Consider the following 127,407-nt stretch of genomic DNA (forward strand, 5'->3'; position numbering starts at 1 on the left):
AATAACAATCACTCTATATAACATTTCAAAAATAACCAATCAAATATTTTGGGCTCAAATTTAGAAAGGTAGCAGTTTGTAAAGGCATTCTAGCATAATTGCCAATTTAATATGTATAGAAAAACTCTTATAAAAATTCAAGAATACGGAATTATCACAATTTATGGAATATCAATTCACAAATAAACATTTTACAACAATACTATAATCAATTGCAAAAATGTCAATTTTTAAATAATACGATAGTCATTTGCACATGAATTTTACAATGTCTAAATATTCAAAACAGTAGAAAGAAATATCACAATTTTACTAAAAGCAGAATTATCACATTTATTTCTAACAATAGACAAGAAAAATAAATAAATTTATTTTTCTAATTTACAGCATTCAAAATTTCTAACATAGATAAAATATCACAATTTTTATTAAAAAGATTATTTTTCAAGATAATGAGGTCACGTGCGCATAAAATTTATCGCGCCTAAAATTCATGATAATAAGCAGAAATAATTATTTCATTTTATTTTTAAAAAGAATGGATTATTTTTCGAGACAATAAGGTCACTTACACATAAAATTGATAAAATAAAGATCCTAGACGGAAATATCACTATTTATTAAAAATAGACTATTTTTCAGAAAGACGATGTCTCTTACCCACAATTATTTGAGAGGGAGCTTCCGATAAAAAATTCGGTTCGAGAGAGAAGTTCACTGTGTTTCGACCAGAGAGAGAGAGATCTCAAAATTTTGTTTTAGGGTGGGGGTGCTCACATCCCCTATTTAAATTCTTATAACGTATTATTATTATTATATTGTTTTCTTACGCTCTTCCTCATACCTGAGGTGTCGCGTTAAAAGCAGACTTTTATCGTACGAAAACCACGTCCGCTAAAGGACGCTGCCAGCTGCAAGTAGCAGGAGGCAAAAGCGGGCAAAGGAAAAAAGTAAAGGCAAAGCAAAAGTTAATTCAAAGCAAAAGTTTTTGAAAACAGTGATGGTCCCCAAGGACCATCATACTCAAACAGAACATCACCTATTTATAAGCATATTTTCTCCTTCTTTTTTTTTTTTAAAATTTTAGGATTGTGACATTCTTCCCTCCTTAAAGAAATTTAGTCCTCTAAATTTATGTACCTGATTACTGAAAAAGATACGGGTATTTTTCTCTGATTTCGTTTTCTCGTTCCCAAGTCGACTCTTCTCTTGAATGGTACTGCCATAATACACGGACTAAAGGAATCTCCTTGTTACGCAACACTTGCACCCTTCTATCCAGTATCAAAATTGGCTGCTCAATGAAGGATAGATCCTTTCTGATCGGTAAAGGTTCATATTTTAAGATATGGGACGGGTCGGGCTGATATTTTCGTAGTGAAGATACATGAAAGACATTATGGATATTTGCCAATTCGGGTGGTAAGGCAAGTCTATAAGCGACACCTCCTATTCTTTTCAGGATTTCAAATGGTCCCATGTAACGTGGGCTCAACTTTCCTTTCTTGCCGAATCTCATAATGCCCTTTATTGGTGAGATTTTTAGGAAAACTCGATCACCTTCCTCAAATTCAAGATCTCTCCTTCGGTTATCGGCATAACTCTTTTGCCGACACTGAGCTGTCCTGAGCCTTTCACGAATTAATGTTATTTTATCTGTGGTTATCTGGATAATTTCTAGCCCAAAAAGCTTTCTTTTACCAACCTCGTCCCAACATATGGGTGACCTGCATTTTCTTCCATACAGGGCTTCATATGGTGCCATTTGAATACTGGCTTGGAAGCTATTATTATAAGCAAACTCAATCAGGGGTAAATGGTCATCCCAGCTTCCTGTAAGGTCAATAACACAGGCCCTCAGCATATCTTCCAAGGTTTGGATGGTCCTCTCCGATTGTCCATCAGTTTGAGAGTGAAAGGCAGTACTAAAGGTGAGTCTCGTCCCCATGGCTGACTGTAGTTTAGCCCAGAATTTAGAAGTAAACCGAGTATCCCTGTCCGATACAATACTGACAGGAACTCCATGCAACCGCACTATTTCCTTAATGTATAACTGAGCCAGTCGATCCAAAGTGTACGTCGTGCGAATCGGTAGAAAGTGGGCAGCTTTGGTTAACCGGTCCACAATGACCCAAATGCTATCATGTCCTGAATTTGTTCTAGGCAAGCCAGAGACAAAATCCATAGAGATGTGCTCCCACTTCCATTCTGGCACCGGTAAAGGCTGCAACAACCCAGCGGGCCTTTGATGTTCAGCTTTTACTTGCTGGCATGTTAGGCATTTAGACACATATAATGCTACCTCTTTTTTTATATTATTCCACCAAAAGGTTTTCTTCAGGTTCTGATACATTTTAATACTTCTGGGATGTGTAGTATAACGAGAATGATGTGCTTCTTCTAAGATAGCTTTCTTTACACTCTCATCATTCGGGACACAAACCCGACCTTTGAATCTTAGTAAATCCTCACTACATATAGAGAATTCATCTCTCTTTCCTTGCTTCACCTCTTCTATAATTATTATAAGCTGAGGGTCTTTCTTTTGTGCCAATCGAATCTGTTGGATTAATTGGGGTTCTGCCTTAATGTTGGCAATCATACTTACCACACCATTAATGGACGGAGTTGGATGCCAAACCACTATTTCCTCTAACAATCGCATTTCTTGGATCATTAGATGAGCTAAGACTCCCGTAGATTTTCTACTTAGAGCGTCGGCCACAACGTTAGCTTTTCCTGAATGATAATGGATTGTACAATCATAATCTTTTAAGAAATCCATCCATCTTATCTGCCACATATTTAAATCCTTCTGAGAGAAAAGGTATTTCAAACTCTTATGATCCGTGTATATTACGAATTGTTCACCATATAGATAATGCCTCCATATTTTCAAAGTGAATACTATTGCAGCTAGCTCCAAATCATGAATTGGATATTTTTTCTCATATTCTTTCAACTGTCTGGATGCATATGCCACTACTTTCCCATATTGCATTAATACACAGCCCAAACCTTTATGTGAAGCATCACTATAAATCATAAATCCCCCACTCCCCTCAAGAATAGTTAAAATAGGTGCTGAAGTTAATCGAACTTTTAGTTCTTGAAAACTCTCCTCACATTCACTTGTCCACTCAAATTTGACTTTTTCCTGTGTCAATCGAGTCAATGGGATTGCGATTCGAGAAAATCCTTCTACAAATTTTCTGTAATATCCTGCCAATCCCAAAAAGCTTCGAACTTCAGTCACATTACTTGGTTGTTTTCAATTAACAACGGCTTCAACCTTTGAAGGATCAACTGATAGACCTTCCTTTGATATGACATGTCCTAAAAATGTCACTTGTTCAAGCCAAAATTCACATTTACTAAGTTTGGCATACAATTTCTTCTCTCTTAATATTTGCAATACCATTCTTACATGCTGCTCATGTTCCTTCTGATTCTTGGAATAAATTAAAATATCATCGATGAATACCACAATAAATTTATCCAAAAAGGGCTTAAAGATCTGATTCATCAAATCCATAAATGCAGCTGGTGCATTGGTTAATCCAAAAGGCATGACTAAAAACTCATAATGGCCATACCTTGTTCTGAAAGTTGTCTTGAGTACATCTTCACTTTTAATCTTAAGCTGATGGTATTCAGATCTAAGATCAATTTTTGAAAACACTTGTGATCCTTGTAATTGATCAAATAAATCATCAATCCTAGGTAATGGATACTTATTTTTCACTGTCACTTGGTTCAACTGTCTATAATCAATACACAATCTCATAGTCCCATCTCTCTTTTTGACAAACAGTACTGGAGCACCCCAAGGTGACACACTGGGCCTGATAAAACCTTTATCTAATAATTCTTCCAATTATTGTTTCAGTTCTTTAAGTTCTGCAGGAGCCATTCTGTAAGGTGCCTTAGAAATTGGTGCTACCCCAGGCAATAATTCAATGAAGAATTCAATTTCCCTGTCAGGCGGTAATCCTGACAATTCTTCAGGAAAACGTCGGGAAATTCTCGGATAACCGGAGTGGTATCCAAATTTATTTCTTCCTTCCTATCTTCTTTGATATAGGCAAGAAAGCCTTGACACCCTTTTCGAAGGAGGCGATTAGCTCGAATACAAGAGATTAAATATGATGGGGAGTCTTCTTTGACACCATTGAAGTAAAATACTGGTTGATTCGGAATTTACAGTACTGTTATTCCTGAGATGTGACAGACAAAACATATATACATCTATTGATAGGACAAATTTACAGTGGCGAGGTCTTACAAAGTAAATAAAGAAAGCTAGTACAACAACAGTATCTTCCAAGGTTGATCTTGACTATCACTCAAAATGAATCCGCAGTTATCCTGAAAAAATGTTTACCATAGTTTGATGAGTTTGGCTACTCAGTAAGTGATCATCATAATCCTAAAAATAATCATAATTGAAAGATATCAATATTTTCCAAAATGAGATCTATTAACAGAAATGCATCAACAGTTTTACTTTCAATAAATGCATAATTAAGTATAATCCGAGTAATTGAAATGCTTATAACACTTTTAACGGCAGTACATAATTCAAAGGATTTCACAAAATACCCTACTGGCTTCCCAAGTAGGTCACCTATATACCCCATCAGCGTCCTGATGAGTCCACTTAATCCCTATCGGCGTCCCAGATAGGTCCACTTAATCCCTGCAGGTCCACTTATACCTCACCGGCGTACCAGATGAGTCCACTTAAACCCTACCGGCATCCCAGATAGGCCCACTTATACCTCACCGGCGAACCGGATGAGTCCACTTGCATACTTAAATTATTTCTAAATCTTTTTAAACATTCGAAAGCGGCAATATCATGTACTCAACATATCACTGAAACCATTAATATGAATTTCACTTAAACCATTAATAACAATCACTCTCTATAACATTTCAAAAATAACCAATCAAATATTTTGGGCTCAAATTTAGAAAGGTAGCAGTTTGTAAAGGCATTCTAGCATAATTGCCAATTTAATATGTATAGAAAAACTCTTATAAAAATTCAAGAATACGGAATTATCACAATTTATGGAATATCAATTCACAAATAAACATTTTACAACAATACTATAATCAATTGCAAAAATGTCAATTTTTAAATAATACGATAGTCATTTGCACATGAATTTTACAATGTCTAAATATTCAAAACAGTAGAAAGAAATATCACAATTTTACTAAAAGCAGAATTATCACATTTATTTCTAACAATAGACAAGAAAAATAAATAAATTTATTTTTCTAATTTACAGCATTCAAAATTTCTAACATAGATAAAATATCACAATTTTTATTAAAAAGATTATTTTTCAAGATAATGAGGTCACGTGCGCATAAATTTATCGCGCCTAAAATTCATGATAATAAGCAGAAATAATTATTTCATTTTATTTTTAAAAAGAATGGATTATTTTTCGAGACAATAAGGTCACTTACACATAAAACTGATAAAATAAAGATCCTAGACGGAAATATCACTATTTATTAAAAATAGACTTTTTTTCAGGAAGACGATGTCTCTTTCCCACAATTATTTGAGAGGGAGCTTTCGATAAAAAATTCGGTTCGAGAGAGAAGTTCACTGTGTTTCGACCAAAGAGAGAAAGATCTCAAAATTTTGTTTTAAGGTGGGGGTGCTCACATCCCCTATTTAAATTCTTATAACGTATTATTATATTGTTTTCTTACGCTCTTCCTCATACCTGAGGTGTCGCGTTAAAAGCAGACTTTTATCGTACGAAAACCACGTCCGCTAAAGGACGCTGCCAGCTGCAAGCAGCAGGAGGCAAATGCGGGCAAAGGAAAAAAGTAAAGGCAAAGCAAAAGTTAATTCAAAGCAAAAGTTTTTGAAAACAGTGATGGTCCCCAAGGACTATCATACTCAAACAGAACATCACCTATTTATAAGCATATTTTCTCCTTTTTTTTTTTTTTTGAAATTTTAGGATTGTTACAGTGAGTGTGCGTGAGGCACGCTCGCACGTGCGCTCGGACAAACGTGTGAGTGTGCGTGGGGCACGCTTGCATGCTCGAACTCACGTGTGCACGTGTGAGTGTGTGGGGGGCACGCTCGCATGTGCGTGGGGCATGCTCGCACGTGTGTCGGACACACGTGTGCGCGTGTGAGTGTGCGTGGGGCATGCTCGCACGTGTGCTTGGACACACGTGGGCATGTGTGAGTATGCGTGAGGCACGCTCGCATGCTCGCACGTGCGTTCGGACACACGTGTGCACGTGTGAGTGTGCGTGGGGCATGCTCGTGTGCTTGGACACACGTGTGTGCGTGTGAGTGTGCGTGAGGTATGCTCGCACGTGCGCTCGGACTCACGTGTGCGCGTGTGAGTGTGCGTGAGGCATGCTTGCACGTGAGCTCGGACACACGTGTGCACGCTCGCGTGCTCGGACACACACGTGTGCACGTGTGAGTGTGTGTGGGGCACGCTCGCATGTGCGCTCGGACGCGCGTGTGCTCGAGTGAGTGTGCGTGGGGCATGCTCGCGTGCTCGGACACACGTGTGTGCGTGTGAGTGTGCGTGAGGCACGCTCGCACGTGCGCTCGGACACACGTGTGAGTGTGTGAGTGTGCGTAGGGCACGCTTGCATGCTCGGACACACGTGTGCACATGTGAGTGTGTGTGGGGCATGCTCGCATGTGCCCTCAGACACACGTGTGCGCGTGTAAGTGTGCCTCAGTGTGCGTGGGGCATGCTCGCGTGCTCAGCCACACGTGTGCGCGTGTGAGTGTGCGTGAGGCACGCTCGCACGTGCGCTTGGACACACATGTGAGCGTATGAGTGTGGGTGGGGCACGATCGCACGTACGTGTCATGTGTTACGTGCGTGAACCGGATGGGAACCGGTGGTTCCACTCTAGAACCGGGCTGAACCGGCGGTTCCACTCTAGAACCGGGCTGAACCGGATGGGAACCGACGGTTCCACTCTAGAACCGGGTTGAACCGGATGGGAACCGGCGGTTCCACTCTAGAACCGGGCAGTTCCCGGTTTTCGGTTGGAACCGACACGGTCACGCGTGTTCCCTAGTCGAACCGAGCGAGTCCGGATCGACTTGCCGTTTTTTAAAACACTGGTTTGAAATATCAGACAACTCTCTAGAGTTGTTGGAATCCGCCTTGCGGTCCTGGAGAATGTGCCCCACCTACTGAAACTCATCCACCAAATTGCTGTTTTTGAGAGCCTAACCCACCTCTTCCACGCCACGGAGCGCGCTCTCTGTTCAACTCTTCTCTCCTCTCCATTTGAGGGCACCACCGTATTAATTCTTTAGATTTTCAATGATTCTCCACAACCCATGTGACAAAAACCAGTTTTGCAAGCCTTGTTTCAAGCAGCTGGTTTTCGATGCCCCTGTTGAAGATACAGAGGCCAAAACCTTTGCTTCCTCACAAAATCCAGATGGAGTGATCGCTGGTTTCGTGTTGTTTGTACAAAACAAAACAATGCTAGAGATGAACTATTTAACATCTCACCCTTTTTAAAATGAGTTTAGAAAGTCTCTCCCAAAGACATGCTATCATGAATTAGAGAAGTTGAAATTTTAGTTGTATTTAGGTGAAACGATAAATAGTTGGTATTCGTAAGTGTGATTCAATAAATTTCTTCTAATTCAATGCCAAGAGTTCCACAATACATATGCGAAGATAGAGAGAAAAATTTGTCCAAATTTTTTTTTTGGTGAAATAGGGGCAAAAAGTAAGAATGATTTAGTCGAACTTCCTTACTATTTTCAGGCACTCAGCATTTTATCAAAACGATAATTGCTCCCCCTTTCGATACACCAAAACTTTGTTCTTAGGAAACATGAAACCGTAAGGTCTCTTATTGCGCTTCTAGGTTTTATACACCCGAACCCGAAGCCTACTAGATTGCACTTCTAGGTTCCATACACCCGAACCAGAAGCCTACTATGTAGGGCACCCAAGTCATATGGTTTTAGAGCGAGAAATAAAAAAATGAGTAGAGAGAGGGATGAGCAGAGTCTTATGGTTTTAGAAAGAGATAAAAAAATGAGTAGAGACAGAAAAATAGAAAAATGAGTAGAGAGAGGGTTGAGTAGAGTCTTGTGGTTTTAGAGATAGATAGAAAAAAGAGTAAAGAGAGACAGATGAGTGCTCTATTATGCAAAATCGAATGAAGAGAGTGGCATACAGCAAAATGTGTGTTTTGAATGGAAAAATTACTAATTATACAAGCTTTAAGAGAATACTATTGTGCCTTCAAGCGCCCTTGCCTTTGTACAACACATGCACCATCACTATCACTTTTGTTCTAAAAAAATAAAATGTGAGAATGCCAACTCTTAAATACCACTCAATCCACACTCTTTTCAATATGGGATTAAAACCCATATATTTCTCGCTCTATAAAATAAACCTTTGAAAAACCACATAAAATATAGTGTTATTTTGAAATAATGCAAGTAGTTTTACAAAACCAAAAATACTAACAAAATCAACGTATTAATACCCATTTTGTTTTTGGTTATTCTTCTCTCCTCTTAATGAGCTTCGAGTGCTTAAAGTCTTCTTCTGTCTTAAGTCTAGTTTTTCTTGCAGGGTGGGCATTGCGACCTCATGTTTGACGCATAAAAGGTGCACAAGCACCTTTTAATGGTTCAGATGGAACCAGCCTCATCCAAAGGCAAAAATTGAATTTTATTTTTTATTTTAAAATGATATTAATATAGAATTTGGGTTAGAGCTTCATTTTTAGAAGTACAATTGAATAAAAATAATAAAAAATATTTTTAATACAAATATTAATAAAAAATTAGGGTTATTTTGGTTATTTTTTTTATATAAAATACTTTTAATCATTTATATTAGTTATATCTATAAAAATACACCTAAACCCTAAAATTTAGATAAGTATCTTATTTAAATAAAAAAGAAAATATGAGTAATCTTTGGCCATTGGACATAGCTTTGTAAAATCTCTACCATCGAAAGTGTGTTCCGCACTCAAGGTAGGGTAGGGATTATGATATTAGTGAAGTAGTGGGGCATTTTGCCCAACTGCCCACCATTCAAATCCCTAGTCATGGGACTCATACATGTTATATTATGGGCCATAGGACATGTTGAAATATTATTTCAATTTTGTATTATGAGCATCAAATTATCAAATTAGCCCCAGGTGATCTTTTGACACACTTATGATAGTGTATCTTATTTAACGGGCATTTTTGTCAGATTCAGGTGGGTAAGTGTTGCGTGCCATGTAAATGTATTTATGATATCTAGATATATATGAGCATGATTTAATAAAAGGACTATCTATTATGAAATCATTTACCTTTGGTATAAGAGGTCAAAATTACTTATAACTATTCAATTTATGATTTGACGGCTTGGGTGTGTCATGAAGCTAAAAAAAATTTCTTTTGAATTTTGAATCTAGTCACTGGCGTAAATACAACTGGCCAACTTTGTATCCAATGGTCAAGTTAATCGCAACCTCTATGTATCAAACATAAATAATCTCATAGTATCAGAATTTGATATATAGCGTCATATACAGCCTTACTCCACATTTGACCAAGAAACCCTTGCTTTGGACTCAACATCATTAGCATTTTATTGATGTTTGATTCGCGGACCTTGGAGCACATATGCTTTGGGAGACTCAGATCGATGGACTCTCGCCGGTGAACTTTTACCATAGTTACGGCCCTTTGGCTTTTAACTTGCTCCAAATTTGAATAGGTTTCTTTTTGCTCAAAACTTCTTTTGATCATGTTGATCACGGAAAAGTATATCAAGAAATCATTTACTATTAATACAAGGAAGTCACAATCAATTTTATCCTTCAGATTTCAAATCGGGTAGTTGTGAATGTATTATTTACTACACTCAGAGTTCAAATTTTGTTTTCAAACTTTGTGACATGCCTCAAACTATCCAATAGCTAGTAACAATAGTAACATTTTTGTAATAAAGATGAATAGTCTCGTAGTATACAATCCCATTGACCACATGTAATTGATTTCAAACTTACTACTTTGAACTTGACCTATTTTAGTCTCATATGTATATCAATACCAATAAGAGATAAGATGAGATAATAGAAGATTTAGATGGGCCGGCTAAATGTGCTGCAGACTCAACACAATATTTTTAGGAGATGCAAATTAGGCTAAAAAAGTGTAAGGGATAGGCCCAAAAGGATATGGTTGGAAGTAGTAAGAAAAGATATGAGGACTTATGGTCTCACGGGGTATGACTTTTAATTGAGCAGAATGTTAAACCATGATTCGTATAGCCAACCTTAATTAATTAGGAAAAATCTTTGACGATAATGATGATGATGATGCGTATCGGTATAAGTGATTGGGCTACAAACGGCTTTTTTACAAAAACTTGTGCTAATCTTGGGGCTTAGGATTTAAAATCAAGCCATTGAACTCGCATGCCAATTTTTGCCAAATGGAATAATATTTAGATAGTGCCATCCTACATTTGAGAAACTTTCTAAATTTGAGAAAACTTGAAGCATCTTCTTTGGTTTTCTTATTCTTCATGTTTCTCATGGATTTAAAAGATTAGGGCTTTTAGCTCTTTGCCGATAGATTGCAATAAAGGCTTCATCAAGCTCGATACGCTAATGTAGGCGTGGTAAGTGAGCTGGACAAATGGATTGAAGATGGGAAAAGTGTCCAATGATGGGGGCTTCAAAAATTTATCGGAGACCTCGGCAAGCTCAGGCAATCAATCTTGGAAAACGACGGTCTAGAGTCCCGACTTTGATAAACTTAATGTGAAGGTAAAGATTATCATTATCATCTTTCGAGCCTTATTCCAGCTATTTGGGGTCGGTTAGATGAATTGTGGTCCATCATTTCACTCTATCAAGATTTATACCCTCAAGTTAGATCATAAATCACCATATTTTTTCTTCCTGCTATCTATATCTATGTCATTTTGAGCATTCCCTTGTCATTCTAGAACCTTCCATTTAACTATAGAAAAAGTTTATATAGAGAGGAGGCTCTAGACAATCAAATTAGAGCCTACTTCGAAAGTTTTATTAGAAAAGGTTATTTGGATGCCTAAATATCTTCATCTTGATCATCTCGATATCAAGATGCATGGACATGAGAAAAAAATAGATTTCAAGTTTTAGAAATAGTGCATCTAGCCACGTATTTTTGGACGGTCAATTTTCAACATTTTCAAGTTCTCATAGATCTATCGATCTACATTATTTTTGAAGTTTTAAACTTTATAAATAAAAATGAAAGTATATTTTAAGGCTCTTACAAAGATTTACAGTATTGAAACCATATTTCTTGGCACTATTTGAAGGTAGGCTCTAATTTGATTGTTTAGAGCCTAGGCTCTATACAAACATCACCCTTTAACCAAATCACCCATCCTAAGCATACGGTTTACTCCCATAAGAGTATGTTATACTTCCCCTACTTGTGGTACATAGGATATGAAACGAAGAGGGCACCAATAGGAAAAGGGCCCGTACTTAGGAGGTTAGCGCCGGACGATTTACAAGGTTATATCCTAAGCTCAATTCTTACCAAGGGTAGGGGTGCTCTCCCTAGTGACTCACCCAAAAAAACAAAAAAAGAGAGCACCAATCATATTAACTTTTTCTATATTTGCCTCTATTGTTTCAATGTATGTATGTTAGAACAACATATCTATTTCCATCTTGCTGAATTGTGTTTTGCATAATTAGTTTAGTTGATGACAATGCGAAATTGGAGAGGAAACAATAGTAGATACAGTAGATACAAGGCATAGAAAATAAAGAAAAACAAAATTTAATGTGACTATGTTCATGGGTAAAGATGATTAAAAATTTCAGTATAGCAGCTTCAAAAGGTATTAAACTACTCTATCTTGAGAAATACCACTCTTTAATCCAAAAACACATAAAGACCACAATATCTGAAACCCAAACTCAGCTCCAAAGAAACATAGGATAGACAACTGGTTACACTTAGAATTCAAACATAGCTGCACACAACAATTTGTTGATGCATGATTTACTTTCCAAAAATTTAAAATCATGTTTTTTTCGAGCTTAGGCATTTCAAAATATGAATTCATCCACTCTTCTATTCAAATTAGGTACCACCCACTGATTCAGCAAATAAAGTTTCCTATACTCTCTCATTCTCTGTTTCGTGTTTCAAGACAGTTGTGGTCAATTTCAAATTTGTTTGGTATTATATTTCAAAATTATTATGTTGATCAAAATTTGTTTGGAGTACCATATCATCATTCGAACCTTATTCTAACTATTTAGGGTCAACAACTTCAGATGTCTCACGTGAAAATAAATATATCATTTTCAAAATCATTGCTTGGTGGAGGTATTTTATGAACCACAAATTTTAGCAAGAACAAGGTTACAGTACATTCGCATTTGTTGAAGCTTGAAGAGTGGTCATTTTCCTCGTTAATCTCTCACTCTCGTTCTCGTGTCGAACAACCATTAAAGCATCTTGGAGCCGGACGTGTCAATGCTAAATCTCATTTGTATATTGAGAAATCAAGTTGAGGGCGTTAAATACCTTGAAGACAACAAGGAGATCTTGTGCCTCTAAGTCCAAAGCACACTTGTGAGTGTTTATGTTTGTTCCATATTATAGATTGTTTATGTTCAAGACTATAGGTTATCTTCTTAATGGCACTATTACTCGTGCATCTATTTTTCCATTAAGAGTATGTATTTAGGGCATGCTTTCTATGCTTCTCTTACAACATAAAACTTATATACTTCCCCTTATCCAACCATCCATTCTGAATGGAGGGCTAAGATTGCCCCAATCACAATGTCACGTCTCTACACTATTTTATTTTTAATTATGTTTTTATAAACTATTTTGACAATAATTTTTGGATGTCCAATCCTCTATTAAATTCGCACTAACGAAAAGTATAAAAACAATATTTCCAATAAAATAAAATGATCAAAATAGCCCTGAATATTTCAAAGGGTATTTTGGTTATTATATTTTATCAAAAAATTATTTTTAATATTTTTTATAGGTGCGCCCCAATGAGAAGATGTCACGTACCAAATTTCATATTCATACAACTTGCATAAAAAACACTAAAAATAAAATACTTCGAGACGTCGAATCTAAGATAAAACGGTGAGTGGCTGTCTTGATCAAAATTGGACCGTTGGATAGTAGGAGAAACATAGATCTTCTATATTGTATAGAAACCTTACCCTTATCTTTATGCCCTTTGAACTTTAAACTCGAGAGTAAAAGGCTCTTTTTTGAGTGGCAATGTCACATAATATTTGTTCTACCGCTAGGGGCAATAATGCAATTAAAAGGCAGCAATGCACTTGGGGGCTAGCAATGTGGTCAAGGCACAAATGCTCTCGAGTTCTTAACACTTAATTATTTGATTGCTTTAGCTAACCATTTACTTTTAACTTTGAAGCTAAATAGACCCAAATAATCAATTATCTAGAACCCAAGAACCAGTGGGTATCACAATTCCTATCCCGTCATAGTGGCTTAATATATATAGAATAAAGAGCAAACACATATTATTTTGCAAAGGATGGGGGGTTTCTATCGACACATATGTACATATGCAGTCCCCCACTAAAATTTATTTTAGATAATATATATATATATATATATATATATATATATATATATATATATATATATATATATATAATCTAAACTTTACAACCTTTCAAATTACAAAAGTTCAAGATAGAGAGAACTGTAAATGGTGGATTTATTAATTTTATAGTCTATTTTTTAAAAAAAGTTACTTTTGTGGGGCAAGTTTTTGTAAATATTACTACAAGACAATGAGTACTTTTGTTATCTCCATAAAAGGTAAAATTAAAATTTTAATTAAAAGACAAAAACACTCTACAAATAATATTCCAGGACACTGACTTCCAAAATGCTATTGTATTTTTGTGAAAATTTCAAATTTATTATTGTTTAATGGTAAAATTACCTATTTAAATAATTTTTTAATAAAAAATTAATCATTGTTTTGAGGGGTTGTTACCTCTAGACAAACCCATATAATATATATATGGGAAAAGATGAGATTAGCCCACTAGCTCATATGAACATATGAGCCCAACATCTCATATTGATTTTGGGTCGATCTAACGATCACGGATGTCTGGTTGTATTTGAATTTTAGTTTTTTTTTTCTATAAATCCAAATCATTTGAAATTTTCAGATGTGTGTTCATAAAAAATAGGTGAATCTTCGAAAAATATCAAAAAAATATTTTACATGAAGTAAATTGACCAAAATACCTCCGAAATATTTTTGGAATATTTTGGTCTTTTTTTTCTCGAATAATTTGTTTTATATTTTTATTAGGTGCATCTTGATGAGAAAAACACACATTTAAAACTTCAAATGATTTAGATTTGTAGAAAAAAAAAAAATTCAAGCATTATCAGACCTATGTGATCATCAGATCTAGGCCATTGGACTTATGTCCATATGAACTAGTAGGTTAATCTCATCTTTTCCACACACATACACACATACACACACACACACACACACACACACACATATATATATATATATATATATATATATATATATATATATATATATATATATATATATTGTAGATTCATCATCTGGGCCAAGATGATCATAAATATGAAAGATAAAATTTTAAAATTAAACATATAATTTTTTAGTATTTTTTTTATGTGCCTTTTATATCTTATTTAGATAAGACACTTTAGATAACATTCATCTTTAGGATGGACATTTTTATGTTAGTGAGCTCTTATACCGGCTGACTCATGAAACAATTTTCCTTTTGCAAATGTCAGATAAACAAGATTTCCCCACCACATTTGGTAGGGCTCGACCAATTTTCTTCAGTGGTTCGCCTGATAACTGAATCATTTTCTTGCATCGATGAGAATGACAATGAAATCAGTATTTTGAGAGGTTTCATTTTCTGTCCCAAAATGCGATAGGATGTCTAAATATTAAAAAATGTGTCCCGCTTCATTTGATAGGGATTTGAAAGAATTCATGGATGAAACATGGATACTCAGTGATCAAGAAGAATAAATAAAAGATAAGAAACAAAAAATGTAAAGGCATCTAGGCTTGTTAGTCATGTTGTTGGTTGGTAAGAGGGCCACATGATGCCGAGAGTTCATACCACGATCCCAAGTTAATATTTTTTTAAAAAAGAGTGAGAGAATATTCGAACTTTTTGACTTACAACGGAAAGATCTGAAAAGTAAGTTTTTACCAATTAAAAAAAAAAGAAAACGTATTATAAAAAGAAAATGTAAGTTTCTCATATAAAAGGAAAAGTAAGTCAAACAGAAAAGGAAGGATGTGATGTAAATTTTTTACGAAAACAAAAAAAAACAAACAAACAAACAAACAAACAGAGAGAAAAAATACATATTATGGTTATTCATCATTGATACATGGAGGTCACAATCAATATTGGTCATTGAATGTGAAACTGGGTGATTAGGATTTGCCCTATCAATCGAGTTCAGAGTGCAAAATAAATTTTTGAACTTTTTTGACATGTGTCAAGTCATTTGATTTCACATCTAATGACTATGGGTGATTGTGACTTCCTTACATTAACAGGTAAATAATCATGTGATACACGATCCTAAATTAAAAGACTATTTGCAACCAAATTTTTTAATAGCTGCGGTTTATTAAGGTTGCAACCATAAACCATCTGATTAAGGTGCACCTCCAAATTTTATCCGTTTGTAATTTTGGTATAAAAACTCCTTAGGATTAGCTCAAAATCAATTTTCATATCTAATAACAAAATTTTAAACTCAAAAAATGATTAAAATCAAGTGGATCTATAAACATACGAATATCTTGAAAATAGATGGTCTATCTTACAAGATGCACTATTTTTTGGATACAAAATCTTTTTTTTTTTTTTTTTCATATTCATACATCTCGATGTCGAGATGATCAATTATATGATTTTTTTATGGATTTTTTAGATGCATCGTTAATGCTACATTTTTTGATTTACCAAAAAAAGAATTACAACCTAATATAAATTTTTTCCTTTTCTAATACATGCAAATGCCACCATAATTTTACATTTTTCAACCGTTCCACCTAAGTTTTTCAACAACTGCATTTACCCCATTTTGAATTTTTCGTCATTTCACGTAAAAATACCCCTAGCGAGGCAGTCTTCTTTCCCCTCTCCGCAATCTCCCTCTTCTTGGAGCCTCCCTTCCCTCCGTTCTCTCTCTCACCCTCTGCGAGCAAGAGCATCACCCTCTCGATCAGTGAGTTATATCCAGATTTTCCATTGTTTTTCTTACTAATTTAGGTTTTCGGATCCTCTTAGGTTTTTTTACGGAACCCTGTAAAAAAATTTAGGGCTTTCTTTATTTTTCTCTGTTGTAAATCTCCTGGATTTTATTCTGTTTTCTGGTTTCTTGCTCCATTTCTTTTCATTCACGCGAACAAGATAATCTGATTTCTTTCATTGATTGGTAACATTTGGTGCCCCAAAGTGCATGTCAAAAATCAACAACCTTGATTCATATATTATGTATTGGTGATTCTAGTTTACTGATTCTAGAGAGCTACATTAGTTTTTTTTTTTGTGGCTTGAAATGGGGGCATAGAAACCTTTCCCTGGGAGCCACGATATTTTAGTTTGCAGTATGGAACTTTCATCTCTTGCTATTGTCCCTCCGTAAAGATTTTTATTTTTTTTCCTATTGTGGGTTGGATTTCCTCTAATTATTTGGTGGTGTTTTGGTGATGCTCTGTACATAACAAAGCCAAAAATGTTCCTGTATAATCTGATTTATTTCCTTGATTCATAATGGAATGGATGAAAATTTTCTTCAAAATGGAATGGATGGTCCTCATTTCTTCAAAATGGAATAGATGAAAATTTTATTTTCCTTTCACTCTCCTCTGTACTTTTTCTTCCATTATCTTTCTGTCTCTACCCTCACCTACTCCAACATCTTTCCTATCTCCAGTTCCCTCCCAAATCTTTTCTTCATTTGCAGCTAGAGATAAAGAGATAAAAGGCTAAGCAAGGGCAAAGTCTGCTCGAAGAGCAATTATAGAGAGAAAAGGCCTGTTGTTTGAACTTTTTATAGAGAGAAAGATTTGGGATCAATTTTGATTTTATGGGTTTTTTTGATTGATTGAAGAGTTGGTTACAATGAGAAAGACTTTGCTTATTAATAGATCCTGGTGTGGCAGTAAGATGTTTTTTTACTCTCTAGGACTTAGTTGATTGTAGATTGATGTGTGATTTTGTCGCAGTAGAGAGAGATATTCAAGGACTTGTTTACTTTGACCATTGGAAAGAACTGTTGTTGTAGGGGAGGATTAGACAGAAATTCAGGACCTTTTAAATAGAAGATTGAAGAGAAGAGTGTTGTTTTTTAAATTGCTTGAAGAGTTGGTTACAATGAGAAAGACCTTGCTTATCAATAGATCCTGGTGTGGCAGCAATATGTTTTTTACTCTCTAGGACTTAATTGATTGTAGATCGATGTGTGATATTGTCGCAGTAGAGAGAGAAATTCAAGGACTTGTTTACTTTGACCATTGAAGATAATTGTTGTTGTAGGGGAGGGTTAGACAGAGAATCAGAACCTTTTAAATAGATGACTGAAGAGAAGAGTGTTGACATTTAGAAAGACTATGGTTGATTTGCTAATTTGAAGTTGAGAGCTTAGAGATTGTTTTCTCTTTGCAAGGTTGTCAAAAAAGAAGAAGAGAGAAAATGTTAAGAGGTAAAGAAGGCATTCTGACAGCCTCTCTTCTTGCTTACTAGTGGAGCATCTCTCTCTCACTTTGAACAACCTCTCTCTCCAAAAAAGTTTAGAGAATGTTCCTGTATTGCATGTTTGTATGTTCATCACTACTTGGATGCATCCATATTGTCCTTTGATATCTTTTATGATATCTGGATCATTATCTTGTTTGAAGTTGGGTTTGAATGGCTGAAATTGCTAGAAAGCTTGCTTCAAATCAACTTGAAAGCCCATTGTTTGCCTGGAGTTCAGCCAGCATATGGTTGTTGCTTGACTTATGTTCATTTGATCCATGAGAGCTTAGAAGCTTCGAGTGTATCTGATAGTATGGCTAGAGATATTCAAATTATGTCATTTGCCCATGTTATAAATCAGTGGTATGTTACAACAAACATGCTTCTGTTGCACGCAGTTTATGAATAATAAGTTTGTTAGTATTCTTTTTTTGTTCGTGGGTAAGGGAGCGAACATAGTATTTAGGAATGAAAATGGTGTGGGCTCCAAATGCTATATTCATATCATTTCATTTTTATTTCATAATCTCATGTCCTCTTTTAATATCCTATAAATTTGTGTTGAAGAAGCCATTTTCACAAGTATATGTACTTATATCTTTTGATTGTTAATTACTGGCATATGTTTGCTCTTGAAGACTGCCTGTGCATTGAGTGAAATTTTGATATTAAGAAAATTAATTTTGTTTTTCATTTATGTAAATATTGGTAGCATCAGAGGGGGTTCACACTTTTATGAAATCTCCAAGCACAAAAGTATTCCTTGAATTTATTTACATGTTTGGTATTATATTGGATGAATGGAAGGAACCTTATTTAATTACAAATGTTATAAAAAAACTGCATTTCACACACTATATCAAAGAAATACATAATTAACAGTATTTCAGGTAGTTTCCAGCTTTTCCATTACCAAACAGGTGAAATTCCTAGCACTATAGTTTATCAAACAGGGTTTTCAGCTTTCACCCTTCCAATTTTCATGTGCACGGTGCATGCCAGAATTAATAAAAGTCGGCAGCAGGGGTGATTCCCAGGGAGACATATGTGAAAGTTATCAAATGCCACCTTAACCTTGCTTCATTCACCTCGTCCTCTCTCTCTCTTGCCTCCTAGTCTCTGGTAACTCTCAGTAAACTTCCAAGTTGAGAGCTCCCATGGCTTCTTACACTCCCCACTTTCTCTCTCTAGTCATCTTCCTCCTTGTTACCACATCATCATCATCAGAAGAACGAACATCCATTATCTATAGGTTTCAACAATATCTTCAGATGTAAAGAGCACACACAAATCCCCATTACTCTCTCTCTCAACGACTTTTATTCTCTCGAGCCCAGTCCATCTGTCCTCTATCTCATCATCAGAAGTTTCAACACAGGCAAATCCCCAGTACTCTCCCTCTCTCACTACAACTTGTATTCTCTCTAGCCCAATCCGTCTGCCCTTTATCCTTGTAAGCACTAATGTTGATGTTGTTCCACTAGATAATCACAAATGGGTTCACCCTCAATTATCAACTCACATCGATTTTAATGGATATATCTGTGCAAGGAGATCGCTAGACTTGAAATGTGTGGGATTACAGTTTTTGGAAGCCATTAAAGGCCTAAAGAGAAATGGGTTCAAACCAGTTCAAATTCTGTATCTATTTGTTGTACCAGATGAAGATGCCGGGGAAGAAGATGGAGCTGGAGTTCTCGCAAATTTGAAGAATCTTCAAGAAAATGAATGTTGGAGTTATTTTGGGTGGTGGTTTGGCTTCACCCAACGAGAATTACATGAGAGAAGCCCTTGTGGCTGTTTTAAGGCAGTAGCGAGACCTGCTCATGGTTCAAAACTTTACACGAGAACAATGCAATGGAGAATTTGCAGAAGACTATGGAGAGTGTTCCGAGGTTTAGATGGCGGCATGAATTTTCGAAGGCCTGAAAATAGCCAATGAAGCAGGCAGGGATAGGTCCATATGTGAAAATGTCCTTAGCATCTCTTAACACCTCTATCCCCCTGTACAAAATCTTAGATATTCTCATTAAGGGTTTACTAAAATGGTTATGACAAAAATCAATTTCTAAATTTATTGGATAGCCATGGTTGTTGGGTGCTTATGCTCCATAACTTGGCCATGGATGGACAGATCAATGAAGTACCCAATGTAAATTTAGCTTCATATAAACTCAATTTATGACGTCCGAACAGCCAGAAATATCAATTCCAAAATATGGTTTGATGGTCAAACATACCCTTAAAAATACTCTTCAGGATAATAAGATAATCTTAAAAACATAGAAAGCCAATTGTGCCTCTATTCAAATTTAAAAAAATCCAAAAAAAAATTCTGTTTTGTCAAACATAGCCTACATTATTAGTGTTGAAAACTTGGATAGGTGAATTGGGGCCTGTAAATTTTTGGGGATGAAGATTTCTGAAAGTATAAAGAAGGATATGGACGTTCTTGTTTTCAGCCATGCTAAAAATGCTCTCACAAGACTCCCCTTATTGATAAAATTCAATGTGCAAGAAGGTAGACCAGCAAAATAGTCCTTGGGATATATGAAAACGGAAGGTCACAAAGGAAATCTCGCCTATTATTCCTCGGAATACGAGAGCCTACAGAACACATTTTGTTTTATGCTTTTGCCCCTTCTCTTCCCCATCAAATATTTTCTTCTCTCTTCCCTCTTTCTCTTGACAGATTTGACCCTCATTGCCTATTTTGTTCTCTCTGCTTTTCCCTCTGTTCTTCCACTTCCCCATCATCTTCTCTCGCTTCCCTTTTTCTCTCTCCACTGATTTGATCCACATTCTCCCATTTTTTTCTTTGTTGTTCGCTCTATCCTCTTCCTCTTCCTCTTCCCTATTGAAGTATTTCCCAATCTCTTCCTCCTTTCCTTCTTTCTCATTTACTTTTCTCTTCCATCGTTCTCTCTAGGTTCAGCAGTGGAGTCTCTTCCCTCTTTCTCTCTCTAGGTTCGACAGTGGAGGGAAGGGGGACTAGAATGTCCACTGGGAAGGAACCTCGTCCGTCTTTCTCCCTTGTTTCCCGCTCTCTCTTCCCTCTTTTTGGGGACCAAATCTCTTCCCTCTTTCTATCTAGGTTCAACGGTAGAGGCAAGCGAGGCTACAATGTCCACTGGGAAGGAACCTCTTCCCTCTCTCAGAAGGTTTAGCAGTGGAGGTTCTCCCTTCCTTCTTTCTCTCTGGGTTCAGCAATAGAGGCAAGTGCGGCTAGAATGGCCGGCCACTGGGGAAGAAAAAGACGGGATGAAGAAGAAGCGGCTTCAATAGGAAGAATTGATTATTAATAGAAGGGAGTAGAATCCATTGTTAAGGTTTTGAAGAAGAGATGCCATGTCCAAAGGATTTGATCCCCCTTCAAGCATGGGTGCCTCAAGACTTCTTAACCTATCTTATCTCCCTCTCTTAAGAATCAAAGTTATCTACATGTCTCTCTAATCCATCTTGACCTTGTTGAAGTGCAACATCTCCAAACCTGTATCCCTCCCTCTCTCTCTATCATCTTCCTATGTTGAAGATTAACTCAAAACCCAACTCTCTTTCTCTACGGGTATGTTTGGTTTGCGCGTAAATATTCCCTGGTAAATATTTACATATGTAAATAGTGTTTCATACGTTTGATTCATTCAAATGCAAATAAAATACCATGGTAAAAGTTTTTACATGGTCTAATACATGGTAAAATAAAACCACACTTATTGAGGTGGGGAAACATTTCCCGTGCACTGGTTTTCAACACCGGAGCCACCCAAATCATACAATCGAGTTGAATAAACCCATGGGCCCGTGTGACCTTCGTCTCTCTCTCTAAACCCTTTGAGGAGAAACCATCCCCTTGACCCTCGTCTCTCTCCCTCTCTCTTAGCCCTCTGCGTGTGGAACGTGGGGAGGCACCAACGGCCCTCCTCTCTTTTTTCTCTCTCTCTCTCCCACACAGAAGCCATCCCCATGACCCTCGTCTCTCTCTCTTTCTAAGCCCTCTGTGTTCTTCAGTTGAACCACAGATTCAGAAATCAGGTGGATTCAGAAAACCATATCAGCCAAGTTAGTAGTTTTCCAGTGAAATTGCAGAAATCAGGTGGATTCATTGCTGAGAAACTGAGATTCAACAAGATTCTGGCGATTGGCTTAGGGTTCGATAAGAAGAGCTGCAATCTTAAAATCTCTTTTCAAAAAATTGGGAGGCGTAGGAGAAGGAAGAAGAAATTTGGTTTTTCCAGTGAATGAGGATGCAACCCACCAATTCATTCTGGTACAAATATACTTATCAATTTTGGTGGTTTTACCTGGTTTGAATCGCCGACACCCTTCTCTTTTCTTAAATTTGGGTTCAATTTGCTGAAAATTTAGGGTTTGAGGCCTCTATCTGTAGAAATGGAGTTTGATAATCACAAATTCGGTGTAAATCTTCTCTGAGAAAAAGCCTTAAGAGGATAGTTTTTATGATTTAGTCCAAATACTGTTTAATTTTAGTTTATTAAACCTGATTTTTACTGTCTTTGCCATTGATGTGTATAAAAACAGAGACGACCATGTTCATTGGGAGATTGCTATCAGCCACAGCAAAAACAGTCATGCACACTTCTGCAATCAATAGTTAAAGTGATAACATTGTAAAGTAATAAAATATTGTGATTGACAAAATACAAAACTGCATTCTGCTGAAAAAGTTATTCGATGTAATTTTATACTCTGTTGACTGTGAAATAAGGAGGCAGACCCATTTCATGGCAATAGCTCATAGCTGATGTTTAACAACCAGTTAAGGGGTGGCAATGCTAAATAGGTAAGTCATTAGTTCTGTGTTTTTTTTTTTTAAATTGAACCTGGAACACTTGTTAATCAGAGGAAAAAATGATAAAGCTGTTAACTTAATCTTCCATATAATCCGTCATGCTTTCCCACATTTCGCATACATGATACACAATGAAATTGCTTTCTTTTATGACAGGTAACATTCATTAGGAGTGAGAGAAAGTATACATGAGTTGCATTCAAGTTATAACAATGGACAATGGGAAACTATAATACTTTTAAACTAACCCATTTCTATGCAATATGAAAATGGGAAGCATATGATAATCCAATGGACAATGGGAAACTATAATCCATTGAGCTATCACTGAAGATTGCGATCGATTAGAACATTATGGAGCCCAAAATGGATTATTGTTTGATAGAATGTTTGCCCCAAAATGGATTTGATAGAAGGTTGGATCAAATACAGGCAATCTGTATTTGGCTAAATTCATAAGAGAGAGAGAGAGAGAAATGATGAAATAATGAGGTAAATATTTCCACCAACCAAGAGCTACGAAACGTACGAAACTGATTACGCAGCGCTTTTTATAAGTGCTTCCAAACATATGGTAAAAAGAATGTATATCCAAATATTTTGATGTTTACATATGTAAATACTTTATATGTAAATATTTACGTGCGAACCAAATGTATCTTAAAAGTACTTATAATGAATAGGGAAAATAGGTTTGATCCCTATGTTTTTTCTGTATGGTACTATAGTGAATATGATAGCTGCTCTTGTCTTAACCTGGAGATAAAGGGTTTTTGTTGTTGGGTGAGAGAAAGAGATGCAATTCATGGGTTTTTGCTATTAGAGATAGATATGAAATTCATGGACTGGGTTTTTGGTGCTCTAAACAAGAACCATGAAATCATAAAAGAAAAAAAATGTATTGAAATTTATGGGTTTTTGTTGTGGGACAGAGAAATAGAGATGCAATTCATGGGTTTTCTCTATTTCTGGAGAAGTGAAGCTCGTGGATTGGGTTTTTGTTGCTGTTGGGGAGACACAAAAGAATTCATGGGTTGTTGTGAGAGAGAGATCTGAGCTCGTAGAGAGAGAGGGGTTTGCTCCAATGGAAGAGACAGATTTTATAGAAACATGGTTAAACAAGACTAAAATGACATTTGATAAAAGAAAGGTAAAAATACTCCCACACATCATAAGACGGATTATTCCTTTATTTTGAAATGGTACCTAGTATTTTTTAAAACAAAAAATACTAATAATTTGAAAATCTAAAAGTAGGGCCAATTGAAAAAGTTTTCAAATGTTTGAGGTTTTGAATATTTAAAATCCACGGTGGCAAAAGTGAGGCCTTTTCCGTCCCTAAGAAAAAAGAGAAAATAAATGTAATTGAAACATCCAAACCACAAAAAATTACTGAGACGGTCAAATCAACGAATTAGTAATATTAATATCGAAGTTACTCGTGTCATTTTATTTAAGTACCTTCCCAATTGTTTCCTTTCCTTAAAAAGTACTTAAGGCGTATATTATTTTCCTAAGCCAAGTGACATTAAATCCTTGTCGCATGTGGAATCCAGAACAAGAAGAATAATATATAATATTATCAAAGTAACTTACTTAAAGTTAATTATTGATTAATTTGACTACCTTAATGAAATTTGAGGCTATTTTACTATTTCAAGGACATTTACCTTACTATTTCAAGGACATTTACTTAAAGAAAAATAGACGTACCATAAGTTGTAAATGATTTTGTGCTTCTATAAAGAAATATAAATCCGAGGGGTCTGTAGATGGTTATAGGGCAATACAATTGCAAATGGGTTCGCATTGATAATATAGTTAGTTATCTAACTTTTTCGCATGTTAAAGCAATCAATTATTCGATAACTTAAAGTTGAAGTCTAAAAAATTCAATACCAAATATAACATCAAGGTTTACTTGGAAAATCTTTAAAAGAAGGGAAAATTCATAGGCACATGATATTTATTAAGCAATAAAAAATTAAAATGATTCTTCTCAACTCAATTAACCGTAATTAAGGATTTTGCAGCAGGAAAAAAAAAAGAAAAAGGAAAAATACGAGATTGACTATGTGATATCAATTAATTCTCTGTGCTATTAATTTCCGTATCTTCCTTCCCCTTCTTAAAAGGGTAGTGGCCATCTTCTTCTAAACCTTGTTAGAGAATAGCGGCTTCAACCATACAAACATTCCGGAAGAGAAGTCCTATGCAATCTTTTGAGTACCTCAAAAAAACCCTAAAAGGATAAACAAAGCACTTAAACCTCTCGTGGTCATAGCCATTTATGAAGAGGTTTCCTTTCTACAGTGCACAGAAATATCACCCAAATTTGGGGCGAAAATATTAAACGATGAGGTTTCTATAAGGTCTAGCCTTTACGAGAACAAAATAAAGCTTCACATCAAATCCACATCTAGGAAATACTTTTGGCAATGGAAATTTCATGATGATATAAAATAAATTTCCAACACAGACAATAAAATTGGAAACTTCAAAAAGGGTACAGATTTTGTAAATATATGAACATTCATTTTTAGGGTGAAATCCAATATACACTACTTTTAATGCTTGAAATCCTAATTTTTTTTCACAATCATAGTGTTCAAGCTGAGATAATCAATATAAAGGTCTGCTTGAATTGTAATTTTCAATTAGTTATGAGGTGAGGTTTTATTTATTTTGATAGAATTACAGCCCTGTCAAACTATTTTTCAATATTAGATTTAAACTATGTTTCAATATTAAATTGGGAAGGTACTCTTTTGGGTGGACTTAGCAAAACTCAGTTACCAAATAATAAAGAAGCCCCCAGAAAAAATCTCTTCTTTTTAACAAAGATCCACTGGCATCTCGGGTCAGTCTGTTTGGGTCCAAGCTCCATACGCCTCGACTCTCCCGCCGTCCCGGCTGCCGGCCTTCAACTGTCGGAAAACGTTCCACGCTGGCCGTTTTCTTCTCTCCACGTTCTCTGAAGCGGCTTAGTTTTTCAAGATTTTGAAATTCCGGCCATTAGGTACCGGAATCTGAACCCCAGCGCGCCTTTCTCGCCCCTTCTTCTTTGATGCTCTCAGATCAGCTCAGGTGAGGCATAAACTGGGTATTGTTTCTTTTTTTTAATCTACAGTTCAAGAATTTGAAATTTTGAGCTTTTTGCTTTCTTTTTCTTTTTAATTTATTATTCTTGATAAGGGAAATTGCAAAGAGGATTGTTGGAAATGTCAGGGGAAGGAAATATTATGGCTAGAAATTTTTAGGTCAAATTTTGTGTAGAAATATGGGTAAATTCTGCTTTCTCTCTCTTCCCCCCCTTCTCCTTTCTCTTTCGAGTTTCAGTTGGTATTTGTTGATTAAGTCATTTATCAGCTCTACCTGGAAAATTATGAGAAAGATTGGCGTTTATTTGGAGTAATTGATTTGGTTTCGAACTTCTTTAATGAATTTGTGCTTATCTGGAGTAATTGATTTGGTTCCAAACTTGTTTAATGACAGATTGATTGATAAATGTCCAGGGAAATAGTATGATGCCATAGTTTTTCCCAAACTGATGAAAAATGACATATATTCTTTTGACATCTTAAATTTTCATTGGTATCTTTTAGCATTTGTTGGAACTTGGAATGAACATTATAAAATCTTCATTTTGCTTATTGGAGATTGGCTCTGCCATTATGCATATAGTGTTCTGTGCGATTTTTTAGTATATTGTAAATTGTATGAAGCACTATACGATAATAGTGCTTACATTTATTATATAAGTGTTATTAGAAAATGAATTACAAGTGCTTGTTGTATTTAATGCTATTATTCTTGAGAGTTCTTGGCAATGCTCTCGTTTCAAGGTGATGGTCTGAGCATTGGAAATTGGGCATATCTCAATTAGGAATTGTTGAAACATGGGGCTGGTTATTTTTTAAATTTGTTTTGTTCCTCGATTTGGGGACATTCATATAAATGATGATGCATTAGGGTACCATATTTTTTACAAAATATATTTTCTTTGACTCTTATTTGTGTAAATTTTGGAGTTTTGGGCTTTATACAAATTTTGATCTTTCTCGTAACTCTAGATTATGTTATTCAGATTTATGAATTGAAATGTCTTTCACTTGGCAGAAAAATAAAAATAAAGAATCTGAACGGTTTTTAAATGTCTTCATTCTAAAATGGTGTTTTATTTTGGTGCTTCTTAAATTAACTGTATTTCCAGTTTGAGTTCCCTAACCATATGTTAAAATTTAATAGATGAAAGAGAATAGACGAAATTAAGTCTCGCAAAGCAGGGTGGAACATGTCCTCATTGAAGGCGTCATCCCTTCCTCTTCTTCTTGATATAGAAGATTTTAAGGTAAGGACTGAATGTCAAAGCAAATAGGACCATTGGTAGGTACTAAAACAAAAATCTTATTCTAATACATTTTTCATCAATACAATTATAGCAGCTTGAACTTAATTCTCGAGCTTTGAGCTGCATCAGCCTCTGACAATGCCTCTTTCCTTGTTTTATAGGGAGAATTTTCATTTGATGCATTATTTGGGAATTTAGTGAATGAAATTTTACCGTCTTCTCACGATGAGGAGAAAGACTCATCAGATGGACAGGATTTGATGCCCAATGGGCATCTCCGAGTTTCTTCCGAAACAACAAAACCAACACAAGGACCCCCTGCTCCTTTGTTTCCGGAAGCTGATGCTCTCCTGGATTTGTTTAAAGACTCATGTAGAGAGTTGGCTGACCTTCGCCATCAGGTTTGTTCTTAAGATTGTTGATAATTAAGAAGTACTACGAAGTTACTAATACTGTCATTTTTGCTTATGGGTTTCAAGATTGATGCAAGGCTGAGCGATTTGAAGAGGGAAGTTTCTCTTCAAGATGCCAAGCACCGCAAGACACTGTCTGAGGTTAGTCTGGTGGATGATAATACCTTTTGAATTTCATCTTTCCAATGAATGAAAATTTGGCCGCCTTGCCGCCTAGGCGGTGGGGTCTGGTCGAGCATGCTTGGGGGGGGCTCAAGGCGGGCACCCACCTAGTGCCATACCTTAAAAAAAAAAAATTCAAATCCACCCAAACATGGTATTGCCCTTGTCTCTCCCTCTTTGGTCCATGTGCTCTCTCTACATATGGGAAGAAGAAGATAGAATCCCAGTGTTCGATGCAGAACCTCTCTCTCTCTCTAACACACACACAAACACACAGACACACACGCACACACAATATACACATGGACCCATATGCTCCCTCTTTACGTGTAAGAAGAATAAAAAGAAGAAGATGACCTCCAAGTGTTCGATGTGAGGTCCTTCTCTCTCATAGACTCTATCTCTCTCTCCTTACATATCCTCCAAGTGTTTGAGACCTCTCTCTCACAAATAAATATCTGAAAAAAAAAAAAAAAAATAAAATAAAAAAGAGGATGATCTTTAAGAATTTCATGCGAGACCTCACTCATACACATACTTGCGGATGCACATACACACACTAAATGCATACACACACACATACACAAAACACACACACACACACGTGGCCCCCACCTCAACCCCCTTCCCTTAGGATCTGGACTGCCTAAGCAGCGGCATCTGCCTTCTTGAACATTGCTTGTTCCTTATACTACATGTTGTTTATCTGGTTCTTCATTGCTACTGTATGAATTATGAAAGGTGTGGCTGTATAGATTTCCAAAGTTTAAATTAAAAAAAAATTCTTTTTTTTTTATTGATAACTGGAATTTCAACTTACAATTGCTACAATACATTGCAGAAATAAACATACTATAGTCTAGGATCTTTAATTCTTTCTGCCAAATAAAATTTTATTAAAAATTGAATTCAAACTTAAAATGCAAGTTCTAATACAATTAGGAATTTTAATCTAAGGAGGAGCCTTAAACCAATTAGGAATCCTAATCCAAATAGGACTTCTTAATACAATTAGGAATTCTAAAAGAAATATGACTAAAAAAACTAAAATAATTTGGTAAAACTTATTTAACCTTTGCCTAGGTTTACCCCCTTATGACTTAGCACACTCCACATCCCACACCCCACACTCGATTACCAAACCGATGGTGCATTCTATCCTTTGGTCCTGCTGAATCCACTAAAGTGGAAAGCACCTCTAGAGTACCCTTTTAATTGTGCTGGGGCTGATAGTATGGGCTGCTAGAATGACTGAATGAGGGTTTCTTTAGACCCCTTTTCAAACCTTTGGGCCATGCCACTATGTGGCACCTTCCTTTAATCTAGATGGGCTGGGTGTGCGTCCTCGTTCTCCCCTAGGTGGTGCGTGCCACCCCTAGGTCTATATTCCGGGGGTGCCACTTGAGAGAGAGAGAGAGAGAGAGAGAGAGAGAGAGAGAGAGAGAGAGAGAGAGAGAGAGGTGGCATGGAGGGGAGAGAGGAGAGAGGGGTCTGAGAAAACAATTGAAGAGAATGAGGGGAGGACCCCTCCTTATATAAGCCTTAATGGCCCTAGGGTATTCCAAACTCAATTAGGATTCAGTTTGCCCAAAAGCTTTTTTAGTAATCTATGAGGTGAGAGAAAACAAATAAGAGCCATCCATCATTGAAATCAGCTATAATGATTCAGGAAGGAATCTAGGAACCTTATCCCCTGAATCTTTGTCCCATATCTACTTCTACTCAGTCTAGGATAAGGCCAATCAAATCTCATCTTCTATTTTGAATAGAATTTTCTTTTCTCTTTCAAAGACATTGTAGAAATTCAAAGAATCTTGGTCAAATTTCGTTGTCATAAGAAATTAAGAACATTTTAAAATTAGTCAGACTAAGATATAATATATGGAATGCAAGTTTAGTAATAATAGGAGTAGAAACAAGGAAGTAGTTAAGATTAGTGGCCAAGAAATACCTAAAAGGGGTTATTTTCGATCTTTTGAGTCATTAATCCAGGAGAATGAAGAGATTGGGGAAGATGTCGCACATAGAAATTTGAGCTAGGTGGGCGAAGTAGAGATGTGCATCCGGTGTTTTATGTTATTGCTGCATACCAATTGTTGGGAGGTCAAGAATTTACATATCTATAGGATGAGTGTAGTTGAGATGGATGAGTGTCAAGACAGGAAGGGATAGAATTAAGAATGAATAGGCGTTATGATGAGGGAAAACATACCTATGTAGCTGGTTATGTACAGTGTAGACCTAATACTACACCAATTAGGTGGTGTGATTTGGTTCAAGTGGGAGGCTCTAAAAGGGTCACGAGAAGGCCCAAAAGGACATAGATGGAAGTAGTGAGAAAATATATGGTGACATATGAACTTATTGAGTGTATGACCCTTAATGGAGCAGAATGGCGGGACAAGATTCTTGTAGCCGATCCCAATAATTGGAATAAGGCTTGGATGATGATGATGAAATTAAGAACATTTTCCAAAACAAAACAAAAAAATTTGTCCTCCCACAAAATAATTGTCAAAATATTTTCCAAATATTTCCAAATCTTACTGGATTCCCCTTCAGACCTCACAACTTACTGCGAAATATGTGTGGTATACCACAATGTAGTGTGGCCCATGTTGTCCCCTATATTGCCCACCTCCCCAAACACACACACACACACACACACACACACACAAAAAAGGGAAGCCCACATGGGACCCACCATGCTCCTACCTAAATCCTAAATTTTGGTACAACCCCTTTTTAGAAGGGACCCATGACCCACAACTATCTGTAAGGGTACTCCGCTGGTGCTACGAATCATGATCCACAACTGTCCTCTCAAACCAACCTAAAGGGACCCATGACCCACAACCATGCCCAGGGACTCATGATTAGCTTGTCAAAGTTGGCTAATAAATAGTGGAACCATGTGTCCTAGTATATGGATTACAGGTTCCCCCTCCTAAGAGCAAGTCACTTGCATATATCAATATAGTGTAAGGGGGACTCTATCTATGCATATGTATACATATCCCTCTATAGGGTTGCTTCCTAGAATTCGTTTCATATATACATATTGTGTTGAAGTTTGTTGAGGATTTGACCCTCGCTCTTACAAGCTTGCTTCCTGACATTGGATATCACGAAGCTCTCTTGGCCTACAAATATCCCTAGGTATTTCTCCAACCTCAACAAAGGATGACCCTCCATAAAACCCTCAATAGTAGTGCCGGTGCCAAGGGTGAAAAGGTTTTGGACATGACTTGGCTATAGACCGCCCTACCCCTAGGTTAGTTATGTTAATTTTCCCTTTTATATTTTCAAGGCAAGCTTTAAAGTTGGTGAAAACTAGCTATCGTGGTAAAAAATTGGTAAATGCAGTAAAACATAGGCGATCGCAGTCAAAACTGGAAACCACGGTCAAAATTGGCCACCATGGTCATGACTGGTTACCACAGTCAAAACAAGAATCATGGTCAAACAGGAGCCATGTTCAAACATAAACCTCATTCAAAATAGGAACTGGATTCAAAACAGGAACCACTGTCAAAACATGAACCATGTTCAAAATAGGAACCGCGTTTGGATCAAGAACTGTGGTCAAAACAGGAACCATGGTGAAAAACTGGTCCACTGCGTTCAAAATGCTTTCTACAGTGAAAAGGTTTACCAAAATCTCGATTACAATTAGATGACACCCTTAAGTTAGATAAAGAGGTCAAAGGACCGCACTTAAATTATAAGGAAACCAAAATTTCAAGATGTTAAGCCATGAGAGAGTCTCGCGTTCTTTGAAGTGATAGGCGCCCTCGACTTGGAAAAATTCCGGGATGTAATTTGTATGCGTGAGCTCACTCCCAAGATACAACCAAATCAGATTAACAAATCTTGAGCTTATGATATGCATACTTAGAAAACTCGTACAAAACCACATCTGAACAAACTGATACATTCCAATTTGTAATATACCTAAAAAGATGCATGAGGCCTTGAGAAGATGCATGAGGCCATTATGCCTTTGTTAACAAAACTAACACAGTTGCTCTTGGTGATTTTTATGGAAGGGAGAATAAGAGGAGTTTCGGTTGAGGGAAAAATTCAAAATATGAGATAGAATCAATAAAAAATGTTTTAAATAATGTGAGGGATGAAGGTGGCACCTCATCATAGTTCATAACATCATTAAATAGTATGCTCCATGATGCTACATCAATATAAGTGAAAGTTTAAGTGGTCCACAAAGATCCTAGTGGTGTTGCAGAAAAGTATGTTTTGCAAAAACAAATAATTAAATTAACAAGTCAACCAATACACACTCCCACTGAAGCATACAATTTACTATATTTGTTATACTTACATGCTCTCACAAGCTTTAAAGGCCATACAGCCGTACACACTGAGGGATGTTTGATATTCCATCATTGTACGTGTGTTTGAGCAAACGTACACAGTTTTTAATTGCTGAAAGTTTCACTGTTGATTGATTGTAGTTGCTGATGTTGAAATTTTGAGGGGTAATATGAAATGAATGAATATGTGTGTGCAAGAGAGATAGCAATGTAATCTAGGTTTGTTATGGCACTATCTCTAAGTAGGATAGTATTCACACTGTCGAACTTCAATCCTCCTCTTGCGCTCCCACTCTGACCCCAAGCTTTATTCCCTATCCTCTTCCTGTTCTAATCCTTACAAATTGTTATTTCTCAGTTGCCCCAATATTTCAGCAAGCGGTATTTCAATGACAAATTTCTCAGAGCTTTTGGTAATCTGTTGTTTTTAGTTAAAATTTGATCTATAGATGCACTGTGTATTTTGGTGTGACAAGCACCATATTCAGTAATACACTGGAATTAAACAAAAGTGAAAAGGTAAATATGCTATGGTTTTGCTGAGCTTCGTCCAGTCCTAATCTCACCAACTTTTGATTGTATGATTGAAAGATTAAGCTAAATTTATTATTTATCTTGCTTTTCGTATTCTTTCAGCTGGAAAGAGGTGTGGATGGTCTATTTGACAGCTTTGCTAGGTTGGATTCCCGTATTTCTAGTGTGGGACAAACGGCTGCTAAAATTGGAGATCATCTGCAGGTAGTGATTACAAATATTGAATTTTCAGCTCTTCTTTTTTATTTTTATATGCACATTACATTTAATTGCTCTCGCTTGAGACGTGATTTCATATTTGCTAAATGAATGGGTGGAGTTGTATGGCATGTATTTTGGGATTTGTACAACAAGAATGCTTTAATAAACTTACAACCTACTTTTGCAGAGTGCAGATTCTCAGAGGGAAACTGCCAACCAAACGATAGAGCTCATTAAGGTATCTACACCATCTATTTGTGAGCCATCTGTGAATGTTATGTTTCTCAACGTTACAGGAAGCGTTGTGTGTCATGTTACTTACCCATTTTTGCAGTACCTAATGGAGTTCAACAGCAGTCCGGGTGATCTAATGGAACTTTCACCGCTGTTTTCTGATGATAGTCGTGTTGCTGAGGCTGCTTCAATTGCACAAAAACTGCGTAAGTGTGCCAACCCTTGAGCTAGACGTGGGAGGATAAATTTACTGTTTTAGATTTCTTTGCAGTTAATTTCTTTTAATTCTAAAAAGATTAATTAAACCTGCTAGAAAAACTAATGGTGTCATGCGACTGTACTTTTCCCTTTTTTAATTTTTGAAAAAATTATTGGGCAAATGTACTCCCGCCAAGCAAATGCCTTCACCAAGCATAATTCCTGAGCATTCACATGTCTTTACCGAATACATGTTGTAACTAAACATGCATCATTACCTGGCATGCGCCCTTCTTGTGCACATAGCATCATATCCTCATTGGGTAGACTCTTACTGAAGGCATTGGCCCATTATTATCTACCTGGTGCCCGTTTTTCATGCCTTGCGTTATACGCGATGTTTACTATTGAATTTGTGACTTAGCTAATTCAACATCACATGGGCAACTTTCTAATATACAGTGGTGCATACTTTTTACCATCATCGCCATCACAAGTTGTTGACATGGCTTTTTTAGGGTCATTTGCTGAGGAGGATATTGGGAGACATGGTATTGCGGGGGGATCAGTTATGGGTACTTCTAATGCAAGTAGAGGGCTAGAAGTTGCAGTTTCAAATCTCCAGGACTACTGTAATGGTGAGTATACATCTATTATGTTCCTTGACCAGTTTGAATTCATGATTTAAATTCTTTGAAATTAGAAAAACGTACAAGTTTTTTCATACTGAATTGGAAACCTTGCCATTTCTATGTTGTTGCTTTCATAAACTGTTTGGTTATCCAGTAGAATATTAACAAGAAATTCTTTTCATGTAATATGTTTGTCTGATGACTTCAATATTTATATGGTCTCTTCCAATAACAGGGACACACTCTTGGATTGGAGTGAACATGCGTGTGTGTGTGTGAGAGCCAGATAGAGAGAGAGAGAGAGAGAGGGTATAGTGGGGTTTTTGGATTGAATGAACCTGCTACAGAGAGAGACTGGTTTCTAATGGGTGAAACTGTTAGAGAAAGAGCAGAAACCTTCACCAAAACAGATGAACTTTAGAAACTTGTGAATTGGAGCTTCCACATAGACTACTGGCAACTTTTTCAGGTTTTTGAAGAGCTTTCACGTGAAAACCCTCATTCTTTTTCTTACTATAAATAACGGGAAGAAAGTGGGAAACCCCCTTTTTGTACATCTAGATTCTATAGCTTCCCCCATTGATGATCACCCAAACCACAGCACCGTCCCAATAGATCTGAAGCACCCCTATTTTGCTTTCACAGCCCAAAAGCAAAGCTCAAAGCCAAGGCATAGTGCTTTTCCTCGTCTCTCTAAAATGGGCCAGATTGAGCCCCTCTTAAACGAGAAACCCACATGCCAAAGGTCCAAGCTCAAATCAACTAAGAGGCGGATTGAAATCCTCTTTGTATATCTGGGTTCAACGGCTAACTCCATTGATGATCACCCAAACCACAGCACCATCCCAATGGATCTATGGCCCCCCTAATTTGATTTCACAACCCTAGATTGAAGCTCAAAGACAACACACAAAGCTCTTCCTATCTCTCTTAAATGGGGGGACTGATTCCCCAACCCGCCCCTCCCCCCCCCCAAAAAAAAATTCCCTCTTTCAAAGCAAACTTATTGCTAAAAAGTCTTTCTTCTCTCTTTGAAAATAGAGCAAGCTGAGCTGCAGTTTATTAAAAAAAAAAAAAAAAAAATTTACTTCTTCTCTGAAAAACAGAGCAAGGTCAGCTCTGCCTTTCTATCTCTGAGTAGGTAAGGGCACCAAAAATATTCTTGTCTCAAGAAACAATCGAACCCTTCCTCTCTCTTTCCATACGAAGTTGGGTTCTCTCTCTCTATGATAGGGAAGAAGAAGAAGCCAAGGAAGGATGGAGATGGTGGCGGAGGATCTTCTTTGGAGCTTGTTGTGGAGCTGGGCGATGGCACAGAGAGAGAGAGAGAGAGAGAGAGAGAGAGAGAGAGAGAGAGAGAGAGGCAAAAACATGGATTGGTAAAAGTGAAATAGCTTCTCATCTGGAAAGAATTCAAGTCTGACTTGAATTCTTTCAAATGCTGAAAGTTGAAGTTTTTATAATGTTTATCCAAACATTTTTGTTTTCCACCATTTAACAAAGTTTTTCCACTGGTCATCTGAAAAGATGTGGATTTTGGGTACACCCAAACTGTCCCTTAATTTTCCTCTTCACTTGTAAAAAGTTACAATGCCTGAATTTTCTTTAATGATGTAATATTTATTATTTGTTTATCCTGAGAGGGTTCTTTGTTGCGTTGTTTGATATTGCCATGTTTTAGAACTGGAAAATAGGCTGCTGTCTCGGTTTGATGCTGCATCACAGAGGCGAGAACTATCAACAATGGCAGAATGTGCTAACATTTTGTCTCAGGTTGGTTTTATTATGATTTTCACTTGTTTGTTTTTTTAATGTGTTTTATTATATTTTTTTATCTATTTACTTTTAAAAATATGAGTTCTTTCTTTACTACAAATGATATTTCAAAGTCTTTTCACCCAACTGGATAAATGGGAATATCTCGAAAGCGTGTAAACTATTTTCCTGTTTATTGTTGATGAATATAATTAGTGGTTGCCAATTTTAGTTTACTAAAGATGTAACATGCATGCTACCTGCCTTGAAATTCTAGTTCTCTTTTATTATGTTTTTTATCTGTTTGATTTGTTCGTATTGGTTTGCTTTTTAAGGTGTGGCAATTTTTTTTTACATTTCCTAATAGGAAGAAATTAATATATGGATGATTTAATGTCTGAGTTCTGAAAATCACAATATGTAGATGTGTTCTATATTGAAATTGTTGTGTATCTTATTTCCGTTCTATAGAATTGGAATGTAGGTCCAGATAGAATAATAACTGGTTGGTTTGATCTTTGTCTTTTCTGGGGAAAGTTAGATTTGTTGTGGAAGTTGTGTACTTTGGGGATCTTCTAGGGCATTTGGAGCATGGCTCACAAAACATGTGGCTTGACCTGGGACTCACTTGAGTCAAACCAAGCATATCCATTACTGGGTCAGCTTAGGGTAAAGCCCGAAGTGGGTTTTGTTCATGTCATTTTTGAAAAATATATTAAAAAAAAATACTCTTTTACATAATATGTTAGAAACCTGGTCAACCAACCAAATCTCTGGGTCGACCCAGACCTAGTGACTAATGGTTTTCTGATCTGGGTTGCAGGCTATGATGTAGAAGGAAAGAAGTAATTGAGTGTTTCATGTGAAAACACATCCTATTTTGAGATGGTTATATCTTGGGCCCTGATCCCCATGAATTGACGGGGTATACTGCATTGGATTTGTTGAGTGGGTTGAGCTATTTGGCTGACTGCTGCCTGCACATAGAAAAGTGGTCTTGTGGCAGATTCCAGCTGAGCTTCAATGGACATTTGGAATTGAGCTTCAATGGAAGAGCTTGGGGAAGCCTATGGTTGGCAGGGTTGCCCAAGAGGATGGTGATGCCTTATAAGGTCTAATTAGGGGTTATCGATGAAACCGTAGCAATGGCATAATCAGTTTTGGCTGGGACCTGAGTTGGAACCAACGTTCTTGGTTTCCCTTGGATGGGTTACAGTGGAACCGTTGGGCTTGCGGAGGCTTGCTTTATTGATGAAGGAGATGTGGGGTTATGTGAGAACATGGTCATTTATTTTGCCCATATCTTTCTGGAGGGTAACGAAGCTGCAGATGGCCTTGCAAAATCATAATCTAGAGCATTGTTTCTGGGATCCCCCAACCTATGTTGCGAGTCCCTTCCAGAATCTCGATCTTGTGTTTCGGCAAAGGGATCTTGAATTTAAATTTCAAGATCTCAATCTCCCTTCTTAGGGGTCTTGATCCCGACTATTAGGGAATAGGGATCTCGATCCTCACCTTTAGGATCAAGATAGCAACCAAAATGATGATCTTTAAACCCGCTAGCAATGCAACTGTGCTTTCAATATAGTTGCATTGCTTGCTAGCTATAAACAGAAAGATCCCTACTTTAAAGAACATTAATAGGTCTAAGACTATATATACTCTTTAAGATTAGGAGCAAGATCCTCAAGAAATGAGGATCAAGATCCCAAAAGGTTGGGATCAAGATCCCTAACCTTTAGGGAACTTGATCCCTAACATATACATTGTAAGGACGACTCAACCATAGGGATCTTCTAGCCTTTCACAATCTCCACCTCCCGCTTTTGATTTGCTCCCGACCCCAACAACCTAGAGGCTCCATCCATATCTTTCCATCATGATGTTTGTGTTTTATGACGAGTCCCGTAGAAAAACATGACTTTGATATGACCTGTACTTGGCATCTAGATCCTCCTACCCACCCCAACATTCGGGACAGTGACACTATAGAACCTTATTGACTTACCACTGTACTTTTTAGTGATCTCATCTTACTTTTTTTTTTTTTTCTCTTTAATGTTTCCGTTTTTTCATGCAAGACTGCTGGCGGCGTTTTCAGAGTTGATTGCTTCTCTTATATGTGCTTGCCCTATATAATGGTCTATGAGGTTATTGCACTATAGCCACATATAATCATGAACTTACCTCATTAGTATACTTTGCCCTGAGTTCACTGCTTTTGCTCCTCTTAAATCTTTAAAGTTTCATACATCACATGATAGATGCACTTCTTGTCACAAGATCATGACGTTACTGAAATTTAGGTTTATACCATTACTGGTGGGTGTAGGATATAGCTTACATAGAAAAGTGTCCACACCAATTTTATCTTGGTGTCAAGAAAAAGTCTCAAAGTAATGCTCCTACATAGCACCGTCTTGAACTAAAAGCTTATATGCGGAGTCCTTTGATGATGATTCCATGCCTCTCTTTGAATTTTTCAGTTTGATTTGCTTCCAGGTTGGTTTCCTTTTGAAAATGTCCAGCTCTTGTATCTACCACAAAGTTTGTTCTATATGATTGTTATTTTGACAATTCCATGGATTCATTTCTACTCAAGTTATAAGCAATTTGTTTCTCTTTAGCTGTGGGCATGGTTAAAAATCTTTAGGATGGATTATTCTATTTGTTATACAACTCATTTAACATAAAGTTTCTGGAAGTTAAAGCTTTTGAGCCTTCAAATATCACCTTGTATTAGGAATTTGCATTTACTATGGCCAAACAATTTGGCCTTCTCACTACATCTGTTATATGTAGTTTAATAGAGGAACAAGTGCCATGCAGCGCTATGTGGCTTCTCGATCAATGTTCATTGATGTAGAGGTAATGAATGCGGATGCAAGGATGGTTCTTGGGGATCAAGGTTTGCAAGCAGGTCCTACAAATGTTGCCCGTGGTCTCTCAGCAGTATACAAAGAAATTACGGGTTATTCTCTTTCTTACTCTTCTAAGGTTAGATTGATGAGACGTACACCCTCCTTAGGATGTGACCAGTTTCCATTTTTTGACTTTTCAGAAACTGTGCGTAAAGAAGCCGCCATAATAATGGCTGTCTTTCCGTCTCCTGATGAAGTCATGGCAATTCTGGTGCAGGTATCCTGGATAATTTAACTTAGAAATCTTACTATCCTTGTTACTGCTGAAAGACGAACCTTTCTTGGACAACTATTGATTGTTAAGGTCTCTACCTATATCCTAATATTGTCTAGTTGCGCAGCGAGTTTTAGAGCAAAGGGTGACAGCCATTTTAGACAAGTTATTGCTGAAGCCATCTCTGGTAAACTTACCTCCTGTTGAAGACGGTGGACTATTGCTGGTGAGCCAAGTAGCATGGCCTATAACTTGCCCCCGTCTTGGATACTTACATTATTCTTTGGAATGGTTTCACCTGTCATTTTTACATTGATTTACTGAATGGTTTCATCTATCTTTTTACTTGTCTAAAACTTTGTGCAGTATCTTAGAATCCTAGCTGTTGCCTATGAGAAGACTCGGGAGCTCGCTAAAGAGTTACAATCTGTTGGATGTGGTGATTTGGATGTTGAAGGTAAAACAGAAGCACTGTGAATTTATCCCCCCTTGTTATCAATCCTGCATGTTAGTGGACTCTTAGGAATCCTGCATGTTAATGGGCTCTGATAATTATGCAATTAGACATGGCAAACAGCAAGGTACACCAAATCTGTGTAACATTGGCATCAATTATAAGATGGAAAGCTTTCTATGTTCCCCCTACAACATAGAAGTTCTATGTTCCCCCTTATCCAACCGTCAATTTTTGAATGGAGGGCTAAGATTGCCCCAATCACAATGTCCCGTCTCTACACTGTTTTATTTTTAATTTTTTCTATAAACTGTTTTGACACCAAATTTTGGACATACATTCCTATATTAAACTCGCACTAACGAAAAATATAAAAAAATATTTTCAAAAAAATAAAATGACCAAAATACCCCTGAAAGTTTCAAGGGGTATTTTGGTCATTATTTTTTATAGAAAATTATTGTTAATATTTTTTATAGGTGCGCCCCAATGAGAAGATGACACGTACCAAATTTCATATTAAAAAATATTGTATTAAAAAAACTAAAAATAAAATACTTTTGAGACGTCGGATCTAAGATCAAACGGTAAGTGGCTCTCTTTATAAAAAAATGGATGGCTGGATGGTAGGGGGAACATAGAACTTCTATGTTGTAGGGGAAACATAGAAACTTTCCCTTATAAGATGACCTTAGAATTGGTTTGACCTATTAATGTTATCCCTTTTTATCATTTAATGCTTGAAGACACTTTTTAATGAATGGAGCATTTTGATTGCATGTTACTCTGAAAAATGTGTGACATTCCTCATCTAACTACTGACATTCTTATGGATAAATTCTTCAGATTTGCATTTGGAAATTTTAGTTTGCAAATTATTTAACAGAAGAAAGAAGGGATATGTTGTGAACTGTGTTTCCGATGGTACACTAAATGCACTAGTTTCTTTTGATGCAGGTCTCACAGAATCTCTATTTCTTACTCACAAAGACGAGTATCCTGAATATGAGCAAGCTTCTCTGCACCAACTATTTCAGGCCAAGGTATCATGTAATTGCTTAAATATGAGAAATCAGTAAGTTGGTTGCCACTGCGGTTTTACTCATTGGGTTACTTATGTGGTTTGTGGTTTTGACAGATGGAAGAATTGCGTTCAGGGACACCCCAACAATCTGACTCCAATAGTACTGTCTCCCGTTCAAAAGTAGCTATATCTCCACCTGCACATCAGCAGATATCTGTTGCTGTAGTTACTGAGTTTGTGCGTTGGAATGAGGAAGCAATCGGTAGATGCACTTCACTATCTTTTCAGGTGAAAGTGGCTATGCTTTCTTTAGAATTGTGGTTCTGATTCTGTTGTTGCCATTACAGTAGTTGAATTTTTTTCTGGTAATACTATGCAAATATGCAATTTTTCACTTTGCTGTTGAATTCTTTGTTTCTTTCATCTCTTTCGTTTTGGAAGTGCAAATCATTTAATATTAACTTGTAAAACATTCCTATTATTTCCTCAAGATATTTTTGTTGTTTTGGCTGTTCAGAAACCAGGTGGTAGAACCATAGTTGGAACCTTGTAGGAAAGGTCACGGACTTGCTCGGGAACCTGGATCCCGCGATGCCAGCTAGGGATCTTGGATGGAATGTGAATCCCTATATTGTGATCCTCGTTCCCAGCAGGTTTGAATCGTGGTTCTCAAGTGTATGACAGTGCATATGATGTTTTCTATATTCGGCACTGATTCATATGCATTGAATCAGGTTTGTGCCCAATGGTACTGTGAACCCACACATCATTCCTGATCACTTAAAACAATTGCTATTCCTTCCTCATGGAATCACACTTCCCTGTGACAAGGATCGCACTCCCTTGATATAGGATCATATGGACGACAATCCCAACCACAAGGAGCTTCCAATAATCCACGGTTCTGTGGAGCTGAACCAGCTCCTGCTCCCGGGAACGCACCCGCACCCGACAACTATGGGTAGAACCGATGGGAACCCACCTATCTCTTATGATCAATTATTTGAATTTTTTTACTATCATCACTTGTGTCTAGATATATCCTAAATTCAATGGTGAATTATATGTCATTGCATGCCTGAGTGGTGAAACAGTTGAATATAGTTCACTGACTCATTAGGTGGAAACGAATATATTATAGGCATAGGAAGAGGTATTTGACTCATTATGTGGAAAATAATATATCATAGGGATAGGAAGACGTGTTTCACTTATGCAACCATCATTCTTAAGTTACTTCTGAGGATTATCCATTTGGGCATTGTATATGCAAAATTCTTATGAACACAAGCACTACTGTGGAATGAGTGGACTGTTGTGTTACTGTTAGTTCTTATTATTGTACTCATTATGGAATGCATTGCAGATTTTTTAACTACTCAAGGTCGAGTTTGTATGATATCTTCAGAAGATCCCTTGAAAAGGAATTGATTATGAAGGAATTTTGAGATATACCGATCTACAGTTTTCTCTATTCTGTCTATTGAATTTTGTTGGATGACTGGACAGTGGAAGGGTTAATGGACCATTTATCCTGTTAGTAATCACCATTCACCATCTGTGAGCTCTTGATGGTTAAGGAGTCTTGATGGGTGTTGTCTTCTATTCCCTGGTTGTTTTAAGATATGCTGGACATGTTTTACTGATTGGCCTCAAGGGTGAGGGGACTTTAAGCTTCCATATCAAAAAGTACTAGTCTGGAGTGAACCTGCACTTTTTATCTAAGTTTCAGAGATTTCAGATATATATTCTGTGCTAGCAACTGCCAGGCCAGAGTCCCCACCATAGGTGGGGTTCCCATTCTCAAGTATGGAGATTCCTTTGGGATTCTGTTTGACCTCAAAGCACCAAATACTCGTAGAACCTCCTCTGTCTATCTTTCAAGTCTGAGAATGTGCTTACTGAAAATTGGTTTCATTTGCATATTTACCTCCAGCTAGGGAATATCTTGTTCCAGAATTCATAGGTTAGTTGTGTTGTATTTGCCTTTCCCTCTCTTGCTGTTGGGCTTTAGTGATATGACCAAACATGAATCTACCTTTCATTAATGCATTCTATGTATATCCATTAAGTCCTACTTTGATTTTTCATTGAGTCCTACTTTGATTTGTCATGTAGTACTTGTGCTCCAGTGTACCCCCTCGGGGACCTTTCACTTATGAGGTTTGAACGCCTGATTTTGGATGATTGGCTTATAACCTGTTTAGTTTGAATGATTGGCTTATAACCTGCAGTTCACTACTTTTGTGAAATGTATTATAGCCAGTTATTGTGATAAAAAAGTCATGTAGATCAAGATTTAGTTGCTAAAAAATTTTAATTTAATTTTATTAATTTTATTTTTAGAGATGTGAGTAAAGACTTTTTATTTTTTTTATTAGGGTTAATTTATAGAAATAGGATTAGTATGTGTTTTTTGGTTTAATTGAAAAAGTTTTTTTTTTTTAGTATGAGTTGGGGTAATTCTGTTTTTTTTATGAGGTCCATACTTTTTTAGTAGATCTGCACTTTTCTTTGCATAAGAAATAAGGAATTGGGTTGCTTCCTTCGTTGGTCTTTTTTTTAGGATGTTGTTTTCTATAGATAGTTACCATCATCTTTTAAACTTGAAGAGATGCTTATCTTGTGGGTAGGCACGTGGAATTGAATTTTTCCACGTAATCACCGAATTGATTGATTGAAACAAAAATTTAAAAAAGAATCTGACTGTACTGGCAGCTAGCACATACTGATTTCTTTAGAAGTCACTTCACTTTCTGTACCAAGTGGCATTGGAGTTTCCTTGTCATATTCATGACAACTTAATCTCCACCAGTTGTGAACTTGTGGTCCTTTCAGAAATTAAAACTCTTGAATGATTATGCTTTATCTCTAATCTAAAAGAAAAAGGAAGAGCTGAAAACTCATGACTAGTATAGTTGCTACCTCTGAACAAATATGTTGGACAATGGTCTTACTTTTGGCAATGGATATTTGTATAAAATTGATATTTGGAAGGAGATACTACTCTTATAGTTTTCTCTTTTATTTCATTATGCAGCCTGCTACTCTTGCCAGCAACGTACGGTCAATCTTCACTTGCTTGCTTGATCAAGTAAGTTCGGCGATATGCAATATTCATCATCACCTGAACTTTATCCCAATTATTTGGGGTCGGCTATGCAAACCCTGTTCTGGCATGCTGCACTATATGTTTGGCAATATGCAATATTACATAATCTAGTTCCTCAGTTTAAGAATGTCTCAATTGATAATGATCTATTAGGGGTTTCTCTTTTATATTACAGGTAAGTCAGTATACTACAGAGGGACTGGAGAGGACAAGAGAAGCTCTAAATGAAGCTGCTGCCTTGAGGGAAAGATTTGTGATTGGTGCCAGTGTCAGCAAAAGGGTGGCTGCTGCAGCTGCTTCAGCAGTATGATATTTCTTTTGCATATGTTCTATTGTTTTGCTGCCTATGTTTTTGACCATCGCATCTCTCTCTACCACGCGCCCTACAATCCATCTCTCTCTCTCTCTCGTGTGAAATGGGCACGTCTAAATATAGAACAACGAATGTTACAATCGGATTCATACTCTCTCTCTCTCTTCTCTTTCTCTTTCTCTAGTGTGAAATGAGCAAGATTACGAGTCTAAATACAGAATCAGATGCTTATCAGATTTTTTTTTTTTTTGATTTTTGAGTCTTGAAATTGTGCTGGTTTAGGATAGTACTTGAATTTTTTTTTATAATTTTATTTTATTTTTGCAATCAGTAAAGATGATCTATTCTTTGCTTTGAATAACTAGGCAGAGGCTGCTGCTGCTGCTGGTGAAAGCAGTTTCAGATCCTTTATGGTAGCTGTGCAGCGTGCAACTAGTAATGTGACAGTAGTCCAACAAGTATGACCCCTTCAGAATTTATCTTGAAACTGTTCTTTTGATTATGAAGTTCATGTACTGACTGTGTTTCTTGCCTCTGCAGTATTTTGCAAACTCCATTTCTAGGTTACTACTACCTGTGGATGGGGCTCATGCTGCCTCTTGTGAAGAAATGGCAACAGCAATGTCCAGTGCTGAAGGTGCTGCACTGAAGGGGTTGCAACAATGTATTGATACCGTGATGGCTGAGGTTTGTGAATTCCATCCACTGTATACTAAAGTGAAATTGATAAAACAACGACCCCTTTTATGCGTGAAATAGTGCTGAGCTTCCAACTCATGTCATATTAATTTTTAGACATCATACAGTACAGTGAGAGGATGGTCCTTTTGCTTTTCTTATTTTATCTGTTTTATGTCTCTGACATGTTAGATGTGCTCAATAGATGTTCTCGTATTTATATGGATTTTCTATATTATGGTTAATCATCCTAGATATCAACAGTTATTGTAGCAAGAAACTGTTTATCTTTTTTTATGTTCACTGCATGCAGTTAGAATTGCTCTGTCAAATGCTCTACTTATGAGCAATGTTTCTTTTCTTTTTTTGACATACATGCAGCCAAGGACTGGCTTTATCAAATGTGTGAGCAGCTTAACTTTTGTACTTGGTTGCTGTGTGCCTGAAGGAAGTTGACAATATTGGTTTATAGCATTGATCTCAGGAATCTGCTTTTGTATTGCACTTGTTTTACCCTTCTTTTCATGGTCTTTTGATGATTGCCTGTATACTCTTTGCTCCATGCTGCCAACTATAGAGAAAGGAAGGAACAATTACATGGGGGGAGTAGGTTTCATTGTGTAGTTATCCCTTTTGTACATGATCATAACATGTGAATTCTTGCTTGACCCCTAGTTGCTGTAAAATCTTTGTATTTAGGAGATCATAGATACCTATAACTACTTTGTCATTTCTTCAGTACCCATTTTTTATCTTGTGGAACTGGAGCCGAGTGCTTAGGTATTAGTTTGGCACTCTTGCTTTGGAACTTCAGTCCTGCTTGTGCTACAGAACTACTTTCCTCTAGCCAGTTCTGTATGCTTCCTTGGATTATAGACTTCTTTATTTGATTAATTGATGTTGTTTATGGATGATATGTTTTTTGGAACCTCATTTTGCTAGTTATTAACCTAGAGGGACGTTAGGGCGATGCTGAAGATGGAGGCAAAGGGTTCTGCAAGCGGCATGGTGTTAAAGAAAACCTAAGAGCTAGGAATTTAATGTACTCCGATTGAATGCATGTCTAATTGTATGTGGTTGTTTTTTTATGCTTCTAATATTGACCAATGCAGCATTTTCATATCACTGATGATATGCTTATGCAGGTAGAACGGCTTCTAGGGGCGGAGCAGAAGGCCAGTGACTATCGTTCTCCTGATGATGGAAATGCTCCTGACCATAGGCCAACAAATGCTTGCATACGGTGACTCCAATTTATCCTGAAAATGTTTACTTAATAATACTGTTCAATTGTTCACTATAAATAGCTCAGCTTACAAGGCTTTGCAAAAATGATGGTCAGAGTCGTAGCATACCTCTCCCGTGTACTGGATGCAGCATACACTGCCTTAGAAGGTCTCAACAAACAGGCTTTCCTCACAGAACTGGTACTCTCATATACTGCCTCCCATCATATTGTCTGGGTAACATTCAAAAGTGAAACAAGTGCCAGAACTTTTATGAAAAAGTACTTATGTAATCTAATTAATGGAAACGTAGTTTATACGTCGGGGGGGGGGGGGGGGGGGGGTTTGTATCCCCCGAGGACTCATAGAAACCATATTCCTAATTAATTCCTTTTCCTATATTGTGGAGAACCTAATGGAAAGTTAAGAGGTTATTTGTGCATAACCTGATTGTTAGTGTAATTTCAGGTTTGAAATGGCTTGCATCGATTTACTTCAAAACAAACATATTCCTATCTTGCATTACTAAATATTTTGGCCTTTGGCGTAAGTCTTATTGAAGATTTGTTTTGGCTTTTATGGTTTTGAATCAGAAAATGGGGTTTCATGATTCAGAATTTGGAGATACATTTTTTATTGAAAGATATGCTTGTGCAGAGATACTTTCTTTGTGTAAATTATTGGCATGTATAGTCAGTCAAAATGCAGTTACTTTTTACTTTCCAGTTGATCTTCAATTGTATGTTATGTCTCAACTCTCAAGAGGACAAATACCTGTATCATGTGCTAATTCATTAAGCATGTGTTAGAATCGCCCTGATTCTTATTTTGCGTCATTGTGTCCTTCACAAGTTGCCTCTTGTATGCCCTTCTCTAACATTCACATGAGTGCCTTACTGATGATAAAAATAATTTCTCTCCTTCCCTCCCACATCTATTTATAGTTTATGGAGGAAACCTAAATTTTCCTCTCCCTTTCCCTCTCGCTCCTCTATATCCAAGGTTGCAACATAGGATTTTGTGTCTGAGGTCCCTCCCAAGTCGAAACTGGTCTTTTTATCAAAGATCTCATGTAATAAGATCCCCATATGTGCTCGATCTTCCTATGTTCCTTCTTTTCATTTTTTATGCATGTGGAATATCTTTCATTGAAATGTAGATTTTGGATTCTGGTACTTTTGTGGACGTTGAGAGGAAGATCTCATGGTTCCTGTCCTTTTACATCAATTGTGGATATGCATGCGATGCTACCATGATTCAGCAAATCCCACTGGTTCAGTCGCCGTTGAGGATTGAGTATTTATATTTTTTGTGTTCTCTCTTGTTTGTGATTTACACATGGCATGTGGTTAAGGTAACTATCATTTGCCAATTCTCAATCATATCTCGGAACTTGGTTATCTTTTTCGTTTATTTTTCTTACTTTGAGCCATTTAATTTTCTCGTTCTACATATCTAATTTTCCGTGAGCGATTCTTCATTGAGTTATAAAGTTTTCCACCCATTCTATTTTGAGCTTCTCATAGCCTTTCATATTCTACCCATTCTGCTTTGAGGTATTGAGTCTTTTATTCTGATGTTCTAATCTGCATCTGATAATGTTCCCAGTGTTGCCAAGGGAGGATCCACTGATTGGCCTTATGGCCATATCATCCCCCATAAAACGAGTCACCTCCCATATGTTCACAACTATTGAATAAATTTTTTTTTGTGTTGCTAAGTTGATTTGGTCATAATCCAGCATCCAGACTCACTTTTATTGAGTGGGATAATTTTATTTATTTATTTTGAGCTTGATTTGTTTTCTGACTTATTGGAGGGTAGAGGCTTCATTGACTGGACTACAATAAAGTCCTCTTCCCTCTGATCCCTGGCTCACATCTGCGATGGTGGATTGACGAGGTTTAGCCAACTAAGGGGTTGGTTCTAACCTGGATCCTCTATGGATCATCATAAAGATAAAGTGAAAAGCCCGGATCCTCTTTATGATTGAACTATCTAATGCAGCTAGCCCTATTCTCAATGCCATAAGAAAGATTTTTGGAGCATATTTTTGGGAAGATCTTCATGCCTTGCAGTTCCAGAGGAGCAATGCCAGAGCATTTAAATTAAAATATGGGGGTCAGATAAGATCTTGGTGGTTTGGTACCTGGGTGGTTGGATATTTTGCTAGGGAAAATGAAGCAGCTCCAACTTCTTGAGAAGCTTAGATTTGAGTGCCTTGAAACTAGACTCTTAGCGAATAGTAATGACAATCTTCATCGTAAGGCAGTTTGTTGCTAATAAACAGAGAAGACAGATAATGCATGAAAGCTTCAGCCTCTGGTTGCACCTATGTTGCATTGATAAGGGTATGCGTGTCGGTGTAGGACATGGATACATGGCGTCGGATTCTTCGAGCCCCGAAAAGTAGAATTCAGCGACATGGCTAAATTCTGGTGTACCTGTAAGAATACGCCGACTGGTGTACCTGTAAGAATACGCCCAACAGCCCAGATTGAATCTGGGCCGATCTGACGGTCACGAGACGACCACAACCTTTATTTCGTGTTTGAATTTTAATTTTTTTTCTACAAATCCAAATTACTTGAAATTTTAGGTGCGTGTTCTTTTCATCAAGGCCCACCTAATAAAAATATAGCAAAAATAATTCACAAAAAATAAATTGACCAAAATATCCCCGAAACTTTTCGGGGATATTTTGGTTTTATTTCATGTAAAATATTTTTTTGATATTTTTATTAGATTTGCCTATTTATGAAGAACACACGCCTAAATTTTCAAGTGATTTGGATTTGTAGAAAAAACTTAAAATTCAAACACGAAATGAGGTCGTGACCGTCAGATCGGCCCAGATTCAATTTATGCCTTTCGGTGTCTACTGTAGCAGTACGCACATGGGCGTACAAGTTCTTTTCCTATATATATATATATATATATATATATATATATATATATATATGTATATATTATTGAATGGAGAGTATGAAAAAGAAATAGCGAGTTCTCGTTTTATTGAATGGAGAGTATGAAAAAGAAATAGCGAGTTCTCGTTTTCTTGGTTCACATTTAGAATAAAACAGTTTGGTGCTTGTTAATGTATGCATGGGAATTACATAAAGGGTGTGTTTTCTATAAAGTTGCAACCTTAAACAATCCAATTACGGCGCACCTCCAAATTTTATCATAACATGTAATTTTGGTATAAAAAATTCTTAGGATTATCTGAAAATCTATTTTCATATCTAATGATAAAATTTTAAATTCCAAAATTGTTAAAATCAAGTAGATCTATAAACATATGAACATCTTAAAAATGGACGGTCTAGATAATGTGTTGCAGGATACACTATTTTTGGGACTCAAAATTTTTATTTCTTTTTAACATGTGTACATCTCGATGTCGAGGTGATCAATTAGAAGGTTTTTCAACATCAATGCAACCTTTTTTGATGGAATTTTGTTGTGAATCTTTAATTCTACATTTTAAGGTTTCATCCTTATATAAACTTTTTCCTTACATAAATTCTAATTCTATTTATGTCGTTGATAGCAAAAACAACATGTTCTTATTTTTTAATTTACAATGAACAAGGAAACAAGGTGGTGGTTGTTAATACTATTTTTCAGAAAACGTAGAGTTGGAAGAGAGAGATTGGAAACATTGGGGGTTTATGCTACTTTCCCAAAACATAAGGGACGTAGAGAGAGAGAGAGAGAGAGAGAGAGAGAGAGGTGAAAACTTCTCAAAAAGGTAGAGAGAGAGGTAAAAACTTCTCAAAAATGTAGAGAGAAGCTGGAATAATATATTTTATTGTACTATTCACTGGAGAAAAGAATCCAACACCCCATAATAAGAATCCATGTGTCAGATTCAGTTTGTCTACGTTTATGAAGAATCCAGTTTCTGGGACTCTTGAACTCGGAGAATCCTTATTCGTGTCCATGTCCATATGTCTCCCCCACTGGTATGGGACCCTTGTCATAGAATCCATGTCACATAAGTTCACACTGACCATGTTCTACCTGCCACATCAATTGAGTTTACATGCTTTATCTTTAAGGACAATGTGGTTTCAGAGAAGATGTAGCTGTTGCTTCACTTTATTGATGTAAGAGAACTGATCATAACTATCTACAGAATTTATGCTAGTGAATGTCATCATTTACAGTAGAAGTCATGATTTAATCATACTTAATGCTATTTTTTAACCTTCAGTTGGCTTTTGCAAATTTCCTTTTCTATTTGCCAAGAAATGATGCAGTTACCTTCTAAGTTTTCAGGGAAATCGCTTCCATAAAGGGCTGCTCAATCATTGGCAGAAGTTCATGTTTAATCCCAGGTACTGCATGTTATTACTATTAATGATTGCATCTATCTACTATTGGAATGGTTTAGCTGCATTGAATTTTAAATTTTCTAAAGTTTGATACTATTTAATGCAGTCTTCTAGGTAGATCTGGTACTTCAAATTTATAATCAGAAAAAGTTAGTCTTATAGTTTCCTTGAAAGGGTATTAAATGTCACACTTAAACCTTTCAAGTTGCATAAAATACTTGGAAGGAAGTGGAATGAAATCTGGGTAATAAGTGCCACTCCTTTAGATGGTATATTAATTTACAAAGAACGTTATTACTCCTATTGGGCATGCGTGAATTATGTAAATGCCACCTACTTTAGATGCGTATATTAATTTACTAAGAACGTTATTACTCCTATTGGGCATGCGCGAATTATTACAGAATTGCTGGGTGAGGCCCAAACATTTGGAATATGCTCTTCACAGCACTAGTCAAGGAAATTGCTTGGATTGTGGAATACTTGGTAATGGGCCCTGTCATATATATATATATATATATATATATATATATATATATATATATATATATATATGTATATATCCTAAACAAAATATGAGGATTGATTTTTGATGCGGCAAAAACTATGGAGGTACAACTTACTAAGAGAAACACACAGAGATAAAATGGGTGGGAACCAAGCTCTACCAAAAGCTACAAGTAAACTGCTGTATGTTTAAAAGATAATCTGAGTTCAAAATGGCACACCTTATACTTGTTTTCACATTTTCTATGCTCTTTAAAAGCTACCCAATTTTCTACCAAAAAACTCACAAGTATATTCCCATGCCCAGTTTTGGAAATTAACTTTCATTGGGACTGTTTTCCCCCATTCGCTCCGAGTTTGTATTCGAAATACCATAATACTTGGTGAGATATTGCATATTGAAGGTGGGGTGAGTTTGGATATGCTGTGGAAGTTCAATCTTCTAGGAGTTATTGTTGATCCGCTCAATGTGACATGGTTCAACCTTCTTTTCTTTGAGCTTGTGGTAGGCTCTTGCTGGAAATCATCTTACTTTCTTTAGGTATGCCCACCCAAAATCTCCTTTATTGAAGACCTTTTTGCAGCGATGAGTATCAACAATTTCTTTGTACTTTGCATTACTTGCTTCAAGCCTTTGGTGAACATCTTTATGGACTTTTGTTATATATTCAGCAAGGTCCTCGAATGCTATGTTTGGTTGGGCTGAATCTGGCAAAGGAACAAGATCGAGGTTGTGACAAGGAATGTGTCCATAAACCACCTCAAAGGCACTCTTTCCAGTCGATCAATTCACCATTGAGTTGTAAGCAAACTCAGCTTGAGGATGTACTAAATCCTATTGTTTTGGTCTCTATCCAATGTCTAATTCACAACTTCAGTTTGACCATCTGTTTGTGGATGATATGTAATGTTGTAGTGTAAATCAGTTCCATGTCTTTTCCATAAGGCTCTCCAAAAATGGCTGAGAAATTTGGTGTCACGGTCCGATTTAATCGATTTGGGAATGCCATGATGCTTAACTACTTCTTGGAAGTAGAGATTAGCAATATATGAGGCATCCATGGTTTTCTTGCATGGGATAAAATAGGCCATTTTAGCGAACCGCTCAAGAACCACAAAAATTGAATCCATGCCTCTTTGGGTCCTTGGTAAACCAAGCACAAAATCTATGCCTACATCCTCCCATGTATATTTTGGAATTCGTAAGGGAATGTAGAGTCCTGTATTTTGAGTGCGACCTATTGAAACTTGGCAAATTTGGCATCACCTCACATAGTGATTCACATCTCAATGAATTCTTGGCCAATAATACTTCTCCACCAAGGCAATGGTTTTGTGACGACCAAAGTGCCCACCCAACTGCTGGCATTCAGCTCCTTGATGATGCCCTCTTGTAGAGAGCATTTGGGTATACACAATCGCCTCGAAAGAGGAATCCATCATGGAGTTGGATGCTCCTTTGCTTGCCTTCTATACATGACCTCCAAACTTCTCCAAATCTGGGTCTTCATATAGCCCTTTTATTTCCTCAAAGCCAAGGACACATGCACTCATAGAGTTTAGCAGCATCGCACATTTACTAAGTGCATCCGCCACTTGATTAAGTCACCCTTTTTTGTGCTTTAACACAAAACGGAATTCTTACAAGAAAGCCACCCACTTAAAATGCCTTTGACTAATGCTACTTTGATTATTGATGTACTTGAGTGCCTCATGGTATGAGTTCAAGATGAACTCTTTTTGAATGAGATAGTGTCGCCAATGCTGTAGGGCCTGCACCATGTCATAGAATTCCAAATCATATGTTGAGTAATTCCGCCTATCCTCTTTGAGTTTATCACTAAAAAATGCTATTGGATGCCCTTCTTGGCTGAGTACTCCACCAACACCAACTTTTGATGCACCATAGTCTAACTCAAACGCCAATCAAAGTCAAAAGCTCTTCTAGGCAGATGATTAAAATCCTCCCTTCTTCATGCTTCCTTTAGTCAAGAGCGTTGAGATGGTGCTGAAATTCTTGATAAATCTCTGATAAAATGAAGCCAATCCATGAAAATTTCGCACATCATGGATGCTTTGAGGTGTAGGCCATTCTTGGATAGCCTTACATTACTTTTATCCACCCTCTACACTGTAGAGGACAAAATAAAGCTTAAGAAAACCAGGCAATCTGTCAAGAAAGAGCACTTTTTAAGATGAATGTAAAGCTTTTCACTCCTTAGGGAGATTAACACAGCCCTTAAGTGCTCAATATGCTCTTTTGGGTCAGGACTATACACAAGCATATCTCATCAAAATAAACAACAACGAATTTTCCAATGCATGGAAGAAGAACCTGATCTTCATATGCATGAAAGTGCCAGGAGCATTAGTAAGACTGAATGGCATGACAAGCCACTCATATAGACCATCACAAGTCTTGAATGCGATTTTCCAATCATCATCCAGCTTAATTCGAATTTGGTAGTAGCCACTTCTTAGATCAATTTTTGAAAACACTTGGGCACCCCCCAGCATATCCAACATATCATCTAACCAATGAATGGATGAAGAACCTGATCTTCATATGCATGAAAGTGCTAGGAGCATTGATAAGACCGAATGGCATGACATACCACACATATAGACCCTTACGAGTCTTGAATGCGGTTTTCCATTCATCATTTGGATTAATTCAAATTTGGTGGTACCCACTTCTTAGATCAATTTAGCAGTGTATCAAAAAACGCTAGACGGGTCCTAGGCGGCCTGGGGGGTCCAAGCCACCTAGCGCCTAGGAGGGGGCCCAAAACTTGGGCGGCTGCCTAGTTGAAAAAAAATAAAAATCCCATTGTCCCAATATACCATATTCCAACAATCCAACTTGAAAAAAAAATAAAATAAAATAAAAAAATAGAAGTCGAGAAGAGAATTTTGATAATCCATATTGTTAAAACAGTAAACTGTAAAACTATATATAAGTGATATAAAAGTCAACACCCAACACAACAGAAATATACAGAAATTTAGAAAATATACGGTCTAACAAAAGTCAACAGTCAACAAACTCAACACTCAACACTCGGCTCCAAGAGGCAAGAGTCTTCAATCACCATCATCATCATCAAAAGGAATATCAATAGCGCAAGCCTCATCATATGAATCATAGGGGAGGCCATCATCATCAGAGTCATCTCTCTCTTCAATACAACGTTCATCCTCTATTTTTTCTGAATCTGCCTCTTCCTCCTCTTCTTCTACCTTCCTCTTACTAGTATGTGTAGTCTGTGCAGATGAGGCCTTAGGAGTCTTGACTGCTGTACCTTTCTTTTTGTGCTTCTCTGAATTCAAATATTGTATAATTTCCTCCTTGGTAGCCTCAGGAACATTTTTACATGGGGCAATATCCCCCGTAATACGGGCAAGGTATTTTTTAAACCGATAAATGCCCCCATTAGTATCTTTTCCACAATAATTACATTTAATACGATTTTATCAATTGGATTCGGGATATAACCATATTTCCAACCCGGATCACCACTCCGACGACTAGAAGCTGGAGAAGATACTTCCATAGAACAAGGTTTATTTTCATCTTTTTTTGGTTCTTCAAAATTCAAAAGATGTCTAATCTCATCTCGAACTTCTTCAGGAACCTTTGTACAAGAAGCAACATTACCTCTAACATCAGTAAGGTGTTTTGTGAATCGGCTAATACACCCATTGGTATCTTTTTTACAAAAATTACGCCTTATACAATTTTTATCATTTGGTTTTAGGTTATATCTATATTTCCAACCCGGATCACTTTTTCTAGGAGTAGCAGAAATAGATCTATGACAAGGATTTTGTTCTTGTTTTTGTTTTACATAACTTAAAAATTGCTTAATCTCCTCTCTGACAGCTTCAGGAACATTTTTACAAGGGGCGACATCCCCTTTTAATACCGGCAAGATGTTTCTTAAACCGGTTTATGCCTCTTTTTGTATCTTTTTCTTAAAAATTGCATCTAACGTGATTTTTGTCATTTGGATTCGGGTTGTATCCATATTTCCAACCCGGATCTCCACTCCGACTAACTCCTGAAGAAGATATCTCAAAATAAAGCAAGCAATCTAAAAAATGCACTTACTTTGGTTACTTGAACTCCAAAACTTTGAGAAAAACTTCAATGATTCGATGATCGATCCAATGAAATGTAGTTTTTCGAAGGTTTTTGTTTATTCTAAAGGGGCTTCTTGTGGGTTTAGGGTTCATTTGAACCTAAAAGCAATCATTCTTAACCTTTAAATCTTTCAAAATAACAAAATGAAAAAAAAAAAATTTCATTTTTTCTGCCTCTGAGCGGGGCGCGGGCCCTAGGCGGCCGCCCAGGGACGGACCACCCAGTTTTATCGCCTAGGCGGTCGCCAAGGCGCTGGGCGGTCCATTTTTTAAATCAGTGAATTTTGGAGAACACTTGGGCACCCCCCAACATATCCAACATATCATCTAACCTTGGAATTTGGAGCCGATATTTGATAATGATCCGGTTGATAGCCAATGTACATTTTCCATATGCCATCCTTCTTTGGGGTTAACAATGCCGGCACCGCACATGGACTCATACTTTCTCGAATAAACCCCTTGTTGAGTAGGTCTACAACTTGCTGGTGAAGTTTTGACGCAGTATAAAATTTACTGGAAAACAACACCGGCAAAATAACCACGTTTAAGAGAGAAATAAAAATCGTGAAGGAAATCACAAGAAGAACGAACAAAATGTGTGGATCCGAGTATTCCAGCACGGGCCTATACATATAAGAGGGAAGAAAATACCCTCAAAGGGCCTCTCTCTCTCTCTACACGATCTGACAAGACCAAGTTTTTTCATTAACAAAATTCATCTGTTTTCACTGTACGATCCACCTTTTACAAACTCAAACCTTTACTAAGATAACTCCTAGCCACGTACCACATAAAGATAAGTCCCCTTTTTTCTAAAAGTTCTAAAAAGAACTTCTAATAGAATGCAACTCTATCTAATATATACTTACTAATAAGACCATCATGTGACTTCAACGCTATCTAATATTTACAAGACTATATCACGTGAACTTCAACCCTTACCAAAACCCACGCTCAATAGAAGAGCATACCCTTCCTCCTAAAAGAAATCTATCAACCTCAATCTTAGGAAGCAAACCGCTAAAAGGTTTTCTCCAAGATTTGCTACAATGGACTCTAAAAAAATATAATGACTTTAGGAAGCAAACCTCTTAGATTGACTTGCCAAAATAAAATACGGACACCTTCCTTAAATATAACTTTATCAAGCAAAACTAAAAAAATCCCTACTAAATCCTATTTCTAAAAATTGATCCTAATAAAATAAAAATAGTAAAAAAAACTCCCATAACTTCTAAAAATAAAAATAACAAAAATAAAATAAAATTTTAATCGACCTATTCTTGATCTGCATCATTCTCCCTTGGTTGGAGAAAACTCGACCTCGAGTTTTAAAATGCGATAAGATGAATTTTCCTTATGTCCTTCTTCAACCTGAATATTGCAAGCACAATCTTGAGCCACCCAAATATTGCAAACACGATCCTGGGACTTGTGGGTTACTACACCGATCGAAACTTAACAATTCCGCATTGAAAAATGATTCCACATTGAAAATGATAAGCCCTCGAGGAAAGGGTCGATTTTTGAGCCACATAAACTTGCAGAAATTGCTCAAAATTTTCCTTAGGGCACACCATGTATGCATCTATTTCTTCATCATGCATCTCCAAAGGCTCGATCGCCTTTGGGTTTAAGTCAACATCTGGAGTCTCCACCTCTCCATTGATAAAAAAATTAGATATCCTTGCTGCCTCGAGGATAAATTCTCTCCTTTGATAAGAAAATTAGATATCCTTGCTGCCTCAAGGATAATTGCTCTCCATTGATCTTGCTCTTCCAATAATGAGAGATGTGCAGAAAACAATAATGAGAGATGTGCAGAAAACATCATAAGAGAAACAGAAGAACAACAATCAGAAGAGTAACAGAACAATATCAAATTAAACATACAAGGACAAAGGATAACAAAAGATAACAGAGACAAACATGCACACCAAAGTCTAACAACTTTATAAACAGGATACGCAAGATATAAGAAAAAATGGAGAGATACAAGAAAAGATGGAGAGATCTTACAACAAGATCTTCTAGGCATAAAATAAAGACTAGCTTAAGCGGAAGATGAAAACAAGAAAGCACAAAGCATACCAAAGACTAAGCAGGTTGAGAGGCTCTTGAAGCACTCTGCCCATTACAATGCCTCGGAGGGCTATTTATAGACAGCGGATGTGAAATCCGGATTTCAAAAGAAATTAAAACGGGACAGGTGGCCAGGACAGGTGGCCTTTGTACAGTGAAAAGTTTTCTACAGTGACAGATGTCTGTGCAACAGTGATATCTACAGTGACAGGTGTCGGTGCCACAGTGCTGCTACAGTGCTGCCGACAACACAGTGCTGCTACAGTGCTGCTGACAATACAGTACTGCTACAGTGCTGCCGACAAAAGAGTGTTGCTACAATGCTGTCGACAAAACAGTGTTGCTACAGTGCTGTCGACAAAAACAGTGTTGCCTTCTTTATCATGCGGCTTTAGTGTAGGTGCGGCTTCAATCATTATGCGGCTGCAACATTAATCAGTGTCAGGATAAAGATCATAAGGGTATCCATCCGAATCATAACTAGATGAGGAAGGAGGGCTATGAGATGGTCCAATATATGTGTCATCACTCGAGCTGTCTTCTGGTTCTTCAGGAGGAGGGTGATCTGCAAGCCATAAATGAAGCTGATGCAATAAAGCTGCTCCTCTGGGTGTTTCATCGTTCCATACTGTATTCCCTGTATAAACATCCACAAGAATCCATTGTGGTTGTATTCTGTTAACATAACACATGATAATATTTAATTCTTTCCATAAATCAGTCTGAAATAGCTAGAAACTCAGAAGATTAGAATCATACCATCCAATGGTTTCTATGAGAGGATGTTGGGTAATGTAGGTATGTTCAGAATAAATCTGATGGGTAAGGTCTTGATGGAAGCTTATAATAATGTAAGGCTTATGGGGATAACCAAATGATTCAAACCATTGGTTATAATGGTAATGTTTGATTAAGAATTTATAAAAATTTAAGGCTCTGAGATTGGGGTGTTGGTAATTGTTCCATTGTAAAAAATGACAATGTTTAAGGTAAGGAGTTTTCGTACATGGAAGTTGAAACATATATGGTGGTTTTGGGTAAGATACCAGAAAAAGCAAATAGCTTCTTTTGGCATGTTGTAGTAGTGCCTGGTCTGAAAAAGAGATAAGAATGGGTAAGTTGGATGGCATCGAAGTCCTTGAAAACAATCTCCGTGTTTTCTGGGTATTGTTTCATGCATTTTCTGTTGCATAAGATCATTTCTGGAATCCATCGTTTTCCTTAGGATAATATCATAAATTTCATCAGGGAGGTCTTGTTCATTATCATCAATGCTGATGATGGCACCCAAAAAGGGAATGACTGGGAGAAGAGTTTCTTCAGAAAATCTTTTTCTTGAGAACATGTCTGCTAAAACATTATTTCTCCCGGAAATGTGCTTGTATTCGAAGTTCCATTGGGAAAACCAGTTTGATCATCTTAATAACTGGGGGTTTGGAAGTATTTTGTTTTTAAATTTCAGCATATTAGGGAAGACAGACAAATCCATTTCTACAAGAAAATTGTGTCCAATGAGATGAAATTGAAACTTCTCTATTCCTCTTTTGACAACAAGAATTTCTTTGAAAGTATAATGGGTAATGGAGTTCAGAATCTTAAATCTTCCACTCTTATATCTACAAATCTTTCTTTCTTTTTCAATTTCTTCAAGCATAGTACAAGCCCAAAATTCATCAGATGCGTCAGTTTGCAAAACTCTTTTTCCTGTAGAAGAATTTTTAAAGAAGGGAGATTTCTGGATAATCGTTTGAGCTCCTGAACACACCCAGTTTGTTTATTAGTCCACGGTTGTGCTTTTTTCTTTAACAAAAGATAGAGTGGACTGGTAAACAAAGAAAGTTTAGGGATAAAAGGGGACATGTAATTTACAATACTTAAGAATTGTTGTATTTGTTTTATAGAAGAGAGAGTGTCAGGGAAATCTAGTAAATGTTTGGCTATATGGGGTTGTAGTTTGTACATACCATCATGGAAGTGCATACCAAGAAAATCTATTTCAAAAGTGGCAAATACACATTTTTTCTCCGAGAGCATAATACCGTATTTACAACAAAGGGAGTGGAATTTATCTAAGAGGAGGACACGACTTTCTTGGTCAGGGGAGAACAGAACGATGTCATCTATATATATCAAAGCCTTGGTTGAGATTGGTTCGAAAATGATGGTCAAGACTTTTTGAAAATAAGTAGGTGCATTTTTCAAATCAAAGGGCATAACTGTCCACTGAAAATGATAATTTGGGAGGCAAAATGCTGTTTTTGGTCTATCATCAGGATGTATTCCAATTTGCTAAAATCCAGATTTTAAATCAAATTTTGAAAATATGTGAGCATGAGAAATCTGTGAGAATAGTGCAATCTGGTTGGGTGGAGGGAATTTATCATTTGCAAGAAAGGTATTTAAAGGTTGGTAGTTGGTAACCAATCTGAGTTTTCCACGAACTTGCTCAGCTCTTTTATTCACATAAAAGGCTTCACAAGCCCAAGGATAACTGGTTGGTTCAATCAATTCTTCCTTTCTCAGATCATGAATTTCTTGCTTAGCTTGTTCTAACATATCAGGATTTAACCCTCTGTGGGAGGCTTTTGTGGGGTTGATGTCTTCATTTTTCTTGAACGGGAGTTTGACATAGAAGTTTTGGTTTCTCCATAGGGGATTGGTGCACGTTTTTTGGAATTCAAAATGAGAATTGGCACAAAAATCAGAAATGATTGTTTGTCTGACAGTTTCTTAGGTTTGTGGTTGTTCTGTACTAGCAATCCAAGGTAAGGTCAAGTTTCTAAAATGAAGTCCTTTAGAGGTCCACTGAAGTTTCACTTGAGATTAATTTCTTATTTACACTGTTGACTGAGTTAATCTATAATCCGTACTTGGATTAGTTTGCTCTGCATCTGCCTGATTAATCCAGGATCTCTCGTAACAGAAAACAAAGTACGTATTAAAGGTTAATTTAAGTGATGCCATTCCACTGTCAATACTTTCTGAGGTTTACTTGACAAGAGTTCTGAAGTCGGCAAGATGGCCTGGAAAAGAGTTCATACTTAGTAAACCATAAAAGGAAAGTTGGCCTTAACCTATCTTTTACAATTACAGTCAACTCTGTAAAATCATTTTCAAAAAATGGCAGATGAAAGTGTTTCAGATACTTCTTCCCTAGACTTGTCTTCATCCTTTAGCCCTGATTTAAGACCCATGTTTTCAAAACAAGAACACTTTTTTGAAATAACTTACACTCCTGAAAAGTTTTCAGAAACTCGGTCTCAGTTAATTAATCCTCATCATATTTATGATAAATCTAGCTTAAACTGGACTAAACGAATCAAGAAACTTTGTGGAAAGAAAAATCCAGAAGCCATTAAAGAGTATGTTCAAGCCTCTTCTTTTGACCAACACCACATTCCAGCCACCCAAGCTGAACAGTATGTTACCATTACCTTACCCATAAACCTTTTCCCTCAATGGCTTAAAGAAGGATATACCCATATCCATTTTGGAGCCATTAAGCTAGCTTTAACCTTTCATGGTAGGAAAGGAATGGAAGCAGTAACCAAAATTGCTTTGCTAGACACCAGGTTTCTAGAATATCAGCATGCTTGCATCGATACAGTCCAAACAACTTTAAATGCTGGTACCATTTTTGTTACTTTCTTCCCAAACTTCAATATTCCTATCAAAGACCCTCATTTGAGTTCTGCTTTTAAAGTCCAATTACAAATCACTGGAACCAGACAAATTGAAACTGCATCTGTAGCCACACTCCATTATCAAATGGTGTACCGGCTCCAGGATCATGCTTTTGATATTGTCACACCTTTGCCCCTTGAATGTGAAAACACTGCCTTATTCATTAAAGTTGATAATAACTCCCAGCCTGTTTGTCATTACATCCCAAGACAGATATCAAGGGAACGGTTGCTTGAATTGATTCTATCCACTTGGGTCACAAACTATGAGAATTTACACACCCAAAGCTAGGCTGTGGTACAGTCTCAGTCTAGAATGACAAGAATGCAGGATGGAACAGTCCAAATAAGTTTTTAGTCTTCTTCAAGTAACAATGAAAACCAAACCAAAGAAATATTCCCTACCCAATTTCAAGGACTTATTGAAAAAGTCCCAGTGGTTGCATTTGATAAAAATGGGAATCCTATTTATGAACAGAAAACTGCGGATGGACATAATTGGTTTGATTGTTGCAAATTGTGCTACATGTATTCAGAATGATGATTTTGAAGAGAAGCCTAAAAAGAAAAACAAAAAGAAAACTTCTCAACAAAACCTTCATCAAAGATTTGTTGATGGTGATTCTAAAATTGGAATACTTGGTGAACCCTCAGGAAAATGGGATTATTATGTTACATATGGCAGTCCCAAACCTAAACCTCCTAAACCTACTGATATCATCCCTACTGGATGGGATGACAAGAAGGATGCTTTTGATGAAAGAGTTCCAATTGCTGAATGTATGTATGGCCTTTGATCCTCACAATTCTAGTTATGCTACTAATTTTCCACCATTGCATGATTATGAAAAGATTCAAGAATATGAAAGGCATGTTTGGAAGATTAAAAACCCTAGCACTAGATATTCTTCTGGCGCCTTAAAGACAATTTCTCTTGCTGAAGCAAGCCTTAATTGGCAAGCTGAAAATGCAAAGTCTCAAAATCTAGCATTGCTTCGGATTGAAGAAAAACAGAATAATATGTCTTCACAGTTACAGGGTTTATCTAGCATAATTATGCAGTTAAAAGAAAAAATACAATTGTTGCATTAAGAATTGTTACAAATTCTGTATACAGTCAAAGATATTCATGAGCAATCTTATTTGTTGACTCAGAAAGGGAAAGAAAAAGCATTTCTAGAAAAACAGCTGCAAAGTCTTGAGAAAGACCTTTGGATGAAAGCTCAATATTCCTAGCCACCATACCCGTCCCAATTCCAACCATTGCTTGGAAACCCTTATGTCCCAAATTATCCAACCCTAAGGAACCCTGACCCTTTTCCTCCTACAAGAACACTTTACCCTCCTACTGGTCTCATCCCTCCAAGAAATTTTGGTTTCAGATCTTTCAGTTCTTTTGAAGATGAAAGACGATTCCCTGAAGAAATGTTTTTCCCCCAGCTAAGCAAAAAACCAACAATTTCAGTACCAAGTTCGTCCCAAACACCAATGCCTAAACCACCTATTACACAGCCAATTCCTGCTCACCCTCCACCTAATATTCCTCGCAAAAATGAAGCCCAAATGTTTTAGTCATATGATATTGATTCAGATGTTATCGCATCTTCAGTACCTACACAAAACCTAACCTCTCCAGAACCCCTGCAAGACATGAGTACATTCTTAAAGAACCTAACCAGACAACCCGAGTTAAACCTTCAAACAGAAACCCAATCCTCTGACTCTCAGTCAGACTCTTTTGAAACTTTTAGTAGCCAATCCTCTTCTCCTTCTTTGAATCCAGATCCATTTTTAATGATGAACCCCCCAAACCAATCTTTGGACCCAGATCCTATAATTGTTGAAGAATTTCGACCACCGGACCCTCCGGAACCTCTACCTCATCCCACTCATGGAGATTCATCTAAAGGATTTACTATTGATGACATCCCACCTTCAAAATGGAATGACAGATTTCGAGAAATTCAAGGTTGGATGCATGCAGAGATGCTTAACCCTGCAAACACTTTGGCCAGTACGATTGCAAAAGTCCTTGTAAGACTTAGAGGACGCCTGTTTGATTGGTACATAATGCTTGGAGAATACCGCCAAACACAATTAAGGAATTGTCAATCTGTTGTTGAATTTCTTAATTATTTGGTATTTGAATTCACAAGTCCTATTAAATATGAACAAATCACTGCTCGTGAAGAATTCTTCCAGCTTAAATGTTGCTCGTTTAAAAGACAAGACCTAGAAAGACATTTTTATGAAATGAACAAAAGGTACCACAAAATAGGAGGTATTGATGATGTTAATTTAAAACAATTGTATCTTGAATCTATTCCTCCTACCCTTGGAAAAGAAGCAACAAAGACAATGGAAAATCAAGGATTGACTATCCAAAATATCAGTTTTGGTGAGATATATCAATTTGTCCTTCATGCTTTAGAAAGGTTATGTAACCATGTTGAATTTGTCAAACAGATGGAAAAGAATAAGCATCTTCTTGGAAAATCTTGTGATAAGCTATATCTCAAGATCAAGTGTGAAACAGAAAAACAATGTGCCTGTCCCCATTTTGGAAAAAAGGAGAAGGTTGACCAAAAAAGGAAAAAGAAGAAATTCAAGAGATTTAAATATCTTCGTAGATCAAGATTTCGAAGGAATAGGAAAAAAGGACATCGTTGCTATGTCTGTGGAAAAAAAGGGCATTTTGCCAAAGATTGCCCTAATCAGAAGAAAAAAAAGAAGATTATAAACCTTCTGTCACAAGTTTTAGAAGAAGACATTGAAGATGATTTAGAATCAGTATTCTCTCTGGATGATGAGCAAAACGAAGAAACACTGATATCTATTTCCTATTCTGATGATTTTGAGCTGAATGAGATAAGCAACACTGTGATTCCCGAGATACTGTCTCCACAGGATGAAATCCCTGAGATATCTAGTCTTCCTACCCAGGCTACCCCAATTGCCCTTGTTCAAATCCTCCATGAGCACTATTCTAAACCTCTAACAGTTCCTGCCTTTTTTGATACTGGTGCATCTGCTAACATTCTGAAACCTGATTTACTACCAAAACAATTTTGGGAAAACTGTAACCAAACCTTTCGGGCTGCTAACGGTGAAAAATTCTCTATAAACCAAATTAGCAAACCCATTCTCATTAAGTTGTTTCCCAAAGTTATTATCCAGCACAAGCTTTTAGGATCCTTCTTACCAAACAAAGACCTTTTACTAGGATTTGATGTTTTACATCAAGTGAAACTTCAGTGGACCTCTAAAGGACTTCATTTTAGAAACTTGACCTTACCTTGGATTGCTAGTATAGACCAACCACAAACCTTAGAAACTGTTAGACAAAAAATGATTTCTGATTCTGGTGCCAATTCTCATTCTAAATTCCTGAAAAAGTGCACCAATCCCCTATGGAGAAACCAAAACTTCTATGTCAAACTCCCGTTCAAGAAAAATGAAGACATCAACCCCACAAAAGCCTCCCACAGAGGGTTAAATCGTGATTTGTTAGAACAAGCTAAGCAAGAAATTCATGATCTGATAAAGGAGGAATTGATTGAACCAACCAGTTATCCTTGGGCTTGTGAAGCCTTTTATGTGAATAAAAGAGCTGAGTAAGTTCGTGGAAAACTCAGATTGGTTATCAACTACCAACCTTTAAATACCTTTTTTGCAGATGATAAATTCCCTCTACCCAACCGGATTGCACTATTCTCACAGATTTCTCATGCTCACATATTTTCAAAATTTGATTTAAAATCTGGATTTTGGCAAATTGGAATACATCTTGATGATAGACCAAAAACAGCTTTTTGCCTCCCAAATTATCATTTTCAGTGGACAGTTATGCCTTTTGATTTGAAAAATGCACCTACTTATTTTCAAAAAGTCTTGACGACCATTTTCGAATCAATCTCAACCCAGGCTTTGATATATATAGATGACATCCTTCTGTTCTCCCTTGACCTAGAAAGTCATGTCCTCCTCTTAGATAAATTCCACTCCCTTTGTTGTAAATACGGTATTATGCTCTCGGAGAAAAATGTGTATTTGCCACTTCTGAAATAGATTTTCTTGGTATGCACTTCCATGATGGTATGTACAAACTACAACCCCATATAGCCAAACATTTACTAGATCTCCCTGACACTCTCTCTTCTGTAAAACAAATACAACAGTTCTTAGGTATTGTAAATTACATGTGCCCTTTTATCCCTAAACTTTCTTTGTTTACCAGTCCACTCTATCTTTTGTTAAAGAAAAAAGCACCACCTTGGACTAAGAAACGGACTGAGTGTGTTCAGGAGCTCAACGGTTATCTAGAAATCTCCCTTCTTTAAAAATTCTTCTACAGGAAAAAGAGTTTTGAAAACTGACGCATCTTATGAATTTTGGGCTTGTATTTTGCTTGAAGAAATTGAAAAAGAAAGAAAGATTTGTGGATATAAGAGTGGAAGATTTAAAGATTCTGAACTCCATTACCATTCTACTTTTAAAGAAATTCTTGCTGTCAAACGAGGAATAAAGAAGTTTCAATTTCATCTCATTGGACACAATTTTCTTGTAGAAATGGATTTGTCTGCCTTTCCTAATATGCTGAAATTTAAAAACAAAATACTTCCAAACCCCCAGTTATTAAGATGGTCAAACTGGTTTTCCCAATGGAACGTCGAATACAAGCACATTTCCGGGAAAAATAATGTTTTAGCAGACATGTTCTCAAGAAAAAGATTTTCTAAAGAAACTCTTCTCCCAGTTATTCCCTTTTTGGGTGCCATCATCAGCATTGATGATAATAAACAAGACCTCCCTGATGAAATTTATGATATTATCCTAAGGAAAACTATGGATTCCAGAAATGATCTTCTGTAGTAGAAAATGCATGAAACAGTACTCGGAAAACATGGGGATTGTTTTCAAGGAATTCGATGCCATCCAACTTACCCATTCTTATCTCTTTTTCAGACCAGGCACTACTACAACATGCCAAAAGAAGCTATTTGCTTTTTTTGGTATCTTACCCAAAACCACCATATATGTTTCAACTTCCATGTACAAAAACTCCTATCTTACTTTAGACATTGCCATTTTTTACAATGGAACAATTACCAACACCCCAATCCCAGAGCCTTAAATTTTTATAAAGTCTTAATCAACATTACCATTATAACCAATGGTTTGAATCATTTGGTTATCCCCATAAGCCTTACATTATTATAAGCTTCCATCAAGACCTTACCCCTCTGATTTATTCTGAATATACCTACATTACCCAACATCCTCTCATAGAACCCATTGGACGGTATGATTCTAATCTTTTGAGTTTCTGGCTATTTCAGACTGATTTATGGAAAGAATTAAAGATCATCATGTGTTATATTAACAGAATCCAGTCAGAATGGATTCCTGTGGATGTTTATACAGGGAATACTGTATGGAACGATGAAACACCCAGAGGAGCAGCTTTATTGCATCAACTTCATTTATGGCTTGCAGATCACCCTCCTCCTGAAGAACCAGAAGACAGCTCGAGTGATGACACATATACTGGACCATCTCATAGCCCTCCCTCCTCATCTAGTTATGATTCGGATGGATACCCTTATGATCTTTATCCTGACACTGATTAATGCTGCAGCCGCATAATGATTGAAGCCGCACCTACACTAAAGCCGCATGATAAAGAAGGCAACACTGTTTTGTTGGCAACACTGTAGCAACATTGTTTTGTCGGCAGCACTGTAGCAACACTGTTTTGTCGGCAGCACTGTTTTGTCGGCAGCATTGGAGCAACACCGTTGTCGGCAGCACTGTAGTAGCATTGTTTTGTCGGCAGCACTGTGGCATCGACACCTGTCACTGTAGATATCACTGTTGCACCGACACCTGTCACTGTAGATAAACTTTTTACTGTACAAAGGCCACCTGTCCCGTTTTAATTTCTTTTGAAATCCGGATTTCACATTCGCAGTCTATAAATAGTCCTCCTAGGCATTGTAATGGGCAGAGTGCTTCTAGAGCCTCTCAGCTTGCTTAGTCTTTGGTATGCTTTGTGGTTTCTTGTTTTCGTCTTCTGCTTAAGCTAGTCTTTATTTTATGCTTAGAAGATCTCGTTGTAAGATCTCTCCATCTTTTGTTGTATCTCTGCATGTTTTCTTATATCTTGTGTATCCTGTTTATAAAGTTGTTAGACTTTGGTGTGCATGTTTATCTCTGTTATCTCCTGTTATCCTTTATCCTTGTATTTTTAATTTGATATTGTTTTGTTACTCTTCTGGTTGTTGTTCTTCTGTTTCTCTTCATCAAAGATTAGATCACTTTCATCTTGCTCTTCATCAAATATAGGATCTTCATAAAAAATGAGATCACAAATAGGACCTTCATCAAAGATGAGATCACTTTGGAATGATAAGTTCAATTGAAGATCCAAACTTACTGGTTCTTCATCAAACCTAACTAGATCACACTCGACCATGAGGAATTAGAGCATGGAACGGGCTCTCGAAAATAGCATCCGACTTACTATCGTGATCATAGTTTGTCGGGGCTAGTTTTTGCGCCAAGCGCAGGGTCAACTCTTTTACTTGCCTTCTCAATATTTTGCTCTCTCTCTCGTAGAGCTCGGACTTTTTGCTCCCGTTGGATGGGTTGAGTCCCGATACCTGGCCAATAGACCTTGTCCACGAGCCATGATACCCTATCGATGAACACCACGATCACAAAAATCGACTACGCTCTGATATCACCTGACACGATATAAAATTTGTCGGAAACAATACCGGCTAAAATAACCTTGTTTAAGAGAGAAATAAAAATCATGAAGGAAATCACAAACAAAAAGAACAAAACGTGTGGATTCAAGTATTCCGGCATTGGCCCATACACACTAGAGGGAAGAAAATACCCACAAAGGGCCTCTCTCTCTACACGATCTGAAAATATCAATTTTTTTATTAACAATATGTTTACATTGTATGATCCACCTTTTATAAACTCAAACCTTTACTAAGACAACGCCTAGCCACATACCACATAAAGATACGTCCCCTTTTTTTTTTCTAAAAGTTCTAAAAAGAACTAATAGAATGCAACTCTATCTAATATCCTAATACTTACTAATAAGACCATCACGTGACTTCAACCCTATCTAATACTTACAAGACTATATCATGTGAACTTCAACCCTTACCAAAAACCCATACTCAACAAAAGAGCATACCCTTCCTCCGAAAAGAAATCTACGAACCTCAATCTTAGGAAGCAAACCACTAAACGATTTGTTCCAAGATTTGTTACAATGGACTCTCAAAATATATAACGACTTTAGGAAGCAAACCTCTTAGATTGACTTGCCAAAATAAAATATGGACATCTTCCCTAAAATATAATTTATCAAGCAAAACTAAACAAACCCCTACTAAATCCTATTTCTAAAAATTGATCCTAGTAAACTAAAAAAAATCCCATGACTTCTACAATTAAAAATAACAAAAATAAAAAATATTATTTTAATCGACCCAATCTTGATCTGCATCAAGTTTCTCATGCTCTTTTGTGCTCATACAGTAGTGAGCTTTGTTCGGAAAGTTAGCACCGGGTAACAAATCAATTTGATGTTGAATATCCCTTTATGGGGATAGTCCATTTGGTAGATCATCAGGGTTGATGTCCTTGAACTTGTCCAAAAAGGGTTTCAACTCACTAGGTACACTTGTGGGTGTCACCTCTTCTTCTACAACCAATGCGAATGTGACTCCACTATCATCACTTTCTTTCACAAGCTTAGACAAGGTAAGGAAGTTACTACATTCCTCTTGGATAGATTTGGGTGCATTCTCTTCCTTGCTAGGCAAGAGCACGATCTCCACATTACCGATCTGGAACGTGTAGGTGTTTTTGCGGCCATCATGTATGACTTGCCTATCAAATTGACATGGCCTCCCAAGAAGTATGTGACATGTCCATAGGAACAACATCACACCAAACTTCATCTTTGTAATTTTTACCTAATGAAAAAGAAACTAAGCAGCGTTTAGTCACTTTTATCTCATTTCCTTTCTTGAGCCATGCAATTCGATAGGGTCTTGGGTGCGGTTCAATTTTCAGCTTGAGTTTGTCCACCATTTCTTGCGAGACAATATTCTCACAATTTCCTCCATCACACACCTTGCCATCTGATTTGCAACGAGTTTTGAAGATATTGAATCTCAACTAATTCGTGTTGGAGTCCTCCTTTGGAGTGGTTAAAACTCGACGAATCACCAAGCTCTCTCCAGCCTTGGGTTCTATCTCTTCCTGCACCAAATTTGTCTCATCTTCATAGATGGGTTCTACAATATCATCTACAAACTCTTGCTCATCTCTCTCTTCCACAATGTTGACACGAGAGTCAACTTGTTACCGGGGACACTGTGTGTCCAGTTTGGCCACATTTGAAGCAAGTAAGAGGCCGGTTAACTTGCCTCAACTGCCTTCCCACTTGGGCCGACCCACCTTGGCTAGTTTTGGAGTTCTTTGGAAGATCCTTACTGTTGTTTCCTCTTTTAGAAGTTTCATCTTTGAAGGTGGGTAGAAACTACATACCTCGGCATACTTCCATGCACCACCACAGGAAAGTTTTGCCTCAACCTTCGAAGCTAGTTGATAGGCGTCGTGGATCTTCCATAACCGGTGCATCTCTACTTCATCATGGATCACCAACCGCAATCCACCAACATACCTTGAAACAAGTTGTTCCTTAGTTTCTTGGATGTCATTTCGCGCCATTAGTTTGTAAAACTCCTCGGTGTATTCATCTACATTCTTTGTTTCTTGTCAAAGACTATTGAATTGTGAAAATAACATTCGAGTGTAATCAACCGGTAGGAATTTCTCCCAAGATGAAATCTTAGGCTTTCCTTTTCATTGGCGCATCTGCTGGACTTTGTCCCACCATGCCGAAGCATATCTGCCAAGCCTAGTTGCATCGAGCTTCATACGGAGCTTCTCCCTTGTTTCCTTGTAATCAAAGTACTCCTCAATGGCTCTCAGCCAATCAAGAAACTCTTTCGGGTGTAGCTGGCCGTGGAACTCTGGTAATTCAAGTTTGATGGAATCCCTCACGAGCACGGGCCTGGTTTCACGGTCATCCTTTTGTCGACACTAGTTAGCAAAAGGATTAACATCCGACTCACCACTTGAGTATTCATGGCTGAGTTTGGGTTTGCTACAAGCTTCTTGACGCTCGAGTCGCAAGGTGAACTGTTCCACTTGCCTACGAAGTGCCTCCAATTCTTCATCTCTAGCATTGTGCACTCCATAGTTGCCACGACCACCTCTCCTCCTTCTTGCCGCCATGGAAAATGATGTGTAAATGGAGACAACACCCTGCCCAAGGCTGGACTCAGGCTCTGATAGCAAATGATGCGGCTAAACTATGGAGGTACGACAACTTGGTGAGAGAAATATACACAAAGAGAGAATGTAGAGAGAGAAAAATGGGTGGGAGCCATACTCTACCAAAAGCTTCAAGCAAACTGCTGTATTTTTAAAAGAATGTTACATAATCTGAGTTCAAAATGGCACACCCTAACCCTTTTATGCATGTTGTTTTCACATTTTCAATGCTCTTTAAAAACTATTCAATTTCCTATGAAAAACCCGTAAGTTCCAAAGTATAGTCTCCCTCCCAATTTTGGAAATTAACTGTCATTGGCACTCTCTTTCCCCCAATTCAAAGTTTATGGGAATTAGTATCCAAGTTGGACTTCTGGATCTCATGTTGACTTGCATCAATTATCATCCAGTTTTATTGCCAGTGTATATCTTTGTGTGGGGTATCACTAAATTTAACTTGGTTCCTTTCATTAATGACACTTGCTTTGTTAGTTAGGAATTGTGCTTGTTTAGGAGACAGAAGAAGCACATTAATATCATTTGTATATTTTGCAATTGAACACCACTGGTAGAAAATGCCAGTGTTGCTGAATCAGGTGAGTCGACCTGGACATGCCCAAGTCGTTGTGCCAAGTTCGGAACACCTCCCAACTAGGGGGGTGTATTTTTTCGTTTTTGACCATAGGCTTGTCCTTTTAAAGCCCAAAATTCACCCTAGGTTTTTGAGCAAAAATATCATATATGATTGATTTTAGAGATCAGAGATTTCGACCTAGGTTTTGCCAATTTGAAAAAATTGTCATTTCTTGGAAACGGTTGGTCACTCTTCAATAAATTCGTTCCACATGCCTCTTTCTGGGTTTTTTCATTCAACCATAGGCCTGTTTCTCAGCAAAAAATGCAAAAAATCTTGGATTTGTGAGTTTTTTATTTCGGATTTACTATTCACCAAAAAATTTCAAGACCTCAGATCAATTTGGGGTATCTGCAGAACCTTTGACGAAATCAGAGGCATTGATTTTCATCAAGCACAAAGATTAAAGGATGGCCTCTAAATTATAGTTTAATTTCATTTTTTCAATTTAAATTCATAGATATTCATTGAAATTTATTTTTTCATTTTCCATGTTGTATATGATTTTTTTTTTCTGATTTTTCCAATATTTTCCCCAAATTTTTGGGATCTTTCCATGGTCTTGACCACCTCAAAGCAAACTCTGCCAAGTCAACTCAGGCCTGCCCGAGTTGCTCGGCTGGGTCAGGGGCCATGTTTTGTTTCCATGCTGCTTTTTCAAACATAGCATTATGCAAATCAATCCCTTCTGAAACAAAGTTCTCATAGAACATGATGGCCTATATGAGTTGTTTCTGAGAAGAATGAGAATAACAAGCCTGCTATTGCCACTAGCACACAGTGCAATTCAAAACAACTGTAGTGGCTTTTTTTGTAAGTCTAAATTGAAAAATGAAAAAAATGAAACACCTGTTGCCTATCATTCCAATTGATTATGGATTTCTTTTATTTATGGTTCTGTTTTGAGCATTTGATAAATGTAGGATTCCAGGTGTTTTATGAACTTAGCAGAAAACAAAATCCAGGTCTTTTGCTATACCTTTTGTTCTAATAGTTTGTTCTATTTTCACAAATCTCAATATCGCAAACCTGTAAACGGTATGCCATATAATTGAATAGACTATTTGTCTTGTAATAATTTTATAAAATCTAATCTTGTGCTATTGTAGCATCTTCTTCCCACGACTGCACAATTGTTAGAACCATGAACTGAAAATCGCAATGGAAAATTAATGATAACAATAGCGATAAAAACTTGACCATGGTGTGTCAGTTACAAGGTTAATGTTTACTGTCTAATATTGTTTTGTAGTGCCCTAAAATCCTCATCATTTCTGCAGTGGTGGCCTTCGTTTGAAGCGTGACATCACAGAGTATGGGGAATTTGTTCGTAGCTTCAATGCGCCTGCTGTCGACGAGAAGTTTGAATTGCTGGGCATGTACGTTTCTGATTTTGTTTTTATTGCATTCTAGATGGGATAAGATTATTGGCTCATATTGAAATAAATTTATTTTCCAGCATGGCCAATGTTTTCATTGTCTCCCCTGATAGCCTTGCAAGCCTGTTTGAGGGAAGCCCAAATATTCGGAGGGACGCTTTCAGGTGTGTATAATTAAATATAGAGAACATGACAAGGGAGTGTACCACTATCCAACGAGTTGGTTTTGTGGCACTTCAAAAGGGACATCCACAGTCCCTTTACATGATAGGCAATGGAGAATAATTGTAGTGAACGACCAGGACTTTCACGTTCGTACAATTAATCTCCATCATCCATGATCAGGAATGAATGGAGGATGCCAATTTCGAGTACCATGTACCATGGATTATGATATGCAAATAAAATCATAGTCTTAACAGCACGTGCATGATATGGTTAGTTACGAGGGTGGTTTGTTTGGATGATGAAAAATTCAGGTTCATTCAGTTGAGGGAAGACTTCAAGAGTGCAAAAATTGCATCCAGGCTGAACTCCTTGACGCTTGCATGAGCTTGAACTGTTACTTGTGTCTCAGTTTCCAAATATGAAGCCAATTGGGCTTGGTTTGGGCCGTAGCCCATCCATGTGACCTCTTTTCAGTATCTATCGTTATTTATTTTTGTTCCTATGATGGCTCTGAGAGGACAGCGAGAAGTAATAGTAGATACAAGGCCCGAAAATTCTTCAAGGTGAGTGTGCCTGAGCGGCCACTGATTTTGAAAAAAATGGTTTGTGTATTTTGTGTGTTTTGTAGGTGTAGTTTTCCCCATTTGATTTGGACGATTTGTTTGTGGAAAGGCTAGGAGTACAATTGAGAATGTAACCTATCCAACAAAAATAGAGGATCTGTTTATTTCATATTTGCGTGATTTGTTGATTATTAGGGGGCTAGTTTTACACTTTCTTTATTAGTAACATCACCTATCTTTACAATTTATACTGTTCATTTGTACATGGTTTTTCCGAATGGTATGGATGCGTCTAAGCAGTGGTTTAAAAAACAGATCGGTGTCCCGGATTGGGCACTTCAAAAACCTATCCGAATCGGTGAATTGGCGATTCGGATCAGAAATGGGCCGATTCGGTCGGATTAAGCTTTAAAAAAATCTAAAAAAATTATTAAAATTCATTATAAATGTTGTTTTTTAGGAATCCAATAAGAAATGGGGGTATTACATTATTAACTTTCATTTTTTTCATCAATATGCGAATATTGAGATGTTCTTTTCTGTATGAATTTATATTTACCATTAAATTTACATTATACAAAAAAAAAATAATAGAATTATCATGAATGAAGTATATAATCATACATTGACTACAATAAAGAATGGATTAAATTGATGAAACAATGGTCACCAAAATCTCGAATTGGTGGAATACTCTAATCCGTTAAAAAAAAACCCAAAATTATTACAATCTAACGAATTATAATCCAAAATTAATACAATCTAACCAATTATAATATTATATATTAAAGTTAAAATTGTTGGTTTATATTTTATAGTTTATTTTATTATACAAATAATAACAAATCCAAAATATCTTATAATATCTTTTAATTTAAAATGTATTATTGGTAACTGTAAGAAAAAATAGTATATCATATAATTTATAATGTAAATAAATTAAAATAAATTAAAATAAAATAAAATAAAATATTTGGTTATGAATGTAGAAATAAATTTTAAAGTAGTATAATGAGTTAGTTTTATTTTTCTCTATTAAAATATCCTCCAAACAAATATTTTTAAATATTCAATAAACTGGAATTAGTATTATTATTATTATTTTTAATATCTTATGAGCTAGTATTAATTTTTAATCTCAATTAACTATTGAATTAATTAGTAATCATATAATGAAATAATCTCGTGAGATAATAGCCTAATAGAATTTATATGTTTTATTTGGGTATGTAAATTTAGATTTTTTTGGAAATAGCTTAATAAAATATAAATAATTTAAAAATATTAGAAAAAACTTCTATATAATTTAAAAATAATTTAGTGTATATAAAAATAATTATATTGACATAAATTAGACATAATTATATTTAAGTTATTCACGTAAACAAACAATTTCGTATGGTTATGTTAATTTTTGTAAATTATTATATAGCATTTTATTTTTGTAATTATATGTTACTAAATATTATATGTACTTATGTTTGTACATCATAAAAAAGAAATAAATATATAATTAATCTTAAAAAAATTTAAATCTTAAAAATAAATAAATATAGTTTATCTTAAAAAGAATTATAACTTATTTCATTTGATAGATGTCATTGTATAAGAGAGAGATCTATTTATAAAATATTTAATTTATACATAATTATACATATTAGAGAGAGAGCTATTTATAAAGTATGTAATTTACTTTATAGTATGGAATTTATTTTATACATATAAAGTATGTAATTTACTTTATACATTATACGTATGAGAGAGAGAGCTATTTATAAAATATGCAATTTACTTTATACATATACACCATTATACATATGAGAGAGCTATTTATAAAATTCGCATCAGGAATTATCCCACGTCAAACTTTTGAAAAAGATTTTGATGGTATAACTTGTGTGTTGTTGCAGTTCATTAACGCGTGTACGCTGGCAGGTGCGTGAAGAGTGTTGTGATTCACGTGTTGTGTTGAGTGTGATATGTGGTCCTTGCCGAACACGATTGACGTTGTTATGCCCTCCAAAGTTTGAAAGAATCTTTAAAGAAGCCTTTGATTTTTTGAAGAAGCTTTTGAAATTCTTCGTGAAACAATGGGAATTATCCCACATCGAAATTTTAATGGGAGTTCTTATGATATAAATGGTGTGTGATTCTTGGCCATCAACGTTGGTAGGTGCACGTGAGTAGCGAGCTATGTGGTCTTCGTGGAATGTAGTAAAATTTTAAACCGATAGCACAAATTTCTTTATCAAGCAAATGGGTGACACAAATCTCGTTAGCACAAATTTCATTGTCAAGCAAACTGGTAATACAAATGTCATTATCAAGTTGGCTTGGAGTATGGATCTCGTATATTTTTTTTCCTTTAATAATATTTTTGAGCTTGGTCTTAATTTTTTCTCTGGTAGCACAAAACTCATTATCAAGTTGGCCTGGAGTTTTCATAGGGGATTTCTTTTATTCCATTAGCATTTTTGCGCTTGGTCTTAAATTTGTTTTCTAAATAGAGCTGGGAGTTCATTCAAGAATTGAGACTTCCAATATATATCTCTGGCATCATTTCTGGTAAGTAATTGGGTATAAAAACATCTTTGCACCATCTGTAATGAGAAAGATCAGGACATTTGAGATTCTCCAAAAGTTCTTTGGTTCTTTCATTCCATACAGAGGTATCTCTTATGAAGTTTAGGGCAATAGTATATGTTAGTGTATTGACACAATCATCGTCCTGATAAGGTATTTTTTGTTTGACACCCTGATTATAGACGATGGTAAGGGTCTGTTTTTTAGCATTCAGAACTGTATTCCTCTTTGAGGTTTCACCGTTGGATTTCCTTTGGGTTTTTCCCCTGGATTCCCTGCAAAAACTCTCAAGTTAAAAATCTGGTAAAGAATTTGTATTACCTGAGATATGTTCAATGTTGAAGTCAAATGTTGCTAGGATAGCTTGCCATCTGGCAAATATTTGTTTTGAGACAAGTATTCTAACATCTTTTTCTATTACTGCTTTTGCTGCTTTACAGTCTGTTCTAATGAAAAAATTTTGATTAAAAATATCATCTTCAAACTTTAAGACACAACAAACAATAGATAGAATTTCCTTTTTTATTGTAGAATAATTCTTTTTGGCATTATTTTTTTTTTAGACATAAATCTAACTAATTGTTCTTTTGTTGAATTTGGCATTTTTTGCTTTAGAATTCCTCAAAATCCTATTTCAGAAGCATCAGTCTCTATTATTTTGAAAGCTTCAGGATGAAGGATTGCTAGGCATGGTAATTCTTTAGCTTTTATCTTGATTTTTCGAATTGCTTTGGTATGTTCTTCTCCCCATTCTGGTAAATTCTTTTTGAGCCAATCATTAAGAATTGCACAATCTTTAGCTTATGTCTGTGGCACATAGGAAAAAGAGATTCTAGGGACCTCAGGCATCTTAAATGATTCAGAACTAATGGACATTCTTGGAGGCTACCTTGGGTTCCTGTTTTGATTAAGGAAAATTCTAAGGAGAGGACTGAATTGAATTTCTACCTTTCCTTCAACGTACTGGGTTATTTGGCTGATTTATTGATTTTATACAGGATTAGGAGGGACAACAATCTCAAATACTTGTATCAAAACAATCCAAATACAAGTGAAGACTTAATTCAATCATCTGAATACAAGGAAGAATCTTTTCTTCCCATCTTACCAATCGATAATATTCATATACATCTTAATCCAGATGAGATTGAAAAAATCTACTTAATAAATCATATGCATTTTAAAGACGAATTTAAGTCTCAAATGTTCTATGAAACGATTCTTAAAGAAACATGATCAATAGAAGTCTTTCAGAAATGTAGAGGGCATGACATTGTGGCCTACTCAAAAATTCAAATAAAAAGAATATTGGACTATAAAGATTAGGGCTTTGATTCTCTTACACCAAGGTATTTTTGAAATACGCTCTAAAATCAAGAGCTATAATTATTATGACTACGTCGAAGCCTGGGAAAAGGTTCTGATAGTCCAAAACAAGAAAAATACTCACAGTTGGTTTATCTGTTTCAGGCATAATGAAGCCATAAATGAATTACCCACATGGTTAAAAAATGGATGTTATACTGGAGACCTGACCTAGATATTTATCCCAAACAATTACGATGCTCGCTGTCAAAATTTGAAGCAGCTAATAGAAATTGGTCTAAAATGGAGACCTTAGTCCAATTTATCATCTTATATGAGATCCCTTGGATCCTCAGATAGTCTTATACTGTTACTGAAGATGATGAAAATTGGAATTATATCCCCCATATTGAATGAATAATACAAATAAAATGGTGGGACAGTTTTGATATTAAAGACTTAGTTCCCGAAACCATTAAAATTGTCAAAATTAAAGTCAATACACCTGGACTTAACCAGCCAACTGGTACAGCCTCATATTTAAGGCTTTTATAGACTGAAACTCCAAACTTGTCTAAAGAAAACTATTATCAATGTTCGAAGAAGACTCAATGTCAGTCAGTAAAGAAGAAGGAAACCTGAACGGTGATGACAGTTCGGGGATTCTAGCCCCGATCCATCAAACATAAGGCAGCCTATTGGGTCGGCCCGACTCCACTCTATCAAGGACACGAGGCCCACTAATCCTGTAGACAAAAGATAGGTATCCCTACAAAGATGTTGCCGACACCTTTTTGTCACACCAAAGGATAGACGTCCCCACTAAGATGCTGCCACCAACACCATCTGTCACTATTCCTACCTTTCCACGTAGCAAGTACCACCGACATCCACTACCCTCTTCTTTCTGCGTGGCAGGAAATCAATGGACCGACATCGACGTTTAAGAAAACTTGGATGAATAAAATTTAAAGTCCGAGATGATAAATAGAGGACTTCTCCTTTGAAGAAGGCATCTCTCAGAGTGTGTTTAAGTTTGAAGTTTTATTGGCCTTCTTTACTACTCTCTATTCTCTCTCTTTCTCCAAAAAGATTGTAAAAGTTTTAGAGTGTGCTGGTGTATCTGATTTTATGTAAGTATTCCAATACTTTTTATTTATAAGTTGATGTGTTTATCTTAATCTGTTATTTTATTTGTTATGTTCTGTTAGTATCATTCTGTTATTTTGCTTGTTATGTTTTGTTAATCCCATTCTGCTTGACGTGCTCAAAGTTGGTATCAGAGCCAAGTTATTCCTATCAAGATAAACAGTTTTTGTATCAAAACTCTGTCCAAGTCTTGATAAAATATTGTGTCATTACAATCGTAAAAGTAATAAGTCGCCAAAGTCGTGAACAGTGCTGTAGACAGGCTATTAATTCATTGACTCGGTTGACTCGCGTGTGTAATTACGTTATTGACTCGATGGTAGGACTTTTCAAACTCGGTTCTCAGATATTGATGTTGAGGCCAGTTCATTTGGTAGGTCAGTTAGGAATTCTGAAGAAATTGTTATTGCCAACATAAAAAAGGACTTAAACAATTGGAATATTCCTAAGGTCTTTACTTCTGAAATATATAGCAAGGGAACTTTTGAGTTCAGTAGTGATTATGCAATTAAAATTGAAGAAGAAACCAAGTATGTCTTAAATGTTGAGACTACCATAAATTTGTTAAACAAATATTTAAAAAAATATATATATAATTATTTACACATTGGTCTTGTTCAAGTTGGTATTAGACCCTTAACTAGGGCTGGGCTTCAAACTGCTATCCTCTTATGTTTAAGAGATAGTAGACATAGACAATTTATGGACTCCTTATTAGGAGCTGTTGAATCTAGTCTCTGTGAAGGACCAATTTATTTTAACTGCTTCCCAGGATTCTCTGTTTCTTTAATCGACCCCCATAGTTTGAAAGTCCTTACTCTCAACCTTTTAACTAGTGGTTTTGATATGGATGCTGGGTCACAAAATATAGATGTTACCTATAGGGTATGCTATAAGGCTATGACTACTATCTGTCCAAATGTGAGGAGGATTAACTCTAAGGGTCAGACTATTCTTTTCCAGACTAATGTTGAAAAGTCCAATTTAATCATCCCCAAAACTATTTCGTGAGATCAGGTGAATCTACCCAAAAGATGGACCTTACCCTGTGTTGTCCCTCCTAAACCTATACAAAATCAAGAAATCAGCCAAATAACCTAGTACGCTGAAGGAAAGGTAGAAATTCAATTCAGTCCTCTCCTTAGAACTTTCTTTAATCAAAACAGGAACCCAAAGCAGCCTCCAAAAATGTCTTTTAGTTCTGAATCATCTAAGATGTCTGAGCCCCCTAGAATCTCTTTTGCCTCTATGCCACGGACAGAAGCTGAAAAAGGAAAAAATAATAAAGGTGTTGTCATAGAAGGGCTTAATCAGCTTAAAAACCAACAAATTATCCAACGTACTTATAAGGTAGAAAACCCTTCAACACAGAATGATAAAGATTCTGATGGCTGTCAAGGACCGACCTTTTCTGAATTGGGATACAGTTCTCGTATTCATGAAGGTTCTGTTAATACGCTTGAAGTTGAAAAATTCGAAATCAACTACAAACTCTTAAGGTAAGATTTTACTCTGAAGAAAATAAAAAAATAAGAGAATGGTTTCTTAAACATAGCAAACCCCTTAAAAAATTCTTTGATGACGAATATATCAAGACTATGATAAAAAACAAAATTAATATAAGATTTTTTACCTGGTTGATATATTATATGGACTCAAAAGGTAAAAAAATTCCTGATAGCTTGTATACTCCAAAAATTAGGAATCCTGAAACTATTGCCATCCTTACAAAGATATATAAAACTTACAGGACTCCAAATGGAGATGAAAAAAGTATCCATCCTCTTGAAGAATTCGTTGATTTACCTAAATCTATGGTTGTTTCTTATAAGCAAACCTATACCCGTAAAGAGTATTTTATCAAGACTTGGACAGAGTTTTGATACAAAAACTGTTTATCTAAGATAGGAACAACTTGGCTCTGATACCAACTTTGAGCACATCAAGCGGAATGGGATTAACAAAACATAACAAGCAAAATCATAGAATGGTACTAAAAGAACATAACAAATAAAATAACAGATTGAGATAAACATATCAATTTATAAATAAAAAGTATTGGAATGCTTACATAAAATCAGATACACCAGCACATCAGTACACTTTAAAACTTTTACAATCTTTTTAGAGAAAGAGAGAGAATAGAGAGCAGTAAAGAAGGCTAAGCAAACTTCAAACTTCAAAACACCCTGAGAGATGCCTTCTTCAAAGGAGAAGTCCTCTATTTATCATCTCGGACTTCAAATTTTATTCATGCCAGTTTTCTTAAACGCGGATGTCGGTCCATTGATTTCCTGCCACGCGGAAGACGAAGGTAGGGGATGTCGGTAATGTCTGTGGTACTTGCTACGTGGAAATGTAGGAATAGTGACAGATGGTGTTGGTGGCAACATCTTAGTGGGGACGTCTGTCCTTTGGTGTGACAAAAAGGTGTCGGCAGCATCTTAGTAGGGACACCTATCTTTTGTCGACAGGATTAGTGGGCCTCGTGTCTTTGATAGAGTAGAGTCGGGCCGACCCAATAGTCTGCTTTATGTTTGATGGATCGAGGGTAGAATCCCCGAACTAACATCACCGTTCCGGTTTCCTTCTTCTTCACTGACTGACATTGAGTCTTCTTCGAACATTGATAATAGTTTTTCTTTGAGTTTTTCTTTAGACAAGTTTGGATTTTCAGTCCATAAAAGCCTTAAATATTAGGTTGTACCTATTGGCTGGTTAAGTCCAGGTGTATTGACTTTAATTTTGATGATTTTAATGGTTTCGAGAACTAAGTCTTTAATATTAAAATTGTTCCACCATTTTATTTGTATTATTTGTTCAAGATGGGGGATATAATCCCAATTTTTATCCTATTCAGTAACAATATAAGACCAACTGAGGATCCAAGCGATCGCATATAAGATGGTAAATCGGATTAGTTTAGACCAATTTCTGTTAGCTGCTTCAAATTTTGCCAGCGAGCATCTTAATTGTTTGGGATAAATGTCTGGGTCAGGTCCCCAGTATAATGTGGGTAATTTATTTATGGCTTCATTAAGCTTGAAACAGATAAACCAACTGTGAGTATTTTGCTTGTTATGTTTTGTTAATCCCATTCCGCTTGACGTGCTCATTGTGCTACCGGTTTGGAATTTTGTACTGACCTCAAGCTTAAGAGATAGCTTGAAAAATAAAGGATCACTGGTAAAAGAGAAATGAAAGACTTTTGTGAACAATTTGGTTATTATCCCTTTCCGGAAAAGACTCACTCCAAAAAATATAAAAATAACTCTAAAAGAGGTGAGTATAAGAAAAACAAAAAATATCATAGAAAACAAAAAAGGAAAACATTCAATTCAGGTATGGAAGATCCTAAACCTAAGAATAATAAACCAAAAAGAAAAATACCTATTTGTAAAAAGTGTAGCCGGTATGGGTATTATGCAAATAGATGTAGGACAAAACAAAAATTAATGAAATTTCTGATGAAGGTCTAAGAAGACAATTAGAGCAAATCCTCCTTATAGGAGATTCCTCTGATGAGGACTTATCTATTTATGAGACAGACTCAGAAGATGAAGTTTTGGACATTAGCACTGAAACTTCTGATAATAGTGAGACAGAAGAGGATTGTAAGTGTGATCATTATAAAGCCTTGCTAAATATGCAAGATCTTAGTCTCAATATGCTTACTGAGGAACAAATTTGGTTCTAGATATAATTGATAAAATTATTGACCCACTTGAAAAATGGGATGCTCTTGTTAAATACCTTGCCAAAAAAAAGATTGAAAGCCAAGTCTTTAAACCCACTTATGACCTCAAACAAATAATTGATAGAGTTAATAAAAAACAAGTATTCTCTGAGTGTGAAACCATTATTTTCGAACTAAGGTTTGAAAAAAGAAATTTAAAATAAGAATTACAAGCTCTTAATAATAGAGTAACTATACTAGAAACTCTTGAGAATCCACAATCACCTGAAAACCTAATAATTGAATTTGAAAATATACAAAATCAGGACGAAGAAGAGACTATTAATACAATTGAGAAAATTGACCTTAACCAACTAAATTAAATTAACATGGTAAATAAAGTTATTACTAAAAAATGGCACACAAAAGTCACAATTGTTGTGTCCAAAGAATACAATTTTTCTGCCATAGCTCTTATTGATTCAGGTGCTAATCTTAATTGCATCAATGAGGGACTTGTCCCATCAAGATTCTTTGATAAGACTGCCCAAGTCTTAAACACTGCCAATGGTAAGAGGCTTTTAATCAATTATAAACTTTCTAAAGCTGTTGTTTGTAATAACGGAGCTTGCTTTCTAATGGCATTTATTATGGTAAAAGGTCTAGCTCAAGATATAATTTTAGGAACCCCTTTTCTGAGTCTTCTTTATCCGATAAAATCTTTAGACTCTTCACGAATAGAATCTGAGATCCAGGGCCATAAAGTCAAGTTTGAATTCATCGATAAACCAAAACTAAAAGAAATAAATCAAGTTATGGTTTTGAGAAAGAATAAATAATCTCTACTCAATACGCTTAACCAAGAGATCATAACCAAACAAATAAATGAAAAGATTAATAGCCCCACTATCCAAGAGAAAATCATGCAGTTTAAAAATAAATTTGAAAAGAAAATTTGTGCTGATATTACAAATGCTTTTTGGGAAAGAAAAAAACATATTGTTGAATTACCTTATGAACCGGATTTCAATGAAAAATTTATTCCTACAAAATCTCGACCAATTCAAATGAATAGTAGACACTTGGAAATCTGTAAGAAAGAAATACAAGACCTCCTTGATAAAAAATTAATCAGAAACTCATATTCTCCTTGGAGTTGCATAATATTTTTTGTGGAAAAGACTTCAGAAAAGGAAAGAGGAGTGCCCAGACTTGTCATCAGTGCATTGGCAGGTGCACGTGAGTGGCGTGCTATGTGGACTCCGTGGAATATAGTTGATGTTGTATGTGTCAAAACTTTTAAGAAGTTACAAAAGTTCGCCCTTACTGTTCGAAATTGCCTTTACTGTAGGTAAATGTGCCGATTTATCGCTAGCGAATTGCGCCGATTTATCTCTGCAAATCGACAGGTTGTCTTCTAGACATGTCCGATTTTCTCAGTTATAAACAAAAATCGGCATGGGATTATCGATTTCGAGTCGAATTGGCCGAGATTATCGATTTTCGAGCAAGAATCCGGCACGGGATTGTCGATTTAGAGTCGAATTGGCCGAGATTATTGATTTTCGAGCAAGAATCGGTACGGGATTGTCGAATTGACCGAGATCGCTGCAAATCGGTCGGTTCGCTTCTAGACACGTCCGATAACCGATTGATTTCCCAAAGTTTGCCCTTACCGTTTGAAATCACCTGTCACTGTAGCGACCGATTTCCCAAAGTTTGCCTTTACCGTTTGAAATCGCCCGTCACTGTAGCAAACTGCATCGATTTATCCGTTGCATTATCACTGCGTGTCATTGCGCCGATTGATCGGCTGCAAATTAGTCGGTTGTCTTCTAAACATGTCCGATTTTCTCAATTATAAGCGAGAATCGGCACAGGATTATCAAGTTCTGAGTCAAATTGGCCGAGATCGCTGCAAATCGGTCGGTTCTCAATGATACTTCCAAAACTACCTGATTTTATATCACATGGTCGTGATCTCAAAGTAAATAGTCTCATTGGATACATTTTGTTATGTTTTTGTTTGTCCTACTAGCTGAGAATTTGATTAGTCTTGGACGTAAAAATGGGAAGGACCTCATGGATGGATGTTTTAATCGTTGAGAGGTGAAGAACTGTAATGAGTAATTGATCTATAAGCTCCAGCACAGCGTTGCCTTGTCAAAGATGGAGGAAATATAGCTTTTTTGAAAGTTCTATCACTAATTCATATTTGAAAAAAGTTTATATACCTTTATGGTACAAATCTTGGTGATGCAATGCAGAATGTAGAGTGGCACTACTTGTGACTTGTGCACGATGCAAACAGGCCCTTAGGTGGGGTTTTGACCCAAATGTTGAGGCCCGGGGACTTTGCTTAAAATAACCTAATATGAAGGCTTAAATGGAAAATTATTAGTAAAATGGTCTAACAACCCCAAAAGGTTAAAGAGGTGGTTCAATCAACGGCTTTACCAATAATAAAGTGGTCATTGTTTTAAAATTATGTCATTTATGTGTGCTGTGGTTTCCATAAGGTTGCAACGTTAAACAATCCAAATAAGGCGCACTTCCAAATTTTATCATAATATATAATTTTATTTTAAAAAATTCTTAGGATTATCTCAAAATCTATTTTCATATCAAGTTACAAAATTTTGAACTTCAAAAAAAGTTAAAATCAAGTAGATCTATAAACATATGAAAATTTTGAGAATGGACGATGTAGATAATATATATATTGCAAGATATGCTATTTTTGGGACTCAAATTTTTTATTTTTTATTTTTTAATATTCATATATCTCAATGTCAAGATGATCAATTAGTGAGTTTTTCAACATTAAAAAAACATTTTTTGATGTATTTTTGAAGTGCATCTTTACTTCTAGATTTTAAGGTTGAAACCTTATATAAACTTTTTCCTTTATGTATATATCTTAATATTTATGTTGGAAAAAGCCAAATTGCTCTTATTTAACTCTTAACAGATGAGGCCTTTTTTATTTTTATTTGTTAAAGTCGATTGAGTCAAATGCCTGAATACCCTACTTGTTCTAGTTTTACAAAATATTCCTAGTATGGAACTAGAGCAAGAGGGGGCATTGTTGTATAGAAAATAATTTGATAGGACTGCAGCCCTATCAAAATAAGTAAAGCCTCACTCATAACTTATTAAAAAGTACGGTTTAAGTATTAAAAAATCTTTACATCAATCATCTCGGATGGAACATTATGGTTATGAAAAATAATTAGGATTTTAAGCTCTAAAAATAGTGTATATTGTAACAAATTATCTAGACTATCGCTTTCACCCTAAAAATCAGTGCTTTAAAAATAATTAGGACTTTAAGCTCTAAAAATAGAGTATACTGTAACAAATTATCTAGACTATCTATTTCACCCTACAAATAAGTGCTCATATCCACAAGATCATTGCCATTTTTTGAGTTCAAATCCTATTGTCAGTGTTGAAAATTGTTTTTAGATCCATAATGGATATTTCTATATTTGCCGAAAGTGCTTTCCAAATTGGGATTTGCGGTGAGGCTTTATTTTGTTTCCATCAAGCCTAGGCCTTACACAAACCTCAAGTAACTTGAGCCAAAATACCCTTGCTTTTGCAATGTTCCAAACCTTAAAACAATATTTTTAGGGCATGTTTGATAGCTAGCTTCGAATTACTACAGTAATTTTTGTGTTTTGTGAACGGGAAGTGTCGCATTGTTTTAGAAGCTACTACTTCCCAATGCTTCCAAAACAATGTTAAAATGTGCTTAAATGGGGAAGCCGTTCCTTCCATGCTACTTTTATGGAAGCTGCAGATTTTGAAGCTAGTGGAGTAGGTAGTTTTGGTTGCAACTACTTAGGGTTGTTGATAGGCCTAGGCTGGCCTACGGGCTTTCAGGTTGGGCCTAGTTTTGGTGGGGTTTAGACCACATGTTAAGGTCCTTGGCCAGGCTTGGGCTGAGGTCTAGTAGGCTTGAAACATTATGGCCTAGACAGGGCTAGCATTGGCCTAGCACAAGGCTGTGTTGGCCCTCTGGTTTTTAGGCTGTTCCTGGTTTCAGGCGGGGTTCATGCCACATGTTAAGGTCCCTAGGCCAGGGCTAAGCTGGGTGTTGGCAGGCCCAAAATATTTTATGGGCTTGGCATGGGCAAGCACTGGCATGGCTTGGTCATGTGTATATATTACAATTTTTCCCTAAAATATACACGGTCCCCCTAGCCCCGTTTTTGTTGTGTTGGGCCTCATTAGCATGAATTTGGGGTAGGGCTGAATCTAAAGGTTAAGGTGTAGGTTTGGCCCAAGCCCATCCTACATAGTTTCGAGCCAAGGCTTGGCCTAGCCTAGCCCAAGCCCGGATTGTTAACAACCTTGCACTTCTTCCTCCAATCAAACACACCCTTAATGTAGATGACATATTCTAGGTTCAGAACCAGGAAGGTATTTAGACCACTTGGCTTGAGTAGCTTCAGTTAATGTCACATGTTAGCCTCTATCATCTATTCTTGAATGGATGACTCAAAGGTATTTGAATTGCAATATTTTTTTATCATCTATTCTTGAATGGATGACTCAAAGTATTTGAATTGCAATATTTTTTTTACATATCGTCTTGAGGTGAAATTTGTGGTGTTTTCCCTTCTCTCTAGGGCACACCTTGATAAAATAAGAAAAAATATTTATAATAATAATAAATGATTTAAACATCGTTGTAATCTATAGGAGCATATTGGTCATTTTCATTACCAAAAATATTCTTTTATTATTTTTATTAAGCGCAGCTAGTGAGAATGGGGAACCTCTAAATTTCATCTCAAAATGATTTGCATCTAGTGGGAATGGGGATCCTCCAAATTTCATCTTAAAATGATTTGCAGATAAAACTAAAATAAAACCATGTTATGCATGACATTGTGATTGAAATTGCCTCATGTGACCTCCATTACGTCAGATTGCTAAGATTAGGATTCATGAATATTTGTTGGTGGGCCCGCATAGAAGGGTTTAAAATAGGATGCCTGCGGCTCACAATCTTTTAAGCAATGGTTCACACGTGTGATTCTTCCATTAAAAGTCTATTCAACTAGGGCCAGGGCCATGAGGACTAGGCCACAAATGTGCCTCCATGGCATGAGGTTAAGGGCCAGGCGGTTGAGGTTTGGCCAAGCCTGGGCAAAGGCCACGACAATGTTGGTCCCATTTGGCTTGGCCCAACTTAGGGGTCGCAATGGACCTGACCAAACCCCGGACCTGACGGATAGACCCGATCTCGGGTCCAGATATGGGTATAAATTTTGGACCTTCGGTCCTGAATACTATTCGGGTCTGGGTCCAGCCGGACCCGATCTATGCCCATAGTGGGTGGATCATGTGTCTTTAAACGCATGCTAGATGTTCATATTGTCACAACATTAATAACATTTATAGTATTGTTGGCAAAAAAAACAAAAAAAAAAAAGAAGCTTATAGTTATAGGATAAATGATGGTAAAAAAAAGGCAAAAAAAACAAGCTCATAGTCATAGGGTAGTAACAAGACCTGGGACCAGACTGCTTCAGATATGAGAGTCCAAATTTTGGACCTGAATACTATTCGGGTCTGGGTCTAGCCGGATCCGACCTGTTGCCACCCCAAGCCCAACCATATTTCTTTTTTTTTTTTCTTTTTTTTTTATATTATTTTAGGACTTTTTTTGGCCCTGCCTAGGCGTGGGCCAGCCTTGTGTGGACAACGGGCTGCCTAGGGTCACGGCCGCCCGGCCCATTGTCAGGCCCTATATTTTCAGGATCGTATTATTGTCAATGATTCATTGATGTCTCAAAGGAATCCCAAAATTTAACCGAAGTTATCATGCGAGAGCGTTTATGTCAATTGCTCCAAAAACTAGGGCATCGTCATTAGTCCTAAAGCCATAGGAAAGGCGCCCAACAAAATTTTGGTTTTACTTTCTTTCTCGGCCAGGCAACTTCTCTCTCTGCCATGGCCACTGTATCTTCGCCTCTTGCCCCTAACAATAACAACAGTAATGGAAATCCCAATGCAAATGGAAATGGCAATGGCAATAGCAATAGCAGCAACATTAAGAGCGAGAGCACCGCCTCCACCACGCTACGCACCAACCTTCCGGCCACAACCACCACGCCACGACCTAACCTTAGGGGACTCAACAAACCCAAGTGCTCTCAGTGCGGCAACGTTGCCCGTTCAAGGTCTCTCTCTCTCTCTTGAAATGGTGTGGTGAAGCCCCCTTCTTTTCTCTTTCATTTGTTTTTTAGTTGCCCTTAAAAGGTCCTCTATCTCTCTCGTTGTGGATTTAATTCAATTTTATCCTCATGAAGCACTGACTTTTATTATTTGATCAGGGGAAATCTTTATTACTTCTCTTCTTTCGTAAGGTTCTATTGTCTGGTATTTTCCCCATTTTCCTTTGGGAAAAACCCTTTGTGTTGGGGCTATAGGAACTGTCTATGGTGTGTGGATTTAAACTTCTCATAAAGAGGTTCACTGTGACAAAGTTATTTCATTTTAAGGGATTCTTTCGACAATTTGACCCATAAAGGGATGCTTGTTTATCAGTTGAACACTGGTAAAAAAAAATGAATAAATGATTATTATGGGGATTTCCAAATGGTTCTCATTATTTTTTAGCTACTAAGTGTGATGATATCTGAGACTTCTTAGTTGATGGTATCTGATTTTAGGTGATGAGCCATGAAAAGTTAAAGGGTATAAATATTTTTTTACCAGTGCACAGAGGCATGCATAACATAGTTTGATGTTGATTCTGAAATTTGAAGATTGTAGTTTAAGTTTCTATTCTACTTGGTTTTATCTTTTTTGGAGGGAGGCTCTAGAATCGAGAGGTTTTAAAATTAGCCAGACTAAAATAGAATATATGGAATGTGAGTTTAGTAATAGGATTAGTGACAAGGTAGTAGTTAAAATTGACAGTCAAAAAATACTAAAAGAGCGAATTTTGATATCTTGGGTCAATAATCTAAGAAATAGAGAGATTAAGGAAGATGTCTCATATCGAATTAGAGCTCAATGGGTGAAATGGAGATGTGCAAGTGGAGTTTTAGGTGACTACCGCATACCAATGAAGCTGAAGGGCAAGTTCTATAGGACAACTATGAGATGTGTTTTGCTTTATGGGGCGGAATGTTAAGAAGCAACATACCCATAGGATAAGTGTAGCTGAGATGAGGATGTTGAGATGGATGAGTGGCAAGATAAGAAGGGATAGAATTAAAAATGAATACATTTGGAAGAACTTAGGTGCAGCTCCAATAGACAATAAGATGAAAGAAAGTAGACTTAGGTGGGCTGGCCCCATGTGCAGCCAGACCCAGTACAACACCTGTTATTTTTTTTGGGGGGGGGAGGACAGGGTCCATACACTTACTGGGCCTGGGCCTGGGCCTAAGTGAAAATAAAGTGGTGGGCCTACCCATCCCAACCAGGGGTATGCTGGGATTCGCGAAGAGTAGCACCTTACTTTCGTCGATCCTTAAAAAAAGAAATAAGAAAATTCCATCGAGGAGTGAAAAATAGAAAATTCATGGAAAATTGCAATCCCCACCACGTAATAGTGCACCTATACGTCTTCATCGAAGTTGTTTTTCGATCGGAAAGCTAGACACTTAGCTACATCCGCCCGCAAAAAAAGGAATGTGGTTTTGGCTTTCTTTCTCTAATGGCGCAGGACATTCGCGAAATTTGTGCCATCCGTACCACCACAAGATTGGTCATTCTTGGGCTGATCCTAGCAGTCGCAAGGCAAGCAATGAGCAAAGCCCCAACGAGTTTAGTCGTTAGCGCAATGAGCCCAATAGAGAGAGACAATGCTTTGCAATGTGAGAGTTTGTTCAAGTTGAAGGCTCAAAAAGGCAAGGGGTAGTCTCAAAAGGTAATGGTTGGAAGTAGTAAGAAAAGATATGCAGACTTATGGCCTCACTAAGGGTATGACCCTTGATAGGGCAGAATGACAAACCAGGATTTGTATAGTCGACCCCAAATAGTTTTGAAAAAAAGGTTGATGATGATGATGACGATTTTATATTTTGACACTAAATGTATATGTCCCTGCTGAAATTAGAAGTTTGGATATTTTTGTTCTACTTGGTATTTTTGTGACACCAAATCTATATGTGCTTACAATTCACTTGTTCAGACTAAATTTGAATTGAGATTCAAAGATCATCCCAACTCCCTATATTTTATTTCATACCTCTTTATGTTTTTCTTGAGATTTCATCAAGAAGTCATGTTGTAGAGAGAGCTTCTTTATTTCCAATGGTTACCCTTGTGCTCTTCTGTCTTGTACTTGTATTTTGGGGTTGATTGCATTTAAGTATGACCCAGATGCTTTTTCACACAAAAAATTGATAACTCTGCTCTCTATCTTAGTACGTTGTGATTGGTTTCTACTCTTTCTATTTCTAATTGTTGGAGCAAAACAATATGCATGGGGGGTTTAAAGTTATTGCATGCATTTTTGTCTCATCCAAAATAGCGATAATATAGTTTTGTGCTTGAAAAACAAGTAGCCCAATGGAAGAAATGGGATACACATATTTTTCAAAATTTTCAACTAGAAACTTTATTGTTAACCAACATTTTAGAACTCAGCTCTGGATCAGGACTCGACCGGGCTGAAGTTCTTTAAAGTCCGAGTGGACTTGTCTGAGTGGTGCCCAAGTCAACCAAGAGCTCGGGAAATTTTTGACAAAAGAGGGGGAAATCCCCAAAAAAAATGCAAATATGTAATTAATTGAAAATACAGCAAAATTGATGTGAAAGAAAGAAATTTTATGCAAAACAATTGTGTAAAAAAAAGCTTTCTCGAAAAAAAACAATTGTGTAGACAAAGGTTCTGAAATATAAGCTTTTGAAGTGCACAATATCTGTGAAATGCAATCTCACCCCAAACATCTATCCAATACAATAAAATATAACATACATATAGTTGGAAGGGGTGTCAATAGAGATCAAGGTACTTCTGGATCTCTCTATGAGGATGGGGATCCTAGCCACCAAATATCTATGAGATCGAGGGAACAATCTTTAGCCCACCAATGCCTCATTGTTAAACTAGAACCTTGGTCAAATAGGCCCCTAAGCCAAAGTTGTCGAGACTCATCCAGCCCTTATGCGCACTCCTACCTTGGCCTAGGTCTCCCCCCAAACACTTGGGCTATGCTTCTCAGCACTTTGGTTTTGTAGCTAGCTATGTAGCTCACCCGCTGGGTTCTGCTGCCAATAGCCATAGGTCTCTCTCTTGCCCTGTAGTCAACCACTTCAAGGCTCCTCATAAGTGGAGCTCCTACCATCTTGGCCCTCACAACCGTCTACTTGTGCCTCCTACACATCCTCCATGTTGGTCCCCCCCATTTTTATGTCATCAAGCTCATATGACGCTTTTCTTCTAGGGCCCTCTAGTTCACTGTTGGTTCCTCCTGCTCGACTACCCATTCCTCTACAGGGTCTTCCCCCACTTTTATATCATCAAGCTCATTTGACCCTTTTCTTTTAGGGCCCTCTAGTTCACTGTTGATTCCTCCTGCTCCAGTACCCATTCCTCCACAGGGTCTTCAAGGAATATGTAGTTGAGATTGATTGGATTATAATTATTGGCCTCTGCCTCCCTTTTTATCTGTCTCTTCCCTATGTTCAGATTGTGATGGCTATACACTAACTTATGAAGTCCATATAACTCCCATCATTTTGGTGAAAGAAAATAAGATTAATCTGTCAATTAAAAATTAGAAGTACACCACACATACCAGTTATATTTGGAAACACTGACTTATTAGGTTTGTTGGGCCCTGGATCCAATTTTACTCGAGTTCTTCTAGCCATGTTGCTCCCAAAGTCACCTTGAACATCCATATACAAGGAAGCTAGAAAAACAATCTAAGTACTCAATTTACATACTACAACAAAGTAAATAACAACACTGCTTGAATTTGGGTTTGATCATCAAGTTCCAGTCTCTCAATACAGTACCTCACCCTTGCATGATCTCAGGGTGTTGGCTTTGACCCATTTGGTAATAATTTTCCATGTTAAAGAAGAAGCATGCCTACAATGTTAATATAAACACAAATGCACCAACACAAATAACAAATTGAACATTAGAACGTAAAATGAAACTTTAAACATTAGGCTAGGGGTGGCAATGGACCCGGACCCGACCCATACCCACTAGGTATACCCAACACGGGTCCGGCTATGGGTCAAAGTTTTGTACCGACTGGTAGGGTCCGGGTCCAATAAAGGATACCAGATAGTCCCGGGTCCGGGTATGGGTCTTGCTACACTCGACCTGGCAAGTGCCCAGACCCAAATTTTTAGTTTACCCAAAGGCCAAAGCCCCAACCCTAAAATCGTTTCAATACTTTTCGTCTTCCCCTAGCTCCCCAAACGGCCAAACCCCGTTGCCACTCTCCCTCTCTTAGTTTCTTGGAGACATAGCTCTCTCTCTGGATCTTGAATGTCTCTCTCTCTCTAATTGCCCACCCCTAAAAAATTAGTTTTCTGTCGTTCACCATTGTAGGCTACATAAAAAGAATCTCATAGTGAGGGTGGCAATGGACTTGACCAGTCTCAAGACCCAATGGTTCTAGTATGCGTCCAACTTTTGGACCTGACAGGTCAGGTCCGAGTCCAAAACCTAGACCCGGATACATTTGGGTTTGGCCACCCCTACATTAGGCCAATAATTATAAGCCAGTCAACCTCGATTACATAATGCATAGAAGGGGGAGGGGGGGGGCGGGGGTGGGGGAAAGCTCTACTAAGGAGAAGCCCGCAAGAAAGAACACTATAGCTATTGGCAGTAAAGCTCAACAAGGTGAGCAATGTACCCATCAACCCGGTCATAGTGCTGAGGAGTATAGCTCTACTGGTGGGTGGAGACCCCTAGGTCAGGGTGGGGGTGAGCATGAGGGCTAGACGAGTCTTGGTGACCATGGCTTAGGGTCCGGTTTGCCTTAGATTTAAGTTTGGCAGGGAGGCACCATTAGGATAGGACTACTCCCTCTTTCTCATAGGTATTTGGTGCTGGGGACCCCCATGTTGATAGTGACAAATGACACTCCTTTCACTTATTTGTACATAGTGATATTTTGTTGTATTGGACTGATATATGTGGGATGAGTTCGTATTTCAGAGACATTGCATTTTCTAAGAGCTTGTATTTCAGAGCCATGTATACACAATGTTTTTGCACTTTTTTGTTTTTTCATATCATTTTTCTTGATTATGATTGTTTTCAGATTTTTTCTGGATTTTTCACAATTTTTAAATTTTCCCTAGCCCATGGTGGACTTGGACACTTCTATGACGAGTACACAGACTTGCCTGAGTAACTTGGCTCGGGAAAGGCTGAGTCCCCAGCCTGAGCAAAACTTTTGTTGCAAGCCAGTATGGTGTCGATCTTTTTGAATGGTGAGGGTTCCAATTGTTTTTGGATTTGAGCATGTGGAATGTGTTCCCTTGGAGTGTTTTCTCTTCAAAACTTTCTATTGTCGTTATTTGAGTTGAAATCAAAGCAAATGTTTAGTGGAATTTCTTTTCTTCTGTAATTTCTATGCACAATAATTAGATAATTCTGCAAATCTTTATCTTGATTTTTTTCTTTAATTTTTTTAGTATGATTGGACTTGTATAAAGTAAGAAGTTATGACATCTGCACAAAATGGTTGACCCACATGTTGGATGCCCCTTACATTGATATCTTAAAAGTGGGATGTGCACCAAACCCCAGAGTCAGAAGAAGTGGGTTTTGTTGGTCATCATTGCAAATTAAACAAAATGATGCCTATGTAGTCCCACTAACTGCAAAACCAGTGGGACTAGAGGTGGGCCTCCCCTGCTAGGCCTTCCCTGGCCAGGGTGTCTGCTACATGGTTGGCCTCCCCACAAACGTGTAAAGGTGGTCTGCAACTGCCTGCAAAGGTAAAATATGTGGTCAAATATGGGTAGTACTGTCTATGGGTATTGAGCTCTTTTGGAAGCCCAGAGAATGATATTCTTGGAGTCTCCCTCGACAATGATGGTGTTGGCAGGGCATTCCCAGTTCGACTGACTTTTTTCAAGCCTTCCAGCAGTGGGATGGTCTTGGCCAATGTTCCGTCAACAATGCCTGTGTACACAGCAGGAAAAGAGGGTGTTTCCATAACTGCCTCCAGGGATAGCTCTGTAGCCAGTAAGTCCTGAGTTACCAAGGCAGCATCCGTCGACATTCAGCTTGTTGAATCCATTTTCCTGTATATTCACTTTTTTTTTCTTTAAAGATGCAGCCTTTCCTTTTTCTCCAGATGGACCAAATTGTGGTGAGCCCTGAGGCTCACTGTAGGGAAAGAGTTCCAGCAGGATATGGAGGGGTGAGGAAAACTTGAAGCGATTGCTGTGATGCTCCAAGTTTTGCAGTAGACCTGCCCAAAGCTGTGATGGTACATTGCAATGGATAAAGAGGTGGCCGTTAGATTCTTCAGCCTCTCTGCATTTCTTCTGAGGTGGAAGCCTCCCTGTTGGAGGTGATGAGAGCTCTATTGGATAATACCAATCAGTTGAATGCTTGAATTTACCGGGAACAATGACATGCCACTCTAGGTTGTCAATGAATTGGATGGGCTTCCAGGGTTTAAGGGTTTTCTAGGAGGATACTATGAACGAACCAGAGTTTGTGGGGGCTCAGTCCCCCACTGCAAGTTTTCCTATCCATGTCCTTGTCAAACACACCCTCTGGGGGGATGTGACTCTGAATCTCAAGTTCTCCGTGAACACAGAGCGGCTGGCTCTGATGTTATTCCAACGCCTCGAACTCTGGGTTGTGGTATTTGTGCTGATCACTTCCGCCAAAGTTGGTCCTGTTGAGCCCAAAATGCCCACAACTATTTGCTCAAGAGTGCTGTTTGCAGTCTCGGAGTCTCCAGATCCCTAGCCCTCCATTTTTATTTGGTGTGCACAACTTGCTTCAAGCAACAAGGTCGAATTTCTTGAGGCCTCCTGCTTCGGAGCAGAGGGATCCCTCCTCATGCTTTGTACTTTGGTGGAGATATGGGCCAGCATGTGAAAGAGGGACATATGGTAGACTAGGGTGCTTGATCTTTTATTATGGTGATCGTACCTCCCAAAGGCATGTATCTACCTTTTGAAGTGTCTGGACTCCTCAGGATTTTCTCAATGATGGGGTCTCACAGCTCCTTCTTGGGCTTTTCTAGGCAAAGTGGGAGACTGAGGTAGTTAGAGGGGGTGGGCTCTATCCGACAGCCTAGTTGATGAGCTAAGTTGTGAAGGTGCTAGCGATCAACCTCAACGCCCATGACTTCTGTCTTGGCCTTGTGTACGCTCATGCCTGTGGAGAGTTTGAAGCACCACAGGAACAGCCAAATAGAGTAGACTTCTCCTGGATTGGCATCGTAGAGAAAACTAGACTGTGAGCTGCATAGAGAAAGTTGACAATTTCTGGACCAGATCTGGAAACCTCGAAACCCCATAGTATGCCTCACTCAAATAGCTGGGAGATAGAATGACTGAAAACCTCTGTCACAGTGACTACTAGGAAGGGGACAAGGGGCAGCGCTGTTGCAGCCCTCTGGAAGCATGAAAGTATCCATCAGGGCTGCCATTGCCAAGCAATGGGTAGTGAGGAGAGGCATAGCAGTCTTTCATCCATAATCCCCATATTGCACAAAGCCCATTCTGGTGAGGAACTTCTCAAGGATGGACCAATCAACATAATCATAAGCTTTTATGATGAACGAAAAGCAAACTGACTGTCAGAAATAACAAGGGTAAGGACTTTGCCAAGGCAAGAGGCCAGGACCTTCGCTAGGACTTTGTTGGTACTTTTCAGAAGACTCATACGTGTTAAATCTTTTATCTTTGAGATCCTCAGTTCCTTCTCTCATGGGAACCAGGGCAATGAAGGTGGGGTGCATTCTCTCGTTTCTACTGATGAATTCTACTGCATAGTACTTCCGTGGAGAAAGTTATAATATGTTAGGGGTGATGGAGTCCCAAAACCTAGTGCAAAGGACAACTGAAAAGCTATCTGGACCCAGGGCTTTAACTTGGCCCAGGTCAGGCATAGCTTGTGGTATTTCTGGTACGGATAACGACCAGGGTGATTGTTCTAGAGGCTGACCCAGAAAAGACTCATCCATCCATGGTCTTGGACCGGGAGTGCTCAAGTAGAGTTTGCTAAAGAATCAGACAAGTGACCCTTTTAACATGTTGGGATTCCTCAAAGGTCCGATTGCCCACTTTGATGTGGTTGATAGTATTCGCCTTTCTTCAGCAGTTTGTGATTTTGTTGAATAAAGTGGTATTTTTATTCCCCGCCTTTAACTACTTGATTCTCAACCTTTACTACCAGCAGATCTCCACCTGCTTAAGGGTGGCGTTGCATCTGCATTTGCATCGATCCTTCTCTCTCTTTCAAGTTGGGAGAGGTTCGTTGACTTCTTTAAGGAGTTGAGGCTGTTAATCACCTTCCTAATGGTCTCTGTTGTTGATTGGAAGTCACCCAGTAGGGTTTTGCTCCAGAATTTGGGGAAGTTTCTCCAAAGATGGTGATTCTTATTCACATTTTGCCAATATCAGTCTCTCATGCATACCCTTGTTCTTCATTATACCTCGAATCTAGTTTCTATGGGTAGTGACAGTGATTATAATAAAAAACATGTATTTAGCTTTTCTGATCAACGGTTAACAATGGTCACCAGAAGCAAAACAAAGTTCTGTACCTCATATCTTTAGTCATTAATTATTGGCATTGATAAATTTGGTTTAGACTGTAGATTTTCTGGCTTACTGGCTCATTAGTCTAGTTCACCCTACTATTTAGTATGAACGCTCACTGTTTGTATGAGTTTTTGTTTATTTAATCATGGAGAATTAGCAAATTATTTTCATCATGGAGTTTGTCTTTTGTGTGTCTTTTAGTTTTTTTTTCTTTCTTTTTGTTTTTTTGGGAAAAAGAGTTTGATTGTTCTTTTTTGTCTCCATTGTTGTGCAGGTGTCCATTCCAGTCATGTAAGAGTTGTTGTTCCAGAGCTCAAAACCCTTGTTACATTCATGGTAGGTCCACTCAAAATGTGTACTTTGATATGTGATTTTAAGGTATTCCATATCTATCAGCAGTATTGTTTACTTTCCCTCTTTGATGAGAGACGTGCCCCACCCACACCCCATCTTCTCTCTCTCATTCATTTTTTGGATGCTGCAGTGTTGAAGGGTAATGTCACTCTCCCGGACAAGGTGCCATCTTCGAGCTCTCCTTTGCCAGACCATCAGCGAACAGATGTATCTTCATCTACGTAAGTTTCAGATTATATTGTTGCAATCACACAAACATACCCCCCCAACCCCAAAAAAAGAAAAAAAAGAGGGGCTTTCTCTCTCATATTTGACCCATTATAGAGGAAGGCATTAACCGGATTAACCATTTATGTTAGCTACCATGTAGAGAGAGAGAGAGAGAGTTTTGCATCCCTATCATCAATAGTAGCCTGAAGCTCCTTGAAATCTATTCTTATCCACCAGGGCTTCCCTAGAAAAGCCTTCTCAGCATTCCACCCCCCAGAACTAGAGAGAGAGAGTGAATGTGTGTCTTTTGCATCCCTTTCATCAATATTATCCTGAAGCTCTTTTAATCTTTCTTATCCTCTAGGGCTTCCCCAAAGACTTCTCAGCGTTCCAACCCCCAGAATTACTATACCCCCTTTATTGGAGCCAACATTCCTGTGCGTTCAAGGAAGCCCCTGTCCAGAAAGGCACGTACTCTTTTAACTTTTACTCTTGTTTTTTGAACTACCATTTGTTGCCCTCAGTATTGAGTTTATTAGAACTCTCTAATTAAACCTTACTAAACAGGAAATTGCAGCCATAAACGGTTGGAGGTTTTCCAAACTCAAAGAGCACACGGACCAAGACATTGAAGCCGAAAATGAGGCATTTGAAAGGTATATGCAGAATGTTTCCTTACTGGAAGAAGTGTTTTCAATTCATCCCCTAGAACCTGGCCTAGATAACCAATCTGAACCAGCACCCACCTCTCTTAAGAAAGACTATGATACCCAAAAATTGTTGTCATGTATTAAGGCAAGGATCAAGGCTGATCCTCAAAGAGGAGAGAGAAATAAGCAAAAGTTGCAGGGGCTTATCGATGCAAGATTGGGGAAGTTGCAGAGTGGGGATTCTATTGAAGAAGCAGGTGAGAAGGAGCCCAAAAGGACTAAGAATGGGGATGACAAGGCATGGTTTGAAAGGCCGTTAATAACGAATGGATCTATGGATAGTAAAGCTAGAATCGAGGACGAGCTGAAAGCCTGCTTGGCCATGAAGCTGCAGTTATCAGGGGAAAAACCTAGCTTTTTGAAGAGTGAAAATGATGAAATAGTAACAGGCCAAGAATCAAAAGTTGTGAACCCCAGGTCATTTGGTGTTGGGAAACTATACACTGAGGCCCAAGTTACAGATGATGAACTCTGTAACATAAATGCCAAGTTCTCATCGTGCCATGACTTTGAGGAACTTTGAGGCTTTCAAAGCTTGAGATTGCAATAGGAAAAAATTTGAAGGGCTCTGAGTCTTTGAAGCCTGAGTTCAAAGTGGAAATGAAAATTTTTTTGCATTGCTTTGAAGCTTGAGATTAGAAGGAGAAGAAAATTAATTTGCATTCTGCAAAAGGACCATAGTTTTGATAAATTAGGGTTGCAGCAAAAGGGCGATAGTTGTGATACATTGGGGTCTCAGCAAAAGTGCTCTCGCGGAGTATTGAACGCAGTAGGATAGGTTTTTGAATGATCAATGAAGGTCATGGAGTAGAAGATGAGCTTAATGGATGGCCGAGATTAGAGGCATATGCCATTTGTGTATAGCCAACCCTCCATTGGATCTGTCTTAGAGATTTGTAACATAGTACGGAGATGGTGTTGCCCTTACCATGGGGCATGAGCTTGTTATACTATTTGAGTTTTAACCTTTTAGGAAGGCGAAGAAGGCTCTATATGGATTGTACGTGAAAAATAGGGATGTCTGCTGCTCCACGACCACGAGTGCTTTGTACAAATGTAAGAAAGTTGCTGCATTAGATGTGATTCTTCTTTCAATCTACTAAAAATTTGGGAAGAGAGATGCATGCATCCTGTTGCTATAAGCGTCAATATTCAGGTTTTACTCTGAATCTCCTATAAAGGGCATGTATGTGCACCTGTGAGAGAGAGAGACTAATATTCTATTGTGAGAAGCCATGGTATTCCTTCGGGGCATTTACATAAAGTTTGAATCATGCCTGCGGTTGATTTTGCGACACGGTTGGGCCCTGTTCTGTTGGGCTATGAGATAATACAAAACCTGGGTTTTCTTTTGGGAAAATTTAAACTTGTGTTTTGGGTACTTAATTATTGGATGGTGACCAAACTGAGCTTTTCTATCAGCCGGTGGTTTTAAACTTGATTTTGGGTATATGCCTGACCTTAAATTTTCTCTTAACCTGTTTTAAGCTTGGGTAAAGGAGGTAGTTTGTTTTAGGCAAGTAGCGATAGTAAAATAAGATAGTTATATCCTATTTGGATAAGATAGATGAAATGTATGTTTTATATTTCCATCGGTTGGAGTTTCCTTTTTGTAAGCTTTTATCTTTTGTTTTTTTTCTTAGCCAGGTACGTATATTTCCTTTTATTAGTTTTAGGTTATATGTTTATTTTTGAGGATCTATTCAAATTGTTATTTATTTAATTTTTTGTTATTTTTCTATAAATCTAATTTTTTTCTTTAAAGGTCTCTCCTTTGAGGTAGGGATATTATGGAAAATTTTATTTTGTCTTCTTCACATAATACTTTTAAGGAATCAAATGTGCAAAGTTATAGGTGAGCAGAATGTCCATCGTTCAACTGGACTGTCAATTGTTTGAAGAACATTAAGTTTTTATTTTGAGATCCACTCGAGAAACAAAAACGAAGACCTAAATCCAACAATAGAAATAGGGTAAAAATAGGCCCCCTAAAAACTTACAATTTAAACCTCTAAAACAGCATAATAACGAGAACAAGTCCAGAATAACAAGTATCGCACAACCACTCGACAACCTTGTGCCTTGGTCATAATCAAAAACAATATATTGTGTCATCATCGATCAAGGGGAATTTCCAGGGTTGGTAGAATACACTACTATTGAGGTCTAGAATAATTATAAGCTTATCATCCTCATGGTATTGCAGTTCGATTAGCAGTTAAGAGGATTTTATCTTGACGCAATGATCGAACTTCTTTTGCAACTTCTGAGAAAGACTTTACTATTGAAGGCACTTCTCTTTTTCATCTTCGACCTAGACGATGATGGGTTTCTAGATCTCTTGCCACTGGTTTTAGATAACCTTGAAAACTGCTCTACCTTGTCCTCATTTTCCCCTCGGCCATTTGCTCTTCCACATTAACCTCCGTCTGTGATTTGTCATCATTTAAGTTCCTCGAATCAGTGTGTCGCGCTCTACTTTCTATAGACATCACCACCGGCCTAATCATCACCGATAACTCTTGAAGATAAGGTAGGGATCTCTAGGGAAGGCGTCTCCCTTCTAAAAATAGGGAAAGGTTTCTATACCTCCTTCACAGCATAGTAGATATGTACTTTCCTCTTCATCCGGTCATCCAATTTAGATCAAGTGAGTCACTCACCATTTAATCTAGATTCGACATCTCAGAGTATTTTATTTTTAATTGTTTTTATATGAATTGTATTAATAGGAAATTTGGTATGTACCATCTTTTCAATGAGGCGCAACTAAGAAAAATATTAAAAATATTTTTTTGATAGAATATAATGGCCTAAATACCCCTTAAATTTTTTAGAGGTATTTTGATCATTTTATTTTATTCAGAATATTTTTTATAGTTTTTAAAGTTTGAATTTAAGATATAATAAAATAATAGTAGATTATATAATATAATGTACAATAAATAGTACATTGAAAATTTTTATTTTATTCAAAGTAATTTATTAAAGGAAAAAGCTAGAGTTTGCCCATTAGCTCATATGAACGTATGAGCTTAACGACCCAGATTGAATCTGAGCCGATCTGACGATCATTGATATCCGGTAGTGCTTGAATTTTTTTCTTCTACAAATCCAAATCACTTGAAATTTTAGGTGTGTGTTTTTCTCATCAAGGCACACTTAATAAAAATATATAAAACAAATTATTGTGAAAAGTAAAATGACATAAAATACCTCCCAAAACTTTTTGGTGGTATTTTGGTCAAATTATTTCATGTAAAAAAAAAATTTGATATTTTTCGAAGATTTACCTATTTTTGAAGAACGTACGCCTAAAATTTCAAGTGATTTGGATTTGTAGAAAAAAAAAAAATTCAAACACTACCGAACATCCGTGATTGTCAGATCGGCCCAGATTTAATTTGGACCGTTCAGCTGATATGTTCATATGAACTAATAGGCTAACCCCAGCTTTTTTCTTTATTGAAATAACAATCGCCAAAATTAAAATTAAACAAATTACACAACTGAACAATATTATACATAACACAATATCCACATGCAACAACTAATAAAATAATATTATATAAAATATATTAGTTTTAGATAAAATAATATCCGCATAAAATGAGACCCGAATGCGAAACGATGATTTCATCCTCTCCGTAGGAACAACTCATGCTAGCTTTTTCTTCTCGATATTATACATAACACAAATATCCACATGCAACAACTAATAAAATAATATTATACAAAATATATTAGTTTTAGATAAAATAATATCCGCATAAAAATGAGACCCGAATGCGAAACAATGATTTCATCCTCTCCGTAGGAACAACTCATGCTAGCTTTTTCTTCTCGATGAGTGTTGGTAAGTCCAACGATATGCACATCTTCATATCAAATTTCTTTTCTATATGTCATTGTTTATTGCTTAAATATTTGGGATTCTATACAAGGAGACCATTTACCGATGGTATATGGAGTTCATAATTACTTACAACCATCCAATGTGAAATCAGTTAATTTGGGTGTTTTATTAAGTTCAAAAAGAAAAAAATTAATTTTTTATTTGATCAATGAAATGAATGCAGCCACTCAATTTTACATCCAATAGACAAGATTAATCGTGAAGAAAACAAAAAGCTTACTCTATATTTTCTAAATATGTTATGCTCTCGTCAATGCTTACTTACTCTATTGGGTACAACCCAATCCAGGAGTATCTCTAGACCGCAAATTATGTGGATGTGACACTTTCAACGCATAGGACCAAGCTCAATAAAAAAAAAAACCTAAACTGCACTCTCTGTGTGGTTCGAAATTTCATATTGAAGATGTCTTTCCAAGTCTTATGCCCGGGGGAGAAAGCCGTATAGTATGCTCCCATGGGAGTACATTTTGTAAGAGAGAGAGAAATATATGGCTATGCTGTACATTTTGTAAGAGAGAGAAAGAAATATATAGCTTGTTCAAGACTGCCGCCTAGAAGGGCGTTTAACGGTCTACCCCAAAAACTTCATGATGACAAGGCGCACGCCTCAAAAATTGGGCTGGGCCGGGTCTTTAATAAGAATTTTTTTAAAGAAAACAGTCTATATAAGTTTTCAATCTTAAAATGTAGAATTAAAATGGCAGATCAAAAATCCATCATAAAAAGTTGTTTAGATATCGAAAAACCCTTTAATTGATAATCTCGATATCGAAATATATGAATATAAAAAGATAAAAAAATTTCAAATTCGCAAAATAGTGTATCTTGCAACACATTATTTGGACGGTTTATTTTCAAGATTTTCATGGGTTTATAGATCTACTTGATTTAAACCATTTTTAAAGTTTAAAATTTTATAGTTAAAGATGAAAATATATTCTCAAGCCATCATAAAATAATTTTATATCAAAATTACACTTATGGTAAAATTTAGAGGTATGCCTTAATTGGATTGTATACAATTGCAACATTATGCAAACCACACCTTTTTTTTTAAAAGCATAATATATAGTTCAAGCCCGACCCTGCAAAAAGATATTTTTCGTACCTATCAAGCCCAGCCACAGGCATTAACGTGCAACCAAACCTACACAAAAATTGGGCTACCCTAGAAGCCGGCGGCCCGGCATAGGCCCATTAACATGCTTAGATGCGGGTAAAACTCATGCATGACAGATAAAGAGAAGTGCATTGCCAATGAAATGAAAGGGCAAGTGAGTGGAGAGTAGGTCACTAAGAGAAACGTGAAGAGGAAGAAGAGGACAACATAAGGGCGCTGGCCCCAAGAAAAAGTTCATATAAAATTGACTTCTTGAGATGCACCTAAAAAAAGTCTATAAACCTTTTAGGTGCTGCTTTTATTAAACGTTTTCACGTTTTGAGATTTTGTGAAGGACGGGGTTTTTATGAGTAAGCCGAACCGTACTATACATATGCGGCCCTTTTCTAAACTATTTTTTAAATGGATTTTTAATTTACAATTTTAGGGATTTATGATTTAGATTGAGATGATCATGAACAAGAAAAATAAAGAAAGAAATTTTATATTTAAAATGTGAGCGTTTTTTTTAAAGACTTGTAAAGATGGACAGCGGGCTCTTGCATGAAGGACTTTTCGTTTTGTGAAAGTTGTTATAAACTTTTCTTACGTGATGTTTTGAAATTTTGTAAAAGTTGTTCAAAACTTTTCTGGAGAAGTCGGCAGTCGGCAGTCGGCAATAAAGTAGGGTGGAATGAGTATGTGAATCCTCTTGTCACGTGTATTTAATTCGGACTTAGAGAGAGAGCAGATGAGAAGCTCAATCATTGAGGTGAGAAGACAGTGCCAATAGTAATTCAAAATATTGTTATCGTTTTTATTCAATATTCTAATTATAAAAATGAAGATAAAAGGTCAAATTTCATATTAATGTTATTTTTAAATGAAAAGCAAGAATTTTTACCCTTGGATTAGGCTGGTTCAATATCAACCATTAAAAGGTCCACCTTGTAAATGTCTACAGCATGTGGACGTAATACCAACTGTGTAGGTAAATACAGACTATTTAAAAAAAAAAAAAAAAAAGGGGAAGGTAAATACGGAAAAATGTTGCGAGCGAGCTCCACTGCCTATATCACGAGCTAATGCGACTGAGGTGCTCAAATCTTGGTGATTTATGGAAAACGGCTCTTAGGACATTTATTCATTTTTTGATCAATTTCATAGTTAGGTGTAAGAATAGATTTTTAAGCGATTGTAAGGGTTTTCAACACGAGAACTGCATCTTTTAGCAAGCTTTACACATGCACATTACTTTGATTATTTACTGCCAACGCCTCATACAAACTGCACGCTTTAACTAATTAATTAATAATTATAGTAAAAAAAATATATGTATGGACAACTAAACGGATAGATAAGTGAGTTATAGTTAATCTTACATCAAGAGTCAGTATTGAGTAGGTTGGGAATTTACCTGAACTCGACCCAAGACCCTGCAACCCAACCCGTCTGGGTGTGGGTATGGGTCCAAGATTTAAACCCGGCAAGTCGGATTTGAACCCAAATCTTTGACCCAAAGAGTAAATCAGGTCAGGTTCGGGGTGGGTCTCGGGTCCAGGTGGACCCACCCCAAACCCGACCCTATTATTTTAAAATATTATATAATATTTCTTATATATAAATTTATAAAGGTTATTATAATAATATATAAATACTCTTTTATCTTCTTTTGACATTTTTCTTATATACACACACACAAATAATATATATTATTTGATGTATATTTTTTATTTTTCTTCGCAAATCTTCTTATTAGTCTTAAAATGAGAAAATTGATGAATTATTGCTCAAATTCCTTATTAGCAATTTACATGTGTTTGGTAATTTTTTAGTATATGTTTTTAGGTTTTTTTTAAATTTTTAGCTAATTTTTTAATTTTACTATATATAATCCATCGGGTCCTGGTCCGATTATGGGTCCTCTAAATAAATTCTAGGTCCAGCTTCGAGTTCGAGTCCCATATATGGATTTCGGGTCCAGGTCTAGGTCCAGGCAAAGGCAGACCCAGACCCTACCTAACTTGTTCCCACCCCTAGCTTTGAACATGTATCTCTTTGTTTTACTTATGGATGAGTTAATTAAGTACCTACAAGTTGAGGTATTGTGGTATATGTTATTCGTATATGACATATTTGTGATTAATGAGACTAGAAGCAGTGTCATAAAGTTAGAACTTTGGGTGGATGATCTAGAATATAAAGGTTTTAAAATTAGTTGGACTAAGACAGAATATATGAAATTCAAGTTTAGTAATAATAGGGATAGAAGAAACATGAAATAGTTAATCTTGATAGCCAATAAATACCTAAAGACAGTATTTTCGATACTTTGGTCGATAATCCAGGAAAATGAAGAGATTGAGGAAGATGTCACACATAAAATTAAAGCTATGTGGGTAAAGTAGAGATATGCATTTGGAGTTTTATGTGATTGCCACATACCAATGAAGTTGAAGGGGAGTTATATTGTACAGTTGTAAGATCATCTTGGCTTTATAAGATGGAATGTTGCATAGTCAAGAAACAACATATACATAAGATGAGTGTAGCTGAGATGGAGATGTTGAGATGGACGAGTGCGAAGACAATAAATAATAGAATTCGAAATAAATACATTCGAGAGAACTTAGGTGTGGCTTCAATAAACAATTAGATGAGAGAATGTAAAGTTAGGTAGGGGGTCATGTGCAATATAGATCTAATACATCAAGTGGAAGGCTTTAAAAGAGCAAGAAAAATGTCCAAAAGGATATGAATAGAAGTATTAAGAGAAAATATGAGAACTTATAGTCTTACTAAGGGTATGGCCCTTGATACAATAGAATAGCGGAATATGATTCGTGTAACTGATCCCAAATAATTGGGATCTACGAGTGAAATTACCTGCATATACCATTAATTGCTTTCCAATAATTAATATAGTTAATTTCTAATAGCTAATAAAATCAGTATTTGGTGTAACTTAAAATCAGCCATGCACCAATATTCAATTGCATGACGCTAAAATATGTTTGGGGCATACTTTAAATTCAAATAAGGCATGTAAAGCCACGACGGCCTCATCTATATCCTCGCAAAACACTTTTGGAAAAGCATGAGATGAAAGGCTTGCATAGCTTCTTGTTAAAATACCTAAAAATATTGAAAATGGACAGTTCAATGATGTGATACAAGTTAAATTATTTGTAAGACTTTATTTTTATTTTTTTTTTATATCAATACATCTCAAGATTGATATGATCAATTTGATATTTTTACAGTATTGGAATAACCTTTTACTGTGGGTTTTAAAAGTGCGTCTTACTTTTATAATACGAGTTTAATGCCTTGTATAAACTTTTTTCAAAGGTAAATATCATATAAAGGGTTGAAACCACTTACATAATCATTAAAAGAATCAAATGACCTGAAGTAACATTTGATGAGTTAGTTCTTTATCTTCATTTCACTTAGGTACCTCTTAAAAAAATATTTAAAAACTGCCAATTGTCCTTGAAAGCTTAGACAATCTTGGATATTTTGGTAATTTGACCCATGCCATAGCCGAATGGCCAAAGACAGTTATGCTCGTTCAGTGTTGCAAATAAAGAACACATTATTCAAGATTCATAATGAGAAATAATTATGGTTATTTTTATCATTTTGGAACCATGTGCCTTGCTTATGGAAAATAACATAAATACCCACAATTGTCGTCATTGAGAATTCTGAACAAATTGTTCTTTATTTGCAACTCTAAACAAATAGGGATTTGTCATTTGACCAGAGTCTCTTTGGGATCAAATCAAATTACTATGATAACCTAATTGCTCTGGCTTCTCAATCTTAAATAAAGGCAAATTCGGAATATATATATATATCTAAGAGGTATCTAAATGAAATGAATAAAAATAACAAACTCTCAAATATTAATTGAGATCACCTGATTCCTTTAAAAAATATTTTCACTTGAAAAAACTTCTTCATGTGATTTGGTATGGAAGTTTTCCTCATGAAATAACTGTCAATTGATGTGAAAAAAATGCATTGGGCCAATTGGTATGAAAAAACATCCACACGGAATTACATGAGGGAGTTTTTTTCATATAAAAATACTTTCACATAAATATTTTCACGTGTACCAATTATGCCCTTAGTAATTTTACATTGGGTCTACGCCTTAGACTATATTTCCCTTGGAATAAAATGTACAAGGGATACAAAAGTGTTTCTTCACCTAAATAAACGATCTTTAAGTTCCAATATATTGAGATCAAACCTTAGGGTAATTTTATCTAAAAAAATGTTACTAATCTCCAAAATGAAGACTTTTTGGGTAAGTACATAGAGTTCACAAAAATATTTTCACGCGTACCAAATATGCCTTTAAGAATTTTACATGAGATCTCAACCGCTTAAAGTAAATTTCCCTTGGAATAAAATGTACAAGGGATGCGACAATGTTTCTTCGCCTAAATAAACGACCTTTTAAGTTCCAATATATTGAGATCAAAACTTAGGGTAATTTTATCTTAAAAAAACGTTACTAGTCTCCAAGTTCCAATATATTGAGATCAAAACCGGTAATTTTATCTTTTAAAACGTTACTAGTCTCTCCAAAATGAAGACTTTAAAAAACTTTACTAGTCACTTCATTTTACTTTAAAAAGCGTTACTAGTCTCTCCAAAATGAAGACTTTAAAAAAAAAAAGGTTACTAGTCTCTTCATTTTACTTTAAAAAGCGTTACTACTAGTCTCTCCAAAATGAAGACTTTAAAAAAAAAAGGGTTACTAGTCTCTTCATTTTACTTTAAAAAGCGTTACTACTAGTCTCTCCAAAATAAAGGCCTGTTTTTTGGGTAAGTAAAATTATGCGCTAGAAGGAGGGCTTGAACCTCCGACCTTGTGGTTAACAGCCACACGCTCTAACCAACTGAGCTATTCCAGCATTCGCTTTAAATAAAAGAATCCAATTTTCAAATACAAATCCTCAAAAGGAAAATGATTCGATAGAGCTTCAGCCCCCTATCAAAATAAGTAACGTTTTACTTCATTATTCATCAAAAATTACTATTCAAGCATTGGAAAACCTTTGCATCCATCATCTAGACTTTGAACATATTAGGTGTGAAAAACAATTTAGGATTTAAATTCTAAAAATAATGTTTATTGCAGCAAATTATCTAAACAATCTATTCCACCTTAAAATTAAGTGTTTATAGATCCACAAAATATGTACCACTTTTTGAATTCCAAATTTTATTATCAGTGTTGAAAATTGATTTAGATCCATCACGAAGATTTATGCGGCGGAAATGTATCTCTTCCTCTCTCTAGCTTTGATAAGTACTTGTCGCTCTCTAGGCTTTTTTTTTAGCATTACTTTCTCTCTCTAGCTTTGACAAGTAAACGAGAGCAAGTAGATGCCAATCTCTCTCTCTCTCTCTAGATGGGCCATAGGTGGTCCCAAAGATGTGATCCTCCGTATCAACTCCATATGGGTTGATACTGTTGTTTGGGTTTGGGGAGACCACTCTACACTATGGTCTCCACCAAATCAAAAGGAGCATTTCCCTTTTATGAAAAATGTTGGATCATCTTTCATTCCCTATTATGGAGCTTTGCTCCTTTATTAATGAAAGCACTTGCTAACATTTAATGAAAAAATAATAATTGATTCACCTTCTAATAATTTCAAAGAAAAGCGAAAAAGGATTTGAACTTTTAAATCCTTCAATATGACTGTCCCTCAAATTGAGTCAATCTTTGAATTAGATTTTATTTGTGAATTTTTTTTTTGAGTTATAAATATATGTCCTTGTTTAACTTGATCTTAGGGTTAAGTAAATACGATTGCAAAAATTTTCAGATCAGAGAATATCCATTAGTGTGTTTTTAGGCCCAGAGGACCACCAATAATTACCCGTTTATTAAATGTCCAATAGGTTAAAATGGTCCTCTAGGAAATTCTATTTTATGTTCGGTAGGTAATTTGTTTTTAGCTCCTTAGACACAACCGAAGTCCAAATACTTGAAAGGAAGTTGAGAGCAATGTCAAAAATTTCAGACTGGTCGGATGAGTTGGTCACAACTTTAAACCGGTGGAGTCGGCGAGTCGACCCCGCCAAACTAAAAGGAAAAATATAAATACATCTTACAGAGTTTAAAATGTTTAAGCAAGATTTAAGAACCTCATATTTTTCTAAAAACATTATTATACTAAATACGTTTTACAATGTACCTATAGGTCGAGTCTGGATCGGACAAGAGCCAGGAGGCTCTTTGTCCCGGTTGGACTTGGGCGGTTCCTAATCAAACCGACTATTTTTGGAACACTCAACTAAGAGTAACCTTTTATATAGAGCCAAGTCTCTAAATAATCAAATTAGAGCGCACCTCAAAAGTTTCACTAGAAGATGTTGTTTTGATGTCTAAATATCCTCAAATTGATCATTTCGACATCAAGATGCACGAACATAACAAAAAAATGGATTTCAAATTTTAGTAATAATGCATCTTGTAATACATTTTTTGACCATCAAAACTTTATATTTTCAAGTATTCCTACAATCTACACTATTTTTGACGCTTTAAATTTTATAATTAGATATGAAAATATATTTCAAGGTTATCACAAAGATTTCCACTATTGAAACTACATTTCTCGATACTATTTGAAAGTAGAGCCTCTGCTCTATACAAACAGCACCCTTTAATTATTTTCACAGGGTAATAAAGTAAAAGATGTCGGGGAGAAAACAAAGGAGCAGCATTGTTTAGGCAAATGATAACCTAGATGGCTTAGAAGAAGTTTAAGGTCCTCCTTGTATATATTGGTGCTTTAATTCGCGACGAAAAACAAGTTCATGTTATCTGGGGAAATTCTTCTTAGCTACCAAATTTTACTTTTTTAGCTTTTTAATTTTTTAAGAATCTTCATGTATCTCTAAAGTTATTACACAAAGAGCGGAGGGCACATTCCAGCTCCCATAGGCCTGCACCGCTTCGAAATATCTGGAGAGAAGCCTATAATATAAGAGCAAGCTTTCTATGCTTCCCCTACAACATAAAAGTTCTATCTTTCTTTTTATCCAACCGTCCATTCTGAATGGAGGGCTAAGATTGCCCCAGTCACAATATCACCCCTCCACACTATTTTATTTTTAATTTTTTTTCTATAAACTATTTTGACATCAAATTTTGGACGTTCATTCCTCTATTAAACTCGTACTAGCGAAAAATATAAAAAATATTTTCAATAAAATAAAATGACCAAAATACCTTTGAAAGATTCAAGGGATATTTTGATCATTATTTTTTATCAAAAAATTATTTTTAATATTTTTTATGGGTGCGCCCCAATAGGAAAATGGCACGTACCAAATTTCATATTCATACAATTTGTATAAAAAAAATAAAAAATAAAAAACTTTGAAACGTCAAATCTAAGATCAAACGGTGAGTGACTCTCTTGATCAAAATTGAACGGCTGGATGGTAGGGGGAGGATAGAACTTCTATGGGGGAAGCATAGAAACATTTCCCATAATATAAAGGAAAAAGTTCATATAAGGTGGACACATTAAAATATAGAATTAAGGTGCATCTCTAAAATCTTATAGAAAATGTTATTTTGATGTTGGAAAAAACATCTAATTGATCTTCTTGATATCGAGATGTATAGATATGGAGAAAAGAAGAGATTTCAACTCCTAAAAATAATACATCTTGCAACATATTATCTCAACCGTCCATTTTCAAGATTTTCATATGCTACTAGATTTGCTTGATTTGAACTATTTTTGGAGTTTAAAATTTTATAATTAAAAATAAAAATAAATTCTTACACTATCCTAAATATTTTTGACACCAAAATTACATCTTGTGACAGTTTGGAGGTGCACTTTTAAATGATAGAAAAGTCAATGAAAAGGGAGCTTTCAATTGCTTATTCAAATAGCAGAAACACTAAAACGTTTTCCAAAAGTCATCATTTTCTTATATTTATAGTTTTATATCATTGCATTACGAAGGCTAGGTGGTCCAAAATTACAGCTTGGCAGGCCAAGGAAACCCTTTTTTCTGATTTTATATATATATATGGGCTCCGGTTCTTTGTTTCTTTCTACCAAACATTCTTAATCTAGAAGATCAAGACTATTAAAATGGAGAATTTTGTATGATAAAGTTTAGATTGTATAAACTACTAGAAAAAGGATTAGTTTATAGAAAGTATTTGATGCTTACTGTTGTACTTTTTCGTGGGAAAAGATTGGAAAAAAATTTAAAGAATGAGTTGTTGAAATTGGAAAAAACTTTAAAGAATGATTTGTTAAAAGTTTCTAGATTTATCCCATGATTTGCTTCAAGCACTTCGATGAAATGGCTCCCGCACCGTTTTCTTCTTGCACCTCTAAGATCGAATATTCTCACATTTTAAAAAAGTAAAATTAAAGAAAATATTACCTCAACAAATAATTGAGGTAGTTAAATCAACAATTTTACTAAGATAGTTGTTAAGTTTTTAAATTCATTTTATTCAGCTACCTTCTTAAAAAATTTGTTAAGAAAATGCCTAAACCCTCGTTTCAAACATTGTTGTCAAGAACATACAAGACTCGCTAGTCAACAGGTTGGCCTACCAACCATGGCCTTGATTGGTTTATCTAAAGAAAAAACGGGGTTTCCTTGAAAATTAGGTCAAATCAATGTTAAACCAGAATTAGTCACTCGAATCAATTGGTTTTGATTAGTTAGACCGGTTAAAACAAAGTTAGAAAATTATTTTCTAACATATTTTATATTTTGAAATTATTATTCTGACTTTTTTATTTTTTAGAAATCATATCCACAAGTTATTGGAAGTAGGATTTTTTTTTTTTTTTTTCAGCGTTAACTTAGATTCATTAATAGGAGCATAAATTCAAGATTAAAAAGTGTTACAAAGATCGTAACAAAGAAGAAAAGTGGGGAGAGTAGAAGGCCCTTTGAGAGGATGCTTGTACCAGGGAATGATATTTGCCGAATCACCCTCAACTAGAACTTTAGAGTGACAAGTTTGAAGCCTACTGACCCCCTCTTTTACTACTCATAGCTCATCTTCATTGGTGTCACAGAACTGCAGCCCCCCACTGAAGTTGAAAATTGACTCTCCCAAATGGTTTCTGAGAATACCTCTGAAACTTGCTACACCTTCTAGAGGTCGAACACTTCAGTCGAAGTTGAGTTTGAGCCACCCCTAGCAAAGGTGTAGCCAAACAGCAGCCCTTATGATCTTAAAGGGGTGATGTCTCAAAATTTTCGATAATCTTGTAATAAACCAATCTTTAGGATAGTGATGAAGCTTTGTGAGAGGCTGAACCTACTGAATTGTCCCTCGGATAAACTGGCATTTAATGTATTCAACATCTTGAGATCACCCTTAAAAAATCCTGGCATTCCTCTCTTTCTAAATGTACCACAAGACCACTGCTACCAACGATCTCCATAAATGAATACCTATCGAGGGGAAATGACGGTTAAGAATAACTTTGAAGGACTTTTGAATATTCTCAGCCATTATCCATTTCCAATTCGATATGGAGGCCACCCAACACCAGATCAAATAGGCAAAAGGACAGTGCATGAAGGGGAGATGGCTGCTGTGCTCGGCATCCAACTTGCATAAGATACAGACATCTACCAGGATCTTACCCACCTTCCTTAATTGTTCCCCAGTTAAGATTTTATCTTGCTCAAGAAGCCATAGAAAAGCTTTGACTCTCTTTGGGGCTTTGACAGATCATACTTTAGTGAAGCGATTAGAGCTCTAAAAAAACCTATCGTCACTCACTTCTGCATTGAGAGATGTTACTGAGAAGGCAACATCAGTCGATAACTCCCAAATAAAATAGTCCTTTCTCTTAGAAAAAAACACTACAGAATGAAGCAACTGAAGAAGGGAGATGAATTGTTGTTCAGAGATTGCGTCTATCCTCCTGTTCCGCAGGGTGATATCCCACATACAATTCTTGCCCTCTCCCTGAACTATCTTTGACATACTCGTAGTCTTTGTGTCAGACAGTTTATAAAGCTACGGGTAGGTGAACTTTAAGGGAGAATCCCCAATCCACTTCATTGACCAAAACTTTGTTTTCGAGCTAAGTCTTAAACAAATTCCTCACAGAATCGATACCTTTCCAGATGGAAGATGAAGTCATCCCTACTGTCAGCTCCTTAGGGAGGATTCCCAACTCCTCTGTCTCATATTTCGTTAGGATGATTTGCTGCCATTCCAGTTTTGGGTCATGGCACACCCTTAACCATGACTTGATAAGCAACGCGTCATTGAAGTGTTGTAATCTGCTAATACCAAGTTTGCCTTCACGTCTTGGTCGACACACTTGCTCCCATCTAACCAAGTTAAATTTGCGGTGCTCTGGAGAAGCACTCCATAAGAAATTCCTCATCAAGAGCTCGAGTCTCTTGAGCACTAATGCCGGAGCTCCAAATAGGAAAAGTTGTAAACTGGGGTATCAGCGATGGTAGAATTAATCAAAGTGATTCTCCCCCAAAGGAAAGATATTGATTTTTCCATCCTTCCAACTTGTACTCTGCCCTCTGTATGATGTTGTCCCAGGTTGAGACAGGCAACCTTCCATCTGCCAGTGGGACACCTAGGTATTTTGATGGTTAGTCTTCTACTTCATAGCCCAACCAACCAGCCCACTCTCTAAGATTCTTAGGGTTGCAATTGATACCTTTGAGCTTAGATTTGGATAGGTTAACCTTATCTCTTGAGATTAATTCATAGCATCTCAGAACTAGCCAAACATATTGTATTTGTTTGAGGGAGTTTATAGTCAGAAGCAAAGTGTCATCAGCATACTGAAGATGCTATATTTGCGTACCAAAGCCATGAATCTTAAGCCCTTGAATAACGCTCCTTTCCATAGCTAATTTCATCATAATACTGAAAGACTCTCCCACAAGAGTGAATAGGAATGGAGATAGGGAGTCTCCTTGACGAATGCCTCTAATAGCAAGAAAGTAACCACAAGCATTTCCATTGATAATCACCGAGAAATGGGCAGAGACCAAGCAACCCTTGATCCATCTTCTCTTCCTATTCCCAAGTCTCATTAAGCTCATAATCTCATCAAGGTAATCCCAATCTACTCGGTCAGAAGCCTTCTCAAAATCTAATTTACAAATGATACCAAATTTTCCAACTTGCCTAGTAGAATGGATCACCTCTTGAGTGTTGTGCGCGCAAGCTCTAGACCCCATGAGTTGGTTTTTGGCAAATAAAGTACGAGAAATAAAATATCAAACGCATACACAAGAACACACATATTTACGTGGTTAACCTAAGAGGGCTATATCCACAGGCACAGCAAGTTGAAATCCATTACACTAATGAAAGTTACATCAAAGATTTTGGAACAAAACTTGATAAAAACACAGTCGAGCAAAACCTTTTAAATCACTCTCCCTTCCTTCTCTTTACTTCTGGCAATCATTACCGACAACATCAGTTAGAGACGGGAGAGAAACGAGAAACTAACTTTCTCTCTAACTAAAATGGGAAATAACCCAAAATTTCTATGGGAACCGCTTCTCTACAATAAACAAGCCTCTCAATCTTCATGAATCTTCTGGGGGTATAATCACAATGTTTATCAATATAGGAAGCTCCATTCTCTAACAGGAAATCGTGCATCTTATGCACAGGAGGCTCTGTCTCTCTCTCATTAAGGAAACCACAATTCCTATATGACAACCCAACTAGGGCACACATTCTCTGCATTTTCATTACATATATATAAGATTAGGAGTCCATACTAAATAGAAAACTTCCTATTGATCTTACATATATATCAAAAACCAAGAGATATATCCATCCAAGAGTCTTAATATTTTTAGAGTTCTATTTCTTTTAGGAAACTTATCAATATCAATCTCACATAATAAACAAATATCACAATTCCTCATAATGTAGGAATTATCTCAATCCCACATAATAAGGGAATATCTCAATCCCACATAATATGAGATTTTCTTATGTGGGTGATTTTGGATAGCACCAAATTCAACAATCTCCACCTTGATATCAAAATCACATGAGCACCATGCCAACATCTACTGGATAGCTTTATGAATTCTTCATCTTTTGCCAAATAAATTTCATCATCAGTCTTGCTAGAAAATAGTTTTTCCAAGCAAAATTTTTTACCTCGAACGTTGCATTCGAAACCTTTATTGTCATACCGAAGACTTCATACTAGTGCTCTGGTACCACTTGTTGTACGCACGAGTTCTAAACCCGATGGGTTAATTTTTTGTAAATAAAATACAAGAAATAAAACATAAAACACATACACAATAACACAAATATTACGTGGTTCACCCAAGAGGGCTACATCCACGGGCATGACAAACTAAAATCCACAATACCAATGAAAGTTATATCAAAAATTTTGGAACAAACTTTGACAAAAATACAGTCGAGCAAACCCTTTTCAACGAATCTCCCTTCCTTATCTTGACTTCTGGTAACCATTACCAACAATACCAGATAGATACGCGAAAGCAACGAGAAACTTATTTTCTCTCTAACTAAAAAAAAAAACAACCCAAAATCTCTATGGGAACCGTTTCTCTATAAGAAATGCGCCTCTCAAACTTCAGGAATCTTTAAGAGGCATAATCACAATGTTTATCTACATAGGAAGCTCTATTATCTAAGAATAAATATTACATCTTATGCACAAATGGGGCTCTGTCTCCCTCTCTCACTAGAGGAAACCATAATTCTTATATGGTAACCCAACTAGGGTACACATTCTCTGCACTTTCATTACATATATATATATGAATAGGAATTCATACTAAATAGGAACATTTCTATAGATCTTATAGATATATCAAGAATCAAGAGATATATCCATCTAAGAGTCATAGTCTTTTTGGATTTCTATTTCATTTAGGAAACTTATTAATATCAATATCACATAATAAACAAATATCTCAATCCCACATAATGTAGGAATTATCTCAATGCCACATAATAAGGAAATATCTCAAGTCCACATAATATGAGATTTCCTTATGTGGGTGATTTTCGATAGCACCAAATCCAACATTGAGCAATCAGAATGCCATATGTAATCTGTCTCCTTTGATGAAGGCCAATTGAGGTCCTTGAACAATGCTAGCGATTACTGCCTTCATCCTATTAGCTAAGACCTTAGATAGAATTTTATAAGTTAAGTTCAAAAGATTTATAGGCTTGAAATCCTGAAGGAATTTCGATTGTTGTTTCTTATGAACCAGGGCAATGAAGGTGGAATTTAGAGACTTATTAACCGTAGCATCTAGAAAGAATTCATCAAATAAGGTCCTCAAGTTATCTTTGACTAAATCCCAGAATTCTTCGAAAAAAGCCACATGGAACCCATCAAGGCCAGGGACCTTGTCTTTGGGCAAAGAGAAATAACCTCTCTGATTTCTTCGATTTGAAAAGGTCTTTCTACATACTCAACACTAACAATATCTAATTGCTTAAATGAGATACCTTTCAAAGAGAATTGAAGACGATATTTTGAAGAAAAGGCTTTTGTGAAGAAATTAACAAAGAAGTTCTCCATTCCCTCCCGGTCCCCTTTCAAAATACCAGAGAAAGAAATCCTATCTATATTATTCGACTTCCTCCTAGAATTAGCAATAGCGTGAAAGTACTTAGTGTTATTGTCCCCATCCTTAATCCATTTAGAACGCAATCTCTGGAAATAGAAAATTTATTGGGCTCTCAAATTGTCATTTAGTTCATTCCTAATAAAGCCTTCTACTCTAGAAAGAGCCCTCCTTAGGATTGTTCATGATGATTAAACGCATCCAATTGACGCTCAGAACTAATTACTCTGACTGTAACATGACCAAAATTCTTGAAGGCCCAGTCTTTGAGCCTGTGTTTGAGAACTTGAAGCTTCTTAGCAACTACAAAACCTCCTCACCCCTGAACTATGGTATTCTACCAAACTGAAAGAACTTGTGCCTTCAGGGTATGGTTGAAGCCACATGAGTTCAAACCTAAATGGAGAAGGCTCGAATGAACCCCTAAATTTGTTTTGATTACACCAGACCCCTTACTATTTCAATGGCCTATCTGATCCTAATAACGTTACTTTCAAGTTTACAATCATGATGAAGCAAGAACATTTTGAGAACCAACCCACTTAAATTACTCGAGCCAAGTGACCTAAGTAACTTGCTTATTTTGAGTCCAAAATTCAAATCATGCTTTTTATAAAAACTTCTTGTTCGAAATTTAGAACACGGAACAAACGAGTGTATTTTAGTAATTAATCCCCCACTTAAGTTATCTAAGCCAAAAAACACCTTTGCCTGTTCGTGGTTCCAAACTTGAAACAATATTTTTTATTGTAAGAAATATGCTAAGGATTAAGATCCTGCAACAAAAAGGATATATAGGTCATTTGGCTTAAGTAACTTGCATAGCTTAAGTTTCCAAAATGCTCTCAATTATTTAATAAAGATGAAATTCTATTGAACTAACATAGATAAAATCTTTAAAATTAGGGATTACAAATCAAGTTTCGAATAATATCCTCAAGGTGTGAGATAATTTCTCCTCGCTTATACCCTGTAGTTTTGATAAAAAGAAGTATTTATAAAAGAGAGAACTTAGTTTTTATGTAAATATCCACATATTTGAAGAAAGAGATCAACGACCCGGATCGGTCTCCAAACAAATCGTATCGGATCAGCGATCCGAATAAGATAATCGGAGGGGGGCTAAAATGTTTTTTAAAATATGCTAAAAATATCTAAAAAATAGTGTTTTATGAGTTTCTAAACAAAATTGGGAGTGATGCATTATGTACTTTCATTATTTTGTAAAAATACGTGAATACTAAGAGATTTTCCTATCTAGATGTCTGTTAACCATTCACTCATATCACTGAAAAAAAAGAGCTTAGAATAATCAACATAGTTTACATGGTCTAAAATGAAACATACAACAATTAAGATACAACCTAATACTAAAATGAAATACGTCATTGTCTTCCTCTTCATCGTGTTGGTACTACTCATTAAATTGTCTCGACAATTCTGCAAGTTGTTTCATGTATGCCTCAAAATTGTCTGAACAACTTGTTACATATTCTATATAACAATAACAACTTAATACAATTTAAAATTCTACTAATTTTGTATTGTTCTATAAAATAAGTTATTATAACAATAACAAATTAACAATAAGTTATTTATTAATATAGTGTAAGTTATAAATATATTAATTTAAAAGTACAATCTATATTAAATATTAAAATTACATAATTTATTTAACAATAGCAATTTATTAATAACACAACAATTTAATACATTAAATTATGTGATGTCTTAATGTATTTATAACAATAAAAAATTAAATATAACAATAATAATTTTAACATAAGTATAGTAAATAAGTTAACAATTTGTACATAATTAAATTCATTTAACATAATAATATTAACATAGTTTTAATGTAATCATATTCACATGACTATACTAACAAAAGTTTAATAATTTATTAAGATAAACAAATAAATAATAATAATTTCAATATAAAAAAAGGGTCGTGACCAAGCGCTATTCCTACCTAAGCAGGGTCCTGGGAATGGTGGGCTGAAAACGGTCCTAACCTTTGGCTAATGTTTTGTAAATTATACTAATTTTTGTAAATTAATTATATAGAATTTCTTTTTACAATTATATATAATTAAAACTTAATTATATGTACTTTTATTTCTTTATAAATTATAAAAAAGAAATAAATTTTATTTATCTAATAAATAAATAAATTTTATTTTATAGACTATTTCATTTTTATTGACGAACTTGCCCTTGTATAAGCACAAGAGAGAAAGAGAGATGTTAATGGAAATGTTGAAACAAGAGAGAGAGAGAGAGAGTTAATAGAAACGTAGACATGTAAATATTTAACTTTGAAGTAGAGTTTGGAAATATCTCATATGGGAGGAATGTGGAAGAAAATGCCACCAGTAAAGGTGTGACCCCACATCATTAATCAAATGTGTTTCTCATAAGGTAAGCGTGATTATAGGTGTAAAAGCTTATTGCTCATGAGGTAATCATGATGATGTAAGCATTATGACAGTTGCTTATACAAGTGAAGTTGCTCGGCCCTACCACAATATTTTTTTTGAGAAAATTGTTAAAAAATTTTGGTTCATTAGGAACCAATCGGTTCTCTCTCCGGTTCTCTAGCAAAGAACTGATATGGACCAGTGTGAACCGGCCGGTTCTAGGGTGACACAAGGGAACTAGAACAGTAACAACAATACTTGATCCGGATCGAGTGATTTTGATCCGAATCAACAATTTTTCAAATCTTGAAATATCCTATTGAAAAGGAGAATTTCTTTCTCTAACTAAATAGACATTTATTACTAAGAGGATTAAGAGGAACATTTCCTTTCATTCTAAAAGGAAAAAATTATCCTAAGCTTCCACCATGGAAAGCCGTGCCGCATCCTTAAGTCTCTCCCCCCAAAGGTCTCTTTCTCAAAAAAAGAAATTTTGACATAATTGCAAATTTTATTGATCAAAGTAATGTGTTACAATTAAATAATGATAATAATAAATATTAAGAACTCTATTGCCTAAAGCATTTGCTTGCTTTGCTAATGTCTGCCATCCCATTTGCCTCCCGATAAACATGTCTGAAATTGCACTTCAACAGTCTATTATTCGTAACTATAAAGAACTGAGCGGTTATTTCTTTCCATAGTTTAGAGCACCAAAAATCTGTCTCCCTTAAGAGTTTCAAACATTGTAAAATAAGGCTCGAAGTTTTGCCTCATTAGCGATCACACAACCACAAGGGCTAACATAACAAAAAATGATAGAACCTTTATGATCTCTAACAACTCCATCAGATCGGCATATCGGCAATTAAAGAATCGGGCAGATTGATGGGTTTTGGCCCAAAAAATTTCTAAAAATAGTGCTTTTTGAGTTTTTAAATATTTTGGGAGTGATGCATTATGTACTTTCATTAGTTTGTAAAAATACATGAATACTAAGACATTGCTTTCCTATATGGATATATGTTAACCATTCATTCATATCACTGATAGTAATCATCATGGATATAAATATATAGTTTAAAATCAAACATATAGTAATTAAGATACAACCAAATATCAAAATGAAACATGGAGTTGTTCTTCCTCTTCAACGTGTTGGTGCCACTCATTGAATTGTTTGATAATTCACAGAGTCATTTCATGTATGCCTCAAAATTATATGAACAAGAGGTTATATATTTTATATAATAATAACAACTTAATACAATTTTAAATTATATTAAATTTTTGTTGTTCTATAAAATAAGTTATTATAAAAATTAAAAATTAACAATATGTTATTTATTAATATATGTGTAAGTTATAAATATGTTAATTTAAAATTACAATCTATATTAAATATAAAAATAACACAATCTATATAACAATAAAAATTTAATACTAACGCAACAATTTAATACATTAAATTATGTGATGTGTTAATATATTTATAACAATGAAAATTTCAATATAGCAATAACAACTTTGACTTAATTATAGTAAATAAGATAATAATTTTTACATTATTATATTCATACATATGGATTTTTTTGTAATTATATATAATTAAAACTTAACTATTTGTACTTTTATTTTTTGTTAATTGTAAAAAAATTAAATAAATATTATAAGTCAAAAAAAAATTATTTTACAGACTATTGCATTTTTGTAGATGGATTATGCCCTTGTATATGCAAGAGAGATGTTAATGGAAATGTAGAAGTAAGAGAGAGAGACTTAATGGAAATACAAACATATAAATATCTAATTTTTAAGTAGTGGTTTAAGATATCCCATAGGGGAGGATTGTGGGAGAAATTGCCACCATAAAAGGTATGAACCCTAAGACACTATTAAAAGGTGTTTCTTATGAGGTATCCGTGATGATAGGTATAAAAGCCTATTGCTCATGAGGTAAGCATGATAGGTATAAAAGCCTATTGCTCATGAGGTAAGCATGATAGGTATAAAAGCCTATTGCTCATGAGGTAAGCATCATGATTGTTGCTATATAAGTGAAGTTGGTGGGCACCACCACAATACTTTTTATGGAAAAATTATTGAAAAATCTGGTTCATTAGGACCGGTATAGAGCAGCTTGGACCGGCTGGCTTTAGGGGGGGACACGAGGGATTTGGAAAGGTGACGATGATACTCGATCCAAATCAGACGATTTCGATATGGATCAAAAAAATTTCGAACCTTGAAATATGCTATTGGGAAGGAGAATTTCCTTTTCTAATTCAATAGGCATTTATTATAGGAGGATTAAGAGGTACATTACTGTAATAATTTTAAAATTTAAAAAAAAAAGTAAAAAATAAAAAATCAAAATAAAAAAGAAGAAAAAAAACTCTTAATAAGTGATGGTTTATATGAGCATGATGGTCCTTAGGGACCATCACTATTTTCAAAATCTTTTGGTTAAGTTTCTTTTGTTTACTCCTGCCTTGCCAAGTGGACGTGGGCTTTAAGCATATGAGGGGTATTGTAACGTTTATACCACGTTTATGAGGTATCACTTAATAAAATATTATAATAAGGTGTCGTAAGAGTTTAAATACGAGAGGCGAGGACTCCCACCTTAGAAAACGTTTGAAATCTTTCCTTTTCTGGTCGAAACACAGTGAGCTCCTCTCCCTAGCCGAATTTTTATCGGAAGCTCCCTCTCAAATATTTTAGGTACGTGACTTCGTCTTCCTGAAAAATAGTCTATTTTTAATAAATAGTGATATTTCCGTCTAGGATCTTTATTTTATCAGTTTTATATGTAAGTGACCTCATTGTCTCGAAAAATAATCCATTCTTTTTAAAAATAAAATGAAATAATTATTTCTGCTTATTATCATGAATTTTAGGTGCGATAAATTTTATGCGCAAACGACCTCATTATCTTGAAAAATAATCTTTTTAATAAAAATTGTGATATTTTATCTATGTTAGAAATTTTAAATGCTGTAAATTCTTAGAAAAATAAATTTATTTATTTTTCTTGGCTATTGTTAGAAAATTTTAGATACTATCAAATTATTAGAAATAAACGTGATATTTCTGCTTTTAGTAAAATTGTGATATTTCTTTCTACTGTTTTGAATATTTAGACATTGTAAAATTCATGTGCAAATGACTGCCTTATTATTTAAAAATTGACATTTTTGCAATTGATTATAGTATTGTTGTGAAATGTTTATTTGTGGATTGATATCCCATAAATTGTGATAATTCCGTATTCTTGAATTTCTATAAGAGTTTTTCTATACATATTAAATTGGCAATTATGCTAGAGTGCCTTTACAAACTGCTACCTTTCTAAATTTGAGCCCAAAATATTTGATTGGTTATTTTTGAAATGTTATAGAGAGTGACTGTTATTAATGGTTTAAGTGAAATTCATATTAATGATTTCAGTGATATGTTGAGTACATGATATTGCTGCTTTCGAATGTTTAAAGATATTTAGAAATAATTTAAGTATGCAAGTGGACTCATCCGGTTCGCCGGTGGGTATAAGTGAACCTATCTGGGACGCCGGTAGGGATTAAGTGGACTCATCCGGTATGCCGGTGAGGTATAAGTGGACCTGCAGGGATTAAGTGGACTTATCTGGGATGCCGATAGGGATTAACTGGACCCATCAGGACGCTGATGAGGTATATAGGTGACCTACTTGGGACGCCAGTAGGGTATTTTGTGAAATCCTTTGAATTATGCACTACCGTTAAAGTGTTATATGCATTTCAATTATTCGGATTATACTTAATTATGCATTTATTGAAAGTGAAACTGTTGACGCATTTCTGTTAATAGATCTCATTTTGAAAAATATTGATATCTTTCAACCATGATTATTTTTAGGATTATGATGATCACTTACTGAGTAGCCAAACTCATCAAACTATGGTAAACATTTTTCAGGATAACTGCGGCTTCATTTTGAGTACTCGTCAAGGGCAACTTTGGAAGATATTGTAGTTGTGTCTAAGCTTTTTTTTTGTTACTTTGTAAGAATTCGTCAGTGTAAATTTGTTCTATCAAGAGATATATATATGTTTTGACTGTCACATCTCAGGAATATCAGTATTGTAAATTCTTGGGGTGTGACAATTATGGTATCAGAGCAATAGGTTTAAGATTATTAAGAAATTTTTTTTAAAAAAATGTACTTAAAATAATAATGAAGTTGAAAGAATATGAGAAAAAAAATAAAAAATATCCCTATCTTTTTCAATAATCAGGTACATAAATTTAGAGGACTAAATTTCTTTAAAGGGGGAAGAATGTAATAATTCTAAAATTTAAAAAAAGAAGTAAAAAATAAAAAATAAAAATAAAAAAGAAGGAAAAAAACTCTTAATAAGTGATGGTCTATATGAGCATGATGGTCCTTAGGGACCATCACTGTTTTCAAAATCTTTTGGTTAAGTTTCTTTTGTTTGCTCCTGCCTTGCCACGTCAAGTGGACGTAGGCTTTAAGCATATGAGGGGTATTTTAACGGTTACACCTCGTTTATGAGGTGTCACTTAATAAAATATTATAATAAGGTGTCGTACGAGTTTAAATACGAGAGGCGAGGACTCCCACCCTAGAAAACTTTTGAAATCTTTCCCTTTTTGGTCGAAACACAGTGAGCTCCTCTCCCTAGCCGAATTTTTATCGGAAGCTCCCTCTCAAATATTTTAGGTAAGTGACATCGTCTTCCTGAAAAATAGTCTATTTTTAATAAATAGTGATATTTCCGTCTAGGATCTTTATTTTATCAGTTTTATGTGTAAGTGACCTCATTGTCTCGAAAAATAATCCCTTCTTTTTAAAAATAAAATGAAATAATTATTTCTACTTATTATCATGAATTTTAGGTGCGATAAATTTTATGCACACACGACCTCATTATCTTGAAAAATAATCTTTTTAATAAAAATTGTGATATGTTATCTATGTTAGAAATTTTAAATGCTATAAATTCTTAGAAAAATAAATTTATTTATTTTTCTTGGCTATGGTTAGAAAATTTTAGATACTATCAAATTATTAGAAATAAACGTGATATTTCTGCTTTTAGTAAAATTGTGATATTTCTTTCTACTGTTTTGAATATTTAGACATTGTAAAATTCATGTGCAAATGACTGCCTTATTATTTAAAAATTGACATTTTTACAATTGATTATAGTATTGTTGTGAAATGTTTATTTGTGGATTGATATCCCATAAATTGTGATAATTCCGTATTCTTGAATTTCTATAAGAGTTTTTCTATACATATTAAATTGGCAATTATGCTAGAATGCCTTTACAAACTGTTACCTTTCTAAATTTGAGCCCAAAATATTTGATTGGTTATTTTTGAAATGTTATAGAAAGTGACTGTTATTAATGGTTTAAGTGAAATTCATATTAATGATTTCAGTGATATGTTGCGTACATGATATTGCTGTTTTCGAATGTTTAAAGAGATTTAGAAATAATTTAAGTATGCAAGTGGACTCATCCGGTTCGCCGGTGAGGTATAAGTGGACCTATCTGGGAGGCCGGTAGGGATTAAGTGGACTCATCAGGTACGCCGGTGAGGTATAAGTGGACCTGCAGGGATTAAGTGGACCTATCTGGGACGCCGATAGGGATTAAGTGGACCCATAAGGACGCTGATGGGGTATATAGGTGACCTACTTGGGACGCCAGTAGGGTATTTTGTGAAATCCTTTGAATTATGCACTGCCGTTAAAAGTGTTATAAGCATTTTAATTACTCGGATTATACTTAATTATGCATTTATTTAAAGTGAAGTTGTTGATGCATTTCTGTTAATAGATCTCATTTTGGAAAATATTGATATCTTTCAATCATGATTATTTTTAAGATTATGATGATCACTTACTGAGTAGCTAAACTCATCAAACTATGGTAAACATTTTTTTCAAGATAACTGCAGATTCATTTTGAGTGCTAGTCAAGATCAACCTTGGAAGATACTGTTGTTGTGCTAGCTTTCTTTATTTACTTTGTAAGACCTCGCCACTGTAAATTTGTCCTATCAATAGATGTATATATGTTTTGTCTGTCACATCTCAGGAATAACAGTATTGTAAATTCTTGAGGTGTGACAATTACCCTTAATTTCAAATGGAAAAAATTATCCTAAGCTTTCACCATGCAGCGCCGCACCACATCCTTAAGTCTCTCTCCTTGACAAAATTACGAATTTTATTGATCAAAGTATTGTGTTACAATCAAATAAAGTGAAAAAAGAAACATCAAGAACAAGGTTGCCTAAAGCATTCTTTGCTTTGCTAATATCCGCCATCTCATTTGCCTCCCGGTACACATAAATGAAACTAACCTCTAAAACATTGCAACAATCCATTATTTGTAACTACAAAGAATTGAGCCTTTAAGGAGGTATGAATTATGTCCTACACTATTTGATAACATTTAGAGAATCTCTTTCCACATTACAAAATACCGTCAATCTGTCTCTCCCGTAAGAGCTTCAAACGATGTAAATAAGGCTCAAAGTTTTGCGTCATAGCAATCATATGACCACAAGGTCCAACATAGCAAAAAATGATAGAACCTTCATGATCTTTAACAACTCCATTAATGCTCACAGCCATCGGATTTTCAAAGGAAATTCCATCAAATTTTAATTTAACACTTCCAAAAACAAGTGGTTCTCATCTAGCTTTAGGCCTTGCTTTAATGATTCTAATGTTGATCAAATTTGGCAAATTAAGAACAACATCAACTTTAGATATCCCAAATCATTCCTCATGACTGATAGCCAGCTCCAAAAGGTGTGTAAGATTTTATTCTTTACTAACACAAGGCTCATATTACTTCGAGAAGAATTTGCTTTACTAATTAACATTCCAATAATTAACATTCCAAATAAAAGACTGAATTAGATTAACATGGATATCACCATGAACTCTAATAAAAAAAGAATTATCCTAAGCTTCTGCCTTGCATAATACCAATACCCTGACTAGGTGTCTTATCCTACAAGCTCTCTCCAAAAAGTCACCCTTAAAATGCATATGGAATATATACATCACAATAGATATGGCCCATCCCAGCATTTATTTTGTGAGGGGAAAAGTTTATATAAGGTTGCAACTTTAAAATGTAGAATTATAGATGCACCTCAAAAATCCATTGAAGAATGTTGTTTCAATATTGAAAAACCCTCTAATTGATCATCTCGACATCGAGATGTGTGATTATGAAAAAAAAGAAGAAAAAGAGCCTGAGTCCCAAAAATAGTGCATCTTACAACATATTATCTAGACCGTCTATTTTCGAAATTTTCATATGTTTATATATCTACTTGATTTTAACCATTTTTTGATTTTTAAATATTATAATTAAGTATAAAGATAGATTTTCAGATAATCCTAAAAATATTTTACCCCAAAATTATATGTTATGATAAAATTTGAAGGTGCGCTTTAATTGAACCACACCGCACCCTTTTGTGAATGTTAACTTTAGACTTAGTAGGACTAATAGTCTAGATGTTAGGATATGACACCCTGCCATCCTGACCACCCAAGCCTAGATATCATTCCTATCCACCATCCAAATATTAATGACGCCCATGAGGGCCACAGCTGGGCCATGTCGCATGGTCCTTAAAAACACAATGGAATTTCATGGTTAATTCGAGAAACGAAAATTTAAATAAAATATTATTTATCTACCATTCTATACTGAGGGCTTCTATACCACATCCTACAAAAGTTGGATATTGGATATTGAGCAAGAAAATGCAAAGACGTTTTAGACGCTGAATAGACTACGCGGATTACGTTTATATTCACTGTATCCACACATCCAACTCAAGGTCGATGCATGCTCTGGCCCCGCTACCCCAATTTTCACCGTCCAATTGTTGGATGGTGGGTGGTGACCAGACCACATATGATCCCATTTATTTGTACCTTAAAAATCTTGACTTGTACAAGAGACATAAAGAGAGAATTTGTGACTCAAGTTGTAGACATCCACCATCTATCAAATGTAAAAAGTTTAGATATTTGTCAAATATTTTAACAAGGACAAAAAGATTAGAATGAATTCAGGGTTATTTTGCGGGAGCATATTGTTTATCAACCTTCCGCCACAAGATCTTCACTTATGAGGATTTGCACCATATGGAATTTTCAAATGAGTCTAGAACTAGAAGAGATCATTTTCATAAATATAATGTCAGACTTTTTGAGTTCTTAAACGCTTAGATTTGACAACTACAAATAGGATAGGTTAGGTCATTCTTAATATATTATTTTTCCTATACACACATATATCGTTTATGTATAACATCAATATTATAACTCCGCCATGGCCAGTCCTAAGACCAGATAAGGGAGGATGGTTGTGTTAGGTAGCCGGTGTAAAACTCTACCATATATTTTCATGAATCTTGTACTCATATTTATGATCTGACTGAGGGTGTGGCCTTTAATAGAGTAAAATGACAGAACATGATTCAGATACCCGACCTCAAATAGTTGGAATAATGTTTGAATGTACTAATAATCACTAATAATTCATTGTTTTCGACAAAGTTAATCCTGATCGTGAATTATCTATTATTTAGTAGTGTGCATTATAAAGTTATACTCTTTGGGAAGCTTATTATACATCTCCACCCATATATATTTTACTTATATTCTCAATCTCCCAGCCGTTCGATTTGAATGGATGGCTGACATGGTCCCAATCGTAATGTCAAGCTTATACTTTTTTTTTTTAATAGAAATAATACTGACTCCAAATTTGGGGCGTTTGATCATCTCTTAAGTTCGCACTAATGAATAATATAAAAAATGTTCTGGACAAAATAAACTGACCAAAATACCTTTGAAAATTAGGGATATTTTGGTCTTTTTATTTTATCAAAAAATATTTTCTTAGGTGCGCCCATTGAGATAATGACATGCCTTAAATTTCATATTCATATGATTTATATAAAAGATACTATAGAAATATTTTGAGATGTTAGATCTAGATCAAATGATTATTAGCTTACTCATGGCATTATGGCTGAAGCTATTTTAACTATCCATCCAGATTGGATGACTGGGAGATGAGAAACATAAATAAAATATATGTAGGTGGGGATATATGGTACGCTTTCATGTAGTTTTTGATATAAGTTTTTTTTTTTTTTTTTTTTAAGGTGATTTTACTTTATTCAAAGTGATTTCGATGAAACCACATATTTTTAGCATAACAATACCC

General features: G+C 36.1%; 2 protein-coding genes, 1 long non-coding RNA gene and 1 other non-coding gene across 9 annotated transcripts; 3 read left to right on the top strand and 1 right to left on the bottom strand.

Annotated features, from left to right (window-relative positions):
- The first annotated feature begins 16,220 nt into the window (after nt 1-16,220).
- On the top strand, nt 16,221-72,471 carry SEC10 (exocyst complex component sec10). 5 transcript variants are annotated; one of them, XR_016051431.1, is made up of 27 exons: nt 24,944-25,756; nt 26,918-27,020; nt 27,182-27,421; nt 27,500-27,574; nt 32,566-32,667; nt 32,852-32,902; nt 32,999-33,104; nt 33,615-33,734; nt 35,410-35,501; nt 38,286-38,454; nt 38,545-38,621; nt 38,746-38,844; nt 38,985-39,075; nt 40,030-40,115; nt 40,211-40,384; nt 40,614-40,749; nt 40,831-41,057; nt 43,137-43,190; nt 43,384-43,512; nt 43,887-43,979; nt 44,062-44,208; nt 45,345-45,442; nt 45,542-45,626; nt 49,710-49,768; nt 71,445-71,571; nt 71,652-71,735; nt 72,051-72,471. XR_016051431.1 is itself a non-coding variant. In XM_020673299.2 (25 exons), exons 2-25 carry the CDS (start codon nt 26,964-26,966, stop codon nt 72,121-72,123), a joined length of 2,460 nt encoding a protein of 819 aa, XP_020528958.1. In that variant the 5' UTR covers nt 16,221-16,345; nt 26,918-26,963; the 3' UTR covers nt 72,124-72,471. The 5 variants fall into 5 exon arrangements, 2 of the variants coding, with proteins under 2 accessions (XP_020528958.1, XP_006854017.1); XR_016051430.1 differs by having other exon boundaries at nt 71,473-71,571; XM_020673299.2 differs by lacking the exons at nt 24,944-25,756; nt 40,614-40,749; nt 40,831-41,057 and adding an exon at nt 16,221-16,345 and having other exon boundaries at nt 71,473-71,571.
- On the top strand, nt 50,675-53,266 carry LOC148782927 (uncharacterized). The gene is made up of 2 exons (XR_016051432.1): nt 50,675-50,813; nt 50,945-53,266. It is a non-coding gene; the product is annotated as an uncharacterized LOC148782927 (long non-coding RNA).
- A 14,334-nt stretch (nt 72,472-86,805) lies between the features above and the next one.
- LOC18443772 (electron carrier/iron ion-binding protein) lies at nt 86,806-98,391 on the top strand. 2 transcript variants are annotated; one of them, XM_020673418.2, is made up of 6 exons: nt 86,806-87,212; nt 96,032-96,093; nt 96,242-96,332; nt 96,686-96,788; nt 96,889-96,977; nt 97,117-98,391. In XM_020673418.2, exons 1-6 carry the CDS (start codon nt 86,983-86,985, stop codon nt 97,289-97,291), a joined length of 750 nt encoding a protein of 249 aa, XP_020529077.1. In that variant the 5' UTR covers nt 86,806-86,982; the 3' UTR covers nt 97,292-98,391. The 2 variants fall into 2 exon arrangements, with proteins under 2 accessions (XP_020529077.1, XP_020529076.1); XM_020673417.2 differs by having other exon boundaries at nt 96,889-98,391.
- Nucleotides 98,392-106,906: 8,515 nt separating this feature from the next.
- On the bottom strand, nt 106,907-106,980 carry TRNAN-GUU (transfer RNA asparagine (anticodon GUU)). Its single transcript has one exon. It is a non-coding gene; the product is annotated as a tRNA-Asn (tRNA).
- Nucleotides 106,981-127,407: the final 20,427 nt, after the last annotated feature.

The sequence above is a fragment of the Amborella trichopoda genome, chromosome 3, assembly GCF_054954075.1.
Source record: "Amborella trichopoda isolate Santa Cruz 75 chromosome 3, AtrichopodaSantaCruz75HAP2 v2.0, whole genome shotgun sequence".
NCBI lineage: Eukaryota > Viridiplantae > Streptophyta > Magnoliopsida > Amborellales > Amborellaceae > Amborella > Amborella trichopoda.

Bases quoted from the DNA above. Each gene is read 5' to 3' on its own strand.
- SEC10 (XM_020673299.2), top strand. From the start codon at position 26,964: ATGTCCTCATTGAAGGCGTCATCCCTTCCTCTTCTTCTTGATATAGAA. The intron at 32,903-32,998 runs GTATCTACACCA...CCATTTTTGCAG, and splicing joins AAACGATAGAGCTCATTAAG to TACCTAATGGAGTTCAACAG. The intron at 33,735-35,409 runs GTGAGTATACAT...GCCATGTTTTAG, and splicing joins TCTCCAGGACTACTGTAATG to AACTGGAAAATAGGCTGCTG.
- LOC18443772 (XM_020673417.2), top strand. From the start codon at position 86,983: ATGGCCACTGTATCTTCGCCTCTTGCCCCTAACAATAACAACAGTAAT. The intron at 96,094-96,241 runs GTAGGTCCACTC...TGGATGCTGCAG, and splicing joins AAACCCTTGTTACATTCATG to TGTTGAAGGGTAATGTCACT. The intron at 96,333-96,685 runs GTAAGTTTCAGA...CTTATCCTCTAG, and splicing joins ACAGATGTATCTTCATCTAC to GGCTTCCCCAAAGACTTCTC.